This window comes from Lonchura striata, chromosome 4 (genome assembly GCF_050655825.1).
Source record: "Lonchura striata isolate lonStrDom1 chromosome 4, ASM5065582v1, whole genome shotgun sequence".
NCBI classification, from domain to species: Eukaryota; Metazoa; Chordata; class Aves; order Passeriformes; family Estrildidae; genus Lonchura; species Lonchura striata.
The window spans coordinates 27105349-27229727 of record NC_140706.1 but is presented as its reverse complement, the minus strand read 5'-3'; the positions used below and the strand labels follow the sequence as shown (position 1 = coordinate 27229727).

Genomic DNA, 124379 nt, shown 5'->3' with positions numbered 1-124379 from the left:
CATCTTGATTTGTTGCCCTTTGCCAGTACCCCTATGACCAAGGCTTCGTGAAGGTCCCAGTTCACAGGTGTGTGCAGATCAGCTTTCTTACTAAGTGCATAGGTATCCTTTTACTCTTCAAATTCAAGAGCAAAGCTCCCTGAAGAAGGAGCTTTCCCTCCTCTGGTGTGGTGCCATGCAGCAAGAGTGTCAAGGAGAGCACGTTGCTGGTAGGCAAAGCTGGAACAGAGAGGGCATCCGCTCTCACGCCAAGGGACAGCATGGCTGGCGTGTCACCCGCTGAAGCTGAGCCTCCCACTTGCGGGCATTGCTGTCCCAAGGGAGGCTATTTGGAAATCAGATCTCACCATGGACTGCTGATATTTTTACTGAATTCCAAAAACTTCTGTTCTTGGTTTTGCCAGCTACTTTTTATTAAACAACAAATTGCTTTATTTCACTCTCTACAACTCCCTGAAATGTGGCTGCAGTCAGGTGTGGGTTGGTCTCTTTCTCCAGGCAGCAGCTGACAGAACCAGAGGACAGAGTCTTAAGCTGCACCAAGGGAAATATAGGTTGGATATTAGGAAAAAGTTTTTTACAGAAAGAGTGACAAAGTTCTGGAATGGCCTGCCTGGGGAGGTGGTGAAGTCACCATCCATGGATATGTTTAAAATAAGACTGGATGTAGCACTCAGTGCCATGGTCTAGTTGAGGTGTTAGGATATGGGTTGGACTTGATGATCATGAAAGTCTCTTCCAATGTAGTGATTCTGTGATTCTGTGATTTTTCACACAGATGTGGGTACCTTGTCTTCTCCATTGTTCACATTTTCACTGCATCCAGGCCTGAGGTAGGAGGCAATTAGGAAGTAAGTTGTGACCAGATGTAGCCAGTCATGTAAATGGGCTCCCCACTACTCAATTCCACATATCAGATCCTCATCCAGGGTGCTGCAATTAGATGAAGTAATGTCTGAGACTAAAAGAGGGAGAATGATCTTTTCTATGGTTAGTTTTGCAAATAAGACATTGAAATAAAATGTTACACTGAAGAGGAAAATAGAAGAAAGAAGTGGCCAATCTGGTTAGTGATAAACTACCTAAAATCTGTTTCTAAACAGGAAATTGGGCTGGAAAAGCAGAAGAAAACATCCCATAAGGTACAGCTGGTCATGGCATGCAGACTAAAGATAAGGGCATCAAAAAGAGAATCTGTGCTTAGCGTGGAAGAAGTCAGTGCTCAGAAATTACTCTGTACAATTCTTGTGGGTAGCAATGGGGAGACACTCTCACCCCTTCTCCTGTGGGTATCTGTCCCAGCCTGGTGGCATTGCCTTCTATTTGTGCTGCCTCTGCCCAGTCCACTGAGGACAAGGAAAAGGCTGCAATAAAAATGTTAAATATTGAAGATAAACTTAAATAAAAGAAAAAGTAGAGGCAATCTACTTTGGTTATTATCTACATGGTTATTAACCACCTCATTTAAGGGGTAATTTTGCAGTCATTATCTATCTGCTTTTGAATGTTAGAATGCAATTAATATGGTTAAAAAATATTCCTTGAGTGATCTACTTCCAATCACAACCACAGGTTGCTATTCCTGAACAACAGGTAAATGGGATTAGGGAGCAAATTGGGAGGCAAGAGTTGTGATATTCTCCATTTCAGCTGGTTCTTCATACCATGCAGCACAAAATCCTACCTGCTCAAGCACCAGATGCTGGTTTGCATAGTGCCTAAGTATGAACTGAAACCTTCTTTAAACAAAACAGAGTGGGAACTACCGCTGTTTCAATAAAGCCCTTAATGGAATGGCACAAGCATCAGTATTAGACCTGGACTTATTTAATATATTTCATAATTCATTATGTAGAATTTTACAAAGTAGTAAATTAATTACAGCTGAAGAACAAACAGAACTGGAAAGTACATATTATGTTGCTGCCAGTAGTTAAACTATTTCTCTGGCAGGAAGATTTTTTTTTTCCTTCCAGACAAAATTAGCTGTGCAATTACCCCAAACTGCTCTCTTTCCCTGTCCTGGGAGCAACTTCTCCAGGCAGTAGAGCTGGGTGCCATCAACCCTTTGGAGTGCCTCCCAAGAGAGCAGTATGTCTGACAGCGGTGCCTGTGCCAGACTGTTTCAGGAGCTTGTTCAGATTGCGTGGACAAAATAGCACAGAATCCATTCCTTCCACACATTTAGCCTATCTACTTTTATCCTTTCCGTATACTTCTTCCCACACACTTCTGCGGCAGCCACGGAGGGGAAGAGCAGCTGTGCAATGGCTGCAGGTGGGTATTGGAATGCACTGGTAAGGATGTAATGAAAAAATGCGTTGGCAGGAGCTATCCTGGTAACAATGAGTATCTTCAGAAGCAAACAGTTAGTTTAGCAAGTTGCATCTGCAGGCACTTGGTAAAATAGTTTTCTTGACGGACTTGTCAAAAAGAATCAGATTTTTTTTTTACTACAAAAGGCTTCTTGGCAGCAAGACTAAAAGTGCTGCACCTAAAGGACAGGTGAAAGAATTATGCAAATTCCAAAGTATTTCTTCTTCTTGTAAAGTCTCCATGCTTAGTCTGCCATGCATAGTCATGTCATAATATGCATAATATGCATAAGTCATGATGCATAGACGTAGAGCTGGCTGTCATAGCAGTCCTGTAGAGCCCGCTTTCTACACTTGGGGTAAAATGCTAGCACCTATTTTGAAAGAATTATATTGAGTCTGTCTGCTTGGAAGTGATAGACTTTCTGAAGCTTTACAGATGTTCAGGAATGATCTTTTCAAGTTCAGCATATACTTAGGAGAGAGGTTTTGGACATTATTAGACAAAATGAACCACATTCATATGGTGTTTGTAAAATACACTTGGTTGTTATTTCCCATTGCAGCAGATGGTACCCAAAATAAGAAATGACCTGGAACCTCATTACCAACTGCATCAAGTCTGCACAACACTGCTCAGGGAAGTAGGAAAATATTTGATTTGTTTTAATTTGAAGAAAGCTTTTCTTACTTTCAGGCTCTTAAAAAAGAATTTTAATGGAAGAGATTCATCACAAATATTCACCATGACACTGGGCAGGATGGAAAATTAGAAGAAATATCCAGCCTTGTGGTGCAGAGTACCGAATATTGGTCACTGCTTTGGGTTAAGAAGATACGTCCCTGCCATCCCTGCCTGAGGCAACTATTCCTAAGGTGCAGGTGATGGACCACTTGTTTCCACCTCCCCTGAAGCAGCTGATGGGGCTGTTGTCCAAGACTGTAATGCTAAATACCAGAAATATTTTTTCAGGGAAGCAGATGAAGTTTCTATAGATGATCAGCTTTGAGGCTGGATCTCCCCACGTTTGGGGTCTTTGTTGAGTGCTTGCCACCACATTCTCAGTATGGCTCCTACAATTCAGCCTTATTGCAGGACTTCTTCACTCCTGCAACTGCTGCTGTCTTACCTTCCCGTTTCATGTGAGTTTGCAAAAAGTCTGTCCTGGTCTACCCACTGCAGGGATGACCTCCTGCTACACTGGATTTCACAGCAGGTACAGCTGCCCCCTGAGAGGCTCAGCCCAGCCCAGACAGTCAGCTCTGACATCACAAAGCTTGGCTTTCCTGCCTCCTCTCCTTCCCACTTTTTCATGCATTGAACAATTTAATATTTTGATATGAATTTGAACCTAGAAAAATGTGTGCTAGCGTGCAATTCATCTGCCACCAGAAAAATTAGTCTTTTTAATTTAAAATAACCATTTACTTGATGGTTGAGCTCTTCAGTTTTTACTGGATGAATAGATATCCCACAGGATAATAATGCTTCAGTGTAGGAAAGCCTGTTTTCTAAAATTTCCACTGAACCCTAGAGGCTGTATTTTTGTCATGGAGGAGAAACAAAACAGTTTTTGTTCAAGTTCCTTGTGCAAAGGAGCAGATACATTTTCTTCTCCAGCTGATATGCTGTAGATCAGCTTTAACCATATTCGCAGGTATTGCTGCGGTTAGGCTTGTATGAAACCACAGATCACAATTCGGGTGCCAAACTATCTAGATAGCCCATCATATGACTGTCACAATCCCATAGCACAGCACAAGAGGGGTCTGGGGTTCTCTGTGCCATCTTTGCTCTAGAACTGGCTGCACACAAGTATAAAGCTACAACTTCTTCCTATCTGTTCTTGACTGGAAGGAGAAGGCTTGGGTAGGCAGGCAAGGTGTACCTTGTACTTTAATTTGTGCCTTGTACTTTACTTGTACCTTGTACAGGGTGTACCTTGTACTTTAATTTGTGCATATCCATGGGCTTGGGCATAAATTAGGCTCTGCTTTTGAGAAACTTTTGATATCAGAAGAAAAAATCTTGAAAATATGATGAATATGCATGTGCTCTCTGGGCTGGAGACACCAGTAGCGTGTCTTGTTTGACAAGACATGGGCATCAGGCCAGAAAACACCCTTGGTGATTTTATTTCTGAAAATATTTCTCTTGTCACATAAGTGGTTCCTTGGACTTTCCAGTTATTAGATGGTAAATGAAAGCATTGAAATTCTTACTTTCCAACTGGTTAACAGATATTTTCTTCATCATTTGTAACTACATTACTAATGATCTGTAACGTATAATGCAAAATACTTTGACTTTCTATCAAGATTCTCATTTTTCTCTCTCTAACTCTGAACTAAGGGCAAAGCGTAATGAAGCAGGCATGTCTTCAGACTGAATTATTTTACTGCCATGAAAAACATGACAAAACATGGTTCTTCTTCAGCCTTCCCTTCCCTCCCCTCCTTCCATTCAGGGGGGGATGCTCTTTGCTTTGAACAAATGACAAGATCCAAACCACTGTCACATGGCTCTTCACACAGGCATTGCTCAGGGCAGAGCTCACAGCGCCGCTCTGGTCCCAAGGAAGTGGATCAACCTATTACTTGTGATTGGAAAAGTGCCGGGGTGGTGATCGGCACACATGACTGTCACACGGCCTCAGGATCCTACGTAATTGCACCAATAGCTTACAAAGATGATGAAAAGGAGATTTGTTTCTAAAGCCATTCAAAGAAGAGGCCAGAGGGGCTTGGGTCAAACAGACAGCACTGGCAGTGCGTTTGCCTGCAGGACAGTGCTTGCTGCAGCTACAGCCCTACATAGCATACACATCCCAAAGTGAGAGCTGAGCCTCCTCCTGCTAGAGAGAGCCCTTGAGCAGTTTGCCTAAAACCAGCATCTTCTCCAGCATTGTACTCCTTCAGATCCTAAAATAATTTTTTTTCCTTCCAGCTCTTTGGGGCAGAGGCTATAAAGAAGCAGATAATGTGCTTCCTGCTGGGATTAACTGACAGAGTAACAGAGACTACCTGGGAAGCAAATCCTCTGTGTTAACTCCTCTCAGTGTGTGCTGGTGGCATCTTTGCAAGGAGCCAATGAGATGCAGTGCAGATGTTCTCCTTGACCCTAGAAGTGCCACATGTGGCTCCACAGAGAAGCTGTCTGGTGAGCACTGATGGGGATGCTCATCCCCAAGGTGGAATCCCACTGCTCTTGCTGCATTGATCCTGCTGGTGCCTCCCAGAAGGAGCCACACATCAGAGTGCGGGCAGTGCAACACTACTTCCAGTCAATGGAGAAATCCTGAAAGAATGCTTTTTTGATGAAAAAAAAAAGTGTTTTTTTCCACTCAAGTGACCAAAATCAAATCAGCTTGGTTTTTTTTCTGCAACCTTACATGTGAAATTCAAAACAACTGCTGCCATTCAAAAGGGTCTGAGAAATGCTAGGAAATTTCCCAGGAGATGACAGTCAATGGCTGGGCAGGATGCAGCAAGGCACTGGTCAGCCATGTCCTCTGGCTCCTGCAGGAGCTGCCTCCCTGCAATCCAGTGCTCTACTTTTGAAAGGTGACCCCCCATTGCCAGGCTCAGGTATTCCCTGGTATTGCCTCAGCCCCCTGAAGTCTCCAGTAGTTTAACAATAAACTTCTGAAAGGTGATTATAGTCCTTGTGTTCTATCAGTTTCCTGAGGAGGGAGGGGTTATCGGTACTGCTCATAATTTTCTATTTTCTCCATGCTCCAAAATGCTAGAAACTCTAAAAGGAAAACATAAAACTTCAAATTTAGGTAACTGCTTGTAGTGAAGCTATCAGACTTTATCCTACTTATTTCATCAATGTAGTTCAAAGGATGCTGACAAACATCCTCTACAAACATTTGTTTTCATTATTAAAAGAGAAGGTAACGTAAAATACACTTACATACCCAGTACTACCCTTTTTAGTGTCAGTGTCCTCAGATTGAACAACTAAAATGTATTACACCAATCATTTCTCTCTCTTCCCTCAAAAGAGAAGTTCTGCAAACACCAGGGTTAGAGAGAAAATCTTTACAGGCCTGACTTCTGAAGAGATAAAGCCAACATCTCTTCCTCTGCTGCAGCCAGGCTTTCCCATGTTCTGGTATCCAGAACAAGAGCCATGACAGGCTTCCACTTCTCTTAGCAATGCAGCAACTCCAGGCTGTCTTCAGACAGCAGGGGTTTGAGCAGCTACTTACTGCTTTTGGTGCAGCATTTACCACTTTTGATCTGTTGTTTCTAGTCCAAGTCTTTCCCTGGGTTCTTTGGCTCAGAGACATCCTATTGACCAGAGGGACTTAAAACCCAAAAATATGTTACACAAGAATATGGGAAATTTCAAATAGTGCTAATTTCTGGAAGTAACTAGCTAGTGTTTAGTCCCAGCAAAAGAAGAAAAATGCAAACAGCCTTTGAATGAAAAATGGCTGAAGGGGAAAATACAAATATTCTTTCATCTCATAAATAAGTTTGAATTGGCTTTGCTATTTTAACTCAAAAGAGAAAATGCCAAAAACAGCATCTGTGAGGTTACAATTGCCCTTTTTTATTGCACTGCTGTGAGGAACTGATTTAATTTTAAAATATTAATGTTTCAACATTGTTTAGTTTCATTTCTTTAACTGTGGGTTATGAATCTGCTATTTGATTATCAAATGGAAAAATACCAGAAGGACACATGCCCTGGCAGTAGCAGCACATGCAGCACATGCACAGAAAGGCTCTGTTGCTGGGTAACCCCCCTGGAGGGGAAGAGAAGAGCTTTCTCTCTAAGTGGGCGCCCTTTAGGCCATAGAGAAGAGTTCTGACGGCCACACCACCTCCACCCACAACCACACATTAAGAGCAAGGCCCCCTGCCCAGTAATTCTACTCGAACCAGTTAAAAATACATGCAGTGTAATTTGCAGAAGAGCAGCCAGCCACTGGCACGCCTACATCTCAGAATGTACAAATTCGGCAGTTTCTGCAGCTGGAGAAAGTCCTGAGGGTAACTTGTGCCACACACTGATGTTTAGTGGTCTGTAAGGGGGAAGTTACACGCTGTGCCTTCCCGTGTGGGACCTGATGGTTGGATAACGCTAAATGTGCCATGAAAGCCCTGAGCTGATATTGCTGACAGCGCCTGGGGGGAGCACACACTCAAAGCCCAGCGGGCCCTTTGGGCTATACTGGTTTCTGCTGTCTGGCACGACGTAGCTAAAATGATTTCTAGGGCACAGACAGAAAATTCAAGTGACTGGAGCTACTGCTGCTAGTAAATAATCTCTGTTGCCTGGCTTGTAACTAACAGATAATGATCCTCCCTAAGAAGAGTGAATGATAATCAATTTAATAAATACGGACAATCTTTCAGGAAACATAGCTTCAGAGCAATTTCTGGACAGAAAATTACTAGTTACAACATACTTTTCAAAGAAATTAGTGCACAAGAAACATGGCAATTGAAGGTCATTTTTAACCATTACTCATAGTTACAGAAGTTTCTGTATGCCACAATTGAACTGCAGAGTAGATTATCACACTTTTGTTACAACTTAGGTTCTAAACCAGAAGCTAAAAATTCTGTGCAACTGTTCAGTCTCCTCTATTGAGATTCAGACCTCCTTACAGGACAAGTAGGAAGATCCCTAATCCATATACAGGCAGATGGAAACATTTCACTCTCTGGGTTTCAGCCTACAACACACCAGAATTAAGGAGGCTGTTGTCCAACTTCTCCAGTGATCAGTGTGAACATCAGTGTGAATGGTTATTCCCTGGTGACTTGACCCAGGAACATGTCTCCATTTGCCTTCCCGAAGACCTATGTAGAGATGTAAAAAAAAAAAAAAACAGAAACAAAAAATATGCAGTGGTGATGCATATGATACTGATCACTAAGTCCATATATACCCTAGTGTTCCCATGGATCTTTCCTCTTCTCTCCCACAGAGCCTACAAGTATTTTCTTTTCTAGCTAGTAAAGGGAACAGAGGACAAGTTACTCTCTAATGTTCAGCATAAGAGGGGGATTTTCTTTTCTACTTCTGGCCAAGTACATGTTACAGGTGAGATTTTCCAAGGTGTCCTTGGCTGGCTGCAAAATCACAGAAGGGTTGAGGTTGTAAGGCAGGGCATCTGGCCCACCTCCCCTGCTTAAGGAGGGACACCTAGAGCCCCTTGCCTGGGACCATGTCCATAGGGTTTCTGATCATCTCCAAGCACAGAGACCTCATAATCTCTGGGACAATCCGTGCTAGTGCTCAGTCACCCTTACACTAAAAAAAAAGGTGTTTCCTGATGTTGAGGGACATTTACACATTTCCATTTGCACCCAGTGCCTCTGGTCCTGTCCCTGGGCACCTCTGTGAAGAGCCTGAACCAATCTTCTGTCTCAGACATTTGGTCCATGATAGTCCATGGCCCTGATGGTCCATGATGACAATATGGTGCTGGTTGCTCTTTATAGCTGAGTACAATAATGCTTTGAAGACATATTAAATGTCAGTATGTGCTTTTCCGTGAAAGCTATTGCTTAGAACTGGCAATAAAATAATTCAGAAGGAAATGGGTTTGACCATGAGCAGGAATGGAAGTAGTAATCACTGCAAGCCTTGTAGTAGGAAAATAAGAGCAAGATTTTTTTTCCAAAAACAGAGATGCAATATCCTTGGGTGTTTCAGAACAGGAAACATTTCAGGAAAATAAAATTAATGGTGTGCTAACCAAATAAATACATAAAATAACTCCTTTGGTTGTGCTAAATGAGAAGTCACAAATTATTTGTGCAATTCAGCTACAGGAATCCATCAGTATGAATTCTGCTTGAATGTGGGGGTGAAGAAGATAGGAAAGAAAAATGGCTCCATATCAGATACCATCTTGGTGTCTTCTGAAGCATTATTAAAAACAATGAGAATGCCAATTGTAACCAAGCTTGTACCTCATGGCCCCTGACAAAACTAGGTTATAATTCCCTTAATTAGTTTTAACAAGTGAAGTAAATACCTGTGTGGAAGAAAAAAGAAAAAAAAAAAAAAAGGAAGCTGTTTTACAAAGGAAGCTGAAGAACGGGAGCTTTCAAGGTGGCCTGCTGACAGAACAGGAATGTTTAAGGACCAAAACAATTGAGGTCTGTCTCCCATATAAGTTAGTAGGGGTTTTAGTAGGGCAATTCTAGAGACCTGTAGGCTCTATAACTACTATTAAATCATACAACCAAGCAAACCCTTAGGCAGCACAGGAACAAGTCTGAGTAGGGGAGTCACAGATTTCAAACCTGAAGTAACTACATCAGAGGGTCTCCCACTAAGACACAGAGAACCTGCTCAAGCAAGGGAAGCTTTCCCTTTATGACCCCCTCCCACTGCAGCAGCCCCAGGTATCTCTGGCTGCCTCCCAGCAGTGCTGCACTCGGCCAGTCCAGCACGAGCCTCATGCCAGCCTGAAAGAAGGGCCAAAAGCATGTACATTTTTTTAAACAATATTCAGCATCACTGCAGCCTTTGAGTGGCTCCAAATGTCTCTTGCAACCATTTCCTTAGCAATACCAAGAGATCTTCATTTTAAATACTATTCATGACACACAGACTGCACAGTCTACAAGACCAACCTTCTAATTGCAATTTTTTTCCAGAACAAACTGCATTGGAATTTTCAAGTATTTGTCCCACATATTCACAGGAAAAGAACTCACATAGCAAATAAATTTTTTGGCATGTATTTGCAAAAGTGTTTCAGAATGCCAGACTTGACCTGTGTGTGGCCAGACACTGAGGTTTTGCTTCAACTCAGGAATTTATTAAGATTTAACATGAAAATATTCAGTTTTAACATAATACACATCGTTGGCATTTGAATACATATTTACAGATTTATTTGAACTTTTCTTAACTGCAATTCTACAACTGAGCAACATATCCATAAGTGTTTCATAAACTTTCAAACACTTACATATTTATACATATAGTTTTTGCATATATATATATAAAAATATTTTTGAGACTCGAGGACTGAGAATAGTCAAAAGGACATTATTGCTACATTTCCATATTTACAAAAACAATGCATAAACCCATTCAAAACACCAAGCCATTGCAAAATAAGTTTCAAAACCCCCAAATTATAAAAATATAAATTTCAAGAACGAAAAAACCCAACCTCTTTCAGCTAAGTGTCTGTAAAGTACCGAGACATCTATAACAACTAGTTTGTCTACAGTTGCTCCAAAAGCCAACACATTACAAAAGAGCTTTTATAGCATAAAACTGAAAATGCTCAACAACTAGTATGCATAAGAGTGCATCCAAACAAATGGCTAACTTTGGAAAGGTGCAACAGCCTAAGTAAGTTCAGTGCAAATGGCTAATTTTTTTTCTTTAACTCTGAAAGACAGATTCCTGTAACAATAAACCAAATGCACAGTCAGAAATAGAAAGAGCATGGTACGCAATGTAACCCAAAATATACTACCAGTGTGTGTATTTACAATTGCCTTGTATTTGGGCAGTTAGTTACACATTTGAATTGCATGTAAACTCAACCAAAGTCCTGGTAAAGTAAGTTACAGAGTGCTTAAGTGCATTGTAAATAAATAGGTACTCAAGTAGTACTTTGCCTCTGAGAAATACTCCTCTCAATGCTTTTACTTAATTTTAGGGGTCAGAAACAAAGGAAGAAAAGAACCAGCAGTGTTCCTGGTGGGAAGAAAAGGGGCTAGAAAACACTTTTAAGCAAAATCCTTGGCTCAACAGATGCTGACCCCAAAGCTTCATGTCTATCAAAGAAGAATGAAAGGATTCTTTCTTTTATGCCATTAATAAATTTGGCACTTCTCCATTAGACTCTTCTCGATTATCATCTCCGGACTACCAGAGAAACAACTTGGGGTGGAGGAGAATAGCCCTTTCCAGTTAGCACTATCCAAGACTGCCTGTGGGAAAGATTCACCTGGGTAGGACAAGATAAAGAAAGGGCCCCCAGGAGACCATTATTTTTCTCTGCTCTCCCTTAGATAAGATGACTCATTAAACGGCCTCTTCTCTAGACACAGTTTACTAGAAGCAGCCTTCCTCCTCTTTTTTGATCAATTTGGCAGGATCCACCTATCTTTGGTGAACACTTTTAGATGCAACTATTAGCAAAATGAATGTCAAAGTCTTTGGGCACCCCAGGCAGAGGACCACAGAAGCAGTTCAGGCTCCATGGTGGAGTGAGACCCAGCAATGGGCAGCTTCATGCTGGCAGGGAATGCACCGGTGGAAGTAGTGCATATATCCATGGAAACAGTGCAACTGGTCTGCAAAGGTGACAGCACAGATGGTAAATAAAAGTTAAAATCCATGCTCTTCCTCCCTTCTTCTCTGGCTTAAACCCCAGAGCTCCCAGGAGGGTTTCTAGCTGTGCAGATTTGAAAAGTCTTGGTTGCTTCACCTCTTTTTCCCAGGTAAATACAGCACCCTTATTGGCCTCCAACCTATGATGCCTGCCTGGGAAAGCCTCTTGGGCTTGGTTGGATGTGAAAAGGGGTTTAAAAAACCATTAACTTAATACTTGTTTCTTTTTCAACTTCAGAAAAACAAGATTAACTAGAAAATTACTGTATGCATTCCAGGCACAGATCCAGAGACGAATCACTGCAGATTTGGTTTGATCTACAGTCATCCAATTCCAAACAGTCATCCAATTCCACACCCTGGCTTATGATTTCTTTTGTCGGTTGTTTTTTTTTTTCCTTCACATCTGGCTCTCTACTGCAAATACACACAATATAGCGAAATATATACAGCTTCAATTAATACTGCAATGATGCCTGTAACCGTGCTCAGCAGATTAAGTTTATGTATAACAGTGCATGGTAAAGGACAGTATTACAACAACGTTTCAGCTACACAGTGGTAGAAGTGAGTAAAAGAAAGAGAAATTACTGAAGTTGTCCCCCTCTCAGCCCCTGCACAATACAAACAGCTAACACATCTGATCTCCTCTTCTTCATGTGCCACTCAAACATCTTCGCGTACCAGGAGAGGCTGAGTAGAGGAAGCACTGCTGCCCACTGAGTTAATCCTCACCGAGTGATCTGGAGCATTTCCTTGACTGGAAGGTGGGGTTGAGAAGTTGGCATAAACCTGCAGAAGCCAAAGACTGCTGTCAATACTCTGCAGACTGCTCCCTTCACACATTCTTGGAGAGCATTCCTTTCTTAGCCTTTTCCCACCGTGTACTACACACTGCTGTGGAGGGGTTGCAGCTCAGATGCTTTTTTGCAAATCAAAACAGTATCAAAAGGTCTTGGGCTTAACTACTACTTTAAAGAATCATGAAGCTCCATCTCAGTTACTAAAAACACTGTAGCTTCCAACTGCATGCCAAATTTCAGCTGAGCTAAAAAAAAAAATAGCTCAGGTTATTACTGAGCTCCCTCAGAAATCTCACTAATAATTCCTTCAGGTTCTTGCTTTTGTTTTAGTAATGCCTGCACCTGCCAAAAATACACTACAGGATGCAATTGAACACCAGCAGCTTTCAGTTTCCTCTTTTCTCAAATTGTCAGGAAGCCATGTACTCTCTGCCCAAACGAGGCATCCAGAAGGTAAAAGGAAGCTTTATTTTTAAATCAGGTTTAAACATACTTTTGTAAACCCTAGTAACACACAAAGTTATGGAGAGAGAAAAACCAAGTTTAGGATGTGCCTCCAGTTTTTCTTTTGACAGTTTTTTCCAGTTGCCTGCTCAGAATAAGCTTTCACTATGGAATGTTTGAAAGAGAAGCACATGCAGTTTGTCACAACGTACCTCCAAGGTTATGTAAATGGTATTAGGCGAGGCAAGCGAAAAGATACAGAAGAGCACCAAAACATCCACCCTTTCACCCAATGGCTTTCCTAATAAAAACTAATTATGCTTTATTTCTGAGATGTTTCTCAGATTAACAGAATTTTTCATAGTTTAGGATAAGATGAATTTGTGCAGTACCATTGCATTTTGTAACATCAAAATTGTTGTGACAGGTCTATCGTGAGTGAGAAACATCAGTAATGCAAAAAATGTTCAGTAGCTAATAAGTGTTGGGTATGGGCTTAGATAGATACTGTCTAATGGAATAGCCCAAACATCACTCCTATGACCCACACTGATGCAGCAAAGCTACATAAGCAATACTAGAAATGCAGTGCCTGGGCTCTTTGCTTCTCACAGCTCCAGCATGACATATTGCTTGAAACTGCTTAATCCATAACTTACCCGGGGGGCATTTTCTGAAAGCTGCTGCTCTATCATCTGTACAATTTGTTTAAATGTGGGTCTCTGTAAGGGATCAGCATCCCAGCAACTCTTCATTATGTCATACCTGTAAAGATACAAAAATTAAATACTGCTCATAAAGAAATCCTTAGTTCTTATTTCTCCTGCATCATTGTTTGAAACAAAAATGTTGCATCTTTAAATGACTTTAAGAACAGGAATGGTGCTGCTAACACCTGTGTTTGTGACAACAGAGAGCTCACCACTAATGGGAGGCTCTGGACACAGTGTTCTTTGACAGCTTGTTAAATGCCAATCCATTTACAAAATAGTGAATTAGGAATGTCTCATAAAGATCAGTAGACAGTCCTCTTGCTGTCAGGAAGTACAGCACAAATGCAGATGCTGTACAGTCTGGTAATACATATCACTGACTTTATCTGAAGTAAAAATGTTTAATTATGTTCTGTGATCTGTCAATAATTTATTGACAGAGAGCAGGTGCCATGACAAAGTGATCAGATGGCACAAGCCATAGGCGTATTTCATTGCTTGTAACAACACAGGCATGTATTCTACTAGTTAGAGTACATGAATTATTTAAAACATGAAAAGAACCTCAAAAAATGACAATGGGACAGTGCAATGAGCCTTATTGAAAGAACAGAAGCTTCCCTTCCTTCACATCTTTACTGATGTTTGGATGATTGGAGGTGCTGGTTGCTCACTTACATTTCAGGTGGTGCACACTCAGGGCTGAACATCCTGTATCCCTCTTTGATCATTTTATAGAACTTGGAGTCCACGGGTATCCCTGGATAGGGGCTGCTTCCTGTTGAGAGAGCAGGTGAATAACATGATTTCTGCATCCACAGTAAACCCCAAGATGAAACAGATATGAAGTACACATAAGGAGCTTACCTAAAGAAAAGAGCTCCCAAAGCAATATCCCATAAGACCAGACATCACTCTCAAAGGTGTAGACGCAATTGAAAATACTTTCAGGTGCCATCCACTTCACAGGAAGACGAGCCTTTCCAGGGAAGAGGGAAAAAAATAAGAAATTAGACATAAGGAATAAAGATTCACCAAAGTAAAATAAACTTGTTCTGGTTTTTGTGTGCATTAAATATTTTTAAAATCTAGAAGCATCCAACCAAAAAAGAAACTTTTAGCATTTTAGAATCTCCAAGTGCTGCATTGCTAGTGATCCATCTTTCTGTGGGTCTACCAAGCTAATACTGTTCCTTGCACTCTGACTTTCTGAATACTGTTTGACTCCTTCTGTCTAGTTAATAAATTATATCAGGAAGTCAGAGGAAAATCATGTAAGTTATCATGGCATGGTTCCTTAAGCACATAACCAAGTCTACTTTGGTGGACTGGCTAGCACAGGCAGACAAATAAGATTCACATGGTTGAGATGCTTCAAGGCTTTAGTCAACACATCTGTATTAACTCCTCAGTCTTATCAGCAGAAAAAATAAAATTCAAATTAAAGTAATATATATTAATATATATATTTTGGGCAGAAGTGTTGATCTGCTGGAGGGAAGGAAGGCTCTACAGAGGTATTTGGGCAAACCGGATTGATGAGCCAAACCAACTGTATGAGGTGCAAAAAGGCCAAGAGGTGGATCCTGCCCTTGGGTCCCAACAAGCCTATGCCTTGCTACAGGCTGGAGGATGAGTGGCTGGAAAATTGTCCAGCAGAAAAGGACCTGTGGATACTGGCGACAGGGACTGAACATGAGCCACTGAGTGCCCAGGTGGCCAAGAAGGCCAATGGCACCCTGGCCTGTGTCAGCAATAGTGTGGCCAGCAGGACCAGGGCAGTGATTGTCCCCTTGTACTCAGCACTGGTGAGGCTGCACCTCAAATCCTGTGTCCAGTTCTCAGCCCCTCACTACAACATTGACATTTAGGTACTGGAGTGTTTCCAAAGAAAGGCAATGAAGGTAATGAAGAGTCTGGAACATAAAGCCCTACAGGGAGCCGCTGAGGGATCTGGAGTAATTTATCCCAAAGCTCTCTGCAGCTACCCAAAAGGAGGCTGTAACAAGGTGGGATCTGTCTCTTCTACACAAGTGACAGGACCACAGAAAATGGCCTTGAATTGTGCCAGGGGAGGTTTGGATTGGATATTAGGAAAAATTCTTCCCCAAAAGGCCTGTCAAGTACTGGAACAGGCTGCCTGAGGAAGTGATAAGTCACCATCCCTGGACGTATTTAAAAGATGTGTTAGATGTGGGGCTTAGAGAAATGGTTTAGGGGACTTGGTAGTGCTGGGCTTAGCAGTTGGAGTGAATGATCTAAAAGGTCTTTTACCACCTGAACAATTCTATGATTCTGTGATTTTTTATAAGTTTGTGTGGGTATAGAAAAATCCCTTATGAATGCTAACTGGAGCAGAAGAAAGGACACAGGAAGCCTTTGCATTTGCTTCCTTCCTCTCCCTGGTTTGCCCTTTCCTTGTCTGATTGTAGGAGCTGGTCAGACCTCTGTCCTAAACACTCTTCCTGCTTTGGAAGAAACCAGACCTTTTTCTTCCAATGATCAGAGGGCTTGAACACATCTCATGTGAAGAAAAGTTTGAGAGAGCTGGGGTTTCTCAGTCTGGAGCAGAGAAGGGAGACCTCACTGCAACCAGTATAAAGAGGACTTACGACAAAAGATGGAGAGAGACTTTTTACTGGGCCTGTGACGACTGAACAAGGAAAAGTGGTTTTAAACTGAAAGGGAATGGATTTAGATTGGAAACAAGGAAAAAGAACATTATAAGCATGGTGAGATTCTGGAACAGGTAATCCAGAGAGATTGTGGATACTTCATTGAGGCAACATTTCCAACACTGGAGATGTTCAAGGTCAGATTGGATGGCACTCTAAGCAACCTGATCTAGTGAAAGATGTCCTTGCCCATGGCAGAGGGGTTGGACTAGATGATCTTAGAGGTCCTTCCAACCCAAATCATTCTATGATTCTGTGATTCTATGAACTTGGGAAATTTAAAGGATAACCTAGACAAATAAAACAATTGCACACACTTCCCTCCTAAGCTGCTGGTCTAAACTTCCTGCTCCCAGGACTCTTTATGATCAGTCAGCTCTTGATCTGACCTTGAGCCTGAAAGTAGCTTGGTTACACTAAATGCTATTCAATATTTTGTCACAGCAAGCATTCATTAATTATTTCAGCTCCTATTGCTCCCTAACATGAACTTCTAGGCAACCAATAGCTGGTACTGATGTTGTTTTGAAGAAAACCAATAAACCTGTCTGTCTCACAGCCTAAAATAAGGATGCTGTAGGTATCTAAGACATCAAGGCCTGCTGGGTAACAGCACTGCAGAATAGTTATGTCATCCCTGAGGTACCATGGATTGACTGAAGTTAACTGAGTGGCAAACCCCTTTGGTGAGAGATGCTCAGGTGTGGGATTTTCTCCCTTTAACAGCTTGCCAAGGCCAGGACAGGTTAAGCTTCAGATCATGCGTTGTCAAGCCTCTAAGTAATGACCAGCCCCTCATCATTAAGATCATGAAGCCCTCAGCTGAACTGGGGACAAGGGCTGCCTTGCTGAACAGGGATCTTCTCCTTTGAGAAACAGTGCAAGCAGCAGCTGGCTGCACCTATCTGACACAGATTTAAAACATTAAGCCAGGCAGCATAAATCAGTTTGAGATGCAAAATACCTATACTTCATAAACACTTCCCCAGCTTAACCACAGAGAAGCTCGATTTTCTTTTGTAGTAGGGCTCTTTTTACTGCACTGGTACTTTAAAGGGGACCGCAAGTGCTGCCAAGGTAATCTGCACCACTTCAAAGTGCCTTTGTACCCCTCCAGAGGTTTAATAGGTACTTGTGAGGTCGGTACTCTTCTACATGGGAGGTTTTAAACTTTTCTCATCAAAATATAGTGTCTTGTTCCAACCCTGTTACGGGATTTGAACCACAGCTGCAAACTAAAGTGGTCTTTGTTACACATACAAGGTTATGATATCTATATTGAATCAGAGAAAACCAAGATGTTTTTGCCTCCCACTGATGCACTAATCAGTAAATTCATGCTTTAGTTTTCATTGTCTGAGTGCTCCCTTACAGAAAAGGATAAGCTAAATAAAACCCTAATTATTTAGATATTTTTAAAATAAACTATTTCAATAATGGACAAATAGTGCAATGCCCAGGGAAAATGTTTCCAAATAATTCCAAAATTTAGGACTGGGATACTAAAGTATTTCCATGTCAAAACCAGCAATTACTTACAGAGCATACAGCATTACTTACAGAGTATATTCATGTATAGTAAGAAGACTGGACATTATATTAGTGCAGCAAAAACATTTCTTCCACTACAATATACATTCAGGTATGAGCACATATTTTCCAGTATAACAAGTATAAACCAAGGATTTTGTCAGCACACACATCTATGTCAGAAATTTTCTCCCCTAGCCAATATATATATATATATATACACACTAGAACTGGAAAATCCAGATTTCCATCTAACTAAAAAAGACTTTTATTTGCAGATCAAGACAACAGGAACTTGCTTAACTTAAAACAAGTGCATTAAGTATCATGTATACTTACATTTCCTTTGACCACGTAATTTGAGTCATTCCTTATATCTCTTGCCAGGCCAAAGTCACAGATTTTAGTAATTCGACCATGAGTTAGAAGAATATTTCTTGCGGCCAGATCCCTATGAATGCACTAAATAAAGGCAAATAAACAAAACTAGTTGATAATATCCCTAACAGGCTTGGTTACCTGTTTACTTAGCTGTGTAACTTACTGTATTATGCATTTTAAGGCAAGCTGTAAATCACAATGAAGCCATGTGCTAATAACCTTACTCAGATGAGTAAACATTCTGATATTGTATATTTACAAGAATTACATCAATCTACAGTAATAAGGTTGTCTATGCATTTAGTTTAGAAAATACCAGTTGCAGTCATTGAATTTTGCAGTGTTTCACATCCTCAGCTAAAATTTTATGTACTTTTTTCTGATTTATCAAAACCATCATTTGTTTCCTAATACAGGACAAAGTAGAGGGAAAATGTGTTTTGTTTCCAAAATAGTCCCAATATTCTATTAAGTAGCTATTGTCATTTATATAAAAGTGCTGAAAATCTGAAAACAGGGAAATTATGCTAACAACTTCAAAGCACACAAACACAGAAACTGAATCCTATAACAGAAATAATCATCTGGAAAGCTGAATTATTAAGTACCTACAAGAGCTTAAGCAGACTTAGGTATTTTAAAATAGTGGAAATTCTCACATGCCAGTATCTTTCAATGTATGGTCATGCATTCAGTGACCTAACCACCTTATAGTCCAGTTTTTACTTTAGAAGTGGGCATGTGTTGGTAATTGCAGTTCCAGAAGGGTGCCTGAGTTTCCCAGCAGCTGTGTTTCTTTGTATAAAACTGTGGAGCTCATGTGTGTTTGTTAGAGAATGGAGGCGATTCTCTAACAAAATGATTTCTTCTTTCATCTGGAAAGGAAAGTATTAAGCTTCAGCTTTACTGATGGTATTTAGCATGCAGGCCACAGCTGTTTAAAAATAACTGAAGACAGTGCAATTTTTCTTTTTTCCTTGGAATACAGAACTTTTGGAATTTCTAACCAAAAAATGACCTAAAATATCAAAAGTCATGAAAATCAAGCTGAGAAAATAACTGCAGATTGCACAAGTAACTTAATGTCTGTCCCTTTAGCATGCTTATAGGAGGAATGATTTTCAGTAGTTCCACTCTTTTGGTAGACTCTCATTCACTTCTGTATACAAGGCATTCTTCACTTGGCATATGTACAGCTGTCATACAGCACTGAAGCAGTAAGGTGAAGGAACAGCCAAGAGTCAGTATGGCTCTGCCTTGTTCCTCCAGAATCAGTGCAGTTTGCATTGAACAGAGACTTTGTCCAAGGGAGGAAGCTCTGGCTTGTGATTAAGGCACAGAGTGCTTAAGGCAGCTGCCCTCCCAGAACAAGCTCCTATCTCAACTCCTGTACAGCCTTGACAAGTAGTACAAGAGCAGCTGGGTATTCTGTGTGCTGCATGCTGGTCTTCATGGACCCTCCTGCCTCAGGGATGTGAGGCAATCTGAGGCACCTTGCCTCCTTGGGAATCTATCTACCAGCTCACCCATGGCAGTCTGCATTAACTAATTTAACTGCTGGAGCCACAAGAGTGTAAGTATACAACAACTGAAGAGGACCAGTAACATATTAGTGCACTTGCAGTTTAACTCTGTGATATAGGTGTTAACTTGGCCCTGCCAAAGCAATAATGCGCATTACTTCCCATCCTCAAGGCGAGGTGATTTTACATTCTTTATTGCCTTTGCTATTTAATGTCACTGTGTCTGTAAAAATGGAAGGACTATAAATAAAAAGTCACCAACAATAATACATAGTGGATCCAGGGGCTACTCTTTAGGAAAACAAAAGAAATAAAGAATGTCTCTCTAAGCACTGCATGTCCTCAACAGTGAAGGATGCAGGAGTGTGGTGAATCTGTGTATCATCTGTAATATGGTATGTTTGCATGTCAGGCCTGTTTTGAATGTGTTGATAAATGAAAAATTAACGGCTTATGCTTTGTTTTGGAAGAAAGAACAGTGGGAGAAAAAACACAAGTGCAAAAACAAGTTTTAATGTGCACTTTCCTCAGAGAAGAGTTCAAGTCAGATTTCCCAATAGTAACACAGGACTCCAGGGTTGTCTTCCTTTCCTTGAATTGCCTAAGTTTGGTTTTACACTTTATTTAAGGTGCACCCATAGTAACTGCATTAGTTACAATGCTTGCATGTTAAATGGCATTTTTGCAATAAAATGTAAGAAAAACCCTAGGAAGATACTAATTATGCTGTGCTTAAGGCTTCTTTATAAATCCCCTTCTGTTATACGATACCTCTCCTCTGAAACCCAGAGGAATGTCTATTCAGTGTAGCCAATGAAGATTTTTTGTGGGTCTCTCAGCTGATCTGATCTTTTCAGAAAATTAAAAATTAAGACATTTTCTGTGAATTAAGTCATGCTTACAAAAAAGAGCACACAATGTGATATCTCCCCTGTTTAAGGCAGTATTCTGCATGAGAGAAGTAACAAGTGCAGTATTTTTTAAAACTCATGCAAATAGATACCTTTGCACTGATTCAACTACCCTCAGCAGTGGATATGCAATAACACTGCTTTGCACTGACTTCTGTCTTAGGGGATATAAAACATCACTTTTGGCCAGTAAGCACAGTATACAACTCTAGCACCATGTAAAGTTTCAGGTATGGGAGGGAGCCTATCAGTTTGCAGTGCTTGGTGAAAAGAACACTGAAATATTCAGCATTTAAATACACAGATCACATTAAAACACTGAAAGTGACAAAACATCTACAGATTCTGTCCATCTCTGAAAAATTCTTAACTTACGTTTTTGGAGGCAAGGAAGCTCATGCCCTTTGCCACCTGGTAAGAAAAGCTTAGCAGATCTTCTACATCTAAAGCAAGTTCATCATCTTCTGGCATAGAAAGGGCAACATCCTGATCAGTGTAGGATCCTACAAAATGTAAACAACAGCTTTTGAGTTAAGTAAGTGTAATCATGCAGAGTTGTTTTGACATTAAACAATACAGCAATTTTAGTAAGTACCAGTCTAGAATCACATGAATAGCCCATCACCAAAAAGTAAAAAATAATCCTGATACTCCATTTAAGTGTGAAGAAATTAAAATTACAGCATATTGTTATTTTTCAAGCCTTCTCACATCAATTACTGAGTTTTAAGTATCCTTGTTCATAAAAGACAAATATGCTAAAACTGAACAAATCCATAAAGCCTGTTTTCCTGCACTCCCATCAGCAAACAGAATTCCTTGTCACTGAACTCACCAGACTTCACAGGTCGTTTTTTGTCAGCCTTTGGTGGGACTGCATATGACACTCCTGGTTTCATGTCCATGTACTCATTGGCAACATCACTGTAGAGGCAGCAAATCAAAAGAAACCTAGTTTACTGAAAAAGGTCTCAAAAGCTATCCAAACAAAAAGTCAACATCAGGCCAACGTTCTGAATAATTGCTTTACAGATGATCAGTTGACTGGAAATTCATGGGTGTCTGAAAAAAATGAGGAAATGCTTGCACAGAAAGAAAGGTTTGTTGGTACAGTTAATGGTACAACTCAAAGTTTCGAGTTGGCTCAGGTGAGCAAACAAAACCATTCACATAAATACTGTTTATACAGACTTCATTCTCTATAAATTAACATCCAGATATTTCACAGGATCTGCTAGCGCTTTCTTTTTCTGCTTAGGCCAACTTCTACCAGACTATTTCAGCAGCTCAATTGGCAATTGAAATTCAGAAGACAAATGGCAAAAAATGTTAAATTCAGAAATTCCCAAGTTCCATAGGGGATTCATATGCATTTCAAAAAATCAGTTGAGGCTTGGGACAGCCATCTGCCAGATTCTTTTAAGTTTAAATTTTCTTATTGCTATATATAATTCAAATGTATTCAGATTTTCATACTACATGGTTTATACAGTTAGGCACCTTTAGAAATGATGGATGTACTTTGGCATTTTTCACTTCATTACCATTAGAATTCATATACTCCCTTAGCCTGAAACATCTGCTTAGTTTAAGAACAACAAATGCAGCCACAGAGCTAACATGGGAAGGAGCAATGAGATCACCAATAGCTTTTGTTACCACCGGAAATATATCTGACATATTCAGCAGCAGAAAATACTAAGATGAGAATTTTGTAAATACTCTGCTGTTAGTAAATAAGTCAATTTACAATTTGCAGTTTGTAAACTCAATTAACAATAACTCAATATGCTTAAGCAGCAAGATCCCTTCACTGAACAGAGGGCAATGGCAAATTTGGAGGGGCAAACACCTGCAATGGCAAATCACAGCCTTTATGTTCATCACCCCAGTGGTCCCAACCTCTCTGGGGCATCTCCAGCTACCCATTCATTGCCATGGCACAAACAGTTTCACCAGTACTAGGCCTTGCTGGGATAAAGAATTCTTCCAACTCCTTAGGTCTGCCTGCTTCTTTCGTGACTGCCAACACAAAGTAATAGGCCCAGTGAGGCAATAAAACGACTAAAATTTAGAATGAGAAGGTATTTTAATAGGCCCTAGGTTTTGGTAAGCTGTCTCTCACTTTGCAAATGGAAGGAAATCTGCTTGGAAACACCCTTGGAAAGAACTCTGGGATGGTATATAAAACACAGCAGTTAAAAATATAAAGACAAATTAAGTACAAATTTAATCTCAGCCATGACATAGGTTGTTTCACCACAAAATGCAGTGAACTGTCAGTGGCAGCCTGCTGCTGACATTTTAAGACCCTGGTTTCATTTTGTAAAAAGTCATTTATGAAGGCAGGAATTTGGGAGAACTCAGGGTACTAACGGCCTGACACTGGGGAAACTACCATTTAAGCTAACAAATAAGCATTACCAAAGTTTAATAATAGTAAACACAAAAAAATTGGAGCCAAGGAGGTGCATGAAATAACTGCAGAAAATCTGATAAAGAAGAGAAACAAAGGGCGCATACAATCCACTCTGTATATAATGACACTGTTCAAATAAACCACCCCCTGAACAAATAGCCTCTTAATTAAATTGTTTTCTTGTGCAGCAGAGAATCTTCAAAGCCTTCTGCATTAAATGTTTCTCCACACCTCTTATCCCTAATAAACTTTGATTTTTCCTCCTTCCCAATCATCTAAAAATGCAAGTACATTTCAGCAGGTCATACTTACGCTGCAGGCTCTGACTGATGCAAAAGGTTCTCATAAACAGCTGCATCTGCATGTTCTTCGTGTTTTGGACAAATAAATGAATCTCGTTTCCGTCTCAGAAAATTTAAAAGATCACCATAACAGCAATATTCTGTAATGACCAGAGTGGGACCTGTAGATGCATGTAAGGTTTAGAAAGCTGGTGAGTATTGCTTTTAGAGCAGAAAACCTTACATAAAGCTAGCATTCAGTGAAGCACACAGACTGGACTATTAAAAAATCACACTGTCTAGCACTGTCTAGACTTGAAAAGTTACAGGAAAGTAACCCAGCATCTTCCCTTTCACAGATGAACAACTATGGTCCAGATAAAGATGTGTCCCAATTAACGTTCTGCCCCTCAATTGCATTGCATTGTATAAAAATTCAACAAATAAGTCTTTTTCTCTTTTTTCATGTGATAATGTTTCTGGCCAGACACATCTGTTTGATTTTGCTTGCTTCCTGAAGGAAGTTATTTGTTCCAAACATTAAGAGTAACTCAAGCTTCAAACATTAATCCTTTTGATTCACTTCTGTTTACAGTAGAGCTTCACACTCCTTCAGTAATGTTTTGGAAATGATGTAGTGTTATATTCTGCAGTATAATAGGAAAAATCATTCAAACAGAACAGCCCACTGCAACAGAAAACTACATTGCACAAGGTTTTAGAATATTAAAATGAAATCAGAAAAGGAATCAAGTCATCTTCAGCATGGATATTTATAGATCAAGTATATGTCTTTTGAGTGAATGACTCCAGCTACAGACATTGAATATATAATTACACTGTGTGCTATTTCATCTCTAAGTTTACTCTGCACCATTATTTCCTAACCCCACTGGTTTATTTCCATTTTTCTGCAGTTCAAAATTATAGCTTTCACAATAGCAAAAGAAATGTTTGTGGTGTGATTTCTTACAGACACCACATTTTTCTCCACTGAGAGAGACATGCATTCGGGCCAGTGAGTCAACTTAGTTGGATGCTTAAACAAAATTGTTTCATCCTATTTTTAAATAATTAATTGTAAGAAATGTTTTGCTCCTCTATATGAATTTTCACAGGTTCCTTTTCTTTGAAAAATGTGTAAGAAGCAATACCATCTTTCATATTAAAATGTATACAAATTAAAACCACACATTTTTTATCATTCTCTATTGACACTTCAGAAGGTTTTGTAGCTGTAAGTTTTGTAGTTTTATTGTGCAGGAAAACAAACTTATGAAGTTAATACTAAATATGAAACATTATGGTTGTGCAATACATTCTTTCGCAAATTACTTTTCTCAACTTTCTGCTGCTTAGAATTTGTACTTTTAATGCTGCCTTAACAGATACATTTGCAGTTTAAACAGAAGGCTGGAAGACTAGACAAGACAAGCCTGTTGACTTCACCTTGAATACCAATAAGGAACCAGTTCTCATTAATGAGGAACAGTGTGGTGCAGGTAAAAATTTATACCATTCATTTTGTTATCTCTCAAGAAGAATGCACCCAATGGTTCACATGAAAGAGAATAAAAGCAACCTTCCTCTTTAGCTGCAGCTACACTGGTCTTACTGCTGTTTTTACAGTAGTAGTTGAGCCTAAAATCTAGATTCAGTAAATGATAGGTGATAATCATTATAATCTGCAACTTGTCTAAGCATGAAATGTAAGATTTTAGGATGAAATTTATCATTTCTACACTTAAGAGTTGCACCTTGAATTCTTCCTCACAAAGTTCATCCTCCTGGCAATTAAAAAAGGACAGAAATAATCAATAATCTGCAGATAACCCCACCTCCAATAGTGCAAGCTCCAAGCAGATTCACAATATTAATGTGGTTTCCAAGGTAACTCAGCACTTTGAGCTCTGACATCAAGGCTTCTCTCTCCGTTAAATGGGCACTTGCTGCAAGGCGAAGCACAGAATTCAGCATGTAACACACCAACCAGGTGGAAGAGAGAAAACACAGCATAGTATACTAAAGCAACTTACTTTTCAACATCTTTACTGCTACTGTCATAGCAGCATCAGACTTGAATAAACCATAAGCAGTGGCTTCAACAACTTTCCCAAAAGCTCCAGCGCCAAGGGTTTTACCTAATAAAGCAAACAAAATACTGTAAGGACTTTGAGTACTTCTTCCTGTAGGGCTCAATATTTTACTTTATTATATTAAGGTAGCTATTGCAGACACGCCTGCTTGCCTTTTGTCCCAAGGAAAGAATAAGCAGTTATCAATATCTGCATTATTGTGCAACAACTTTGTGACAAAACCCCACTGTGTTTGACCAAAGTCTCACATGAGACCTGAAGGTTCCACCTTGTAGATGAAGTTAAATAAATCTAAACTAACCAAAACTCAAACGGTTTCTAGGAAATTCCCATTTGTGATCATAAGGAAGTTGTGTTGGATCTATGTAAACATAGTTGTTTCCATTTATTTCTTCAACAACTTTCCACTGAACTTCGTACTTGGGTTTCTGGAAAAGAAAGAGAATGGCTGTTACTAATGAAGACTCAACAAGTAGCTACAACACTTTTTTAATTCAGGCAAAGGGGCTTCTGATTTTACCTGCAAATATATGTACACCAGGATCATGACTATGATGCACATCAGTCCTGCAGCAACTCCAAATGCAGTTAGTAAAGGGGTGAAAAGGGTATGTGTACGGATTTGCTCTGAAAAGAAACAGAAAATTCTCCTAAAAATACTGAACAAGAAAAGCTAAATTAAAAAGATGCAAGTGAAAACCTTTCCTTGTCTCTTCTTTGTGAAATACAGTTTGGGATTTTGACTTTCCTAGATGTGCTCCAGGTGTATCAGAATGTCCTTCCTGAATGACCTGTGGGAGATGGACCTGGCACAGAAACCATGCAGTTTGATGCCTTTGGAGTCTCAGCTTCATTAATTCAGGAGGTTTGGCACACAGAACAGTAAATGCAAGGGGTTTGCATGATCTCAGTCAAGTTAGGTTAAAGAAAGAAGCTTTTATCTGAAGTCCCAAATTCTTTTCTTCCCCTTTGTCCCCCACCTAAATATGATCACTACAGCACACCCTTTACAAGGAGAGGTTGTGGCAAGTAGCAAAGAAATACCATTCTACTACAATCCATCTACCCCAAATCTGGCGTATTTGTTTGTATGTTATATCTGGGTGTAACAGAAAAAACAAAAGAAGCAGAACATTTGGTTTTGCAAAGAAGAGCACAGCTTTACAAACACATTTCAAATCATCTATGTTCTAGTGGGTTTTTCTTCTCCCCCACAAACCTACAAATACCACTACAAAACTCATAAGCCCTTTTGCAGTATGTTGTTGTTACTTCTTTTATAGCAGCAGGACACTTAGGCTCCAGGCAACTTGGGGACTGCATTTTTCCTGAGACATTGTAAAAACCTAAAATAAAGTGCAATCTTTCTTTGAAAAAAGAAATGATGGCCTAAATAGTCAAAGCAGAAAAACAAGAAAACAGAAGGGAGAGAGAGGGGAAAAGCCAGGGCAATGCTGTAGGTGGTTTTCCTCTGTGCTGCAAAGACAGAAGAAACCCACCTACCTACTGCACTGCAGAACAGGTGCCATAAAAAGACAGTACTAAAATAGTCATTGAAAAATTAAAGCAAGACTTTGACAGACAGAACATGCAACATACTACGTTATCATGTGCACAGTACTGTGAACCTTCTTACAGTTAAACCACTTAAAATCCTTTTTCATAAAGAGCCGCACACTACCAATGTTTTGTGGCCATTACCTTTAATAGCAAAGTTGAAGAAAGCAGAGCTCCTGTCCCCGTTGCTGGAGGCCTCACAGCACACGGTGCCGGTGCTCCTGAACATGCTGGCATTAATGGTGCTTTCAACCAGGATTCGTTCAAATGACGGTGATGATGAATTTGTGTAACCAATTTTGACATCCATGGGGGATATTGTTGGTGAATCAAAACACCTGGAGAAACAATACTGACAGTTACCTGCCACAGATTGCTACCTGAAATGCCAGACCCACAGACAATTGAACAACTCTGGTCAACAAATGGATTCAGCTGAAAATCTTAACCCTGAAACAGCCTACTCATGGTGTCTCATAGTCTTTTATGTAGTGGGAGAAATGGATACATACGCTTAGCCTGGCCCAACTGGAGACCATGATGAGTGAGAATCTCGGGTTTTTGCTGGAGACCATGTCTTTTGGTGAGACATACCTAAGTCTGTAACTTCTCTATGGGTTTTATACCATAAGACATACATTTTCAATTTCATTGTCAAGCAGTTGTGGTCTATTACACACTTCTGAAAATGTTCCCCAAGCATCATCTTATTACAGCACAAGAGAAGTCCATGATATACACAAACTCCATTAAACTTATATGCAGGCAGAAAATAGCCAGTTCTTTTCTCTCAAGATGTTGCTTCTTCTTCATATGTCACGTATTTACTACATGAGCACACATTTAAAATAGTACCTTTTAAAAAGGTACTATTTTAAACTATTAAGGGAATAACAATTATTTTAGACATAAAACAAATTACAGTGGTGGGAAGGAGACGCGTTACTTGCTAGTATGGTATCTATAATCATGGGGGAAGTCAAGCAAAACCTTAAAACTTGCTTCACAAATGCTCACTCATTTTACAGTGAAACTCTACAATCTTCTTATAAACACCTGGTCTTAAGAACAACTTCTTTCATAACAACACTGTACTTGTTTACTTGTCATATGTTTCATGTGAACAGAAATCTAATTACATTATGTCTGGAGAAATTACTTAATTACACAATAAAACAAATTATAACAGCCATATTTGTGAGCGATTCTGTGTTTGCCATTCTGTGAAATTGCATATAGAACAGGTGTCATTTGGGGCCAAGCTGATAAAAGCCATAGCTAGCTTGCAGCAGAAACTTTGGCTTTTACTTTGCACAGCATAAAGTGTTGGTTATTCCCCTTTCAAGGACAGAATATAAAGGAGAAAATTAAATGTATTCCTGCCTTCTCACAATATACTGCAAATACTGCAATGCCAAAAGGGATGAGAACCACAATACAACATTTGAATGTAACTATTACCAAGTCATTCCATGTTCTTAATTTGTAATTAGTAATTGGATGTGTTGCACCTAAAACAACCTTTGGAGACTCTTGTTTACTTAACTTACCTTTGCTCAGTTCCTGGGCAAAAATACCAGTATATGGTAGGGGCTGGGAATCCAGCTGCTACACACTGGAGAACACCATTGCTAAGTATATCCAGAGTGAGAATCTCAGGTTTTGCTGCAATAAAGAAAAACAATAGTCATCCACTAGTCACACCAGCAGCCTGTGAGCCTCATAATCCATGGAATCACTCAGGTGAGCAAGACCTTCTTATTGTCAAGGATGTCTGGGTCTGACCTGCAAAAATCTAACCTCTGTGAAAATATTAGTTCTTACACTGAATGCTTGGGCTGGACATTAGAAGAATGCCTCATCTCCCCATAGTATTTGATTTGATAAAAAATCCTAGACCATCAAACCCAAGAGCTTAAACAACCCAAAGAAGTGTATGCTTGGAACAACAGTAAAGTTCCCATTTCTGCACACCATGACTTTACCCATCTGTAGAAAGGACAGTTTCTTCCCAGTTAAAAGCCTACTAAATCTGTCAATCCCTCTTGAATCTATGCTGTGTATTCAGTATTACCACTGCATCCAGGAAAGGAACTACAATGCAAGGCAACCATGCAGACCTCCTGACAGAGGACATGCACCCCTCTAACATACTGAACTGCCCAACTGCCTGATTCTCTGGAACATTGCAGGTAGAGGAAGCCAACACTTGGCTGAATGTATTAGCTTTCCAAATGAGAATTGGTGATTGCTCTGGTAGTTTAGAAAGCAATTAATCCAATCAATGCCTTCTGTTACATCCTGCACAGGAGTTAGTCCTGCAGTTGGTTTAGGAGCTCCTGTTTCAAGTATGGCAGGAAACCAGTGCAGTCACTTGGACTTCAGAGTCAGTAGTCCAATGTCATAGGCTTCAGCCAAGAGTACCACCAACACAGTAAAGGTTTTTTCCCTGATGCAACTGCAATTAGTGACCTTACTTCCCTTAACAACCTTAGCTTCCTTGCAAAATCACCTAAACAGAAGTGAACTAAAGAAACTATGAAAGACCACATTGCAATGATTCCACTAACCCAATAGATACAAGTTAAGAGCCTATTATCAGTTAATATGGCTTTACAGAAATGTAAGCTGAACTCCTAATTCTAGAAAGTAGTATAGCTGTGCAGACTGCAGTGGGAAAACATAGATTTATTTCAGATAAAAGTAATGTATGAAGACTGCACAGTGTTAGTTTTTAATGAGTATTCTACTCTCTGATTAAATTGGAGTCAACAAAGCACACGTATATTCTCAATCACATACCACCTCCTCGTGACTCATGTTACAGGAACCGAATGTTCTTTCATTTCTAAATCCGCATGTTGTGTTTTATGCAAAACACCAAGAACCAAACATTGTTGCAAAATGTTGAGACTGATTTTCAGCATTACTCATTTGGTGAGGAACTTTCTGAGACCACACAGCATCTCACCCAGCCTCAGTGCTCACATAACACATGTAATTCACATTTCTGATATTCCAGTCAAAATGGTTGGATTGTGAAATTGTAATTAGCTAAACTACAACCCATGTGCTATTTGTTTAGATATATGCTGTGGTTTAGGCAACATTACAGCACAATGTAACTCATGAAATGAGAGAACTGAGAAGTCAAATATAAGAGGCATCTGTGCATTAAGCCCTGGAAAAAATACTGTGCCAGAGTTGGTCTGCATGTAACACCTGAAGCTGAGTGAGGGAAACTAAAATGCCCATATTAGTTAGGCTCTTTCCACTGTAAAACCTAGTGCAATAAAAGCCTGTCTATGTGGCCACAGTCCACATGGACTCATCCTGCAAGAGTGAGGAGATGAGAGGCTATGCAGACCAGACAGAGGGGTCCAGCCTTGGTACTACAGGAAGCTGAGCAGCAGCAGCCTCTGAGAAGTGCTGACCTAAGATCAGTTCTGCCTGTCATGTACCTAGTGAAGCATTTTGATGTGGCAACTAGCATGATCAGCCTCTCCCCACCAGCACTGAGGGCTCCCAAGCCTCCCTGGCTCAGAAATATTAAGGGATGCATTTCACTTGAGGCAGTAAAGAGCCCCTTGCACCAGTACTCAAGGGGACTGAGACAGCTGCTACTGCAATCCCCACTGGCTGCTCCTTTGCCAACTCAGGCCATGCATCTCAGCAGCTGCACTCCTTTCTGGCAGCCAGAACGCCTTCCTCAACCACCAGTGTAGGCACTTCAGGGGATGCTGGAGCAAAGATGGGCTGGCTTTTGCAAACAGATGCCAAGCTGTCACCACACATCTTCCTTGTAAAAGGGATTTTACTGTGCTAAGATTTTATGACTTGCACTGCCTAACTACCACTCCTGCTATCAGACTCCTAATGACTAGATGTTGCTAACTGTTCTGACTTTAACCCCTTAAATATTTAACATTTTATTACATTGCTCAGCATATATACATATTGTCTTCTCTAATAACACATTAAATGTCTTAAACTTCTAATTTCACTAAGTTTATTAATTGCTTTTCAACTTTTACTGATGTTGATTCTGAATATATCAATCTACTTATAAGAGGTCACTCCTATTTTATTTCAATGCTCTGTATAATGGAATTCTGCATTCAATTGCTTTCTATTGCCAGTTTCCCTTCCTTCATTGTTAATGAAGTAAATGTCTACAAAGTACCACTTAATAGGTATTGTCAGTCATCCCAGACAAAAAGAGAGGTTTTTTTCTGCTGGAGCTACATTTTCTCGATTGTAACAAATCTTTTCACAATATCATGGTGATTCCTCATTGTTCACTGCATAGCTCAATGACAAGAAAACAACTGAGCATGTCTTCATGGCATCTATAATACCATGACCAGTTTTCTCTTTGCAGCAGGAGCCCTAACTGCATAGATAATGTTTTGTTGACTATAATTAAGCTGAGATATTATTTTGCACTAAATTCAGTTACTAGTTGGAAGATCCCTCTGCTAATTGCTAGATACCATACCTTGCCACTCTGGAGATTTCTACAGTTTCTTAATTGTAATTGAATACAGTATGCTGCTTGTCAAGCTATAATTTTCTTTCTGACTCCTAATTTTAGATCTGCTTACCTCTATACATTTATTATTAATTACTACACTATTTTAAAAGCAATTTAGTATTGTTTCAGATTAGCATATGCAATTGCTAAATATGTTTAAATCCAAGCCAAGTACTTCTGCACTGGGTTTTTCATGCCTTTTAGGAAATGCTTCAGCATCGTTATTTGTTTACATGAAGACATTCTCCTGATTATGAATCTGTTTTACCTGTTTGGTTATTTTCTGCTGATTACATGCCCAAGCCAGACATGTAAACATCATGAGCTATATCTAAGCAATTTATGAAAAATCCCTGACAACAATGTTAGATGAGGACACACCATTAGATCAGGATCTGACCCACCCACACACGACTCACCTTTGGCAGTCACTCTGCTATGCCAAATAATATGGTATATTGTCATGCAGTTTGTGTGTTTCACAGCTAAATGATTAGCATTTTACAAGCCCGTGAGAACCCCTTTTGTAGGGGCTGTTGTTGTTAAAAACAACCTCTAGAAAGACCAATCTTTTAATCTCTCTTTTTCAAAATGAAATAAATGTTTACAGGAGCTTAGTCAAAATGCCAAAAGAAACTTTTTGAGTTAAGTGCATCAAATCCAATTGCTTCAGCCATGGCTGCAATCTACCCAGGGCCATAGTGCATGAGAGCATGAGCTCTGTGAGACTGCTTAAGTGTCCTCATGGCATCCCAAGCCTGAGCTTGCTATTTACATGACCAGTAGTTGAAGAAAGAAGCAAACAGACTTGATGGTTGTATGGACAAGCCATTCAAAAGAACAAAAGTGTCTATGCTCCCTCTTGCCTTGTCCATTCTGGTCTCTATTCCCTTCCTGGTCTGGTTTCCTACCCATGAGCCACAGGGATTTTCAGCTTTTACTAAGTAGCACATGCCTCAAAAGCAGCAACATGAAGATCTGCGTTGAGAACTGACGCCTGATGATGCCAAGTCTGAGATAGTGGTTTTTTAGTTCTTGTGCCCAGACTATAGGCAACCTGCAATTTCTCACATTCTTTCAGAGAAATTACAACTTCTGGCTCAATATTTTGCTCCATTAATCTTTTAAACACTAGAATTATCCCTCATGACTGTGACCCACGCTCACTCACTGAGATAAAGGACATCTGTGATCACCAGTACCCTTATCTCAGAAACCCAATCTAGGAAACATAGAAGGCACAATGCAAGGGTCAACATTCATAGATGAAGAAAGAAATACCAAGTTCTGAAAGGAGCCCAAGTGACATTTCTAGATCCAAACTATGTCGTTGCTAATAGAGATATTACAAATGTTGATCTTCAATGATAAACAAGAAGAATTCAGAAATTAACAGCAAGGACTTGATGCATTTGTGGAAGTCTTGACAATCCTCTGCATAAAACTATGGCAGAAAAAGGACACATTGCTGCTAAAGCATAGCAGCAACAGAAAAGTGCATTTGTAGGACATTCACTTGCTTTCGATATGGTTCCTCTTGCTGGGCTCAAAGTCTCTCTTGGTTTAATTTTCCTTAAGCTTGGCCTTTAGCAGCAGCCAATATTTGTCAGCTGAGCGCATGAAATGCTCTAAGAGGATGGCTCCGCTAAGAGCAGGGCGTTCTGAAGGTTTCATTGAATTAATTTTGAAGTTTAGCTTTTGTCTTGAAGAATGCTATTTGGAACTGAGGCCAGTGCTCGGTCTTAATAAGCATGTCCCAGAGATGACAACAAACACATTTGTAAAGCTATGCAGATTTCTCTAAAACAATGGTGATTTATACTATTATACAGAAGTATTTAGATGCCAGAAGGCATCTAAATGTGAGTAATTCTCCTGACAAGCTTTCAAACTCTGCATCCAACTCAAACAAATTAAGGACAATTAAAAGCTTAACTTGGTTGCCAAAAATGCAAATTATAATCCCTGTGTATCGTGTTCCACCTCAAATTATAGAAGGTTTATGATACATACTTATTTTTGAGATCATGTTTCCAGGTGCTGCAGGTTTTTTTCTGTATAAACAACCTAGCTGCTCTCTGGTAATCTCTGGAATACATTTGCTAGAATATAAGGTCATGCTGGATAGTAGGTGGATTTGTGTGAGTACTCTGCACTTTTATATCTTGACATTTAGTTTTCCAGCATGTGCTTCACTTCAGAAAGCCTCTCATATGCTGAACCACACTGTGACATCTTGTGCATACATTATGTTGTATAAAATACAATGACTATGATAATGAAATATTTCAGACTGTTCACTTTACTTACTTTTCACATAGACATTAAATGTTACAGAGGAGCTGGCATCAGAGTTGGACACAAAAAATGTGTAAATGCCTCCTTCTGTTCCTTTTAGTCGTGTAAGGTGAAGTTCACTTGTGTAACTGCAAAGAAAAAATTTAAGCATTACTAAGACACACAACTTGCTCTGAACAGGCAATTGCTGCATGGAAAATAAGGAGAGAATTTTCTGCAGACATCATCCTTGCAAACACTCTTATCTTACACTATGATTGCCATTGCACTTCCAACAGCCAGAAGTTTTGCCACTTCTAACACCCAGATGTGTGCCTGGGTGGCAGCTGAGCCTCAGGCTCAGACCATGCATGCATCAAAACCTGCTCCTCTTCACACTGAGGAAGGAACACAGATTCACAACCTAGGCCACATGTTCTAGGTGCTTCGCTGGAGTTTTAGAAGGCAGGGGATCAGGAGAGAACAGCGCCCAGCAGAAACAAAAGCATCAGCTTTTTTCCAGAGCACTGGGTTCTGCTGTGGAAGTGAAGGGAGTTTCTGCACATAACCAACCTTAATTCTCTTTTTTGCTTATTGGACAGGAATGTAGGTGAGTTGTGAGTAAACAGCATGTTGGTTCTCAGATGGTGCGGTTAGCTCGATGCTATTCCAAATGTAGGTCGGCAGACTGTACCAGTTACTGTGGCAAGCCACACGTGCTACATCTTTTATAGTCACAATTTTCTCACCATCTCCACTTTCCTCTTTCCAGAGCAGACTCTAGTGTGCTGTTCCAGAGTGAAATCGACACTACAGCCATGCATATTACCTGTTATTGCCCACGGTCTTGAACTTGACATCATGGTCTGAGGAATTCTGTAATGTTTCATTCATGTACATCCAGACTTCTTCCTTTGGTTTTGGATATGCCTCATATTCAACTGTTAAGTTTCCATTTTGTCCTGCATTTATATCTATTGTGGTATTCATTGTTGCAAACAAACGGACAAATCCTTTAGCTGACAGTTGTAAGAGGAAAAGAAAAACAATTTCAGGGTCATTTAGAATTTTGTGAGTACTCTAACCACACTCAGATGACCTCAAGACCAGTGATCAAACATCCAAGTGTGAAACAGGAGACTTTATCTGCAAAGTAGTACTTAAACCCTCACCTGCCAAAACCAACACTACTAGCTACGGATAGCATGAGGCACAGAACTTAAAGCAGCCTTGAGTACCTTAGCACAAATAATTCCATCTTCTGGTGACAAATGCCTTCTAATGCATTTTTAAAGATGCAAGCATGTGTTTGATTCTACTCAGGTATTTCTATTTTTCAAAAAATTTGACTTGCTAACATTCTGGTGTGAGAGAAATGTTATGAAACAAGCAAACTAAAATAACTTATTACAGTATACTAGAGTATTAAAGGTTTCTTTGTCAAGTATAATTAAGAACATTATAAATGAAGCTATTAAAAGCTTCAGTAATTAGAGAAAAATGTGCTAAGTCCACAGGCCTGGATACCAATCATCTTAAACTAAGGCATTTCTGTACATCTGCTGCTGGGTCTTAATCTTCCATTTGGCAGATATCATTTATCACTACACAGTTCCGTTCCAAAATATCAAGTCTAACAACATCCTTGCTGTAGTGGTTTTAATTTCATTAATAAACTCATCACATTGAGGATTCACTTTGAAAAGACAAGTTTTTCAGTCCTATTACAGAAATTCATATGGGAATCATCAGTTTGACAGGCAGATTGCAATTACAAGGAAACACATTTACTGAGAGCTTGAATTTAGACCTAAAGTCAATCTCAGATCCCTGCTTCTTCCCACTTTCTAGTAATCAAACTGCTGTGGCCAGCTGGGCACCCGAGCTCGGGAAAACCAGAGCCAGTAGGGCTTGGTGAAAGCATATGGATCTGCCAGAGTGCTTGACAGATGTTTGAAGAAGAAAGGATGAAGTAAATTCACAGCAGGCAGGTATGCTCTAAAATGGTCTCCACCATCAGAAAAGAAGAAAATATTTCAAATCTGGCAACTGAAGGTTTGCAGTTCCTTTGCAGTGATTTTTTCAGTTCTCTGTATTAACACAGGATTACCTATGCCAGCTTTTTTCTAAATCAGACCCAACTCCCTTCAAATAAAATTTTATTATAATGATATCAGTGCCTGTAATGAAGTTCTAGCACCTTCTAGACTTAAAAAATTACCTGTTAGAAAAAGCAATTAGGAATTTTACAAAAAATACACATTATTTCTTGTAAAACTTTTGGCTAATGTCAAAGCCACAGTGATTTAGCATCTATTGCGATCCCAGATTTCTCTCTATGTACACACCATACACCACTTCCCAGGACCTTGGGAGCTGGCACACTTCAGGTAAATATAGTCAGTTTGACAATAAATGGTGAAAGGTATCCAGAAGTTGGAGATTATTTAAGTTAAATTTGAGAGGGTGGAGAGAGAAAACTATCTCAGAAAGGAAAGATTCCACCTTTTCTCTGACATTTTTATTAAATACAAACTTTGTATATTACTGAACAAAAATTTTATTTCCTACTTTTTATAATGCCATGCTTTATTTTAAACCCCAGACTTTCCAAAGTCAATCCTTTTTAAAGCTACATTTGCATATGTAGTAGTACTAAGAATTTCTGTAGTGAAGAACTTCCCTCCTCTTATAATAAAAGCTTTCATACTGATCCCCTTGGGGAGAAGATTTTCTTTCATACTTCACACTGTTTCACTCTTTTACATATGAATGCAGTCTCTCCTGTGAAAAAAGGAGGAAAACATCCCTTTCATTGTGAGCCCTACCCCCTCAATTGGCACAGCAAGGTTAAGGGCATGCAAACTTCTGCCTGTTTGCTGAAGATCTGACCCACACAGGTCAAACACTTCTGTTTTCTTTACGTTACTAGGGAAAGCAAAACAAGCAGTGTGGCTGGAGTGCATGTCTGTGCAACAGAAAAACGGATTTGAAAAGGAAAAAAAAGAATCCAGGGCAACACTTCCCTTAGTTACTACACCCTTGAATGGAACTGAAACAGTTGTAGCAACTACACAGACCAGAATGATCTTATTATCTATATCAATATGTCCTTAATTGTACTCAATTTATCAAATGAGCAGGTTTCAGCAGCTTGAAAATTCAAAAGGCACTGTGTGTCACCCAAGTTAATATATAGCAGACTCTAAGCACATCTGTTATTGAACAAGAGGAGGAAAGGAGTTTGCTCACTGTTTAGGGACACAATCCAAAACATGTAGCAGTGATGGATAGTGGGTTTAACAAGAGGATGACCTCCGGAAAAAATTCTTGCTGTCTTTGTGCACCACAATGTTGCTCACAGCATTATTTTATATAGAGGTATAAATACAGATTCTACATAAAAAACATTGACATGTCAGTGAGATTCCCCATCTTGGAAGGCAGGTACTGAAGATGTGCTTTGCACTTTTGCTGCCAAATTACTTGGGCATAGGGACAGTATCAGGAGCAGGTAAATTAGTTGCTTTGTTAAAACTGGTTTAAATTTTAGATTAAACCAGGAAGGATGAGACAAGTCAGAGGGTCACAAACACTGCCAAGATGGTTGTTCTAGTATCACTTTCCAATAACAAGTGAAGGGTTATAGAAATTAAAGCAGTCATACACACCACAACTTCCTGAGCCATCCCATATTGCACCAGTCAGCAATAACCTTTACAGAAAACCAACTTAACTCACTGAGGTTTGGGAAAAGGAGAGAGAAGGAAGGGAAGACTCCCCAGTGTTCCCACTTTTCATCTCCTGCTCTTAGAAATGTTAAGATTTCTATAAGAAGTATTTACCTAGAGCTTTCAAGGTTACTGTGGCATTGGTTTTTCCAAAAGGGTTTTCTGCTTGGCATGTGAATTCTCCAGAATCATTAACTCCCACTGAACGGATGTTCAATGTTAATTTCCTTTCGTATCCATAATCACCCAAATTTCTGCTTTTGCTTGTAACAATCTGTCGGTAAAAAACAATTAACATCTAAAACACTGTGTGTGCATCATCTTTCCTAGATAAATTAAAAATAGAAGTAATTATAACTTTGCTATATTAATATTCATAACTTTAAACCGGAATAGTAAGCCAGCATAACAAACCTGTCACTAGAATCTCTCCATGCAAAACAAGTGTGTGATCAGCTGCCTTTGGGAGATAATGTCCTCTCTTAAGTCCTGTCTCCTTCCCTTCTTTTTTTTTTTTTCCTTTTCTCCTCAAGCTCCCTTCTAAGGCAAGAAGGTGGAGGGACATGGGGTGGAGTGAATTTGGGGCTATGCTCACCTGCCCCAAGAAAGCCAAATGGAGGAGAGCAACCCAAGACAAAAAGAACTAGACCTCTAGCTTCTTCCAATGTTTCCATTACCTGATGACAATGCTGTCGTGCCCAAGGTCAGACCCAGGTCATTCTGGCTGGATTTCCAATACTAAGATGAGTATTGGTGAGAGGATGAGTAAACAGCTGAAAGTTTTATGTGCACAAACAGCACTTCTAACTGTAGAGCTTGATACAAAATGATCACTGGGTCCTGACTTTCCTAACGCTCAGGAGCTGAAGCTCTAGTATGAAGTCATTGCATCTCAGAAGTGTGGTACACCCCTCAAATGGTGCCTGAAGTTCAGGAACTCTCTAATGGCTGCAATGCTTCCTGGTGAATGACAAGAGAGAATTTAAGGTCCTGGGGTTTCATTTTAGCTGTGTTGCTCTATGTTCCAAGGCCACAGCATCTCCTGATTGCAGGCATGCTGCAGAGAGCCCTACTGGCAGCAGGCTATACACAGCATCTTCCCTCTGGTACCCACTCTGATTCTTAGTCCACAGCAATACAAATTTATTAATCCTGAAGGAAAATGTAAACTTCATTCTCTTAAATATGTCATGATTCTATGCATATGCACAGAAAAAAGTAAATGCTTTGAGATGCTGACTTTAGTCTCTGTGGGAACATTCAGTATTGTTGGAAAGACTGATAAAATTTACACTGATTAAACCAATTGCAGACCTGGACTTGTTATGATTTTCTAATTGAATTGTTGTGATTCTTTGATGTTCTAAGAGCTTCTAGTAAAATTAAAGCTTCTCAATTCAATTTTGATTCCTCCTGACTTATAATAACCACAAGAGAAGTATATTCATTATAGATGTGCTTATAATAGCCAGTCTCCTAATTTTCCAAAGTGGTGAAAACTTCAGTCATACATGGAAAAAGCATTTTGGCTTTTTTTCTCTCATCTATTCAGGACAAAATGCAATTCTGAATCTACCTGAAGATTAAATTTATTCATTCTTTTTCAATACAAAATTTAATTTGATAGTATTTAAAAGACATCAGCTCATACTATTTAATAGAAAGTTCAGAAAAGTCAAACTTATTGGGAAACTACTTTCCTTGTGGCTTTTACATGTTAAATGAAAAGTTATAAAGCACAAAAAATGAATGGAAGGCCTCAATTTCATCAATCTGTAACACAGGAAAGGGAAGGGAATGAGAGAAGAAATTAAATTCTCAGATGAAGGTCCTGCACACAAACAAAAGAAGATCTGCATGTCCCAAGCCACCTTAATGTCATTTGGACCTTCTCAACATTCAGAGCTGTGGGGTGAGATTTCTGGAGCAGTGAGCACTTAGCAAGAACAGTTTTGCCAGAGCTGGTGGATTAGCTAAGCACAGCATGCCCAGCCCCAGGGAACAGGACTCCCGTTTGTTATGTGCCTGAGGAGATGTGATTTATCCAAATATCACAGGAGTCTTCCATATACATGGGCTGAGAATTATGTATTCTGGTCACTAACATTAGCAGTAAAAGATCAGTCAATTAGCATGGGAAAATATATGGTAGGAGTTACTAAAAAGTCTTCACAAGGGCTTTTAATTAATTTAAATTTCAAGATATACCCAGAAGATCAAGAAGCGTTCTCAAGAACAACCCAATGCCTGCTGCTCATTTCAAAGGCACAGCTGGCAGCACACTGGCTTACCAGGGAAGGGGAACTCTCTGCCCCTTTTCTGCAGAATAGTTGCACTGCCAGTATCAAACTCCTGGAGCACTGAGCCTCTCAATAATTTGATTTGGTGATGCCAGTCAGTAACTTCATCTATCTCTGGCAGACAGAAGCCAGTTCACTGGTTCATTTTTCAGAGCTTTTTCAGTTAGTGAGGCACACCATGTAATTTAAATGAATTAATCATTCCTATGAATGCCTACTACTATTCCTGTCACACACAACCCCTTGCTAATTAGCAGGTATTTTACTGTTAATGATAACAACTAGAATATGTAATTTGCAGTCCATGTGTTGATATTTGCAGCTCCCATTGATTGCAATGTGATGTGTAGGCACTCCACGCTTCCGTATTTAGGAAGCCCAACAGAGGTCACCTAAACTTCACATTGAAGAGCCTAACTTTAATTTATTTTTGGGAAGAGAAATCCATGCAGATGTTTGTCCTCCCAGCCATCCTCAAGGGCACAGGACAGCTGTTACCCTCTCACCAGTCTGTGGGATACTGAATCTTTGTAAATGCAACAAATCCAAATCAACACAGCATCAGGTAGCCAAGCCAAGCATGTGAATGTCTACAGAGAGTCTGTGTACTGTGCTGAGTCACACATGATACATGAATTAAAGGAACTTACCCCACTTTTGTGAGAAATCCAACTAGCTTGTACACTGCTATCCACATCTGTGATTATGCATGTAACTTCAAATTCTTCCCCTTCTTTGAGAAGCTCATAGCTTTTTGATAAGGTGATGACAGGAAGAGTTTTGTGAACTGGAAAACAATTTGGAAGTTTATTACTTTTCATTAGTCTCAGCTCTTCCGGGGGGGATACAAATCAACAGTCATTAATTAACTTTCCAATAAAATAAAGGCTCTGAGATGTATTAAAATTTTTTAACATATTACACGGTTGTTCCTTTACAACAAGCACATTTTTACTTCATCCTTGCTTCAAATTACACTTAGAAGTTAGATAATACTTGTTAGAGCATAGCAACTTCCATGAAGAAACCTGAATGATGTTGAACCATCAATGAGACAATTAATTTTGTGACAGTGATTAAAAAGCAGCACTCTGGAACTGAAAATACATTGAGGATCAGTCACTGAAGAACAGCAGGCCAGCACTAACTCTGGATTTTAATTACAAAACATTGCAGCCAACAGAAAGTACTGTCAGACAGGTCCCTGAAAAGCTCCTGATGGACAACCTAAGAAGGACTTCTGCACACCTGTGTCTGAAAGCACCACAACCTCTGATAACAGTGGTGGCTCACAGTTTGTCACCCAAGAAGCAGGTGGTGACATGCAGACATGGGGCAGCTGTACCCTGTTCTGCTTCAGGATGTCTTCTGTCAACAGCCAGGTGAATCTGAGGACTATGTGTCTCCTGCCTGTGTAAAGCTCTTCAGTTCTTCCTCTGTTCCCTTCATGGTTTGTTTTTCTATTTTCTTCATCCTTTCTTCAATTTTTCCTCTTTTATTACACTCCAGTTAACTTCACTCTAGGGATTTTACATAGGAAGACAAACTGTGAATGTAGCATGTATCAGACAAGGTCTTCCAGACTCTCTTTCTGCCTCTGACAAAACTTTTGTAGTTATCTTAGGTAAATTGTACAAAACTTAGGAGAAGCCCATGCCTCTCAGCCATTTGTACTTTAACAATAATGTTTTCCTCATGTTGCTGTAAGAAGCAACAGAAGAGAACAAAGAAACATGTTTGCTCTCTTCAGATATAAAGGCTCACACAAAATCCCCCTCAGCACTCAGCAGTACCCAAGTGACAGGAGGATGTCAGTGCAGAAGGCAATTCTGTGTTCTCATCTGCCAGAAATGTCTCTGGACATCCAAAAAAAAGCCCCAAGTCCATAAAGCCCCTCATTGTTTGGAGAAGGGCTGTCCATAAACACTCCCTGTGCTATCATAGCTATTGTGCATCTGAGTACTCCTGCAGAACTCCCTGTTTCCCAGATGCCTCTTCAAGTTTTCTGTATCAGAAGCTCACATCTGAAGGTCTGAGTGCCATGGTTATAAATACAAAAACATTACCAACCAAAGCATCTCCAACGCATTTAAATGTTGAGCCAAGGTGAAAGTAGTTTTCCTTGATAAACTCAGTAAAGACCAAATACTACAGCACAGTAATTACAATACTGAGGATAACAATGCTGAATTTCCAAATCATCAGAAAAAAAAAAGAAAAAGTTATTACAGACAGCAAACTCCACACTTGTGATGGTCCTCACTCCTCAACCTCTTGTTCCACCTCCAAATAGAACAGGCAGGTCACACAGGCCCTGCCATGGAGCAGACACCAGCATGTGTGTGCCCGCAGCACGCCACAGGGCAGCCCTCCTTCACCAGCACAAGGGACGTGCTGCTGCGGGCTGGCCTCACTCCCAGGCCCTGGCACGGTGCAGGCAGCGGGATGAGCACACCAGCCTGCTGGCCCGAGCTCTGCTCCCCCTCTTTCGGCAGCAGCCTCAGCTGCAGCAGAGGTGGCTTCATTCCAAGTGTCCAGAGCTACATGGAGAACAAACTCATTTACTCGCCCCTGAGGAAATGCCAAACCAGACTGGCTGGCTGAACTGTTCCCTTCACTTCTCTCCTGGGACCCAGCCCAGTAATGACACATGGGGTAAGTGTAGGCTCCAAACTGCCCAGACAAAACTGGCCTGTGAAGTCCAGAGATATCTGGCTTCTCTCCTACCCAAACCCACATAAGCACCCAACCTAGGGCATAGGTGTGGGAAGGTCAAGTGTGGGGTAGCATCAACAGGTTTGCCAAGCATAGTGCTGCATGTAGCAGCTCAGCCACAATGCACTCCTCATCATCATCTATGCATACAGCTGCTGTTGTGACCATCTTCACTCAGCATCATGAAGACAAAGAGACCTTCTCCTTCCATAAGCTCTGCATGTCCACCAAATCCCTCTTCTTCAATGCCATCCATCAGTTCCTGCTACTGTCACTTGTGGGCAACAGACACAGGAGTCAGGCACCGAAATAATTTTGCCTCTGCAAACTTGTACAGACCTCAGGGTGCTGGTTTGCCCTCAGAATTAAACAGCATAATCAATGTTTCTTATAATGATGAAAAAAAAACGCCTGGAAATCACCAGGAATATAAAATAAAGCTCATCATAGCCAAACCTTCTGGGCACAGCCACAAGCTAAGGGCAAGGGGATCAATCTGTGCCCAGACACAACTTGCCCAAAGTAAGTTTTCTGAGCTCACCACTTTGCTTTGGACAGCAGTGGGGTTTCATAGCCCTTCTCTACACCTCCTGGGAACCAGGTTCTCTAAAAGAAGGCAAAAATCCTTTGTTACCTGGTCTCACATTCAAGAAAATCTTCTCTGATATCTTCTCAACTCCATTATGCTTTGCCAAGCACTGGTAGCAGCCCTTGAATGACCTCTGTACGTTCTTTATAATAATGCCTTTCTGGGGATTGGGAATGAACGTCATATTTCTGGGGAGACGTCTGCCATCACATTTTTTCAGTGTGAAATTTGTAACATTTGGATCTGTTAGTGGACACACTAGCAGGATGTCACTGTCTTCTTTTCCATATATCAGAGAATCAACAAGGAAGAGAACATTTGGATCTGTGAAGAAACACAAAGATCTGTCAGACAAGCTGGCATGGGAACTTCTGATTACCCTAACTCTACGATTGGGCACTTCTCAAAGGAAGTTTTACTTTCAGCCAGTAAAACAGTATTGCCTAATTCATGTTTACCAAGGGACATAAAATTTTCTCCTAAAAGAGCAGCATGACAGGAGACATGCAGTAGCATTCAATACCAGATACACTAAAGAATCATGTGCACTAAAAATAATCTTACTACTTTTTTATTTGGAGATGGAGGGCATTTTTTGCCTTCTTTAGGTCCAAAATATCCCCACAACAGTAAACAGATTTTCACACACCACTAGAAGTAATTTGCTTTTAGCTAGTAGCAGGGCAGTAAGGTTTCATGCCCACGGGAGGATTTGAAAGAAATTTATGAGCAAATGGAAGTTGAAAAGCACCTAAATTATGGTTTTCACTTCTGTAAAATACATAATCTAAATGAACACACATTGCTACCAGAGGAAGCAGCAAACAACTTCTCTCTTTCTCTTTGCTCCCTGAACGCAGAGATTATTTTTAGCCTGCTTAGAAGAAAAACTGGACATACAAACAGCACATCTGATTGAAAAATAATCATGTAATCTTTCACAAGGTAATTTTCCTATAGCATTTCATCTCAGTCAACCACAGCACACAAACATATAGTACTTTAAACACTTCTACAACCAAAGTTGAATCCCATGATATGTCATGACCTTGAAATGCTAAGAAGCTGGCAAACACAAACATAAAGGAATGTGTAATGACAAACACTCTGTAAAAGTTTATTTGAGATTCTATCTGCCCTCTCTACAGAGTAGAATTGAATTAGAAAAACAAAAACAGAGAGAAAAGTTTTCTTTCTTTTTTGCAAACATGCTTACAACTTGAATGATTAGAGATCAACAAGCCATGACTTACCAAGGAAGACACAGAAAATTTGTTTAAGATGATGGACAATGTGCATTTGGTTTAAGACAAGAAGTGCCAGGCTGAAAATGAAGCCTGGAATGTTTATGTAAGCAATTCACTACATCAGGGGTTACTCATCACTGAATAGAGAAGTTACTGGCTGGTTTCTAGCCTAGCATGAGGATGTAGCTTTAGCTGAATTTGATATTACCACCCCAGAAGCCCCCACAAACTACAGGTTTTGAGGCATCAGTCTAGAATCAGAGGATGCAGACTACTAATAAATGAAAAAAAAATGAAATAATTTCTGATCAGAACCAAAATGTGACATTTTACACACAGAGATCTTAAAAGAAATGCTATGACTAGCTGTCACTTCTGAGCGGGAAGAGGATGGATTAAAAGTGTTCATCTAAATGTCCCTGCTAACAGACACAACTGATTGCTACTCAGTCCCCCTTTCTCCAGTATGGACAGAACCAAGATATCTTCATTAGGCAGAAAGCATGGCTTCCTGCAGCAACAACAACAAAAAATAAATTTTTGAAAATAGCAGGAACAAAGACCTGTTTCAATAACAGCTAACACTGCAGGCAAAGCCTTGACAGGCGCAAGAAGGATTGCTGAGGTGCTCCCCTTGCATCTTCAATCCCCATCTGGAAGGGAACAGCACAGTGAGAAGATATGAAAGGACTTCCTGTAGAGAATCCAGACACAAACAAGGCTGCTCATGGTCATGTTCTTCCTTTCATGGCCATCTTGGGTTGCCATGCCATCTTGTCCACCCCATGGACATCTTGGGTTGCACTTGCCTTCTGGGCACACTGCAGGTCTCCAACACAAGATATGATAGTGCTTATCAGTGCTTCTGTCTGAAAAGACTTGAGATCAAAATCAAGAGATTTTTCTCTTTTGTGCAGGAGTCTGAACTAGGCTTGCTTGGATCAGGAAAAAAATATGCTTTTATAGCTACAACACAGGTATTTTCTGCCAAAAGAGAAAGGTGAAGCTGGTACACATCCAGAGTGTCATTCTTCATTTCAACACTGTGTCATTCTTGGTCACAGAAACAGAAGAAATTTGGATTTAGTATGTTCAGAAGAACATAAGATATCAACAGATGCCACCATTTTTAGTATCACTATGTAGAATTGAGGTTCTTGGTCCTGTCCTCTCTTCACTCCCAACTTTACAAGGTGCTTGTGGCAACCCCACAAGCAGCAGAGCATATGGCAGCATCTTATAGGTGATATAAGATGTCACTAAACCACACCACCTAATGCAAAATGATGGTCAACTTCACAAACATTCTTATTTCACTGCCAGGAACTTGTTAAAAGTTAAGGTTGCGTGTTTTTCACACAACTGAGAAAAAAGATAATAACATGTTGCATAAGGGCCACACAACTTCACTGATGCTTTGGTAAGCATGCTCAAGAGAGCTGCCTGCAATCCTAAGCTGAAGAAGTCACTCATGCAATGGATGGCAAAAACATCACTATGATCATAGCAGTCTGAGATAATTACCATAACCTGCACAAAAAATATCAGGGGAGGTAAAGTGAAGATTGTTTACCACATATAGGTAACATAGAAATTAGATTTCCTTTAGTCACAGTTTCAGAGAAAAACAAAGTCAAGAAAACTTATCCACGGTAGCTGTATGGCTATTTGGAAAGCTCAGGAGCAGTTAAAGGAGCACTCTTTAAATTTTGTGGCCACTATGCCAGATATCTTCCCTCAAGAAAATAATCTTCACTGTGCTGTGCTGGTATCTCCCTGTCTTGGAGAACAACCTTGCAGTAATTCCTAAAGGATTAGCAGGGTTCAGAGGCGGGTCTTTGAGACAACCACTGTTGGTCAAGGAATGCTGTCTTCAAGAAAGTAGATGCCATAGGACGTTTTTCCATCAACAGGTTAGGAAGACCACCAAAGCTATGTGAAGGAGAAGCAAAATAACCATTTTCCTGGGAAAGTGCCAGGCATGGTAAACTGTGAGTTCAGCAGCAGCTGATGTAGACATAGATCAGCAGAGAAGAAATCTGAAGAAAACACTGCACAAAGTAATAATGGATTGAGAAATGTGTCAGACCATAAGCACTTTTTTTCCTGTCTGAGACATTTCTGATCAGTCACAAGGTAGATCAGAACCTGAAGGCAGAAGAATCATTGCTGTTTGCTGGCTTAGACCTGGGAGCAGACTCTCAAAAGACCAAATCCTTTAGGCTGACTGCCTTGGTAAATTAAAAGCTTGGGACCAAACTTTACATGATTTCATACTGATGGACGGCACAGAATTAAAAAGACATTTCTACATATTTCTTGCTTCTTCACTGTATAACTGACTCATAGAACAGAATCAGGTCACTTAGGTAGTGTCTAGAATGGGAGCTTGGATAAACTTTACCACAAAATTAAAGGGGATGTAAAGAGGAACTCATCCAGAACTTTGCGCTGCTGACAAAGGCCATTGCAAGCAAATCAAAGAATGAGGTTTCTTCCTACTGGACAGGGAGGAAGATTTCTTCTACCAGTGATCTCCCGCTGTACTTTAAATTCAGTCCATCCTCCAACATTATTGTCCTATTATTTCAGGAGTGGAGATGGAAGGGGGAGAGAGCGGAAGGGGAGGGGTGGGAAGCAAAAATAATACCTTCATTGATATTTACCTTTAACAAAAACATAATAGGAGGAGACAATACTCCCATTGCTTCTGCATGTGTATCTGCCTACATCTCTGACTGTTGCATTTTTGGTGTACCACTCTTTCTCACTGGAACTCCTTGCTTTTGCCGATGGGTCCGAGTTCTGGAAATTCCAAGTCACGTGTCTCTCCTCGTTGCATGTCAGCCTTAATTCTTCCCCTTTATTCACAACCCGTAAAGACTCTACAGTGGACAGTGCACCACCTGGGGAAAAAAAAAAAGCACAAAACAGAATGTCTGTCAATACAACACTCTCTTTTTTTCTGCAGCAAAATTATTATTTATAGCTGTATATGTGCAACTAATATTTAGGGATTTATTTCTTAAAAATACTAAGTTGCAACAGCACTGTGCAATTCTACAGATGCCTTTTGGCTTGTAAGACTTTGGCACACAGAAAAAATAACCAGTGCAGGTGGAAACTGACCTCTAAAAAACCTTTGGAAACTAAAGTTTCAGATGCACCACTTTCTGCAGTGTTTTGGCTTTTGAATGGGAACAGACCCAAGCTATTTAAAAATTAAATTCAAGAACATATGAGTCTGATCCTACATGGCAGCACTTTTAATCATTCTTTGTCATTTACTCGTATGTTGCCAAGAACTAAAGTTTCCTTGCTCAACAGTTATCTTTTTATAACTGCTCTCTCATGTATTTAGATGCTCCACTCATGCTCTCGAATTAGAAGTGTCCATTAATGAAGGCATCAGTACATGATTTCCATACTTGTTTGTTTCTTTACGTGAAGTGCCAATTCAACATTTCTTACATAAAAAACCCATGGTTCCACTGAGGCACCAATGTCCCAGTCACCGAAGCTGCTCTAATTGACTATTTAGCTTTTTTTTTCACTGAACACGCCCTAACACAATGTTTCAAATATTCTCACAAAATAAACCTTTGTAAAATTAGCAGCACCAGTTCAGAGTTCCCAGCCACTTCCCAACTGTCTATACAGAGAAAGGAGCACAATTAGGCCTCCTTTGCTCTACTTTTAGGGCAAGATAATCAAGGGGTTGCTGAGTTAGCATACCCATGATCTGAAAGTCTTAGTGAGCCTACAAAAATGGAGTTCATAGTCAAAAATCCAGAGAAATTCTCACTGTTTCGGACCTACTTGAATATCAGAAGAACATATGGAAGTATTGAGGTAATCTTGCAGTAACAAACCCTTCCCCTTTCAGAGCAGCTCTTCAGTGTTACGAGTAATCCTTAGCTTACAATAACTGTGCTATTTGCTCATGTCACACAGTTGTACAAGACTGTACAACATCCACGTGTAGTAGCAGAGTCATGCCAGTGAAAATGCTACTTGCATACAAAAACACAGTCTGCAGCTCCATTCAGAGGCTGAATTTCCCTACCCACACAGATAACAACAGACGTTCAGGAAAAACAATCGGATGATTACTTGGGATGAGGTTATACACTCCAGACTTAATTCACTCATCTCACAGCTTTAGTTGTTCTTAAGGTATATACGGGATTAAGACCAGGTCAGGTAACTGCTCCTCTTCCTGACAAATCTGCCACAGAGTAGGAAGCAAAGGATGGCCAGACCACCTGCAGAGACTAATTACTTTGTTTGTAGTCTGAAAGGAGCCCTCCTTAGAATTAAAATTTATCAGTGTTAAACTCAACTGGCATTCATTCTTCCAGTGTCACCAAGCAATTTTCCACATGAGGTCCACTAATCTTGCATATATGCTTCCATGACTGAATGCATAAACAAACATCCTAGAAATAAAATTGCTAGAAAAAAGCAGAAAAAAGCAAATTTAATTTCAGATTTGCTACCTCAAAGTGCAAGTGTGTGTCTGAGCTGTGGTACAGTAGCTCAAACAAGAAGAGTCAAAGTCCAAGATCCCAGAAGAAAAGTCCCAGCCAGCAGTGGAATGGTAAACAGGAAAGCTGGAAAAATCCTTTGCCCTGAGGCAAAGAGGTGCCTGTCAGCAGGCTTAGGCAAGAAGACCTCTAATTTTCAAACCCCTCAGATCAGAGCCAGGAACTTCTGGCATGTGACAAGAGAGAGGGCAAAGACCTCTGAGAAGGGCTCCTGAACAACCATGCAGGTTCTTCATGGGGACCTCTTTGAAAGACTACCCTGCTCACTCCCCACAGACCACAGGGCAGTTCAAGTGACAAATCGCATGGGCTGCATGGAACAGCAGAAGTGTGGTGTGGTGTAGCTATCCTGGCACCAGCTTAACAGACGAGTCAGGGAGGACTGAGAAAGCAGAAGATGTGGGAAACCTTCACTGTCATCACTCCATGCCTGCAGCCAGCACGGTCTCAGCTTGGGCCCTGCTAGGGAGGTGCTGGGCTGGGATGGCCCCCACTGCCCACAGCACAGTCCTGGGCAGGTCACACAGGCCCTGCCATGGAGCAGACACCAGCATGTGTGTGCCCGCAGCACGCCACAGGGCAGCCCTCCTTCACCAGCACAAGGGACGTGCTGCTGCGGGCTGGCCTCACTCCCAGGCCCTGGCACGGTGCAGGCAGCGGGATGAGCACACCAGCCTGCTGGCCCGAGCTCTGCTCCCCCTCTTTCGGCAGCAGCCTCAGCTGCAGCAGAGGTGGCTTCATTCCAAGTGTCCAGAGCTACATGGAGAACAAACTCATTTACTCGCCCCTGAGGAAATGCCAAACCAGACTGGCTGGCTGAACTGTTCCCTCCACTTCTCTCCTGGGACCCAGCCCAGTAATGACACATGGGGTAAGTGTAGGCTCCAAACTGCCCAGACAAAACTGGCCTGTGAAGTCCAGAGATATCTGGCTTCTCTCCTACCCAAACCCACATAAGCACCTAACCTAGGGCATAGGTGTGGGAAGGTCAAGTGTAGGGTAGCATCAACAGGTTTGCAGAGGAAAAAAAGCACCCATTAGAGGTAGCAGTGTAAAGATTAATGTCGAAAGTGACCTGCTACCTGTGGATGTCAAACCATACATATCACTGTGTTGTGTGTAAATGCTGACAGGTTCTGCAGTAACAAACCCTCCCCCTTATGAAGGCCAGCTCCTCTATTGTCCTACAAATACTCACTGCCATGTCCCTCTGCTGCACAGCACAGCTTTGCACACCTAGACTGGACATATAACAGCCATGCCTGAGCCAGGGGGAACATTTCTCAAAACCCAACACCACTTGCATACAAAAACACAGTCTGCAGCTCCATTCAGAGGCTGAATTTCCCTACCCACACAGATAACAACAGACGTTCAGGAAAAACAATCGGATGATTACTTGGGATGAGGTTATACACTCCAGACTTAATTCACTCATCTCACAGCTTTAGTTGTTCTTAAGGTATATACGGGATTAAGACCAGGTCAGGTAACTGCTCCTCTTCCTGACAAATCTGCCACAGAGTAGGAAGCAAAGGATGGCCAGACCACCTGCAGAGACTAATTACTTTTTGGTCTCTTGTTCTCTCCCCATCTCCCTCCGATCAAGATTTACCAGCGCTAAACCCATCAGACAAGTCCACTAGTGAATGTTTTTCCAGCACTACCAGAATTTTTCCATGAGTTCCACTAATCCCCTACATAAACTCACATGACTGAACAGATAAAAAAGTATCCCACAAAAAATAATTCCCAGAAAGATTAGAAACGCATCATTTCATATTCTTATGGATTGTTTATGACTCTTATCTACTCTTTCCCCTAGTCCTCATCCTATCCATTCTGGTTAGGAGTTCAAGTTTTTGTGACACTTTCTGTACAACTATCTAGGGAGTTATTCGTAAGTTTTTAAAAATAGTAAACAACACAGCAGAGCCTGACCTGTCCAGAGGCACAAGAAATACATTATGTAGCAGAGCCAGAAAAAAAAAAGAGGAAACTAGCGCAATATGGTAAAGTATCACTCATATTTCGAGATTATTTTGCTGGTTCCTTTTGCGCAGTCCATGAATTCTCAGCAAAACAACTTACAAATTCAATAATACCATGTGCAAAGGATTGCCAGAGTGTAAAGAGTAATGTCTCTTCAAAAAAACTATGGCAGTTTAGGGACAACCAGTTGTAAACACAATGACTATTAGATTTGCTTCATATTATGCACCAAAATATCATCTGTCTTTAAAAAGAGAATTTAAAATGGCGTTTAGAAAGATGAGAATGACTTTGTATCTTCTCTTTGGAGGAATAATTAAGTGACAGAAATCTGAGAGTTTAACTAACAATTAGTAATCCGGTGCACTAATCCCCACAGCATGTGTCCATCTGCTCTCTCCTCATCTTTTCTCAGACTCATGTCTGAGACTGCTCCATTTGTATGGCACCCGAGTGATGGGGCTCTTTCCAGGCCCCTGTTGTTCCTGGGAACTCCAGTAACATCAACCATGCAATCACAGCCATGACACCAAGACCCAGGAATCACTTGTGTTGGCAGTGTATATGCTAGAGGTAGTAAGGGATCTCCAAGTGTCAAACCCCATGGGATACAGTCTCTCTTCCCAGAGCTCTGTGTTCATGATCCCATGTGGGATCATGGCTTTACCAGTCACTACCAGGACTGTAAACTTTCTGAGCAGTGGGATGGAGGAACCCACTGCCGTGCACTTTTCCAGGTGTGGGTATGCATCCTTATTTTGTTATCTACCCCACATCTGGGCATGCTCCCACCCTCTCTCCACCTCTTCACACCTTTGAAAAGGAGGTGGAGTACTACTTCAATATTCAACTGAGTGTCCCCATCTCAGTGAGGCCCACCTGACCATGAGAACAACTCAGGACAAGAAGACAGGAAACCTGTCTTCTGCCCACATGGGTTCTGTGGTCTTAAGTGGTGCAGATGATCCCACTGTTGATCACAGATTGTGGATCCTACTGTGACACATTCAACATTCTCCCCACACTGCATAGCCAGAGTACCACACCAGGATTCTGTATGACCCTCTACAGTTGTCCTCAAGGGCAACTAGAGTGTGTAGTTATTACATGCTAACAAAAATAACACTGATAATGGCAAATAAGTCACAAGAAAAAAAAAAAGAAAAAAAAAAAAGAAAAAAAAAAAAAAAGCGCCATAAAATAAACTAATAAGCCCAGAGTTGGACAGCTCAAGTTCCATTTTGGATGTGCTAAATTTGAGTCCTACAGATGAAGAGCTTTACTTCCACAACCCTAACTTCTTGTAATATAACAAATTTGGGTTAAGAACTACAATGCTGGGATCACTTGAGAACAAGGCTGTGTAACTGAAAAAAAGAATACATAAATACATTTAAATGAAGGAAGAGGGAGGAAAGAGGAGGAATACAGCAGTTGTGAATTCTGCATGCAGAAAGAACATCTGGAAAACCAAGCTAGAGGAATTAGAAAATCAAACAGCTCTAGATAATACTGATAGGAAATGCAGGTCAAATTGCAGGGATATGATTAAGGACAGCAGAATGTTCCTGTAACAATTAAGGGATGTGCAAACAACAAAAGCTCTGGCTAAGGAGTGAAACATCCTGGGAAAGAAATACAGTTCATGCTGGAGTTTTTCAGCCTCAGCACAACATTGTTGTAGCGTGAAAGAACACATAGGTGCAAGTCCGTATCAAGCTTGCAAGCAACTGGAAACCATCTCCAGCTGCCAAGCAAACAAAGGATGTGGGACTGCCACGGAATAAGATGAAGAGTCAAACACTGTGGATTTTATTCTCAGCTCTGCCACAGATTTCCTGCACAACCTTAGGCCAACAGGTTAGTCTCTCTGTGGCCACTTCCTCTTTCAACTCTTATCTAAACATTAAAAGGAACAAGAAGTTTGTGGCAGCTCTATAACACAACAGATTGCTTCCAAAGAAAAATAAAACAAAAAACCCTGTACCTTATCCCACGCCCTTCCACTGAGAAGTTGTGTCAAACATCTCCCTGTGCAGAGGCACAATGCAGCTTCCCAGCACAGTCACAACCTGCTCACATCCAGTACCAGCCTCTCTGCCAAGCCTATGGGACTGGCAGCATCCTGCCAACAGGTTCATTGCTGCTCAGCAAGGGCAGATCCCTCACCCTGCCTCCCCAAGGGCTGGGACATATTGAAAGGGCATGGCAGGTTCTTCTGAATTTCTGCCTTTTCCCCTTGCAGTTGTCCATAATATTCATAGTCATCATCATTTAAGCTGTACAAACACTGCACAACGAAAACAGTGACCTGACCATGACCTGATCCTGACTATGATTTCTAAAGCAGTTAACGTTTTTCTATCATAAATGCACAGAGGAGCTAAACTTCAAGTGACAAAATGTCCACAACTTTTGTGTTAGATTGTGGGGATTGGATACAATTGGAGAGACGATTTTTTTTCAGTGCCTGTACATTCTGGGTCCTGGCTTCATTTCAAGGGCTATCACACAAACCTCACTCACCGTGGTTTTTCATCTACAACAACATAAGAGAGCAGAAACAAGAGATATGCTTTATCAGTTAAAGTAGTGGCACTGCTGTAGATGCAATGGTCCAGGGATATCAGCAAGACATGGCTTGCAGGGAAGTAATATCCTCTTTCAGCATACCCAGCACTGCTGGAAAAAATGAACGTGTTTTCAGACACACAAGTCCCCTGTAGGTCTGAAAGAAGAGCAGAAGCAAAACCATCTCTTTTACACAAGTGCAGAGGTCCTAGCCAGAAGCCTGCTCATTCCTCTCTAGAGTATTTGCACACAGGTCTAATTGAGGATTATCACCTTTCCAACTCTGTTTCTTATTTGTTAAAGCCACTATGACAGTTGGCATATGCTATGATGGACATGAACGTAAGATCCTTTCAATTACATTTTCTTTGTCTTGCCATTTCATGCCCCAAGGAAAAATATGAAGTGTCAAACTTTCATGTTAATTGCACTGAAACAACTTGAATTTACTCTGATGTATAAAATCTCCCAGATTTTTCAAAGGAGAGATGGTATCATATGCTTACTTGTTTTGTTCCACTTCACTAAACAGACACTCTCCCTTATGCTAGATGAAAAGTTTAGCAATGGCAAATGTCAGTTTTAAATTATTTGATCTGAAAGCTACATCAGATCCTGTTTCAGCCAGGCTGTGGGGATAAAGGTGGCTAGCAAAAGAAACCATCCATACCAACACTAGTATCTTCCTCAAAGACATAGACCAAAAAATACGCAACACATGATTGATTGTTCCTGAAAGTATTATGGACTCTCAGCATATCTGAACAACACAAATCCTTGCTGACTGTCTCCTCTGCCCCAACTTCTTTTCAGAGACTGAAAAATTATCTGTCACTGGACACATACTTAAGTCTAGGCTGATTAGGCTTCCCTGCAGAACTGAGCGGTTTGTTTCTAACCCATCTCCCAGGGTCGGTGCTATCTGCTGACCAGCAGACTCTTCAATGCCGTGTTTTTCAAGCAGAAAAAAAGAGTTCATGAGCTTGTGCTCACTCTGAAGTTTTGGATTCTTGGAAGCTATATACTACTAAGCAGTAGACCAGAGTAGAGAATTAATGAGGGGCTTGGCTTTTACCCAGCTGCATGAGGGCAACCCCTGTCTTCCCAGCCAGCCCTGCTTGCCCCCTCACCCCTAAAGGGAAGGGGGCAGAGGAAGGGCACTGTGGAGAGCAGGAGGCGGGAGCTCACCAGCACAGCACTCAAAGGCACAGCCAAGCTGACTCCATCTGCAAACAGCATCAAGGAGAAATGAAGATCTCCCACACAAAGAGCAAGTGTGGAACCAGCCAGCTGATTCCCACCCATGGCAAACCCAAGAGAGGAAGTGGCAGGAGGTTAGAACAAAGGCTTTCTTTATCATCTGTGGAGGCATGAACATGGGGAACTACAGAGGCTGTGGCTGTGAGGCACCCCCTTTGCAGTGAGGCCCCATGGTAACCTTTGAGCTCCATAGTCTGGGCTTGCATCTACATGGACCTGCCTCACAACACACCTCACGCCCTGGTAGGGCACTTCACGGAACAATTAAGATGTACTTGATGCTTAGCACTTGCAGAGAAAGAGCTCAGGAGACTGAGGGGACACCCAGCTACACCTGGAAAGAGGTTATACACGCCTCAGAACAAGATGTGGTGAATCAGGAAGAGCCAGTATCAGAGGCTGGTAACAAGAGGCCAAATCCAGCCAGCTCTATAGATCCTATACATTCCAGTCTCCAGGAGAAACATTCACAGAATCTTCAAGCAGGATAAACATGAGCACCTGGGACAATCCCTGGACTGTGGGTGGAAGACAGCAGGTCCTCCTGCAGGGGGTCTTGTCACACCAATTATTGATGTAGCTAACAGCACTTTGCTTCAGTATTTCAGAAGCAGATTTAGCAGAGCAGATTCCTCACATGAGCTACAAAACCATGTGAGAGCTGCCCTATGCATTCAAGTGCAATATTCCCTCAAGGCCAGGGGCTGGGGGGAGCAACTGCACCTTCCAGAGACAGAGACACACCTTTCTCTTCCCTGCTGGCTTTACTTCCCTCGCTGGGGTGAGGAAAATCCAGCCATGCAAACAGGCTATTGTTCCTGCCTGCTGAGCAGCTTGCCCTTTCTGACAGGCATCCCTCACTCTGCAAATAGAGCCATTTGTCAGAACCAGACATGTAGCTGAATGTAGTTCTAGTTTAGCACACATACTAAATGGCTACAGCAGGATCACACACTTTGCTTCTTTCCAAGGATGAGTATGTTACCTCCCAGAATCCTCCTTTTTTGAGAAGTCACAGCTTTGGGGCTTTTTCTGTTGTTTTGGGGTTTGTTTTTTGAAGGACCACCACATGCACTACAGTAGCCCAGTGACTTCTCTTAAAGCACTCTGTGTGACAACCTACACTAGGTGATTAATTCCTTTCATTGTATTACATTGACACACTGTTGTCTCTTATACCTAAACTTCCCACCATGCAAGAAATCTACAGGCAATGTATTAATGAATAAAACCAAACCCAATGCATGACTGACCTACCAGGTTTGTTTATTTTTAAAAAAAAAACAAAAAAAACAACTAGAATGGTCTATGCTTACAACAACTACCTGGTAATTGTTACTCAAAGAGAAACACAGAGTACAACTAAATATGTATGTATGTACACACACAAGTAGATTTGCAAAAAAAAAACCAGAGCAACTGTATGCCACAGCACTTCTCAGCATTGAGATTTATACATTTAGACTGATTCTTACTCTTACTGAATTATTGCCTTCTTTTCTCTAATTTCCAAAATTAGTTATTAACCAGCTGTCCCCACGGTTAGTTTTGTCAGCTGTTAGACACATAAATAAACAAATTATGAGGTAAGTATGGAGAATGATTAGAAGAACGAAAAAGCACACTAATGCATAGTGTATTCATATTCAGCTGTCATGCACCCCATCTATTCCTTTAATGGCTCTTTCTTCTCACTTCTCTTTGCTGACATTTACATTAAAAGGTGCAGCGTCTTTCAACTTTCATTTTGAACTAATGTTCCTTGTAATGAGTAACATAGGCTTGAGAAGCATGTTTTCTGAAATGCAGTGAAAAGGTAATTTTAATGAAGAGAAATGAGAAAGCTGGAGAACAGTAAATCGCTTCGCAATCTGAATTAATGCCGATTTGGAAAAGGCTCAACTGAGGAAGGAGATGTAAGACTTTTGGCAATGCAAATTCTAATTATTTCAAGTCTTGGCAGTAATTTTATCAAATAGTAGCAATTTCATTAAAAGGTGCACTGGTAATCATCTACATAAGGCCTCCAGAGGGGAAAATATACCAATAATTGCATAATTATGTTATCACTGCTCTTATGATGGACCACATTAAATACCACAAAGAGGAACACTGTTTTTTACTTTCTCTAGATATTTAGTTCAGTACATTTTCCTAGAAGATTACAGCAATAAACAAGACTTTCAGATTAACATGTTCACCAAATTTTGCAGAAAAGACACAACTATCTTTTATGTCCATAATACTTTGTATTATCTTTTCCTTCACTGAAAGAACTGACAGATTAATGAGAAAAATTCTGGGTTTAGTAATAATGTAGAGTATTTATATAGTTGTATTACCAAAATACAAGTCATTGCATCATGTAATGCAGGCACATGGCACAGGATCCATTTAAGAGGCAGGTTTTAGGATATTTCCACATTTGTCCATATAAATTAAGTGTATCTATTTAGAGATTTTTGGTAAGCCTGAAAGAAGTTAGATTTCTGTTATCTAAATAACACTTAAACTTTTCTATTAAGATGTTGGTAAAAAAATTATTGTAAAAGCATTGTTTTACAGACAATACTACATCTATTAGGTTGATTTTTAGTAAGGTACCCAGTATATTAGATAAGTATCTTTGCTATTACTAGGACAGTTTCTGGAAGAGTCATTGGCACATTTTTCAGAACACCTCAGGTGAAAAATTTCACCTCAGACAATCACACCAACTCCCAGCAACATCTGTCACTGATGTTGTCTTCCATAGAAGCGCTTTGAATACAGAGACTTGGATATATTTCTGACAATTCAGCTTCATTTTCTCAGTCTTCTGGCAATGAGATCAATAACTCTCCAATATCACAGAAGTCCAACTTGTAGTTTTTGCTTTTAAATTGTACTTATTTTCTAGTTTACTTATAAGCCTTATCAGAAATTGCATATACATGGCATATATACATATGTATAAGTAGTTGCTTACTGAAAAGTAGTCCTCCTTTCTGCTCCAGGAAGGATACACAGAGAACTACTTAATGTGAGTGCAGCCCGAGTGCCTGCTTAAACAGGGAATCCCATTGCAGCATCTCTCCTGAACAGATCTAGCTTATAGGACAAGACCAGAAACACAGGGCTTACTTCTGCTCCTTCCATGTGACCTCTTTTATTGTGCTGCATACCTCAAATCCTAGGTATGATAACATTAATACTACTGCAAAGTCAGCAATTTTATGTATAATACCTGGAAGTCAGACATGCTATTGAATAGGAAACTTTAACAGCTTATGTTAAAATGAACACAACTGGGAGGAAGCTTTTATTTTGTGGAAGATAACATAATTTCTTTCCATAGTATAAAAATTATGCTTACCCAGGCATAGAAAGCCCTTCCATGATATAGACAATAGCAAACAAGCATCAAAAGTGAGGAAGAGAATCAGCAAGCCACTGAGCAGCAAAAAATGAGTGCCTCAGGATCACAGCCTAGCACAGAATTGTATATAAGGCATACAAACAGAACAATTTCAGGTAAAAATACCCTATTAAGCTGCATATTTAATTTAATATTACATTAAAAAGTAAAACCATGGCACTTTTATAATGTACATTTTCCTTTTAAAACATAAAAATACTCCACTATGATTTTGAAAATACAACAACATAAATTTAAACTTACAGCTCCTCTGGTAATTAAAAAAATAAAAGCAAAAATTTATTCAAGCTGTAAATTTGTTGCCAACATTTTTTTAAAGATAATATAACTACTGGATTCATGAAAGCCAGCCCCTGAGCACCTTCAGGCCTTTGCCATGTGGAGTTTCCTAGCAGGTGCAGAGAAAATATTTTCTTTATTTCAGTTCATTCAGTACAACTCAATTAAGCAACCAGTCCATTCAAAGAGGAGCTACTGATCTGGAGCTGAAAAAAAAACATGAATGTTTCTTTCCATTGCTATTCTAAGAATAATGAGAGAATGACATTGACTAGTTCTAAAATTTTTGTAGCATAGTGATTAGAAGCCACCAGTTTTGACTACAGATAGGCCTTTCAGGCATTAATTATTTTTTTCGAAACATTTCTCAATGAGTTTTTTCTTCTGAATTGGCTGGCTTCTATGTGGTGCTAATTTTTATCTAACGGAAGAACATTTCAGAATTCTTGTTTCCGTCATTGTAATCGATGCAAATCATCAGTAAAAATCAATTACCTAATACAAGAAATGTCAACATTTTCTATTTTCATGCTAAAACATACACATGAAGAATCAGGATCAGTGTATATATAACAAGCTACATAATTGCTTAAATACAGGCACAGTGATTAATCAAAGTAAGTATAACATTAACTGCAAAGGCTAAATTTAATTAAAACTCTATCTCAATGGTAATAAAGGAGGTTAAACCTTTCTTTGCAAAATGATTAAGTACAAATGCAAAACAGTTAAAATGAGGCTTACTGTTGGCTGATTTAAATCATGATTAAAATCAGATTTACAATGCTTTGAATCAAATTGAAGCACATAGTACAGGGGGAAGTGACCATTTTATTGAACCTGGAAACACTGAGTTTCTCATCTGCAGTCAGATGTCAATTTTACATATCATATCTGGAAGACATGCAAACAAGTCTGAGAGGGTTGAGAAGAGCAGGAGGAGAAGGAGTTACAAAAGACACTCCAAAAGAAAATATCTCAAAGATTTATCATAGAAAAGGAGAAGCCGAAGGGTTTATATTATTGATATGCAAAATATTATTATAAAAAGGATAGCGACAAGTAGTTCATATATCCAAAAGAGCAGGAGAATAAAAGGATGGAATTAGGCAACCAGCAAGGGAGATTAGGTATCAGAAGAAGCTTTTGACCTTTAATAACTATTTACTAGAAAAAACAGGTGGTAAGAGTCTGCAGCACAAATCTGCCTTAGAGCAGGTTAGAAGGAAATTCTGTGTGGGGAGATCTGCTCCATCTGACTACAAGGAAGAGCAGGGAACAGACCAGATCTCCGCAGGTCTCCTCCAGCCTAGAGGAGAGTTCTATGGGAGCTTCCTAAGACTTGCCATGCCTCTTAAAAGCGCAGCTGCAGAAAGAAGATGAATGCATGAGAAAGTCATGCAGCAAAGAATGAAGTTTCCAGTCCTGAGGTCTGCAGACAAAACTTTCAACATGTGACATCCAGTGCAGCCATTAACTCCTGAACAAAAAACAGATTAAGTAGGAGAGCCAAGTGCAAGTTTTAAATCTCATGATACCTGTCAGCAGAAATCTGGTTAGCTCTGAATGGCCTAGGTATGCAAACACCCAAAACATTTCTATTACACAGCTCACTGGGATTTTCCACCCTTTCAAAGCATGCAGGCTCTGAATGACAGGTTATAACCAACCAAGTTGATTTCTTTTTCATGTGTGGCTTTTGCACAATGCCTTTCTGTAAAGCAAATCCACTCCAGCCTTCTCTTCTCCAGACTGAACAGCCTGTCTCTCAGCCTGTCTTCATAGGAGACTTGCTCCAGCCCTCTGGACCCTCATGAGGACACGGTCACCCAGCGTGAGCAGAGGAGCACTGCCTAGCATAACACAATGACTGATAGGAAATGATAGGAGACTCAGAACTAACCCAGCATTTGCCATGCTTCCAAAGAACCTGTAAGGGGTGCATCTCTCTGATTTTCACATTTGCCTGCCACGGTTTTCATCTCTTCTTAACTTAAATCAGCCCAGGCATACTCTTTATCACTTAAATTTATAACTGCCAGTGCCTAGTTGACCAGAGAATTCTTCTCCATATCAGATATTTGACTGTGTTACATGATTATAGATTCACCCACCAAGATGACATTTAAAATTATAGACATTGAATGCAGTTGGCTCCCCCGGTGACAAAAAATCCTTTAGCTCCTAATGTTACCCAGTGATGCTTCATTTTAGTTCAATTTCCAGAAATTATCCCTATGGAGCAGCCCAGAAGTTGCATAGCATGGTAGCAACATTAGAAATTTTTCTGTTATTTACATATCTCTTTGCTGGTAAAGTCAAGAGCCTGACACACTGTAAAAAAAAAAAAAAATCTTTTGCAACATGAAAAATATCATTAAAAATCCATTAAATCTGAAAACCTGTGTTTTCAGAATAAATCAATATAATCCCCAAGAGGAAATCCGCTGAGAAAATAACATTTACTGAGCTTTCTAATTGGTATCCCCTAGAAAACAGGAGTCACGTTCTCCCCTCAAACACAGATGTTTACACTCTCCTTATGCTTTTATCACTAACGGCAGCAATCTTGGCCAGTGGACAAACAATACACTTCAGTTGTCATTAGGTTTGGCAGCCAGCCAAGGAGACCGCTCACACTCGTAAAATTACGTTCATTTATGACTGTTTGCAGGATTCATTGTCAAACGGTTCTATTGGAACAAAAGCTTCTAGTTTCCTAAAAGTCACCGAAAAAGACAAGAACAATACTACATAATATAATAATATAGAAGAATACAAGTCTCATAATTTGTGTGTGCATTCTCTCCAGATTGTTTTAAATAAATGACCAAAAGATGTAACACACTTTCCTTAGATGTCACAACAGCATCAGCTCTACTCTCCCGTCTGAAGTTACAGTGAATACCTTAAGCTCTGTTACAACTGAGAAGTCCCAGCTAGGGAAGCTGAGTTTCTAAGGGACAGAAACATCGGCAACTTGTTTCTTGTGCATGGGAACAGTCAGAAAGACATTCAGAAAGGTAAAGTTATGTACTTAAAGTGAGAGGGTACTTTCAGTAAATGCAATGCATTAGGATATCAGACCTCATTTCCTCTAGACATTTTCTGAACAGCTGAAAGAGACTTAAGGAAATGAGTCAAAATCCTGGAAGATGTTTGTATTAGATGAAAAAGAAAACAACATCTGTAAAATCATGTGTCACATCCATAGAGCAAGACAATGTGTAACACTTGATCTCTGCAATGGTATTCATCTTCATTCATCTTCGTGGACAGTGGAAAAAAAAAGCTGAAAAGTGGCTTAACCTTGAGCAATTACTGCCTCTCTTCTACAAGACTGGTATGAGATAATATCAGTCATTGTGTATTGTACATAAACATATATGCTGTTGAAACTCTTTGATGCTGCGTAGTTCTTGTTTTATCCAGAATTTGTTGTTCCTCACCTTCAAATTCCATCAGACTGTTTACTGTTCAGACTAGAAAGCAGCTTTCTTTCAAATTACAAATGCCTAGTATTTGGTATTTAGTTTGGCAGCTCCAGATATTCCTTAAAAATCTTTCTAATAGCTTGCAGTAACAACAAATTATAGTTCAGAAAGAAATCCAAACACTATATAGTGATATCATTAGTTTCTCAGAACAGACCACAGTGCAAAAAGGACAAGCTTCACTACGAGAACCTCCTACTGACTGGAATATGACTCAGATGTTTCTCCCAAGACCTGTCCTAGCTCATGTTTACATGTGCTAAAGACATATCCCTTCCAATTCCACCTGTATCCTGGTGCAGCATGTCCCTTCTGGAGGTGACTCAGGATCCTTTGCTTAATTCAGGCACCTGCAAAGAAGCGTTACTGTTTGGACAATCACTGGGAGAGCTGGGAACGAGACGGAAAACCCACAGAGAGCCAATACAACCCCACAGTACCACAGCTGCAGTCATCTGTTGACAAGAGGCTCTCTCTGGCAAAATAAGCACGTGGAAATGCCTTCAGTCTCTATGAATGCTATTTAAACAGGATGTAAATGGCAGTCTCACTTCTTGCCAAATTTGTCACATTCTTTATTATAAAGCCCGAACAAAAATCACTCAGGCACTTGCAGGGAAAAGGTTCCCAGTGGCGGTGCAAGGAAAAAGAGTTGAATATTGAGCAGTTTTTGACATTTCCATTCTGCTCCTGGCAGTGGCCTTAGGCTACATTTCTGCACAGGGGACTCTGCACTGCCACAGGGGAGGGAGGAAAAGTACAGAGAGCAGAGATAGAAATGAAATGGGAGTAGGGAGGGCAGGATACTCAGATGGCTTGAGGGGGGTCAAGGCAGTGACTGAATGACAGCAATCAAAATTCTCATCAAATTCAATCTTCGTCCTTCAAGCTTCCTCCCTCATGGCTGATAGGTAACATGGAGCATCATGAAAACAGACATTCTTCCCTCTGGGCACAGGGAGAGTCTGCTATTACTCTGCAGCTGATTGGGGGGGAAAAAAAAAGGTTGCATTGATGGATGGATGCTGAAAGGAACCATGTCCAGTCTTCCATGACCACAGGATGGAAATGCAAGGCACTCTCACAGAGTACTGGATGGTAGGGGACAAAGCAAGCCTTGAGGGAGGACAGGAGAAGAAGAGAGAAAAGACTGTTCCGGAATATTGCATCAAAATGGGGACAAGGCAAGTCCCAAATGGAAGGAAGTATGGAAGCATGTCAGTTTGCAAGAAAAACAAAAATTAGGAAGGGACTGTGGACAGAAAAGATGAATGGTTTACCCTTTGAGAAGCTACATTAAGCTGTTTTCTACATCCTCCTTCTCAGTCTGCAACCAAAGGAAGACGCGCTTGACCAACAGCCAAAAAAAGATACTTATTATAAACCTGTATGCTGATAAACAGGATAGGTCTGAACAGGGAGATCATCTCAGCCAAGCATCTACACTGAGGCAAAACCAAAAGCAGCACAGGAACTAGCTCTGGAGCAATCCAGAACAGCACATCAGCTCTGTCCTGACTATCACTTCTGATGTTCCTATGCTGCTGCCAGGACTCTAACCATCACACCGATACCTCTCCCAGCACCACAAAACCAGCCCAGAATACTCCTACATCTATGTGATGCACAGATGATGCACATACATACCCAAGGACAGCTGTCTTTTGCAGTAGCAAGTTATTTCTTACAACATGGTGTGGTTTTGTTCACACAAGTTTTTGTCTGATGTGTCCCTGAAGTCTCCCACAAGTAAGTGTATAAACCCAGAACGAGATGGAGGATCATGAGAAAGGTTCCTCCTTGCTTCCTCAGTACTCCAGAAATTGCACCTCTGTCTTCCAGGACACGCTGCCAGTGTGATCTGTTTCCCAAGCCTTCTTTAAGGACAGTCTAACTATATGATGAAGGGTAACCTTGAAGTGAAGGCAAGAAATTCATGAAGTAAAGAAAGTTGGCAGGTATCAATCATGTCAACATCTTAAAAAATTCTTTCTAGTAATAACTCATTGGTAGGAGACTTTTACACTCCTGTGGCCACAGCATTTTGCAGCCTTATGTGGGTACTTCTAAATAGGAAAGCCCAAGTTGCCAGATACCACATTTACTCGGATTACCAATAAACCAACGGCAGCAAACAGAAAAAGTTACCTAAACAAAATCATTAAGGCATCCTAAACGGTTTTACAATGAAGTGTAAATTGTCACTACTGTTGGCTTCTGGTGTTTTAGAGGTGTCTGCTCCCATGGGCAGAGGCTGGCGGAACCCTCCCCGTCTGTGTCACACAGGGTGCTCTGCAAGGCTCCTCTCTGGTGGTGGCAGCAAACCTTAAACACCTATCGCTGTGCATCGCTTCTCTGGATCCTCAGCTCGTTCTGAGGTAAGCAGCGAAAGAACCTTTCACGTTATCTCCTTTCAGACTTCAGTGCCCAATGCTAAATTCCTCCCCAGGTCTAGCAGCGACCTCCTTCCAGCACCTTCCCCTGGACACAGCCAAACGCCTCCTAAGCCTACAAACCATGAAAGGAGATGCACGGCGGCTCTGAAAGCCATGTGTGAAGTTGCCCAGCTCTGCAGCCAGATGCAGTATTTAAAACCGTTAGACCTGTGCTCCAGGGCTATGAGGTCAAGCAAATAAACTCCCTTTTTAGAAAAGACTGGAAAGGAACCTACCCACCAAAGTTTTTGCACCAGCTGATTCCCCAAAGGCCTGAAAGGCACCCATTGCCCTCTTCACCGCAAAGGTCCGTCAGCGCCGCAACAGACCAGCCCTGATGCCCGGTCCCGCGGCGAGCCCTGCTCCGGGGCACCTGCCCGCCGGCGGCCGCAGAGGGCACCGAGCCCACCTGCCCCACCGGGGAGGCTGCACACCGCTGCTCAGCGCTGGACACCTGACGCCGGCCGCTCGTTCCTGCCCATTGTTCAACAAGCACTTAACCGCGGGGACATTTCGTACCGATCCCCGGATAGTTTATTGTCAAAACAGCCGGGCCGGGGAGGCGGAGGGGGGTGGAGGGGTTCCCTGCAGGTCTCTCCCCCAGCCCCGGATAGCCGCGCACGGCAAACAAAGGACTTTATTTCCCCCGGCGGGGCGTCCCACAAGGGCAGCGCGGGGCGATGCCGGGCACACCGCTGGCTGCCGGCCGACCCCCGGCGCGGCGCTGCCCCGCGGAGGGGGCCGCCAGCGCTGAAGTTTTCCCTGCCGCCGCCCGTGCAAACCCCGGCCCCGCGGGGCTCCGCGCCCGCCCGCGCCCGCGGCTCCCACCTGCGGGTAAGAGGCTCAGCAGAAGCAGCAGCAGCAGCAGCGCGGTGTGCGCCAGCTCCCGGGCGAGGATCGCGCCCTCCATCCCGGCGCGGCTGCCGCTCGCACGGCCCGGCGCGGAGATGCCCGAGCCCCCGCGGGAGGGAGCGGAGTAGAGCCGGCCCCGCCCCGCCCCGCGCCGCGCCGCGCCCCCGCCCCGCCGCCGCGGGGATGGGCGCAGGTGAGGAGCTCCCCCGCCCCCGGGAGCCTCCTCTGGGCTCACCTAAAGCCCCTAAACAGAATGGTTTAAGGAAAAAGGACCGAGCCCAGTGGCTGAATGGGCGCTCAGTGCTGTCGTGAGGGAGAGCTCGCCCTCCTCACGGGCGGCATTCTGCCGCGCCGAGCGCCCGAGGGATTGGGGCCGCGGGGCTGCGTAAACCCAAGTGGAACGTGGACCGGAGAAAGGTGGGGGGAGCGGCCGGGCCGGGCACGGGAGCTGGAAAGGGAGAGAGCATCCCTTAAAGGGCAGGTACAAAGCCGTTTGCCTAGCTTTGAAATCCTCACTGATCGCCCCTGGAGCTGTTAACGACTGGCTGGTTCTGGGGGCGTCAAAGGTATCGCCTCCGCCCTGGCTCGCACTGCTGACATCCACCCAGCCCGCTGTGGGCCACCACCTATTGAGGGCCAGAGCACCTCGAGTGAGACTTAAAAGTGTGTGCTGTGGCACAAAGCGAAGACTTGAAAGAAGTGGCTGGTTTGGTATGGAAACGAGAAAACTGACAGGGAGCTTAAACGTGGAAAGGGTCCTTAAGAAAAGGATTGTGAGTGATTGTTTTTAATGTTTCTCAAGGGCAAGAAAAAAAGTTATCCATTTAATTCTCAGGAAAAAAAAAAATCGCTTAAATGTAAGGAAGGCGATTGCAAAGAGCAAGAGGATTTAGACTACAAATGCATTGCAAAAAGGGGTTGTGGAATCCCACAGAGGGAGTTTTTTAAGCACCGATGAGACCACTGACGAGGATCTGGGAGCACTCACTTCTGTAACTGCAGAATTGGAGTGGAGCTGCTCTGCAGGCAGAAATAACACAAACTACACAAATTCTTAGCTTTAACACTGTTTTAGCAGTCAGTGTCACACACTGTTGAGGTGGAAGAAAGGTATAGAGGTGACCCAGGCAAAGGAGCCATGCATGCATTCACCAGCCATGCTCTGCCCAAGGTATCCACAGGCAGCACCTTAACAGGCAGGTGGGCAAAGGACACAGACTGTCAGAAAATCCATAACAACACTTCTGGATGTACAGAAAGATGTAGAGGACATATGGCAAAACTTTCACCACTGGAAAAGCATAAATGTAGACTTCTTGAAATGTATCAGTACAGATCAGAAAAATTATTGAAGGTAAATATTCCTTTTTTTTCCCTTCATCTTCCTTTCTTTTTCACTCCTGTCAGATTTTTTCCCAAGGTTAATAGCACTGTCCCACATGGTCCAGCATGAGATGAAAGTCTTGTCTTGCATGTTTAAAATGGCTCTCTCCATTTCTTTACTCTCTTTCATCTCTGACAGCCAGTCTCTTTTGATAGGTGAATCCTTCCTCTGCTGCAAAACAGAATACTTTTTGTTAGCACACCAACAATTTCAAAATCAAATAACATCTTAAAATCCTATTTCTTACTATGTGCTAGCCTCATCAAATTAACCTTAGGGAGGAAAAAATTACTGAAATACTTAATTTATTAGTGTCGTTTCCCTCACACCCCCCCCCCCCCATTTTCCAGGTGTCTCTGGATTTTGTTTCTGTAGGAGAAAAAAAGTGAGCCTGAATTTTTAAATGTAAACATTTGGAACGCTTAATTTCTTAAAGATGCAAAGGTAGGGCACTATACTGTAAGAGGTTTTCACTAAAGCATTATCAAGGAACATGTGATGTTGTTATTGTGGCAGGTTTTTCCCTGTTCTCCTTGATTAGTGCTCCTTCAGTTAGTGGCCTGCCTTTAGGTCCTGCACATCCCTGATCACATGAATCTGAACTCCGCATGGCTCTGCATCATATGCCTCATTTTCACAAACATTAGCTCAATGTTAGATCTCAAAATCAAAGTGGCAACAGTATTCTCCACGTGCTTTGACTGACTATAAATAGCAACAGTAAGTGGGAAACAAAGGTGAATTGCTTTTAACCTTGCCCCTTCATTTATTTTAAATAATTAAAATGATAAATGCAGTTGCCCTTTTCAGTGTATTGCACTGAATGCTGTAAGTTTTGTTGTCTATATCCTGTTTGCATTATAGAAGCAAAAGAAAGTTTTTTAAGCAGTGGAGGGTTCTCTTAGGTCTTTTTCCTACCTTTGTCTGAAATATGTGAGCATCAACCAGAAAGGTTCTTCTTTGACTTTGCAGCCAGCCTCACGTGTTTCTCTCTTCAGTTGTCACTGTGGTACTGTGGCAGTGAGTTAGGACAGGTAGTGCCATCTCTCCTCATCATCTGCTGGAGACAACTTGCAGTAGGTTGACATTTGGGAGAGTGTGGAATGAAGAGAGAGACAAGAGAGATCTGCAGCCTTTGGACACAATACACATTTGGAGATAAGAGTGATAAGCTTGGAGAAATATGTGAAATTATATTTGAAAAGTTCACTTCCCTTTGAAAGCTTGAAAGTGATTTAAAATTTGTGGATGAACTCCTTTGAAAAGTCAATTAAAAATATTGCTTTTAGATATCCATGGGAATGCTTGCTGAAGTAAACACTGAATAGGTCAATAATATTGGTAAGATTAAGCTAATGTCAACAAAATATTGCTGCTCTAATGAAGGGCTTGTCATTTCTGTATCTGAATGGAAATGCATTTAGAAATGAGCAAGTTTGATGGTTTAAAACAATTTATTTGTCAGAGCTATGAAAACCTTTTTTACAGCATTAATAATCTTAGACTCTTTTTATCTATGACAAAATGTATCTGTTGAGAAGAGAGGAATTACTCTTCTGATACAGCCAATCAATGTGGCTAGAATCCTTCCTGATTGCCCACGATAACAACTTTTTCTATAAGGTTGTAGTTTCCTTTTTCTAAATTGCAGATTGACAGACTTTAGGCTGGAACATGGCTCTTTCATATAAGCTGGCAGCCCCAGCAAACCAGACAGCTCCAGAATTAACTCCTCTGTGATTTCTGAAGGCTTTGAGAAATTACACAAGTTTGAAACACATATTGATTTACCAGTGTTGCTGTAAAACCTATCTAATCACAGGCATAAAAGTTTGTTAAGCTTTTAAAAAGTAAAAAGTGGTTAAATTTCTGCCTTGTGCATTCATCTAAAGCATCATTTCTGAAGAGTGAGTTAGGAATGTCATATGACCACTGTGCAAAAATATATACTCAGCACTCTGCAGTATCTTGATCCAAATTGACTAAACTGTAGCTGTGAATTTTCTCCACCTTCTGTTTTATTAATATTAAAAAAAAAATAGAAAAGTGTGTGAAGTCTGCTGGTCTAAACTGTTGGTACAAGAAGGTATAATCCAGCTGGACCTGTTTTCTAGAAACTGAGATTTTGGGACATCCCATTTCATTTTTTTTTATTAATCTCTAGTCTTCTGCTCTCCACACTGACATGTTAGGGTGGGTAAGTGGAGAAAACTGATAGCATTTGATAGGCACATGTCTTAAGACTTCATCTGTAGATGGCAGGATTATAATGTCTTCAGCCAGTGTAATTGATGAAATGTCTGTTATTTTTAGAGGGATGACACTAAAATAAATTCAGAAGAAGTGGACACCTTTATCTCATTCCCCCTGGAATAAGAATCTTCAAACTGAATCCGTTCAGTATTACTAAAGTGAGAGGTGTAGCTTATTCCCTTTTAATCCAATTGTGGAGAATACTCAGTAAATCCCATTGTGACTGTGATCTTAAACCAGCATTGCCATCCTAGTTAATTAAAAATTTTTCCAGCATTGAATGTCAATGAGAGCCTAGATATAGTCGTAATTGAAGCTTGAAATATATGCTTTTTTTGAAGACATCTTGTATTATCACACACATAGCACACTATTGTAAACACTGTTTTATCAGTCTAAGCTTAAGTGGAATATAAAGGCTCTAATCTTCTTGATAGTATTTTTTTGTTAGTTTATAGCCTGCAATCTTACTAAGAAAAGAGATTTGTCTTTGTGAACTGCCAAGTGTAGTTCTTGCCTTTATCACTTGCAGCTTTATTTGCACAGGCCACTGTTGAAAATTGACTCAGTGCAGGTCAATTCAAGTGTTGTTTTGTCTTACTTGATTTTGTTGCTGGATTGTCATTGGGGTTTTTTTCCATGAGTTGAGCACATGAAAATAATTGTGGAGAAACAGCTGATGTGGCTTCCTCAAATGCATTCTCCTTTCCCAGCTTGCTGCCCTACCCATTCTTCCCTGGCCTTCACATATACAGCAGCTTTGGGCTGCAGACCCAGAGAGCCTTGTCTTTGCCCTCTCTGCCTGCTCCCCACAGGATATTAATGCCTTACTTGCTGAAACCATATCCAGGCTCTGAACCTTGTGACAAGAACTAACTTTGCTTAGCAGTTTATAAAGAGTCCTTCTGTGTTTTCTTACAGTGCTTTGCCATATCTCCAGTATAAATAAATGGCTAGAGTGAGGCTTGTCAGGCATTTTTCTCTGAGGTGATTAAAGCCATATGAGATCCAGTTGACTGCTTTGACATATTTGCTAAATTGCACTATTTTTCTTATAAATCTGGGGATCAAATGAGAAGAGAACTAAAACAAAAGCAAAGGAACTGCCTTGATTGAGATAATATATGTCAAAAGCATGATGTGGAGAAGAAGGTATTTCTCATCCCTATATTCCCTGAGTAGATGAACTTAAAAACTTGGATTTTTATCATGTCTTGTTTGTCACCTTGCCTCTCAAAGTATCTTTCTTTAACATATTTTAATTTAGCATTCTTTAAGTGTATCGTAAATCGCTTGGCTCCTTTTTAGGTTTGCAAAGTATCTTCAAAGCTCTTTCAGTACCATTGTGTTTGTAGCTTTGTGTAAGTTTGAAGAAATGTGTCAGTATCCCCATATTCAGCTTTAAAATTTGTAACTAACTTGGGTTATATTTTATGGGCAAGCATCCTGTTTTGACTTCCTCTGTTAGTGCTGCTCTCACATGTCTTGTTGTGGAGCCTTCAGCCTTTGCCAGAAGAGCATCATATGAGTCTCCTGCTCTACATCTGCAGTGCCCACTCTGCCCATCTCCTTGTACAAAGCAAGGTAGATTTGTCACCTTGTCTGGAACAAGGATATCAGTGTTTGGCCTTAAAAGCAGCTGGCATTTACTTAAAAGACTGTTTTTAGAGTAGTAAACAGACTCGACATGTGACTCATTTACTACTTTTCATAGAAAGACCCGGAAGCCTGGTCTTCTTGGCGGCCTCTCCACAAAGCTTGTCTCAGTTTGTGCTCAGTTTTGTTCAGTTCCCAGGATGACTATGGGCAGCTGAACTAATTAGAAGCAAGACACTTACTAGTTAGCATCTCCGTCTTTGGGAGGGTAACTCCCATCATTGTGAAAGCTAGCCTTGCAGCTTGCTACAGATGGGTGAAGCCTCCACAGAGCTAACTTTGCCTCTCACTTCTGCACTTGCAAGCTTTTTGAATAATCCCTATTAAATAAAAATACTGTAAATGCTGTTGCCCCTCTCTCTGGAGTAGATGACCCTTACCAAGGCAGTGCTGTGGTGTCTTAGGGGACCACGTAGCAGGTACGTTTGTATTTAGGCTCTCATTACTATCTGGCTTCACAGAGACTTGGTAACCAAAAGTCTCTAAGAGATTATTTTCCTATCAGTCTTATTCCATTTTCCTACAGCTATCTTGTACTGCCAGAGGCTCTGAGGTCTTTTTTTATTTTTTTTTTCAGCTCTGTGTATTTGTGAATGCAGTATATATTCTAAAACCCATGCCCACAGTGTTGGTAGACATACACAACACTGGAAGAGTTAAGGGCTGTCAAAAATGCCTCCTCATTAAGAGGGTCATGCCTGTCACATTTATCATCCAGTCCTTCTCTTTTTTCACCTGTAGAAGGTTTTTCAGTCTTTTTGATAAGAGTTTTCAAAATGGGATGGTGCAGTGAGATGGAAATTTCAGTCAGCAGCCCATTATGTAGCATAAGTGAGCTTTTGCAGACACTTTGCTCCACAATGAATGCTTGCTGCCCAGCACCTGGAAAGGCCTGCACCAAGGGATTGCACCTTGATAAATTTGCATTCTGATGACTTAGTTCGTCAGATAACCAGAAGGAAAAAAAGAGTTAGTGAAGATGCTCAGCAGTAAAAATTGTATTTGTCCTTGCGAGACAGGTATTGTAAATCCTGCTGGTACTAATGAAATCATCTAGATTTAGAAAACTTGTGAATTTGGGTATTCTGTTAAATAGGATGGCTACTCATAATTTTTTCTCCTCCTCTTATTAATTTAAGGATATTTACTAGGGTCATATCAATTCAGAATGCTCAAATTCAGACAAATTAGTTTCAGGATATCCTTTTCCTGTTTTATCTCAGTTCTTTTAGGGAGTTGATTTTAAAATTATGATTACTTAGGTGTGCAACTTATCTAGATGTTTCTAAACATTTTTCCCTACCACTCTGTCTGATACGCAGTATGAACAACTGCATTAGTGTAGAAAAAATTCTAAAGACCATACCTGTTTTAGTCATAGTATGTTCAGTTGGTTCCCTCTTGTGTGTTGTTTCTGCTTCTGAATTTGAGAGCACTGTTGGAAAACCCCTGATCCCAGTTGTGGACACCATGCCAGGCTATAAATTGTGTACAGGTTCCCACACTCACCTATTAGGAGGTGACCTCCAGCATCTGCACCAAGTTGTATTTTCAGAGCTCTCCATTTTTTTTATACTTGCAGTGGAAAAGCCATGGTTTTGCTTTTGCCTGATATAAATCTTACAGACATTTATATCTGAATGTCAGGGTACCTAATTAACTGCCTGTACCTGCAGCCATCCCCTGCTGAAAGGCAGCTGCCTTTGAGGAGAGAGCTGTTGTCACCTGACAGCACACAGCATTGATTTAGAACCCAAAAGTGCCCAGCTAAAATGGAGATTATGGATTCTTTAGGGTTCAGATGGAAATTACAGAGCATCCCTTTGCCATCTGCTCCTTGTTGGAAATAATGCAAATGTAAATGTCAGCTTTGCATCCTATGAGCCCACTACCCCTCTAGGCCTGTCTTGCTGAGGGGAGGTGCATCCACTGGGACTGGGTTTTCACAGCTGATAGCATGGTTTCTGTGTCTGTGTCCACCCCAAACTACTCCTGTGTCATGCAGGCCTGTGTTTGTTACATTAGTTTGTGAGACACTGGTCATGAAGTAGGCTTAGGAAATTCCTGACCCTTACCCTATTTCTGTCCCCTTTTGGGGCACTTTAACTTGCTAGCTCTTTGTTTTACTGTCACACATATTTTAAGGAACCACAGAAAAGGCTACTTTTCACTCTAATCTAGTTTGTGATCTGGTTCACTGTGTGGCTTTGTGAGCAAGTCTATTGCCAAAATGAGGGAGGAAAAGCAGTGAGAACAAGCTGTGAGAAGAAAATTACGCTGGCTTGCTGCTAAAGGTTGCATCTCATACAAGCAAATAGTTTTTTTCTACTGGAGCCAAAATGCCAAAGTAAATGCATAATTCCTCTAGTTGAAGCCAGGTGTGAAGGTACTTGCAGGTGGTTTCCCCATTGCAGGTGCACACCTAAATAGCCAGGGTGGTTGAAACAATGGAAGGCAACAGTCAGCTCCTCCTAAGAATGGTTATTTTGGTTATCTTGGAGTTGTTTCCCTTGCCTCGGGTTGGCTGGCTCATTGTTTTGTGCCCAGTCCAAGTGGCTGGTGCCTCTATTTATCCTTATATTAAATGTTATACAAGATGTCAGTAATAGGTACAATCTGTGAAATGCATGATCTCGGGTGTGTTACCAGCTCTCTCTGTGCAGCCTGCATATGGCCCATTGTTAACACAGATGTCAGCCCAGGAACAGCTTGCTTTTCTTGCTACACCTCAGAGAGCAGGCAGCAATCCCCTCCCAGATTTTGCTCAAGTTCCTGTGTCAGAAGTGGATCATTTGGATTGGGGCTTTGGAGATGAAATTAGTATAGCAATTAGGATGTGGCTGTGGCAAATGCCCACTCAATAGTCTATGACAACATGCCCTGGATTTATGACAGTGACAAGAAATCAAAATCACATGGTAGGGTAGCTCCTTTCAAAGGCAAATTTAAGAGGCTGTTAGCTGAATCTGAGTCAGAGTCTCAACCTGTGGTCAAGTCTTGGGGCATTTTTATCTATAGAACTTTGATGGCATGTTAATAATCCTCACTGCACAGCCAGTGTTCAGTTGATAAGCAGAAACATGCACAAAATGTAAACGATATGTAGATGTTTTCTTTCATCTTCTTTAACAGATGATTTCTTGGTTTCTCTGACATAATCATATGATCAAGGATGTGTCATTTTGACTCTTAGAAGCCTGGAAGAATATGAACATGTCAAATTCCTTTCCAATCACTTCAGGAATCCTGCAAACAAACACTGGGTATATCCAGAACTAGCAACACATCACAGTCCTTGGCTTAGTTTGGCTAACTAACCAAAGTTATACTATCAGTCACTGATACAGGAGAAAACTGCAGCCTGTGTTCAAAGCAATAGCAGGATTCTGGACAACAAATCAACCATCCATCTGACGCCTTTTTGCTGGTCCCAAAATCATGAGCCAGACACAGGTGATAAAAAGGGATCCTTTATAAGGATCCTTTTTAAAGATCCTTAGGTGCACAATTCACCCGATAGAAAATGCCAAAGATGCACCCATAGCATAATGCATATGCAATTTTTCTATGTTTACTACATTAGCATTTCTGACAAAAATCCCCAGTTGGAGACATAAGTGGTGAGGTAATTCCCCCCAGTTCATCCCTCTTTGAATTCCCTCTATTTTAGATAGGAGCTTATCTTTGTTTATGAAAATGTACCTCAGAGAGCTTTCCTGAGAATCTAGTCTTGGAGCCACTGGGGAATTTATCTTGTCTTTCTGTCTAATAGAAGAGGTAAAATGCTAGCTACTAATACTATGATAGGCTACAGAGTTACAAATATATGTGTAAAGAATATAGAAAATATATAAAGAAAAAAGGCAAAAATCAATTCGGCATCACATTCATTTTGTATTCATGTCATATTGCTCTGTGGTCAGCTACAGTGGATAAAATGTCATTGATTTGAAGCTCATTGAGTTTTGCTTCTCTTAGTTACTTAATGAAGACAGGATCTCTATTGAAACGAGCCAGTTGAGGCTAAGATTCACCTGTGTTTAAGCTCAACAACTTGTTGCTGTCTGTATCTAGTGAAGAAATGCAGGCACCTCTGGAGTGACAGTCACCCGACTTGTTGCAGGTGGGATGAACTGTCCTCTGAAGATATCTTTCTCCTCCTCAAAGGGAATGTAGACAACTGGTTTAGAGACATATCTCACTTTTAGGTGTCTGAAATTATGTGAAAGTTGTCTATGCTGTTTAGTCTTAAAGGTTAACAGGCATTTCCTTTGCACGTCTAAAAACCAATTAGGTGGGAAAATATAAGCAATGAATTTTCCCTGTAAATAAATCCAAGGCAAAACTAACCAATATTTGGACCTGGAGACTCAGTTACAAGCACAGATCTGTCCAGATCTTTATCACTGCCAGCTACATTTCATACTCCTTTGTTGTTTTCAGCAGTGACCAGCACAGCCTTAAACAGGTCTGCAAGTCACCTTGCAACTGCCATATACCAGTGGGATTTTGGACCCCATTTGCCCTGCCCTCTGGAGAAATTTGGTGAAGTTTCTCTGTGCCATGCTGTGTCCAGCTATAAAGTGTGCTTACCTTCTTTGTGTTTTGTGGCTAGTGAGAGCAATGTAGAGCTAGGTATTAGCCCCCAGAACATTTTTTGAGCATCTCCAGTGTGTTACATTCATTTTCAGTATGCCTCATGGCATTTCCCCAGGGCCTTCTCAACTGGGTGATACATACTCCTCTCTGAAGCTGCTCTGCTTTCTGTGTATCAAAACCAACATAGCACAAAAACTGAGGGTTGCAGATGCCCCATCCCACTGAAATATCCCACTGAATTTCCCAAAGCACCTTGCCTGAGCAATCATCCTTCCATTAACAGTGATGTGGGTTGAATAGAATGTCCTGATGGAGGCAGCAAGCCTAGCAACTCTATTTGTAGGTAAATTCCTCCACTGGTGCACCCTGTAACAGTTCTCCAGGAGCGCCTGTAAAATGTTAGGGTGTAGCTAGGTGTCAGTAAGCTGCTGCTACCTTGTCTGTGACTTGGCTGTCTCCCCTCCCTTGTGCTAGGCAGAGCTCTGTGGGGCCACATTGTGGATCTAGGCAGGGAACTAGCTGAGCTGAAGTATTAATGTAATACAAAAAGGGAGGTAGAGAACAGGGTTGATTAAATTTACATCACTGTCAGTGTTGAGCAATGTGGGTGCAGCCCCAGCAGTTGTAGTCTAGGTCTTTGTTGTTTCCTAGTGCTGGCAAATTCTGACCACTGCCTCTGTTTTCAGCTCCTTTAGCTAGGCTCTGGTTTCATATAGGTTTAATTTCCTTCTGCAGAAGATGTTTGAGATAAATTGCATCTCCTTTTTCACAGACAAACTAAAGGGCAGACGGGGAATGCTCTTCTGAGTTCATCTGCACTGAATCTATAGTCCAGTTGTGGAGCATTGTCAAGCAGTATGCACTTTGAGGCAAGAGAAGGTGAGAGGGTGGAGAAAGATCCTCTGGTAGTTTGAGATAGTATGGGATTATCTTTCCTGCAGTGGCAGCAAGGGTCTGAACTCAGGAAGTTCTGCAGTGTTATGTTTCAAAAAGGGATTTCCTTCTGGCACTAGCTCTTCAGTGCTCTCCAGTTTGCACCCAAAGGTCTCTCACCTGTGTCAGCTCACTGGCAGGCTGCAAGCAGAGGATTAGGGCTACTTGTGCCCTGTCCACGTGATCCCCTTTGCAAGGGGTTCTACCAGAAAGCTGATACCCCCAGTTTGTGACATAAATGCTATATGCCTGATGTCACTACATTAAACAGCACTGGCAGAAATATACCCGTGCTGAAAGCACCGTGGAAACAAACTATTTGTGCACAAGTTGCTGGTAGACCTGGGTACATTCTCAGGAATGAAAATGCTCAATTTACATGTTACATTTCCCTAAAACAACTTTAATTCATATTCATTCATGGCCTGCTTGCACTATTTGATTGACTGCAGCTGGATAAAAAGAAACATGTTTGCTAACTCCTTTTTAAACAAGTATGCAACAGTATCTCAGTTTTAACAGCAAGCATATCTTTAGAGGGCATCTTTTTGTTACGCAAATTATAGATTTTCCCAATCTATAAAAGAGCACTTTCAGTTTTCTTCTGATTCTCTTTTACTTTTATGATAATCTGAACATTTGTAAGACCAGATATCTTTTAGATGTTCAAAATAGAATAGTATTTTTGGACCGTGACATCAGTTTTTATGCCATTTCACTCTATTTTGAGCTATAATTAAAAGTTCTTTTTTAAACAAACTGTATCTAATTTCTATGCTAAATCAAACCAGGCAACAAGAAATGTTTTTACTTTTAACTAGAATGTCATTAGAGTCAAGACATGCAAATACAATGTGGAATTGTAAGACATCTCTGCCAAAAAAAGAAAAAAAAATCAACTGCAAAGTCTTTGTCTGTGCTAGAAGAGGGCTTTTATTTCTAAAGAAATCCTGGCAAACCCTCATGAAGAATCACTGCTTGCACCAAAATAAAGTGATTTCCCACTAGAGCTTGTTCCAGTTTTCTGAACAGAAGTCGCAATACCAAAAACAATTTTGCCATCCCAGCTGCATTTGCAAGCACGACTATATTTTTGAGAGCTGTGTATTATCGACTCCTCCTTGACATCATTATTTCATCAAAAATTTTGGACCCAGCTAATACTGTGATTAGGAACATAAACCAAGAGAACTAACACAGAAGTAACACTCTGTCTTATACATGGAAACAGTATGCAGAAAGCATGCAACAAATATTTTTTCCTTATAGAATATTAAGTTCGTAAATAGACCAATGCTCCAACTACATGCTGGGACTAGATTCCGTTGCAGTATACCTTCAAGGAGATACACACTGCATATATATATATATGTATACATAGTATACATATGCTATATATACTTTTGCCATTTCTTCAAACATATCTTTGTTCTCTGAGAATAAAGCCCATGGCAAAATGTGAAGTTTTTAAAAGCAACTTTTAAAATAGATATTCTTGACATAGAAATAATGTGTGACCAGTGGCTCTTGCTGCAACCAGCACTGCAGTTTTTACACCCAGCTGGCACAGAAAGGTTTAACCACATTTCACTAAAGTCCTCAAGAAATGGTGCAGATTTTTAGCCACTGATGGCCCAGGACAGAATTGCAGTCCCTGGAGATGTTTTGTCTTCAGAATGATGCTCAGCGTGCAAGAAGACTAAGTGTAAAATTCCTCTCCCAGATAATAGTACAGAACTGGAGCATTACCTGTGACCCAGGGGAAGGCTGTAGTATCTGGAACTTTGATGCCACTGTTGATTAAAGTCTGGCTTTGAGCTAAATGAGAGGCATATGAATGTGCTTGGTTAGCTGTAGAAAGAGTCAAATATTCAAAGCCTTAAATGATAGTCTTAGATCTCTACCTTTAATACTCTTCATGGCTCATGGGGAGACTCACAAGGTCATTCAGCTTTCTCTTGCATTGCACTGGGTCTCCACAGCTCCTGCTGCAGGAAGGTGTCTTTTCCTACATCTGTCATGGAGAGCCATGCTCCATGGTGGGGCATGACCTGAGCTCAGACTTTCATGTCACTGATGATTATGAGCTATGAATTCCTCTCTTCCACCCACTGCCTCATGTTATTGTGATTTTTTTTTTTTTTGTTTCCAGCCTATCCATTCTCATTCCTACCCTCCCATCCACCTCTCCAGCCCCTTCTCCTGTCACACTGCCTCAGTGACAATAACGACTTCTGAAAGCTAAAATAGAGAGCAGTTATTTCAACTTTTGATAATTAGGAACATCTCTGCAGATGTTCAGGATGGGATGCTACACTGAGCTGAATGTAAGATACTACTCCCCAGCCAGACTGTGAACATACAAGTAGAGAAGGTAAATTCCATTTTTATACTATGCCAAGGAAATTGCATCTCAGCTAACCCTAGGAAATCTCTCCCAGACACACACAAATTACCTTCTTTGTTTGACCTGTTTCCTATCTATTAAGCAGACTTACTGGGACTTCCCCCAGTTTCCTTTTGGTCTCTTTCATCTTTTCTTTTTTTTTTTTTCCTTTGGCTTCTATACTCCATTATAAATAAAAATTTCCTAATTATTTCTGATCTAACCCTTTAAGACTTTCACATGATGATGACACAGTAAGGAAATGAAAGAAGAAAGATGTATTTGTGAATTGATCTGGTCACCCTCAGGCTTTGAAGTGGGAAAAATTTAGGTCTAGGCAATCCATTTCTGATGTAAATGTTTCAGTCATATATCTGGAGCCCCCATTAGTGAAGGGCCATCTGTCATAGGCTCTCCCTATATGAGATGCTTTGTGCCCTTGTTCTGTGAAGAAAGAAAGAGTTGTCAACACAGGAGGTGACTATTAAATTGGGAAACTGAAAACATCACTAATAATGTTCATTAACGGGAAGAGAATTACTTTTTTTTATTATTATCCTAGAAGAGAAACAGAGAGATTTGGTTTTATTGATACCTGCAAGATAAAAAGAAACAAAAAACCCAGTCTCCAGATAAGCATATTTTTGTGCAACATGAAATGTGTAATTCCATGTAAACAAATACACAGATATAAACTAAAAATGCTTAAGGGTATCTTTAACTTATCAGCATAGGAAAAAGGGAAAGTAAATATGTCAGAAGACATAACCAAACTTAAGAGAGCATGCATTTTGTTTAAATCTTATGGATAATGTGCTAAAGATTAAGTTGCCTACTAATAACACACATTTTAAAGTGGTAACATACAAAAAAGATGAAAAGAACCAAAACCAATTTATTAACATAATAAAATTGCAATCATACGAATACAGATCTGTATCTGGTACAATTTCTGCTCACATGTTTAGGAGGGAATTAGTCATAAAAATATTACATTAATCCCACTTTTTTTTAATTGCAAGCAAAACCCAAGGCTGCAGTTTTGTGTTAGAAGGGTTTAACCTCTGTAAAATCCCACTGGGCACATTAGACAGACAAAGTTTACTAAAACTGATGTCAGATTATAGAAATCACTATTCTAGCAGCTGCTATTCTTGCTGATGCACTACAGCAGCTTTTGTTTCATTCTTGCTATCATATGACAGAGCTGAGGGAGCTTCCTCGTGGGAATTCTGCTGCAACCCCAAATATTAGCATAAACAGCTGAGTTTCTGCCAGCTTTGGTGACCCTGCAAGGGGCTGCTGCAAGCTCACTCGAGCTTGGAAAGCAGTGCTGTCCTGTAGATAGCTTGCTGATCATTTGTCCTGGCCTTTGATACCTCTGGTGAAAGGTTGGAATAAAGGAAGCTAATAATTGCATCTTTTTCTCCAGATGTGATAGTGGAGCCTGTGTGCAGGCACATTGCTTTTCTGTCCATTGCTCAAATTGATTTGAATTTTACAGTGTCTCTTTAGCAAGATGGGCCAGTGGCTGCTGCCAGTGATAGAGATGCATACATGGGAAGGTGGCAAAACTTTGTACATGTGAGCCATGTAGGGTCTCCCCTCATTTTTCTAGTAACTCCTGCACCAAAAGAGACATGTTTTGAAAGACTTTTCATTATTCATAGAGAGAAAAAAAGTGAGGAGGAGCCCTTCTTGAGCTTCAGCTCTGGTAGATAGATGTGATGCTGCTAAAGGCTGACCTCTGGCTCTCTGGGTCTTGTCAGCAAAGTTGCAAGCCCCAAGTCCAACATAACACAGGACCTGAGAAAAGCTTGGTTAGCTTCTGAATTCCTATATTTTCCTGCCAATTAATAGGTCATACATCTGGGCCAGCTTGATTCTGCATCATCTAATTCCTCCAGAAATATTCCTAAAGAAACTTAAAATTACCTTTCTCCTCCACTTGTCTGGAAAAGGCACTGAACTTCTATACACACATGTCCAGCATCATAATGTGCTAGGGAAGATCCTGCTGGCATTCACAGCTTCTTCAGGCACTACCTGTTATATTTGGTTTCAGATAACAGTTTAACTTTTCCTCTGCATATGTGGTTTGACAGAAAAACTTAATAATATGGTTTTGTAGAACACTTTTTGTAGACATCTCTAAAATATTAAGAGTTTCAATCAAAAAGAAGGGAAATTGAAAAGGTGGGGGAAAAGTGAAATTGCCAAAATGTTCAAAATATTTCCTGCAATTACCGGCAGTTTTCAATGTACCTAAGTGTTGCAGTATGAACTATGTCTTCAAGCAGTTCTTGAACCTTCACAATACAGATTTTCAGATATATTTGTTTATGACTGAGGCTTACAGCATAATGCATATAATGCAGCAATACAGCAGGCGTGAAGCATGACATGAAAAATATGATTAATGTCAAGCTCACAGATCTAGTCATTCTGTGATACATCCTCAAAGCGCCTTTTGCCTCTGAGTTACACATTTGAAATCAGGAAGACATAGCCTAATTTACATTATCTTTGGATGCTCACAAGTGTTTAATAAGAATGAAACTTATGCATGCATTTTCTCATAAAGATCAAATCTTGCTGGAGAAACCTGATAGCTTTTCTTTGTTGACTCTTAATTCTTTTGATAAATTATCAACTGAAAATGGTAAGGGTAATTTAAAAACAGCAACAACATTTGATACAGTGCCTTGAAAAGCCTTGCTCTTAAAATTAATTTATAATAGCTTGACCATAAAATTTGCTTTGCAATTTGAAAAATGTGAACCTTAAGCATAACCGAAGTGGACATCTATAAAATTCTCACAACTAGAAAGCCTTTCGTCCTCCATGGGAAAAACTTTCCAAAACACAGTAAATCTTTATTCATAGAGCTGCGGTCCAGACATGAGAACTCAAGTCTTCTTAGAAAATGTTATAGTCTCTGTAACTGTTCAAGACATACATCCCCGTAAGGTTTCCTATATGATGAAATTCAGGCAGATCAATATTGCCTGACCTCTTGGGAGTTCTAGGCTTGCCAGGATTCTGCTGTTTGGAGTGTCTTCAGCTCCCTGACAGACACACAGCTTTTTTCATTAATTTTCCTTTCTGCGTCAATATCCACTACACTGGATTCCTTTGCTTGATCCTGTTTTAATTGCATAGAATTATTTTTTATATCATTTATAATTAGTATAAATAAATAAATAAGGTTTATGCATAGCGTTTAGACATGCTCCCCTCCATTCCAGTCTGGAATAGAGGAAGAGGAACCCTAATTTTCAAAGGAAGATCCTTCGCAGCAATCTTCTTTGAAGTATGTTAAAGGTACTCTAGAAAAGCAGGTATTATTAATTAATATTATGTCACTGGACTGTTGAGCATTTTCTACATTTCTAGAGCTGGTGGCGATAAGGCTCAGATGTTCTCCCAATAGCAAGTATACTTTCAGATACATATATCTTTGTAGTTAAATGCACTTTATTATGAACATATATCAAATTAGATATCTATTTTCAGGTGTCACTGTTTTGGACAGTGATACATTGCAGCACAGTACTCACAACTTCAGCAAATAAAAGGGATATTCCTCATCTTTGAAATGTTTTCAGAATTATTCAGTTCCTTCTGTAATGTAAATAAGTAAGACAAGAGGTTATATGAATTGTGAGCACTCCAGTCTGGTACAGTCTGTAACAGGACAGAATTTCCAATGCCAGGTAAAGGCAAGGTGGCTTCTAACAGTGTTATAATGATTGATGTTAACTGCTTCCAATTAAAGAGGCTTTACCTAGAGAAGGCTAATTCCCTTGTCTCGGGAGGTGAGAAAACAGTGTTCTTGCACAAGCATCCTCTTAGAAAAAAAAGAGGAAAGGAAGCTGTCAGGAGGACAATACTTTTGCCCTTGTATTGTAAGCCCCAGAGACCAAAAGAGTCAACTCTTCCTGAGTCTGGGGACTGACTTTTTGACCTCCAGAAGCAGCTCAGTTTTTTAAGTTTGTCTGAGACCCCATTGTTAATATATAGGACAAGTTTGGTGGGGCCATACATGAAGCTACCTTCAAACCCTCTACCCACCTGGAAATCTCACTGTGAGCCAACTCAGGCTGCTTAGATTAGGGATGTTGCTCAGGGAGTGTCTATGTCTCAGGACATTGACATGTCTGTGTCTCAAGAAATAAGAGTTTGCCGTGACCAATGGATTTTCAAATGTGGGCAGACATTTATTAGTACTCATTTGAAGTTTGTTATACAGAGTTCAGTAGTGAGATCTCATGTGAATAAAAGCCAAGCATGAAAAAAGTTACTAATATGCTTTATGCCTGTTTTATGAAGTCTAAGACTTGTTCTAATTGAGATTCCACAAATGTGCACCCTTGGGTGCTTCCTATTTTGATTATCAATGATACAAGGCTTGGAGGAGAGCTTTGTGGATGGACTTTTCTAAGGCTCTAGCATTTATCAGAAGGATTTCATTGCACAGATGCCTGTGGGCTTGACAGCTTCCTGAGGGCAGTCACACATTAGCTGCATCTGCACCCAGGGCTGGCAGGACAGAACCAAACTCAGCTACAGAGGTCATTCAGCCATCTGCTAGACTTTCAAATAGTCTCATTTGCTCTGGTGCAGTCCTGGCTGTGCTCTGAGGCTGAGCCACCTCTATGGCTACAAGTCAGCAGCTCATGGGCTGAGCCAGCATGTGTGACAGCAGCCTGGCCAGAGGGGAAGCTTGTTTGGATGAGCAAGGCAAAATCCAAAGACTCTTCTTCCCACCTTGTTTTCCACAACATCTTTGGTGCCGTTCCTTTGTAGGTCTTTCCATGAACACCTTAATCATGCTCCACTGATTCTGGTTGATGGTCTTCAGCTTCATAATATGCAGCCTTTTTTATATGATGTGTGTTGGAATGACTTGCAAACATGGATGAGGAATGCATTGCTGCTTTGTTGCAGGTGACAAACCTTCCCTGACATAGCCAATTTCTCTAGACAGTATGTGGACAACAACTTACCCATGGGAAATGCTCAATAATACCCTCACTAGACCAGCTAGTGGAGCTAGCTGTGTGAGACCCACATATTTACCCACTGCTGATCAGCAATGCCTAAAGCCAATTCTGTGCTGAAAAACTTTCCAGCTGATACTTGAACTGCCATTTGCAAGCACTGAATGAGGACTGACTCTGCCTGACTATATGTACTGCCTGAGATACACTTGAGCATACTACCTGAATGAAACTCATCCCTCCCATCCCAGCCAACGCTTCAACCATTTTGGGAGTCTCCCTGTACCACAGAATGTATCCTCACTCTAAGCTATCTTCTTGTCTCATGTGTTTCCATGAAAATTTTCCATGTTTATGAATCCACATTTTCTCATGAGAAACTGTTCCATCAAAGCACTCCCTGTCAGCTGCAGTTTTCTTTCACTTCAAAGACAAACACTGTGCCAAAGACCTGCATGCTGGGAAATTTCTAAGTCAGATGTCTTGTCTCAAATGTTAAAAGGAATCATTCTTGATGGGATGGGGGGAGGTTGTACACAGCACATAATGCCCAGTGTTAAGTATTTGAGGTAAACCACATTAAACTAGAAAAGCATCAACAGTATGTAAGATTTAGCACTGCCTGAACCTGTGACCCAGAGCCATCTTTTCTTATCTTAAACTTTGGTGTCATCAAAGTGTTGACTGTCTAGAGAATTGTTTAAACCCGTATACTTACTAAACTCCCTGTATTTGCTTCCAAATAAAACTGGTGTGTGTGGTGGAGGTGGGGTGTTAGCTGTTGACATGCTGGATTGTTAGTGTGTTTATCTCAGTCTTGGAAACCTGGACATGTCTTGTTCTGGACATGTGCCGACTGACATGCCATGTTGGAAATAGGGGTCTGGCCCCTGGAGAGGCAAAGACAGTCATGTTCTATTTTCTACATTCTCTTGTCAGAAAATATACCTGCATCCTGATTTAGGAATTGCATTCCCCAGTTTAGTGTTTCCACTGACACAACCCCAACCATGCACAACTCACTTGCTTCCTTCTCCCCACCTCCTGTGGTAGGATGAAAGGGTGAATTGGAGGCACAAAAGGTAAATATTTTGGGTTGAGAAAAGAAAAATTTACTGGAAACAGCAATGAGATAAGAAAATAAAGACTTACAGCAACAGTACTAATAAAAGCATGTACAAGAAATGAACAGTTCACCCATGAGTTCTCAACCAACAACTGACTGCTTCTTCCACCAGGCTACCCTCTGTCCCCAGAAAATGAGTGAGGTGGCATAGAATAACCTCTAGATCCTACCTATGCCCCCTCCTGCCTACTGCAAAAATTAGCACTGTCCTGGCCAGAACTAGGACAACCTGCCAAGATGAGCAGGAAGAGAAGGTGAAAACATGCCACCATCAAAAATAGTTTGTGAAAGTGAGGTACCCTTTCCAAATCACAGCATTTGAAATTGTTCAGCTGTGTCTGCTCAAAGTCACTGCTTTGCTGGTAGGCAGCTGGAGAATGTGCCAGGGGAGACAGGGCTTTGTGTCAAGTACATTGGGCACATAAGTCATACATGGCTTATCTTCATGAAAGTACTGCCAAGAGAGTTCTTAATAACACTCTGACAGAAGTCAAGTAAGCTTTCTTCTTCCAGAGCAAGTTCATTATACATGCTGAGATAGGATTAGTGTCCCTCACCATCATAGCTCATGTTTTATGAGAGAAAAATACCTCTGGCTTCTCCAAGTAGTTGTCCAAGGTTTCCTTTAGCTTCAGGCACTCAAACATTTCATGTTCACAAGATTTTTTTTTCAGCTCTTATGGCAAAATACTTATTTATAAAAATGAAAGACCAGCTAGCTTTTGAGATGTGTGTACATATACATATACATATACATATGCATATACATATACATATACATATACATATACATATACATATACACGTACATATACATATACATATACATATACATATACATATACATATACATACATATATATATTCTGTAGGTCAGTGTACCAGACTAGTCTAAGCTCTCAGAAATACCACTAAGCCTTTTATCTTGAAACCAGGATGCCTCTGGTAAAGCCTTTTGGGACAGTGTGTGTTCAAATTTGTGCTACTTAAAATCTGATTATATCACAGCTCCCTCTGAAGACTCATTCCAAGTATGGATCTAGATGATGTTAAACAGCATCTACAAAGATTAAACATTTTAAATCAGCAGGTCTGGATAACCTGCATCTGTGATTTTTGAGACAGCTAACCAAGAAGCAAAGATGGTGATTTTCAGCATACCGGAAAACTTCCAGCAGTGTCCAGAAGATTGGAAGAAAGTCAATGGCATGTCAGTATTTTAAAAACCAGGAAGCAAAAAAAGAAGAAGAAAAAGCAGGAAGAAAAAGCAGGAAGCTTGGCTATTACAAGCGTATCAGAGCTATTTGGAAGCAAAACAAAATGTTGAATTGTGAGTTTAGGATTTGATTTTAAAGATAGAAAGAAAGCTGTTTCAAATCAAAATTGGTTTATGGAAAACAAACCTTGTCAAACTAAAATATATTTTTATAATGAGACTGACCATTGCTGGAGACAAGTTATTAAAGGGAGATGACATGGTACTACTACTTTTGCAGAAACTCTACAGCATCAGAAATTTAATTGAGACTGTAAAATTTAAAGAAATATTCAAATTACTTAGCCAAAACCTGTAGAAAGGTTTCCAAAAAGACTGAACACTTCTGACAAAACCTTCTCTCCTCTGCTAATAATTTTGAAACACAGGAAAAAGTAAGACCCATATTTCTCACCCATGCAAATGGATAAGTGATGCAAAACTAATGATAGCAGGACAGTGATGGCTTTGATTGCTGCTGAGCAGCTCAAGTTATGCAAGTATGCAAATACTGTTCCAACAAGTGATTAAAGGGCAGTGGCAGGTAAGTTCACCAATAAGCCTTTCTTTAGGATGTTCTTTCTCATATATTCTCTCTTAAATAGTCCGTGGCATTATGCTGCAAAATAAATATGAGTTGCTCGTCTGCTACACACCAGCAGTATGCACCAGATGTTTGAAAGCTGTGAATACATTTAAAATGCTATTTTACAGTGTCTGATTATTAAACAGGATGAAAATTTTGGGCTCTATGCAGGAAGCTCCAATGACTATCTTATCTGTGAAGGATTCATTTAATTTGTGGCAGAATGGCTGCATTTCCCCACTGCCAGAGAAAGCAGAGGAAATTAGCATGAGCAGAGTCTCACTGAAGAGGATGGGAGAAAGCCTGTGTGCATACATTTATAGAGATGTTGGGTTTGCATTGATCCAAACTCACCAGACCTGTAAATTGAGAAAAGTAGATGAATTATAGTTCATTCTGTGCGGACTTTCCTACGTGGAATGAAATTGGTCTTATTGTATTGTATTTAATTCACCGGTGGGTGTAGCAATCACCCTCTCAGTCTCGGCTGAGAGTTTTCATTCACTGATACATTTGTTTCCTGTTGTGGATGACTCCATGAAATCCAAGCACAGTCAAATGGACACAGAATCACAGGTGCCTGAAAAGGCTCTGCTCCTTGACTGAGTTGCCACCATGAAGTTGGGAGATGTGGAGCTTATTTTACTTTTCATGGGTCTGAAAAGCCCAGGTTTAGTGTTGGTTACATCTCTAGCTCTCTAACCACTGCCTGCCACCACCAGCCAAAGGGTGCATGTCTGAGATCTACAGAGGTACTTGGGCACTTTATATCAGCTTCCCATGGGTATCCTGGAGATTGAAGATGGAGACAAACCATTGTTTGCTAAGGATCTTTCCTTATATAAACGTGGCCACTAACAGAGCTACACATGTGTATTAATGAACTCTAGGAAGAGAGGCACAGCTTAATTTGGAAGAGAGAGTGCTTTTTCCCAGGATCACTGGAATGAATAAAATTATCTATGCTAGCCACCAGACTCCTCTGGTAGTCCCAGTAGTTCTGCATTGAGGTATGACCCAGGGCAGCTCAAATTGGATCTTCACTAATGTTTCTATTTGGATCAGGAGTTCTTTTCAACTGCATGTCCAGTTTAGCATGCTCTGTGAAGCACTGTTTGAAAACACAAGCTAGGTTCTTCTGGGATTAGCCTAAACCAGACACTGCAGATCACTGCTGTTCCATCAACAAAAGGGATGGGTACTACTACAGCTAGTCTGAACTGACACCTTCAAAAATTTGCATATCACAAACATCAGGTCCTCTGCCCAAACTGATTTTCTTTGCAGTTCACTCTTGCTGTGCTGCACGGCTGCTGCTTAGGATGTTCATCATGTCCGAATTCTCTGTGTTAAACAAAATGGCATTTTCTGTCTTCCAGCTGGAACTGAAAGAGAAGAATGTCCACTCTACCAAACCCTACCACCCCAGAAAAAAAAGAAAAAAAAAGAAAAAAGAAAAAAGAAAAAAAAAAAAGAAAAAAAGAAAAAAAAGAAAAAAAAACAACAACAACAACAAAACAACGACAACAAAACCCCACGCTATTTGGGACTATTTTGGGACTACAACGTTCTCTTCAAATAAATAAATAAATCTTGACATGAAATGAGGGAGACAGAGAGTAGAAATAGAGAAGACAGCAACATAACACCACAAAGCATTCCTTAGAGAAAAGTCTTGCACCCCAGCACATTGAGTGTGTTCTGCAAAGGGATTGCTTATTCCTGTCCCTAACCCTCAGTGTTTCTCTCTAAAAGGAATAATTTTCTAATGTGCCTGAGGAGATGGATAAGCATGTGAAAGCATAACTTTCAAGTCTTTTTCATCAGGAAAGTGGAGTTTTACATAGATTTTTTTTTTTTTTTCAAAAGTGGCTACTTAAAAAAAATGCCAACATTTTTTGGAAGGCTGTAAATTGGATAAAACTCATGAGATTTTCATTTTTCAGAAGTTTCCAAGCTATGAAGACTTTAGTGTGTAAAATCAGAGGGAAATTTTAACAAAAAAAAAAAAAAAATAGCGTGATTTTCTTTTTAGCCTCTGCATAAATCTTACTGGGAACAGGATCCATGTTAAAAGAAAACACAGAAGGTCTTCTCTAAAGTGCTACAGTTTACTACAACTGCCACAAAATAAATTTATGGATTTTTTTTTTTTAAGAGCGAAAGAGGAATGTGTGAATTTAGATCCAGGAGTGAAACATAAATGGAGGAGAGTTTTTATTTCACTTGTAAAGTAAAAAATGAGTGATTTTTAATGTAGCTAGTTTTTAAAAATATCTGTTGAAAAACAGATAAAAACTATTATGTACTTTGAATTTGATAGAGGTAACTAAAGCCTAGATGCATAAATAGAAGTAGAAATATTATAATGTTTAGAAAGAACAAACTGGTGGAAACCTATAAAAATATTCACATGACATTTGCATTCAACTACATGTTATTAGTTATTAGATATGCAATAAAAAATGAGGTAAGAAGATGGCAATAAAAATCCAAAGCTATCATTTACTGATACTGCTGTCTACCTTTTTAGCAGCCAGGATTTTGTGCATGGACTGTTCCCTTGGCATAGAGAGAAATACTTTCTGTTGTATTTTCTTTCTTGCCTGCTTGCTGCTTCCTGTCTGCATGTGATGATGAGATGTCATTTCAGTAGTGTGGAGACATCTGACAACAGCCACTACACCAGCCCAGGCTAAGCTACTCTCACTGCCAGAACCAGGACACCTTGAAGATGAAAACATCCAACCTGCAGTCTAACATGGAAAAATGTTAGCACAGATGCTGCAGGTGTGGGAAAGCACTGCACTCAGGAAAGGAGAGGGTGCCTGGCTGCCAGCTGATGTTGTCAATGGGGCTGTGCCAATGACATCAGCCTGAGGTCTTCCCAGCTGTAAAGTGGAGTGAAAAATTCAGAGTGAGTTATGGTGCCATACATGTGGAGGGCTGGGATGGTCCACTGCAGAAAGCAACATTTCTCTGTGTTTCAGACCACAGAGGTAATAACTTCCACTAGATTCCTTGTCCAGTGTCTATGGAAATCAGTGACAAAGTACCAGAGTGCTCACCAAAATGGAAAGTAGAGTGGCTGCATTGAAGTTCTAGAGCGAGGGGAATGGTCATGATCCTGCACTTGGGTGTGTGGGCAGTGGGACATAGAGTGTAGAGGTGCTGTGGAAGGAGCAGATTGTCCACAGGAAAAGAGAAGCTGAGGAGCCTGTAAAAATTCTTGCAGCCACGTCCTTGCACACATGTCATGCTCTCTGACTGCCACCAGTACTGCTGCTTGCTGTAGCCATCAGTAGTGACACCTCAGCAAAATTTATTTGATCACAGGTGATGAAAGTGAGTCGTGTCCATTTTGACATCAACTTGTAGTGGAACCTCAGGACAGTCAAATTCTTCATTCTTCAAAGAATGAAGTCTGTCTTCCACTGAGCACCAGTGCTTGGAAAAAAGCTCAAAAGTCATTTATACCATTCTTTGGTGCTAAGACACTTGCAGCTTTCCCTAAAGGACTTACCAGTGAAGTTTGTCCAAGTACATTTTTGGGGATCCTTTGCCTCGTTCAGCAATGTATTCTAATGCTTCATCACTGAGAACAGTTTTCCTATTGCCTATCATAGATCACTCTTGTTTCTATTTAAGCCCTAAACTCTTGCTCTGTCCACCTAGGAGGAGAGGAAGAGTTTGCTCTGTCCTCTTCCCACCTACTTCTCATATATCTGAAGGCTGTTATTACATCTCCCTTATGCCTTCCCTTGTTGAGGCATCTATGACAATAGCAAAGTTCTTGAAGGTTTGTTATCAGTAGACACTGAAAGGAAAATAATCAGATTGGCAACTTGAGGGAAGTGAGTTATTTGGCCTACTTGTAGCAATGAGATTTCCTGGCTGATCAGAGTATTGCTGTGTGTACAGGGGACAGGGAGGAGGGAATAGCTATGGGCTGCACAAACTGGGAGGGCAAGTGAATACTGGTATTAACTTATCTTTACCTGTGGGCCATTTTTAATGATACTTTTCTGTAGCAACTGAGGAGACAATTTTCAGAAGTACTTATGCAGTAAATGTAAAAAGAAAGACAAAGCCAGCTTCAGTAAGGACTTAAAAGCGTTCCATCATTTTTGAAAGTCTTTTCTACATGCATTTATCAGAGACTCTAGAGTGGAGCCATCAGTCCTGCTCATGCAGGATAGTACATGAAGGAAAGATACGGCAATGGACTGCTTCAAAATATCAAATTCCCCTGAAGAAAGACATTAAAGCAGACTTAGTGTCACTCAGGCCAAGCTTCTGGTGGAGTGGAGATTCCCTGAATTTCATACACCACAACACAGGCTCTGACACAGTCATCCCATTTGCTAAGAGGCAATTTTTCAATGTGAACAAGGTAAGCAGCACAAAATAATTATAATTTTAGTTCATACACTCATAATTTGATGTTTAAAATAAAAGCTTAAGTGGAAGAGGGTCAGAATGCAACAAAAGCCAGAATGACAAGTGCCATGAAGGTCTACAGTATAGGTAGTGTTAGGTTGTATTTGATTCAATAGTTTTATTGCAAGATAATTGTTCAGTAAAATGCTCAGATATTTTTACTGAATTAAAGCTTCAAAGTGTCAATTCAGTATTGGTTTTATTTATTAAGTCAGTAATTTATGAATAAGGCATATACTACCATGTTAATCAATTCATTATTTCATGCAAATACCAGCAAATAGATTTAAATATGATTAATTGAATTATGTTAATACTAGCACAGATGCATACACTTCCATTAACTTGAAACAAAGTATGATCTTGTATTTATGAAATAGCTTCTGGATACTGGGAAATTTTTAAAGAACACAAAGACAGTAAAGTTCTGGGAACTGAGTGACAACTATACAGTGCACAAGTGCAGCAGATCCATTTACAAAACAACCAGCTTTTCAACTTAGTTTTGGCTAAAACCAGTGTGGTTCTCAACTGTAATGCAAGATAAGAAGATGGCAGTTATTAATTTCAATGACTCATTAAATAATAGAGAACAAGTACATATACAGCTTTAGCTCATCTCGTAACCACCATAATCAATGTGCCCACAACTTGAAGGAACGCTGTTGGCACTGACTGTCAAAATAAGCTACAGCTGAGAACTGGCTATGTTTCTGATTAAAATAATCTGTCAAACAGAAGCAAATTAACCATGTAGTAAAACTGATGCCATCACTTTGATGGGTAAAATTTGTTTACTATTTGAAATTCTCTGGTCAGTGCTGCGATAATATTCTGCAGAGCAGTGCAAGGAGAGGTGTCACAGTCTGTCACTTTCCTGATGCTTTGAGGAATTGCAGGGGATGACATTTTGTTTGCTTTTGCACACATACATACACTTGCACAAATAATTCAAGAAATCCTCACTGAATATATTTCAAAGTTGCTTTTTATGGGTGCCATAACATTTTTTTTCATTCATTTCATTGAAAAATACAAATATGCATAGCACAGCAAATTCTATTTGCAAGGCTTATGGCCTGCTGAAGCAATATGTTAGTATGATTTGTCACAACAATAGCCTAATTTGCCTGTTTTAGGAAGGAAAACATAATCCTTTGGCAACATGCAAAGTATTTTATTTTCCCCATAAAAATTAAGGCTGTATATTGAAGAATAAATGTATCCCTATTAGCAGGGCTCAAAAAACAGACGTGTCAGATTTTTCCTCAATTTCCCCTTTGACAAATTTTTCCTTAATCTTGCTGTATCTGTAAAATTGTAGTGGTGCTACTTTCTACTACTCTTTGTCTTATGTTTGACTGTAGCTCTGTAAGACAAGAGCTGTTTCTTTTTATGTGCAGTACTGCCAACTTAAGAGGTTTTTCACATGTCTCATGGTATTTGATGCTTTCCACAGCTCTTGTCATTATGTGAGAACCTCAGCATTCATTAAAAATGTTCCAGTCCTAATGGCTGTAGATAAAAGCTTAGATATGGGCTGTGCATATACAGTAATCCTCAAAGAGTAGAAAAGAAGAGGATAACAAACAGGAGCTCTAATTTTATAGCTCCTGGTAGATTGGTGTTTGCTTGTCACTTTTTAGCTGATTATTTGCAATCTCTCAGTTTGGGTTTGCTTCCTCAGGACATACAACACAGAAAATGATGTCTTTCTCACCTTCTGGTGTTGATGGAACGACTGGAGAAGTACCCCTGGTGGGGCCCCAGTCCAGCCTATGGACATGTGAGTGAACCCCTCCTTCTGGGGCAAAGGCTGCTGGAGTCAGTTTGGTCCCCATGGCTCAGTGGCACTTGGGAATAGGAAAAGTTTGTCCTGTGTAACCTAGCACACCGTTGGTCAAAAACCTGTCACTGCTTGACTGGTACTGGGAACTCAGAGATAGCATCCTCTCAATATCACTTCTTTTTCTCTTTTTCTTTTTCTTTTTCTTTTTCTTTTTCTTTTTCTTTTTCTTTTTCTTTTTCTTTTTCTTTTTCTTTTTCTTTTTCTTTTTCTTTTTCTTTTTCTTTTTCTTTTTCTTTTTCTTTTTCTTTTTCTTTTTCTTTTTCTTTTTCTTTTTCTTTTTCTTTTTCTTTTTCTTTTTCTTTTTCTTTCTTTTTCTTTTTCTTTTATTTTTTTGCAACTGTTTTTCTCTCAGTACTTGGATTTTTATAATTTTTTGTTGTTGATTTTTTTTGTTAATGGTAAGATTTGGCACCATACTCACTGTTTACAAGTACCTGCTTCTGCTGCTGGTCAATTCCTGACAAGTAAGTGAGTGTGTTCAGCTGATAGGAGACCTGTTTGTTCACAAGCAAGTTTTGCCAAGACTCCCTCGCGATGTTGCTCTTACAAGGGCAGCATCTCTTTTTGACCTGGTGATCTGACTTTCAGGTGGTGCCATTCCACCTGTACAAAAAAAATCCCACTTCTCTTTCTATGCTCAGTGTTTCAAGGGGCACTTCTTCACTATCACTGTGTTTTGAAGAAATATACCCTGAAATGTGGTGGAAATCCAGGGAGAAAAGGAAAGGAAAGGAAAGGAAAGGAAAGGAAAGGAAAGGGAAAGGGAAAGGGAAAGGGAAAGGGAAAGGGAAAGGGAAAGGGAAAGGGAAAGGGAAAGGGAAAGGGAAAGGGAAAGGGAAAGGGAAAGGGAAAGGGAAAGGGAAAGGGAAAGGGAAGGAGGGAAGGGAAGGGAAGGGAAGGGAAGGGAAGGGAAGGGAAGGGAAGGGAAGGGAAGGGAAGGGAAGGGAAGGGAAGGGAAGGGAAGGGAAGGGAAGGGAAGGGAAGGGAAGGGAAGGGAAGGGAAGGGAAGGGAAGGGAAGGGAAGGGAAGGGAAGGGAAGGGAAGGGAAGGGAAGGGAAGGGAAGGGAAGGGAAGGGAAGGGAAGGGAAGGGAAGGGAAGGGAAGGGAAGGGAAGGGAAGGGAAGGGAAGGGAAGGGAAGGGAAGGGAAGGGAAGGGAAGGGAAGGGAAGGGAAGGGAAGGGAAGGGAAGGGAAGGGAAGGGAAGGGAAGGGAAGGGAAGGGAAGGGAAGGGAAGGGAGACAAGTATCTTTCATTACCTGCTGCATCTGTAAACAAATGAGGAAAAAAACCTGTTTTGTTTTCTCTTATGTTTATTCTCAGTATAGTAGCTTCCCCTGTGCCCAAATCATGTATGTATAGGTACCATTTGGACCCTTGTTCAGCTGTAGTCAGTATTTTTCAGTATGGATTTCTCTTGTGGTGAATTGCTTTTCCCATTAGTACTTAATGACATTGGTTTTGGTAGGACATGTGTGTTCTTTTTCCTCTGCTACTTTATGGAGAGAGGAACTACAAATCCCAAACAGTTGCAATACCTGTGATACCTGTGTTGTTTGACTTCAGTGTAACAGTTGACTGTGGCTGCTGAAGAGTGTAATTATTTCTGTGATTTCTGCTGCAGGAGAGTAACTTGATCTTTCCCTGCAAGTTTTATGGTAGATTTGCACTGACACCACCACCCAGGGCCATGCTTCTGTGACCCCAGTGCAGCACTTCCTCTCCATGCAGTACTCAACCTGATATACTGTGGAATCACATCTTTAGCCTCAGTTTCCTTAAATTAAATTACACATAATATGCTCTTATAAAAGCATCCTTTGAAAAAATGCACATCTTAAACGCAAAATACTGTTGATCTGGTTTGATTTCAAGCAGCATAAACTCCTTTCTGCCTTTCTCATATTGTCTGTTCCTTTTGCCCCAGTGCAAAATTTACATTACTGTCTTAATGGGTGATGGAAAAATATGTTGGATACAGTGCACTAATAAATTAGGTCATGGTATCTGATGACTTGTAGCTCAACAGTCCTTTTTCAGGAGAAGCAGAAACAGTGGAAGGAGCTTGCACACATCCCATGGCCATGCTATTCACCAAGCAGACAGTGCAGATTATCTGTAGAATGGCAATAACTATTTTAGGTTATTGAGCTGCAGGCACCAGGGTTAGCTGATTTCAGGTATCTTTATATCTACAGTACAGATGTGCTCACTCCTTCTGGCCACCAGTCTAGGAACACCTAAGAGTTGGCTGGGAAAACCAGGGATTTTTAGAAGTAATTGATCAGAAATGTTGTATACATCTGCCTAAATATTAAAAAAGATCATATACCCAAAGTGGTTCTTTTCTTCCAACAACCAGCTTAGCCATAGGTGTTTTCATTGTAGCTATCTACATCTGATCACGTAAAATCCACACCAGTGGACTCATTTCTGATCTGGAAGGTACTCCAGACCCCATCTTTCCATATGGATTGAAAGGCCCCAAGATGGGCCTGTCCATTCATAAACTCCTTTCAAAATGGCCTTCCCATCAAATTCATTAACATTAACTCATGCTTGGCATTGCCCCAGGTAGAAGGCATTATCATTTCTCTTTTGTCATTACTGTCCATATAATGGCTGGATAAATAAAATATATTGCAAAAAACAGTAGCTAATCTTTCTTTGTGCTTTGGACTGCAGCTGCTTGGGTTGTTATTTATTGATATTTATGATAAAGAAACTCAAGCTTATATTTTTCATCAGTGTTTTGCAACTTTCACCATGTGTGCCATTAACTACAAGTTACTGTTTTGTTTTTGCATTGGTACATCAGCTAGATCTGCCTTTCCCTTGACTTACACTAGGATTGGACTGGATTCCTGAGGTTTGCTCTAAATAACATTCATAGAGGTGATGCTGGACATTTTCCAAAGTTTTATAACGGTTTCCTTAATTTTTTTAAGAACTGAAACCTTGTGTGTTTTAAGAACACAGTAGCAAAACAGCAGGAGCAAGGGAGGATGATAACACGAAATCTTCTCAAACATATTTGAGCAACCAAGTATCTTGAGGCCCCAGGGGCACTGCCATGGGATTTTAACAGGCACTACATGCATGGAGTTTTTAAACAATGTGAACACTCCCAAAGTAAGTGAGGCACTTGGTCAACCCATGTGAACAGGCAGCAGGACTCAGAGATATCCATACAAACAGCATCCTCATTGCTAGTGTCTTATAGTCAAGAACCTCCTCCTGTTTTTTAGTCTAAGGATAGAATTCATCTCCAAAGTCGCCCACAGACTTCCACAATGGCAGGCTGAGCGTCAGCACAACTTCTAAAATAACCAGCAGACCCTGATACTACATCCTGTTCAGTTCTTCATAGTCTTGGGTTGAAACCTGTCCAGGTACATGTGGTTTGATAGAGCATTCTGAGTAAAGGGATTCTGGTTCTTCCCATGAGTTTGCAATTCCCCTTGAGAAAGTTAAGTGAAACCTGGCTGACCTCTACAGTTTCCCATAACAGGTATTTTTCAGTCTTAAAAATAAACTCCTCTTGGAGTTACATTAGGACCCAAAGCCACAAAAGCAGGTGAGGGACAAGACTACTCAAAGCTAGACAGACAGGAGGTTTTCACTGGGGAAGGATGCTTGCAAGTGGAGAAGATGGATTTTTTTTCTGGTGGAGCTACATGTCTAGCACAGTAGGAGCCAAAATAATCAAGAAACACTTGCAAAAAAGCCCCTGAGACACTTGCTGTGCAACAAAAAAAAAGCATCAGGAGATACCACTGCACTGGCTGGAAGAAGAACTGGAGTAGCCATCACAGAAACTTTTTTTTGTTGTGCGATTCCTCCATGTACAGCTCCAGGAAACACCATATTCCATGGTGATCTTCTTCTGAGGCTGGGTTCAACTCTCAAGACTCAGATTACTGGCAGGTGATGCGTGTGAAAGGATCTAACTCACTGATTACACACTGTGTGCTTACACCTCATGTCATTTCTGATCAAATGGCTGGGCATGGAAAAACAAAACTTTCAGGGTAAAGGGACTGAGAAAAAAGGTCCTGGGTATTTAGACAATCACAGGATGAACTCAATCAATCAATGCAATGCAGTCAGGCAAATAAAGACAACATTGTGAGATACATCAGTTCAGTGTTTATTGTAGTTGGGAGGTGTGTGCATGCCGTTGTAAAGGGACTGTTAGAGTCCCATCTACTCTGTACAAGCTCATACTCAAAAATGTGAATTCCAGGTGGAAGAAGGGCAAAAAAGGATCATTAAAAAGAAAGGAGAAGTGGAGCTCTCCTTTCTCAAGAACAGAAAAAAAGAGCGTGGGTGGTTTAGACTAGAATACAGAATTATGATCGCTCTGTATATATATGTTCAATGGCTAATCACCAGGTAGCCATTAAAGAATTAAAAGTTATTTAAGTAAGATGACAACACTGGAACAAGGACAAATGAGAGGAAAGTGCCAATGAATAATTTGGAATAGGAATTAAAAGTTCTCATCTTCCAATACACTATCTCATTGGAGTAAGGAAGAAAATTGGCTAACGTTTTTAAAATGAGCTTGTTGTGACTAAGTGACAGTAGTCAGCTTCCCTGTGTAGCCTGCATTTGCTTTTTAAAATAATACAGGCAAAAAGGAAATCTCAACATTTTGTTGTCAAGAAGGTCTTTGTCAATGATGGAATAACTAACGCAAAAGGGAACGCTTGCTTATTTCGAGCATCAAGACAGGGACACCTTTCTTTACCTAAACCCCAAATTCTGGAGGGTTTTTTAGCTAAAAGACCATTGAAGAAAAACTTGAAGGCAGACAATTCTTTTCTGGCTTGTCATGACTCATATTTGTCATTTGTAAAATTTTCAGAAACTAATAAAAAGAAAGTAGTTCATAGCAGAAACACCCAGATTAGATTGAAAATTGTGCTGTGTTCAACAATCTTACTCTCTGGATGAAATCTTGGTTTCAGTGAAGTTAAGGTGAGTATCATCCTTGATTTCAAAGTTTTTTTCCAGTGTTCTGACTTCTCTGCATTCATGCTTGTTGTTAGTCAACACATCTCAGAGAAAGAGGCAGAACCTGAAAGAATAGTCAAGGTGTATTTATGGTCTTAAAAATGTAAAACATTCCAAAACAAAAATGATGGCATTAGTATGGAGTTCAAGGATTGCATTTTTAGTGTCTAAAAAAATTCTCCATTTATCTGTGACACTGTAAATGTAATTTCCCTTTGACAGAATAAAACACTCACTGAGAAATGCTTTATCTCATAGGTGTTTTTTCACTTCACAGTTCTTCAATCTTCATTTATGCCACTTCTCCTTCAAATGTTCTGGATTTTGTTTATGTCTTTTACCTTCCCCTCTCCTCCATTTTTTTCATGCAGCTGGATTGAGATACCCCTGGAAAGATAAAATATAAAGAAAATCACCTAGAAATTCAGATGTCCTTTTTAGTTTGAAATTCTTTAGGGTTGAGCCTCCTTTTTAAAAGACATTTTTGATTCACTTACCTGAGATTATGCAAATCTCTGCTGAACTCAGTGCAGCAAGGGTTATTTCCCTGAATAAAATTAGCAGACACTTAATAAGACACATCTACATTTGTACAGCACATTTTATCACACTTGATCCCAAAGCACTGCTAAAATATAGTAGGATGTTGAAACTGAAAAACATTTTTGAGGTGTTAATTCTCCCTTTTTCACTAATGTATCCCACTGACAATTCTGCAGTAATTCTTACTTTGTAGCAGTGGAAATCAGAGATGAGCCAATCCATAACTGCTTCCAATCATTTACCAGAATTAATTAATCCTGGACTATTTATTACCTGATCATGAAATCTTCATGCATGTTTTCTCCAAATATACTCTTCAATATTCTTTTGATTCAATAAACTCAATAATACTCAATATACCCTTCTTCAATATACTCACAAGAACTTTAGGATTAAAAAAATACCTGAAACAAGCTTTTTTTCAAAGCTACATTCATTTTGCATAGAGCTGGCAGGACATAACTGCCCACTCTGGACTTCATTTGCTGCTCTCCTAAAGTGTGTCCTTCAAAAGTCTTTATTTTCTACTGTTTCTTAAAATTTTGAGTGTGTCTGCCTAGTAGTTTTTATCTTTCCTCTTTATCTTTTAACAATAGATGGGACTCTTATTACCTAGCGGCTTGTTTGGTGGCTATGTTTTTAGTGGTCTTCTACTTTTCTGCTTTTTCAGTTCAGCCTCTCTTGGAATGCTCTCTGTTTGTTCTCCACTTTCATGAGCACAGGCTCATCTGGAACTACTGTCATCCTATCCTGATAGTTGATATCCCTGTGGCTTTTTCATACTTCAAAATGTGTTTTTTTCATACTTCAAAATGAGATGTAGGGAGACTTATGTCCAACACACAACAGAACACCCACCCTTACACACCGACCCCCTACATCTGCTAGTTTCATGTTTGATCCCATCTTATGGGCACATTATGTATATATGTGCACGATTATGATACAGTAAACTTTTCATATGATTCATAAATAAAGACAACAGAAATGTCAGAAACTGTTGGGCACTTCCCAGTGGAGAGAAATACTTCCAACAAAGTGAGAAGAACACACTACATCCAGAATAGCTATCACTATTTCTTGGCAAGATTTTGCTTTTGTTTTCAGACAACACACAAATTTTTTAAGAATTTATCTTTTCTTAAGTGCGACAACATTAGTCTCTGGCCTGAAAATAAATGACAGTTTTGTCATGATATCTAGAAAATTGGCCAGATTGTAAATCTGTTTTTCAGCTATTTCAAAGAAAAGGCTAAAATCTGTTGTGTCAGATATTCAGGTAAAAAGACTGAAGGTGGGTTATGGATGTACCTGTCTGGTTTTACTGGCATGGTTCTCACAGCTGTCCCTGCTTTTGGCTGTACTTGTGCATTAGGCTCAGAAATGCTGGCAGACAACAAAGCCTTCTGATAAAGATGTAGGTCTTGAGCCCCAGCCAAATGTCAGCAGGGGCCTTTTTATGGACACCAGTAGGAATTGGCTCATGCATGAAAATCTAAATTATATTATGCAGTAAACATGGAGCTTGGCTATTAGAAGCCCTGACAGAAAAATTACCAAATGGACTTTGTTCCATGCATCAAATAATAGTTCTGGGTGTGTGTCCTTTGTTGTTAGCATGTTCACAAGAGACACCTAATTAGATTAGGAGGGCTTTGAATAAGACAGTGGTAACCAGCTGGGAGAGCCCGGTGCAGACTGGTCAGCAGTGAGGAAAGGCAATGTCCCCTGCAGTTACCAAGACTACAAGAAGCTTTAGCAGCTGGAACACAAGACATGAAATTGTTCAGTGCAAAGTTTAGCACTGAGGTGAGTGCCTGGGGCAAAGGAGGCTGTATTCAGGCATTTGGAGATGCTCTCCTTTGGTACATTCAGTGAGGCCATCCAGTGGCACTGGGGCCACATAAGCAGACAGTGGGCATGGGGCAGAAGAAGCCCATGCACCTGGTGCCACTGGATGGAAAATAAGAAGAAAGGAGAGCATGTCAGAAAAGTTTAAAGCGCTATTCATCATAAACAGCCTTCATGTTCAGTCATGAAATTAGGCAGCAGCTCTGAAATGAGAAACTAAAAATGCTGATGCCATTTATACACCATGAGAAAAATAAATATGCTGCTATTTGACTGCATCTAACATCAGCTCACACACGTCCAATTAATTAACATGGCAGCTAATTAACAGGACAGTTTTGATCTGCTATAGCAAAGCTTTGGTATATAGTAGCTCGCTAAGTCATTTATTTCAGTAAAAATTAAAACAAAATACATTATACTGGTCCATTTGCAGATCTTCATATTACCCTAATGGCATCAGCATGACATCTGAATCTGGACAGAATAAATCTGAGATGACAAAAGGTAAATAAAGGTTAATGTAACCAAGTGCCAAAAAAATGGCCATTAAACACTACCAGATAATCTGAGTCCCTGGTAAAGTGCAACTGGTCTCTCGCAGACTCTTGTTTGCTGGTTTTGGTTATTTCCCTCTCAGAAATCAGAGCAGGACTGAACAAATGAACATCTAGGCTAAGAAGACATTTGGAGCTGTTCCTCCCTAAGCATATTACTGTATTTTGAAGGAAACACTGCTAGTGTAGCCACAACCCTTTGCTAGCCCAAGTTCCCACAACCCTGCATGCTAGAGTGGCTAAACAAGAATGGGAAGGACTCCTGCTGATGGCACCCCCAGGACAAGGGTTCACTGCAGCTGCTAAAGTACCCATTCAGCAGTGAAGGCCTGGTCTCCTACTCTGACACCCATTGGCACCTGGAAGAGAGAAGGAAATGCACATCACTATGGGATCTGTGAGCTATCAGGATTTAAAGGCAGTTCCAGGGTAGGCCACAAAAATAAAAAAAAATGTTTAAGAATACTTCTGCCCATTCAAGATTTTCATGTTGCACCCGCCAGAAGCAGAAAACGGAAGCTCACCTTACATTTTAATCAGTCTTTCTCTCACTTTATTTTAATCTGACCCTGAGTAATACCCCCTAAGAAGATTCATTTAGAAGCAGATTACAGCATCTAATTTGCTAATGATGAGACATCATCCTCAGAATCACAATCTTCCATCAGGTCTTAGTAAATGCATCAGGAAATAAGATAAAAATGTCCTGAGCCCTCAGCATTGTCTTACAGCTGGAGTGCTTGTCCTCAATCCTTCCCTGGCTCCAGTCCTGCGTCAGAGCTGTACCTGGCCATGCTGGACTGGACATGGGTAAACAAGCAGAAAAAGCCAGGGTAAGGACATGTTTGGGTTGGAGACCTGCAGGGAGGAGCAAGGCAGTTCCTGTAGCTCTGTGCTCCAAGACAAAGGGGCTCAGGTCTGCAGGCAAGGATGGATTATAGCTGGGAAATGTGTTATGAAGAGACATCATACAGATGAGAGATCTCACAGCTTACAGTCAGGGAAGGAACAGCTGTTTTTTTAATCAGGATTTGTGATGGGCAGGATTTTCTGTGAAAAGCAAAGAATCATGAGACACCCTTGAAGAGGGAAACACAGGGGAGCCTGGACCATTTGCAATGGAAGAAGTAAGGGAGGAAAGGGACTCTGGAGCATTTTGCTCAGGAAAGGTGCTTACAAAAGCTGTCAGAAAAAAAATAAAGTATTCCCTATATTCTCTGGTTATGAAATTGTTTGTTATTACAACCTGATTCTGCTTAAATTCACTGGAAGACTTTAAAGTTTTTAATTTTATAAAGGGTAATTTTGTGTAATGAAATTAATTCTAACAGCTGAAGAAATAGAATACATGAATGGAAAGAAATGCATTAAAGCCAAAAGTGCCATAGTATCTACAAATTACATCCCAAGCAGAAACAGAAAATCTGTCAGAAAGGTCTCCAGACTAAGCAAGCTGAGTCAGCATCTCAAAAGTCACATGAAGAGTAGCAGAGATCTCAGAAGTATTGCAAAAGCATTTGATCGGCAAAATAATCTGTGTTCAATAAAAGGAGTATTGCCAAAAGTCAAGCTGAGTCAGACTTGCGAAAGATAAAAAAACACAGCAAAAGATTTCCCAGATGCATGAAAGAAAGACAAATGTATCGAAGAAAACTGTTACAGTAAAAATTAAGGACTAGCTTCCCAGAATTTGCTTGAACACAATCTGTGCACCCATCCCACATGCAAAAACAGAAGGTCATAGAGAAGTAAGAGTGGCCTTCTCATCCAATCTTCATTACATTCATGAATGCTTGAATAGAAAAACTCCATATCCTGGGCACCACTGTAGTCCATAGCTCCTAAGGCCAGGGAGACAATTTTAGAAGGCAATATTGGCTATAAACTGAGAAACGGGGAAGGGCTGCTCCTTGCACCTCCTCTCCAGGGTTTTTGCTGGTCTGTCACCAGGCAGGCAGGAGGTGCTGTCAGCCCTACAGAAACAGGATCCTTTTCTACCTCAGTTTCCCTAGCCTCTCTCCTTCAGCTTCTTATCCTCTAAAACACCTCTCACCCCGGCAGTGCTCCCTCCAGGATGGACTTCTAGATGTACCTGTGTCATGCCTACTGCCGTATTGGGGCAGGGGGGAGGGTAGAGGGGCAGAAGAGATTTTGCAGCCTGCTCAGAGGGGTGGAAGAGTTTCTGCAGCCTGCTCTACATCATAGAGGACAGACAGACAAACTCAGCAGTCCTGCCCCTGCATGATGCCCTTGCCAGGGGCCACTCCCTGTGTATCTCTAGGTGGTCAAGGGTAGAGTTTTCTGTAGGATTAGTAAGAAAACATATTTTTTGTCAAGAGTGGAGGGAATGTTCATCCAACTGTGGAGGGCAGCTCTCTAGGATGTGGTATATTCTTTCTGTACCAAGATGTCAAAACTGTCTTCTGTAATCTCTTCTGCTCTGCAGGTAATTCCGGGGGTGATGTGGAAAGAAGAGTTGTTCAGGGTTGTCCAAGGAGGGAAGGAAAGGGGAGATCTGAGGCTACATAGGGAGGATAGAAAGATGCCTCCTTGGCAAACTGATCCTTTCTTTATCACCTTTGAAGAAGTCAAGAATCTCCTGTTGCTTCTCATGCTGCAGTGCAGTGGATGGAGCCTCCAGCATAGCCAGGACAGCCGCTACATGTGCTGTGCATCTCACCCGTGCTGTGCTGCTGGCCTGGGGGCTGGGAATGGTAACAACGCAACAGCCTGCCCCATTACTGGACAGCCAACTGGAATTTGTTGATTTAAAATATGCCTACATGCCATTTTACCCCATATAGCAATATGGCATGGTGTTCTCTTAGGTGCAATGTTTGTTTGGAATGTGACAGAGAGAGCCCAATTACAGCAAAGACCTGATGTCTGGCAGTCAGCAGCATGTAAGCTGCCTGTGGCTCTTTGTCCTTGTGGTGTCAGCTGTCACAGGAACTTGCAAAGACTTGCCTCCTAGAGGATGCCATGATGCTGTATATTCATATTTGCACCTTGGACCAATGATGCGTGAGTGTTACCATAATTTGTAACAGAGTTTGTCATTTAAGTTCCTTCTCATGCATCACTTCCTCCTCATGCTTTTGGTTCCTTTGAGGAACCAAAGTGACACAAAATAAATGGTATCAGAGTATTCACATTGAATTGTATTATTGCTTCAGACCAACCCACTAAGGCAAATACAGCCCATGGAGATAATAAAATAAGAAAAGCTGATCATTGGCAAAGACAGGTTCTCCAACAGCCTCTACCAGCAATGAAAGAGGAAAGTGGTTTTAAGATGGAATTTTGTACATTTCTGAATTCAATTTCATGATTGTAAGAAAACTAATCAAATAGTTCAGACATTCCTTTCTATTGTGTGTCCTACATTGGGGTGTACACCAGTACCAAACAGAACCACTATCATCTACTAATTGTGCTAGTACTGCCTGCTGGAATTTACAGTTTCTTCGATAAGCCGTGATGGCCTCTTATTAGCCAGGGGGTCAGTGGATATTGTCTATTTCTTCAGCTGTGCTTTAACATGCTACAATTTGGTTTTTAACCATTTGGGTCAAGTAAATAGCAGTCCTACAAAAAAAAAGATGTTGCATAGACCTCTGTGGAAATTATTATGTGGCCTGGAACTGTACTGGATGTAGATAAGAAAACCTGTCTGACTGAAAATAAGTAGGACAGTTTCTAATGTGAGAGAAGGTGTGGTCTGTGGAATTTAACACATTAACAGGTATGGTGCAGCTGTTCATAAGTGCCATGAAAAATGTCTCACATAGTTAAGGGGTTTTGCTTTAATTTTATAGATAGGGTACAATTTTGCTAAGTAACAGAGATTGTGCATGTGGAGTAACCCATTACTTGAACTGAAGGGAAAAGGAAAATAAAAAATTATCTTTTCACTTGCAAATAAAAATGGCATTTCCTATAATAAACTTCAGGAGTACATTACTGGAAAAAGAAGGTATCTAAATATATCACACTTATATTTCACCAAAATATTAAATGTGGGTTGATATAGTATCTTTCATACTCAGCAAATTCCTCATGGGCTCCCATGATAACACATGGATGCCTGATCAGTTGATCTGTAGCAAATTTAGCTATTACACGTTCATCCTTGCTCACAGAGATATTTCAGGTTTGCAATCTAAAGAAGAATTACAAAGTTGGGAAACATATCAGATTTAGAAATCTGTCTGCTCATTTTTTACCTAAAGTCATGAGCTCTGCTATATTAAATTTTGTGACTTTTTTTAGAGGAAGAAATTCTTGTCTATTGTCATTAATTGAGGTGGACTTTGACTATCAAGAACTGAGTGTAATTTACATGTAATAGGAGGCAGCTGATAGTCTTTTGCCTTAAGAGAAGGACATTCAAAAGGAACTGCTAAAGAATTTCCAGGAAAATAAAAGCACAATTTTGCATATTTATATTCAAATCATTCTCTGAGTTCACACAGCAATATTTACAGTGCAAAGAACAGCTAGTCTGTAACCCAGCAGAGATATTAAAGTATGCAGTGTGCATTTCTGAAATAATCATAGGATAAAAAGGATCAGTTCTAATCACCTGACTTGGTGTCTTGTGGAACCTACCAGAGCAAACTACCAGACGTTTTCAAGTAATTTTTAGTTTGAACTAGAGAATCCCTTTCAGAAAACAGGTAATTTTGACTAAAAATTAAATTAAAAATCTTATACTTGGTTTCACCAATCCTCTGACAAGGTTTTCTAGTGATTAATCACTTTCACCTTTAAAAATTTCCACATTTCAAGATTTACCAAGTAGACCACCAGTTTCCTTCCACTGGATTTTATTGCCTATTCATCTGATAGTTTATATGTCAAAAGCCACATTCAGCTTCTGCCAGTGCCAATTTTCCCAGGGGTCATGTATAAATTGCCAGAAGTTGCCTATAACCCAAGTTTACAGGAAAGACCCAAAAAGAGTTTCTACAGAGCCTTTCCTACTTTGTCTTTTAGACTTAATTGATCTGTAATTCACAGCAAACAATGGAACTTTATGTGCACCAATGGGTCAGTAAATCTCTGCCTTCAAACCCCCACCCTGTTTTGGGTAAGAAATGTACATCCTCCTCTCCATACCAACCATGAACAGAGGGTGACTGGAGCGAGCTTTGCTCAGCCTCCTCCACAAAAGGACATAATTTGATACAGAGGGTGTGCAGCCCTGTGGGTGAGGCTGCAGCCTCTGGTGAGGAAGCTGGCTCAGGTCCTAACATCAAGGGTTCCCACAACTGCTCAGGGATGTGTGTGCCAAGCCTTGCAGCTGCAGCTATCATTTCATATATATTGGGATGCTGAGGCAAGCACTGGGAGGTGGTTTAGCTCCTAGGTCCTCTTGGCAGCAGCCCTGGAGGTCCTCAGCAATCACTGAAGCACATGGCCAAGTGAAAAATTGCTAAGGCAGGTATCAAACACTATGCACAGTAGCTTTAAAGAACTCATTTGCTCTTTAAGCTTCTAAAGAGGACTCTGATAAAAGCCATCAGGAAATACATCTTCAGCACTGTCCTTTTTTAAAAGCGGGAAGCAGCATGAACATTACCAGGACCAGTCTGTGATGTCTCTCTCTGTCTGCACAGTTACAGGTGGTGTAAATGGCTCTGACATCTTGCAAAGCCTGCCTGCAGCCCTCCTGCCTCTGAGGTGTGCAGATGGCAGACAAAACCCTTTACCTTAATGTAAAATCAGAAGAGGACTTGCTATGGACCTAAAAAGGTCCCTACCACACTGGTAAGAGTAAAGCCTGAGTCATGTAATGGATCTTTTTTTTTTTTTTTTTTTTCTGTAGTTTGGATGATTTCTTTTTTTTTTTTAGTGACAGTAGGAGATGGATTTTTTTCTTTCAAATAACACATTCTGGAAAAAGTGAAGAAATTAGGAAATGGGAAAATTCAGAGTTCCTGTGCAGCCTTCATTTGACTTCTTTTACACACATACTTTATTGCTTGGTCTCTTCAGCACTTTATTTTAATCCCCTGGGGCTAATTTCATTCTCTTAAGATATTGTAAAAACATATCGTGAAGGAGACAGTGGTTTACAGGCAAATAGGACAGGCTTATAGTTGAGGCACTTGAATGTGACCCTAGAGGACTGGGACTGAGTCTCCAAAGGATTTAAGACTTGTGTGTACTCAGCTTGTCTGTCGACCTTGGACCCAATGTTTGGGGTATCTCGGGGTTCACTCAGGGCCTTGCAGAACGTCTCCAGGCCTCATGCTGGTGGCAGCCAGGACAACACAGGAACATCCATCCTAGGCAGGATTTTCTGTTTTGCCAGGAATGGGCACTTTAGGTTCCCTCTCTGTTGATTCACTGCTGCTGCTGTGAGATTGTACCTCAACATCTCCAGTTTCCCTGAGGCTCATCCTGCCTATTAAGTAGAGGACACATTTTGGACCTAAGGCTAGGTTTTTAGGACAGGTCATTTGACACTGGAAACAGATTCCAATCAGAGGTTAAACAGAACACTGTTCTACACTTAAGAACATTTTCTCTGTACTATTTCAGGGTGTGTCACCACAAAGTCCTCTGCTGTGTCCAGGCTGTGAAAATGGTCAGCAAGCATTCCCACAGAAATTCATCTGCTGTCCTACCTTTTCTCTACCTACCTCCTCTCAACTGAATCATTTATCCCCTTCCTTACTCTTATATCACACTATTTTGTCTTGTCACTCCTAATTTGCTCACACTCCAAGTATAAATGTAATGACTTGGACTTTATCATCCCCTTTCACCAGTACCCCTCCCTAGCATAAGGTTATATAAAATACCTTTTGAAACCACCATTAAGTTGTAATAGCATATAACTGTGAATCATATTTACTGGACAAGCCTTATATTAATTTATGAACCCCAGTGTATTCTGAGTGAGACCCATATGGACACAACCCAGGTGGAGCATCAAGGCATTTTGCCCACACTGCCTGTACCCTTTCTCACTTTAAAGATTTTGACATCATATCTACCGTAGTAAACTGGAAATTGAGGTATGTTTTTCTTCAGGGAAAGGCATTGTAAAGTTGTATTCATTAGTATTCATTAATAGTTTGCCATGAGGAAATTAATAATTTCATATTCACTTCTGAGTCTGAAAGGTACACAATAATTAACAGGTGGAAAGTTTTGCATAAGTATTGACCTTCCAAAAACTGAATGCATTGTGGGTTTTACAGAAAAAATTATCCAATATCCTACAGACTGTGTCAAGATGAGTACTTGAAAGAAGACATGTTGAGACTGCCTGAAGCCCCTTCTTTCAGTAATTTTCTGTTCTGTATTTGATTACACAACTGTACCATTCCTGTAATTTGGAGGTAGCTTTGAATGGATGCTAAAACACTTACTTCCAAGAAAGGAACATTTAAAGAGATTCAAGCGCCTAGATATAAGAAGAGCTGTCTAATGTCATTTTAGATGCTCCAAGAAGCCCGTCTGGCTTGCAGCTGCTGCTCCAGCAGGGCACAAATCCTGCCATAAATCCTGTGTCAAAGCTGCCAACACGTTATATGACTCCAGCAACTGCCTCCATCTCCAAAAGCATTATGTTTAGGTACCTGCATTTCCCCATTTAAATTACATTTGAACACTGAAAACAGAGAGTCATCAGATAAACTCAGCTCTAACTTCAGCCAGGATTTCCTAGCCACAGAGCGTGATTGCTCTCATTTCTCTGCTTCAGTCCTTCCTGCTTGGTTTGGAGTTTATTGTCTCTCGAGGTGTCCAGGCAGTTTTGGTGAAATGGCTGACAAACCAGATGCAGCTTCAGCAGCCCATTCTGAGGAAATGCTTGTCTGCACTCAGAAATGAGCTGATGTGGCATCTCACTCAGTCACTAATCCTCATATAGATGGACTTTAAGTTACAAGCATACAAGCACTGCCTCTTCTTACTGTGCTTGCTGGTTTATGCTGGTTTGGGGTGGGGGTTTTGCCTGAAATTCATCCTTAAAGGAGGCATGACTTGCAGTTACAGAGAAGGGTAAATGCTTCTGCAGTCTTAGGGCAGGAACAGGTAGAGAAAACAGGACTACAGTAAGGTTACACAGATGCCCACAATATTATTCCCACCAGGCAAATTCAGTTTTTGATGCTTTAACAGGGTGTAAAGAAACATACATGGATCCTGCAAGGCTATTGCAAGTCCAAATAATACAAGTTAGAAGATTTAAGGGCTCCTAATGAATGTCCTTAAACTTCTATGTGTGCTGCAATCTTTATTTTACCAGCATTTTCATGTTGGAGAAATAACCTTCGGCATGCCTTCTTCAGCTTCTTTCCAGATAGAAACTTGGCTAAACAATTTTCCCACCTAATTTCAGTGGAACTGAGTACCTGGACATCTTTATGCACTTGACCTCCAAACCCTGTTTATGTAAGAAAATGTTTAATTTCGTTTTATAAGATCAGTACATCTTCCTTGCTGTATGTCAGTTTATGTTCCAAAAAAGTCTTTCTATTAGTCCAGGTCATGCTATTTTGTCAATTAAAATAAGCTGCACTAGCAAAATAACTGTCTTAATGTGGACTTGACATATATGTGCTGTGGAGTTTTCAGCACTATTCCTAAGTTAGGATAGGATTTTTTTTCACTTAAGTGACATCAGTTTTCAAGTGCAGTTTAGACCAAACAAGCTGAACTTTGTCCAGCCCAGTAAAATATTGATACTGGAAGTATTAACAGGCATGGGAGAAATACATTCAGAGCTGGTAGACATCAAAATGCTTGTGGGACAAGTTGAGCTATTCATGATGCTCACCTGGAGATTTATTTAAGCTACTCTGAGCATTGCTACCTTGTGAAAACCAGTTTTATTCAATGTGTCACTCCATTGATGCTCCACAGGATCAACAGAGACTGAGAGGAGAAACATCCCACATTTCCAACCACTTTCAAATTATGGATCAAATATATCTTATAAAAAGAAAATGTTCTGACATTTCACTGATTTAAAAATGTATTCTTCAGAACTATTCTTATATGCTGTGAGTAGCTCCGCTTGTCTTGCACATTTAGACCACTGGATTCTCAGGTAGGGTTGATGTCTTAAGTTAGATTTTTTTTCTGGGTTTTTTGTTTTGGTTTTTTTTTTTGGTTGGTTGGTTTTTTGTTTTGTTTTGTTTTTTTGGGGGGGTTTTTTTGTGCAGAGTGACCTTTAAGTTTAACTGTTGCTATTGCACCCCAGCATAAAGCAAACTGGAGACAAGAATATCAGTGTAAACATGACAGAGAATCCTACCATGTAGGAACTGTGATCTCCTCTTCCCTGTCTCAAAAGCTCAATGCATACCCCAGCACACATAGGCACCAAAGCTGAAAAAGAAAACAGTGCTTATTTGCAGATTACATGCATAAAAAAATTTATTTGTGGTCACTGTAGTAATTATACACTTAACAGGGTAAGTTATAGTCTGGAAAGTTATGCTGGGAATGAAAAAAGCAGCAGCCCAAGGTCACAGAATATAGTGTTCAAAGAGACAGGTGTGAAGCTTTAATTTCTTTTTATTCCTTTGCTCTCTGTTTTCGCACTGGCTGTAAAAGCTGTCTATTAAGACTATCAAACCACATTATGGCCCTTTCCTTTGCCTGTCATTGTACTGCTGCTGCTGGAGCTGAGAAATTAGAGGAAGGGCTTGGGAGATCAAACATCCTCTTTCCTACTCTGGTGGCAAGAGGACAAGAGGAGAAGTAGCTCTGCTCCTCTGGCTGCTTTCAAAGCACCTCCTGGGACCTCTGAGGAACCTCATTCTGCTGTATGAAGCTTAGGTTATTCTGAGAAGTGATACAAAAGATAACATTTTTATGTCTGAGTATCAGATAGTGTTATTTGTATATCCCTTATCTGGCATGGGTCTTTCACAGAACAGAAAAGGCAGCTGAAGAGAGAGTTTAAAGAATGGAAAATACAGAGCCTCATAACATAACTGAGGGGTTCAAAAGGAGGTGAGAAGCTAACAAGCTTAAAATCTGTGTGTTTTAATCTCCCAACTGCTTTCATGACACAGATCTTTAAATAACAGTAAAATTGAGGGCATTTTTTTCCAAGATAAGAGCCACGATTTGGTGACTTGCTGTAAACAGGTCAGAAACCATTACACCAAGTTCAGGTGGAGTCATCTTTCTGCTTGTGTGATCTTGAACCTTGTGTGTCCTAATTCAAACATTTACAGTATTTCACCAGAATTTCCTTATTGCACCCATATCTCCTTTCTTTCAGGTCCTAAATTTCAAAGACCAGAGTTGGGTTTCATAAGAAAAGTATTAAACCTCTAGCTTCCAGAACACACTCAACAACATGACAAAATAGAGCCCTGTTAACGGTGAGTGACCTCTCTCCTGAGAAGAGAGACAGCAAAAAAGGGACAGATGTATTTCAGGGGCCAAATCTGTTACATAGTCTATGTCCACATAGTGTTCTTTTCACATGAATCATGCCTCACTGAAGGAGGACTTGAAGTTTGCTTTTTTACAACTGCCCTCAAAGTGTATTTCTTGTATCATAATTCCACTTTACTTACACTGTAAGCTCTTGGGAACAAGAATCCTGTTAGATCATATGCTTGTACTGCATCCAGCTGAGGGCTAGCACAGTATTGCTATGGAAAAAAAAATGTTGTGAAGTTAGAGGAAAAGATCACTGAAACAGATATGGCAGGGGAGAAGTTCGGAAGAGCCTCTTTTTATACTAAGCACAAAGGGAAGCAAAGCTTACAGAATCTATGTTTGACCTTTATGAATAAGAAAAAAATCTGAGCTTGTTTGCATGAAGAATCAATGCTGATCAAGAGTAAACCATCTGTCTGTTAGAAAGCAAGGATGTGACCTCGATCTGACATGCCATGCAGAAATTTGCAACACTTACAGTCATTTGACTCTTATAACACACCATGCTGCATTCACACAATCGGCCCAGATAAGAGCAGTCTCCTCATCTTGTTTTTTCCTTTTAATTCCTTCCTTTCATCTTACTTTTTGCAAACCTCTCTAGCACTCTTGCATATTCCACACTAAATGAGCTTTGAGCTTTATTGAAATGGGAAAGAAAGCTGCAAGAAACTGGTACTGGCCTGAAGAAGTTGTTTCAATTACACTCTTTTAGTCTTTCTAGGACTGAATGGAATATTCCTATGGAAATGTACTCTTTAATCTGCATTAATTTCTTCAGTTACATGGTAACAACTGATGCATTGTAGTAATCACTGACAAATAGACTTGGTTGGAGTAGGAAAATTGGATCTGTGGCAGGAGGAGAATAGAAATCTCAAATCCCAGGAATATAAAAGCCTAATTTCTGCCTATGCATTGACAGGATGAACCTGAGCTCAGATCAAAGGTATTTCTCTGAATAAGCCACTTTTGCAAGTGCACAAAGCTTGAGACAGAATAGAAGGAACCAGCTAAGAAAGGCTTCCAGTATCAAAAATTCCAGAATACCAAAGGTATTTTAAATGAAAAATAACACTTCTCTCCCCAACAGGTCTTACATCACTTGCTCAAGTACAGAACTGTATTTTTTGATCTGCCGCTCTCAGAAAATCTCGTGTCCTTTTCTTCTGATAGTTACCATACAAAGAGGAGGAAAATTGAGAGCTAACTGAAATGGACTGTGTGAAAATGTGAAAAAAACAACATCTCCATTGTACTTGTCATTGCAAATGTTCCTCTTCATTTGGCTATTGTAACTGTATAATTGTATCATTGACATATTATTTTTCATAGAAGTAAAGCACAGAATTTCCTTAAACCCTCAAGAATCAGGCCTCCCAGATCCCACTAGATTAACCTAACATCATGAAGCATGCTTAAAGTAACACATTTTGGATTCTTTCTATTTGCCTTTTAGATCTGATCTCCTAGGTAAAATCTTTTAGAAAAGCTGGAAATGTTATAGAATTTTTATTCCAAGAATGTTAAGTTTTAAGAAATGCATCAAAAATCATGAAACTTGAAATTAAAACATGAGACTTGGCAGCAGCGGTGAGCAGTAATTCACTCTTCCAAGCACTTCCTCACCCTTTCAAATAGAAATTGCTAATCATGAGAAAAAATTCATAAACGCACATTTGTAAAGCACAGATCAAGCCAACAACATATAATTACATTTAAACCAAATATAACCTTGATTTCACTCATCTATTTCCAGTTTCCCAGCACTGATCTGAAAACAAATGCAGAGAACCAGCCCAGCTTAGCACTACAACTCCCTCATCTTGACCAATTCTGTGTAAGTTCAGCAGCAGCAGCAGATCGCCAAGATATTTGCATGTAAAGTGATCTAAGGCTATTGACTTCCTTTTCTGTAGTTCTCTCCCATGTACTATGCAAAATTCAGCAGGCAGATATTATAATCAGCACATTAGTCATGGAGCAGACTCCTCCAATTTCCTTGTAGCTTCTCAAAGTCATATTCTGCTGCTGCTCTGAATGTTCCCATTCATTCGACATCTCAGTGTGGGTATGAGGAACCAGGACAAAATGAACATGCTACAATGCAATGGAAAACTTCTGTTGATCCTCAAGTGCACAGCGGCTTATTTTGACCCTCTGCCATCTGCATAAGAGGAGGAAATACAGGAACCCTGCAAAGGTTGAAATTATTGTTTACAGAAAAATATCCTCTCATGGCCAGGGCAATTCAGACAGTCCAATGGAAATCAGTCTTGCGTTGGAAAGTCTGCCAAGTATCTCCTTAGACTTGCTGGCAATGGGAAAACTCAGAGACCACCCACAATTTCCACTGAAGGGTTTTGTTCTGATAGAGCTTAGGAGTGGTAGTAGCTAAAACTGCAGAGCTTTCGCTACTGCATGATGCCAGTCACATTGGTGACTTCCACGCCACATGCTGCTTCAATAATTTCCTGGAGTAGCCAGGAGAACAGCAGGCTGGGAGAAGCAGGGCACAACATCACAAGGTCTGGGCTGAGCCATCTGGGAATGTGCTAACCTCTCTTCCTGCCTTTTGGCATCAGCTGCTGATCCTTCTCACTGACATGGCAGAAAACTTCCCCCCATCAGGTGCTTCTAGCACCCACCCAGGGACATCAGTAATCAGACCTGCAGCCAGAGTTTTTAGGTGTCAGAAGTGAAATGTCATTCAGTGGCTGCCGCTACTTCTTGCATGGTTTCGGTTGCTCTTTCCTTTATAGGCATCTCCAGATGTTACTGCAATGCTATTTCCCACAGTTTGGAGATGCTTTTCCTCATCTCTAGCTATGACCAATCCTGCCAAGGAGAAAAGAAGAACGGAACACTCCCCTCCTCTCAGCTTAAAGAAATATCCTGGGAAATGGTGCCATATGCCAGAATTGGAAGGATTTCCCTGGAGGATTCTGGGAGTGTGACTAAGCCCCTCAGGGTGTCTAGAAACACCTCAGTTTTCTTTTGAATGTCGCAAAAGCTGCTGTACTTTGAGATCTGTTCTTGGGGTGTTGGGTAGTCTGGGGCTGGGGAGGCTGCCCCTGCTTCAACAGTGATGCTGTGTCTCTGCCTGGGGCGCCTCCTGGGACAGGTGGGAGAGCCAGCAGCCCCCCAGGAGATCAGATGACACCTGAGCAGCCACAATATGATCTTACTTTTCTCATTAACAGGAGAACAGCATGTTCTGTTTAAATATTTCATTTGAAACTAATTGAATTATTTCAACATTCTTCTATGCAAAAGCAGAGATCTTAGGAAATATTTGTATAATAGCAACAAATGTCTCCATCATGATTATTTATACAACAAAGAGATTTTTCCACTTGTTATTCTCCAGTCTAGAGTCCAATCCAAAACATTTCATTAAATTTTAAAAGGTACAGGTAGGGAACTTTTAAAACAAGATTAAATACTTTAGTTTAGCCACACTGATCTGAAGCTTCGAGCTTGACAAATCTGTCTGGAAATCGCTTATATTCAGATATTTTTAATCTAGAATTCTTATACTTCCTGGTCTATTCTGAGCAAAATACCAAAAAAACCACTTGTCTTCCCAAGAAGTGTACAAATGAGAAAATTGCAATGTGGGGACAGTGAAAGGTGAACTTCTTTTTGGGTACCTTATCATCAGAGGTTCAGATTTATTTCTGCATTTATTTTTTTGCTATGGTTTACACATTTGCAGAAACTTGTCCTCAAGAAAACTTGTCCTCAAAAATTATCAGATGCCATGTTAAATGATGCACTGACATCTTCTGTTTAAGCTAGTAAAATCCCAATAACCTAAGGATGTGTGAGCTGTTTTCCAGTGTGCCTTTCATTGAGCTGTAATTACTCCAAAACATTTTAAATCCTGATAAAGACTTCTGTATTTTCTTTTGACTTCTGTTCTATTTTGATAGCATAGATGGCAAAATGTTTTACTGTAGATAAATGTAACTGTGGGTTTATGACTTTACTAATAATCATGAGTCAATAGGTCTCATGATACCTACGGTAGCTTGCTAGATAAAGCAATATACAGATGCTAATGTCTGTAGAAAGATATAATAGTAGAAAGGCTTAGCATTGCTGACTGTCCTTCAGTTCTGCATTGCTTAAGCTCATTGCAGGTCAGTTTGAAGCTAAATCCAAGACCAGTTACCAATATCTGCAATTTGTTCTGCATTCTCTGCCCCCAAAATATCCTTTCTAAAATGTCCCATGCTACTTTCTAATCAGACCAAATATTGTCTGCTACTCTAGTCCCGGAGAGAAGCAGAAAAGGAGAAAAGGCGTGTAAAATTATGTTTTTAAAGCGTGTTCCCTTTTGATTGTCACTCTTCAGAGACAAAGTGTTCACTCTGGAAATCTGCAAAATGGACTGCTGCTAAAGAACTACAAATGTACTTTGTTTTATGGATTACCGTGAAGAGAATTATATTTTAGCTCAGAGAGTTTGAAGGAAGCTGTGAGGAGGACGTATGGGCCATTAAATAAATCTAAGAAGCTTATACTACCTTTCATTTATTTAGGCATGGATGGCATTAGCTTCAGGCTGATTTAAGGAGACTATAGAGAAGGAGGCAGCAGGAGCTTGTGTGAGGGAGAGGAGGAGGTGCTGCAGACCCAGTCATGCTGCAGGAGAGCTGAGCAACACGCTGCTGTGGCAAAAGGCTTGTGCATTGATAATCCTGAAAAATTGTGTGGAAACCTGGAGGTAGGGCTGAGGCGCTTGGCACTGCTTGGGTTTGGGAATTGCAGCTGAGGTGCTCTTCCATGGGGCAAGGAGACACCCAGGCTCACCTAGTGCATAAGACAACTGTGGCTTGGGGAGCAATCTGAGATTCCTTGGTATTCCCTAAACAGTGTGAGGGTAGGGCCAGCAAGGCAGCCTGTGAAGGCAGCAGAAGGCTGGAGAATTGGTGGCCTGCAGCGCCTTAAAATAACTCACAGGCAACATACCCTACAAAAACAGATGTGAAGGAGTTACTCAAAATCTCTTCTCTGTAACTGGCTCCAAAGGCTGCCATCCTCCCACACTGTAAGAATTTGCATACAGCCCAGGTTCTTCCACAATAACCATCCCTCTAGTTATGATGCAAATCAGATACCCTGAAGCAAAGAGTACAGGACTGCTGTTGTGGAGTTACAGCTATTGTTACAGCTCAGGAAAAGAGCCTTCTCCACATTCAGTGAAGCAACTCCATTGCAATATGAGGGCAAGGTTTGATTGAAGTTTATAATTCAGCCTGTTCAGAAGAGGCAGCTTGAATAGCTTTCTGATCTGCAGAGCCTGAGCAGGAATAGTCCCCTTTCTGGCTGGACCAAACAGTGAATCACCCAGGAAATTTGGCTGAAGTGCCTTACCAATCAAATAATATACAATTATTAAAGGGAGAGAAAAGCAAGAAACTTTTATTCTGAGCTGACCAGAAAGAAAACCAGCTGGCTTTAAATGGAGATCTTTAATGAAATTTTAAAGTATTTCCTGGAAAGTCCTTACTGTGGGTTCATTCTTAAAAACACTGTCATGTTGTTTATTTAAACTCCTCTATCTCAGCACTATTCAAAATGCTCAGACTGAAGTACTGGAAGCAAAGTGCCATGTTTTCCTATTTCCAGAGCTGTAAATTTATTTACTTTTTAAGGAAATATAGTTGAAACATGTCAGACTTGAGAAATGTGACTGGCAGCTGAGCTGTTGCACATTTTCTAGGAGCTGTGTAAGTGGCTGCCAAAGAGAAGTCACCTGTGAGCCAGAGAAAGTGAGCAGAGGGCAACTGTCTGCAGTTCCAGAAAGGAGATCTTTGGAAGGCCCCAAAAACAACCTTTTCTCTTGCAATTTCTATGGGTTGTACTTTCTACAGGCTTGCCTTTGTTAGAGCAGTTAAAGGGAGATAAGACTGGCTTAGATGCTTTTGCTTCTGTCTAGAAATCCAGGGGCACTTGCATTCTGAATGCCATACCTTGGTGCATTCCTGAGGAGCTTCAAACCCATCTCCTCCTGGCCACCACTTTTGGATGAGGAATAGTGTTGCTGATCCTGGTAAATCTTCAAGGGGAAATTCAGCTCCCTTAACAAGCCAAGCATACCCAGTACAGTTTGTTCCTTTGCCTGCTCATCGTGGAAGTATTTTTCAATATCCTGCAGTTCACAGATCCGAGCAAGACCCACTGCTATAGAAGCAGCTCCTTGGCACAGCAACTCAGTGGTTCTGGCCATGCCCGTTGGTGTGTGAGCGCCCATATCCACCACAGCGCTGCCATTCGCTGCCCGCTCTGCAAGGCGCTTTCTTCTCGAGGAAATAAAGACATTTGCAGGGCAGGGTGGGTTTCAGGGACTAATCTGTTTCCCAAACACTAGATGGAGCTGGGTAATTGAGGTTCATTCCCAGCCTCCCGGCAGGCAGAGGTGCCTGGGGGAGCTGAGGGAGGCGGTGGGGTTGGCAGTCATTCACCCTGCCGCCTTCTAGAAGCTGGTTCCAGGGCTCAAGTAATAGGGTTTGCTTTTTCTTTTTTTTACATACCACAATAGCCTTATAGAGCAAGGCCAGCCTCATCCTGACATTACATGAAATAGGTCAGTATTTGGATAGACAAATTTATTGTGCGGTTTGCATTTAGGCTTAACAGTTAAAACAAATAGTTCTTTTCTTCCCTTGGGAGCTGATGAGCCAGACTCGCTTCCAAATAACGGAAGACTTCTGTACTTTTTGACAAACACAGTTCTCCAATTAAGAACAGTAAATAGGATTATACAGTCTGAAAAGGCTCTTTATTGCCAGAAAGTTTGTATGTGGGAAGTGGGGGTCTCTCTTTAGCATTCATTGTAATTCTTTTAAAATACTAATGATTTTGTCACATCCAGAGTTCAGGGCTTTCAAAGGGAAAAGCTGCTTAAAGGCAGCCAGACTTCTGATGGAAGAGATCCGCATCTGTATGATTAATTCTGTATAATATATGCAGGATTAATATATATTTTTAAATCAAAGTGTCTAAGACGCAATCTTTGCTTTAAGCCACGTGAAGAAATAAGTCATATATATTTTTCTTTGAGGAGAGATTTTTATTATGTGAGGTTGATATATGTACACATATTTGTCTTTAATTCACTGTGGAATAAATGACACAGGTCAGAAAAGGCCAAATAATTTAACACATCAGGAACTCTGTGTTACAGCTCTCTTGCCAGTTGCTTTAAATATAATGCAGGCCCAGTGCAGAGGAGCGAGAAAATAGCCTGTTAGTAAGAGGAGCTTGATCCAAAACTCCATCAGTAAGTACCTGGGTGATACTGTACAATATGAGGGCTTCCATCCTATATCACATGGCTGCAGACGTTCATATTATGTATACAATAATCTAATTTCTCTTTACTCTAGAACATCTGTGACATAGATTAATTATGCATTGTGTAAAGACAAAGCATGGTGATTTAATTAGTTTTCTGATTACTGATTTCCAGTTCCATTGGCTCCCTCTCTTGTCCTTGTAATATGAAACAGGATTTACCAGTTTATTTTCTTTTCTTTTTTTCCCTTCCTCTACAATCTAGTTCTCTCGCCAGGGCAGTTTTCCCTGTATTCTTCTCAATTTTTTCACTTCCCTATGCCCCTTCCATTTCTGGTGTTTCTTTGAGATTAAGTGTCTAGAAATGTAAATATTAATCTAGGTGGAGGGAATGCCATCTGTTTCCAGTTTGGTATCCTTGGGTTTTTTGCATTCCAGATGCAGAATGATGAAATGAACTGCAATATGCAGAGAATAGTTATGATGATATTGTATGACAGGCAAAATATGCCCTGGACTTGCTACAGTATAATTTATACTGATGTATGTTAGTTTGATGTCCTTTTTATTGGTATCAAATATATAATTTTTTTTTCATCCGTTTTTTGGTTTTTTTTGTTTTTTTTTTTTTTTTCTTAGATCCTCCTTAAAAGCTTGAGTAGTATCTGCAATTTTGTCACTTAGCCAAAATTTTGCAAGATTTCTTTTGTCCCTGAGTTCCGTTTTTCTCCAGGGACAGGTACACCTCTTAGAGCCTGTTAGTAGCCGATTTTGCAGCCTCCTGCACTTCTAATTTACAGGCAAATTTGAACTGCTTTCTTCTGCTTGTGATGTGCCTCAGGTCTGCTGGGCACTGAGATGGCATGGTAATTCCTATCTTTTCCTTACAGCTTGATGCTGAGCTTGCTCATCTTTCCTCCTGCTCCCAGTTTCTCCTCTCAAATTGCTCTGGGGACCATCACTCTCATCAAATGATGAGAAATAAAAAGTGAAGAAATAGGGCTAAAAATAAAAATTTTAAATCATGTCACTGTTTTTTGTTTTTTTTTTTTTTTTTTTTTTTGTGTGTGTGTTTATGTACAGCTCTTTGCATTCTCTGTAATTTTGCACAAATAGGGAGGGATCTGATGAAAGATGCTCAGGTCTAAGCGCTTTCATAACTCATCTCACATGTGGGAATGTGCAGATTTAGAGCATCAAAGAAAGAATTTGCACATGCTTTAAAGGAGATTATATTTTCATTTTTACTGTAATTGCCCAACTTGCTTGCACTTGAAACATACCCTCTTTCTTAGATAAAGAGGAAGCCAACCAGCCAGGGTAGGAGAGTGGAGCTCAGTGTGGAGTAAGGCACACTGCAGCTGCAGTTGTTGGAAATAGTCTTTTAACGTCCTGGCTTGATGCCCCTGCTTTCTTGGTGCCCAAGGCAGTTTCACACATTTCCTAGCAATCCATCTGTGAACGACAGAAATGCAGCAACAATGCTCAATGCACAAGCATCAGTGAAGACAGAGGAAGAGCCTTTGCTCTCAATGGCTGAGCCCAGTAAAGCACTGAGAAATTCATTCAGTTCAGTTGACACATGCTGCAGAGCAAAAGGATGTTGAGGAAAAAAATCTTTACAACACACTATAAAACACACATCTGCAAGTGACTGTAATTCCTAAGGTACCTCCTCCCCAGTACAGATGCATGGAATATTAATATTTTGATGGTGACTGCCTGCAAGACATGTTTTTTTAATAGGTAACTGGTGGGATTATAAAATTACAAAATTGCATTCTGACACCGTGAAAAGCCACTGATACTCTCTTGGAAGGTGAATTTTCAATAAAAATATCCTCAGACACTTTCTAGTAGAGTATTTTAATTTTACCTGAAGTGTGTGGGGTAAAATATTATCACTCAGGAAAATCAGATCTTCCTATTTTAAGTAAATAAAAAATGTAGCTGGTTTGCTTAGCATGCAATACTATATATATCCTTTTCATCTCTAATTTATTCCTTTAATGCCTTTCATTTTTGAGAAGCGTCGTCTCTGGACCAGGAAGCTTAGTTAAGCTGAGTGGTTCTCATGGAAGCAGGAGTTAGATTTACCAGTAAGGAATGTTTTGAAATTACATGTGTAGGCCATCTATACATGAAGGCTAGCCATTGCTTTTTTTCTATATAAGTCTGGCCTTTTCAACCTCTGCCTCAAAAGCCACTCAGGCTACACCTCTCTTTTCAGTGGTACTGATTATTCATCCAGTATGTGATGTATTCTAGTGGATATCTATAGAGGCTAAGATCCTGTGCAGGCACCTCAAGGCTTACTTTGAGTGTTTTTGCCATGTGCAACATGACACAACATCCAAAACCCTTTGGCTTCTGCTCACAGAGGGAAAGCCTTGCCAGGAGGTGAATGCTGCATGAACCACCAGAGATGTTACCGCACAGAGTTTCATGGTAGATCATGCCCTATGGTGTAACCCTGCAAAGAGGTGTAGCTCAGAAAGGAGAGCACACACAGCTGCTAGCAGCAACCTCCCCAGCCCTGCTGAGCTGTGCAAGCCCTGGCCTCCCACCCTTTGAAGGGTCTGGCTCCCCAGGCTCTGCAAGGACCTACCCGGGGCACAGGAGGGAGGTTTTTGATTGAGCAAAGGGATGTCCCACTCAGAGATGTGGGCACCACCAGCTCTTCTTGGATCACACTGCTGACTACACCAGGTTAAGCAGAACCTGCTGTGGAAAGAGTGCACACAGTTGGACAAAAGGCAGAGAAGCAGCACAGAAACCCAAAAGCAGGAGTGCTTGCCATAAATCCCAGTGGTCATTTCTGGAAATAAAAAAAGAAAAAAAAAATTGTCTGAAATAACACTGAAATAGAACTGCTGCAATAAATACACTTCTAGGCTGAGTGGAAGTGAACACAAAGTGCCTCCTGGACTCCCTGTACTCCAAGTGTGTACACTCACCCTTGCTTCTTTTTCAAATGTGAGCAATGTTAGGAAAGAGGTATATCAGAAGACTGTCATTGTCAGGAAAAGCACTCAAAATTCACAAAGGTTTCATTTGTTTTAATTAACACAAAGATGATCTGTAAAGATCACCTTCTGACGAGCCAGAAGCTTTGTGCTGAAAGAGTGCAGCAGTTCAGCCCGTGTGGACAAAGGCTCCTATTGCAGTGTCCAGCGTGAAAATGTGACCGACACTTCCTGGCCATAAGTGAGAGGTGGTATTATTATTGGTGCATAGAATGCATTTTAATATTGCTCCACACCAAAGGGCCTTGGCTAGAAATTTGCCACTTGACCATGAAGATTCAGCAATGAGAAGAACATGCAAGATTATTAACTCCAGTGAACCCTGAAATGAGAAGATATTACCTAGTTTACAATCTCTTTCTGAGATGGTAGCATGGCTTTCCCTTGTAACACTTTCCCTTTCCTTTTGAATTCCTTTTTTTTTTTAATTTTTTTCCCCCTAAGGTTTTACTCATTTTAGTAATATCATTGTGCCAGTAATTAACACTGTACTTGACAAAGGTATTTCCTTATCCATGTGGAATTATTGATTTTAAATATCTGCATTCATATTTTTGCACTTGCCACAATAGGATGCTCTGAAGCAGAAATAATAAAGTCATTCACATTAACACCTGGACTTCCTGAAATATCTGTTTGTCTCCCAGCTCAAAACTGCTGCTTTCTGGGGAGGGGAAAAGGGGAGGAATTTTTTTTCTCATTTGTGTTTTTAATGGACTAGAAAACCCAATGGATTTATTGTAATTACAGTGCATTTAGTTTCACAAAGTTAATGCTAATGCTACAAAGGATAAAGCTAATTTAAATTAGAGCTGTATGACTGGGCTTTTTATGCATTTCAGACCAGGAGTGTATGCAGGTACAGAGTCCCATCAGAACTGCTAAAACACTTTAAATGCTAAGTTAATTTGACTGTGAGGAGAAATATTGAACTATAATGTATTTTAGATTCTCTGAGCTGGTCTGTGTGTGCCTGAGTGTGTTACTGGCTATCTCTAACAAAAGATTTGACAATGAAGTCAGAGAGGGATGCCAAACTAGCAGCTAACACTGTCATTAACTTGTGCATTTGCTGTGATTTCTTCGTTGACAAACATGTTTGTTAGAACACATATCAGGCACTGTCACCCTAGGAGAGAAGCAAGAACAAGGAAATTAAGACAGTTTGCTTGACATGCAAATTATCATCTCAACTCCAACCAGCTTGTGAAAAAGATACACTTTACAAGAGTGACACACACAAGAGAATACACATCAGCCTCATTTTATTTTCAGGAAACTGCTGTTCCATTTTTCACAGTATTTAAGGTAAACCCCCTCCTTTCCTAAGTGTATTATTCTGGATTCTCTTTAGAGAGAGAAGTTTTTTGCTCTGGCTGCAAGTTTCATCTTATTTACCTTTCTTCTCTCAGGCTGTAAGTGAATCTGTAAGACATGCTTCTTATGGTTCCATAATCCGGCATCGTGGAAACTTTGGAGTCAGTCAAAAGGAAGGAGATTCAGAGGCTGGCAATTATTACATAGTGCACAGGATAATTTCTGAAAACAAAGGCTTCAAAATTTTAGACTTTTATGAGGACATAGAAACACGTTTATTTTGAGCAATACCCAGCACATACACAAGCTCATATACTGACATCTTTCCTTAGAGTATTGTAATAATGGAGACCTGGACCAAATCTACCAGCACTGGTAAAAGGGTTCTCATGAACTGAATTTTTCTAATACGTAACACTTAAGCAACTTAAAAATTATTCAGGCCTAGCAAGAATGGTCTGAAAAAATATTTATTTTGGGGCTAAACACTTCACTACTAAAAAATAGAAAATAAAATTTAAATTAAAAACAAATCTAAAAAACTAGAAGTTGAATTTTTAAGGTAAATCTATACCTTTTATGAACTGGAGCTGCAATAAAAATTATGCACACATGTATAAAAACTATTGTTTCACAAAGAAAAGTATTTGATTAGAATTAATACAATAGATGAGACTACAGCAGAAGACAAGAGTCACGAATCAACAACAACAAATTGAATCTTCCAGAGCAGCACTTTTTGTACATATATATATATTAGGTATAGAGACTTCAAAAAGTGAAACTGAACACAGAAAAGGAAAACTCCTACACCTTTGCACTATGATCTTAGTATTACATTGTTACAACTGAACTGCACAAATAAAGCAGCAAACTTATCCCTTTAATAAATAGCACCAATTGCAAGTGTGACATTATTACAAAAGAATTGTCATTAAAAAAGTACACTGAAAGTTAGGATATCAAAGCTAGACTGATCTACACTGAACAAAAAGACTATTAAAGGCCTTTTCTAGCTAACAAAAAGCATTCCCAGTTCTCTGTTCTGGAGACAGCTGGGCCCAGCAGCGCAACTCAGAAATGCATCTTAATGCAGCATTTCAACTGCTGGACCTACTGCAACTTAGTAAAAAAAACCTCAGTAAAAAAATCTCACAATGGGGTAACAGGGTGAGGAACCCAGATTTACTCTGGAATTGGCCTCTCTTCACCTATTTCCAATGCACTGGACCACTGAAATGCCGCCACAGCCTAATAACTGAGGAACAAAAGGGCAAAAGCAAATTTTTGTTTTTCTCACTTTGCCTTAAACAAAAAAATTGCATTTAATAAGTAGAAAGACATTGCAAAGCAATGGGAACCAAATCTGGGTAGTTTGGTAGTGCTAATACAGTCTACTGGATAGCCTGTATCTACTCCTGTGGTTCTGGTTTTTAAAAAGCCTCATTTTGTTTGTGAGTAAAATGAAAAACTCAGTTATTCAAACTAGTATTGCACAGGTAGTCTCATGAAAATAGGGCTAGCCCAGCAGATGGGCAAAAGCTTCCCTGATAATCAGAGCCAGCCCTCCTGAACAAGGGCAATGCTCCCAGCTGGGAGTGGGGGACACTTTGAGGATTTGGAGAGCATTGCTCAATCTAAGCTCACTC

General features: G+C 40.4%; 1 protein-coding gene across 1 annotated transcript; it reads right to left on the bottom strand.

Annotated features, from left to right (window-relative positions):
• Window positions 1–10092: 10092 nt before the first annotated feature.
• On the bottom strand, window positions 10093–65364 carry KIT (KIT proto-oncogene, receptor tyrosine kinase). The gene is made up of 21 exons (XM_021530034.2): window positions 65200–65364; window positions 47042–47281; window positions 43174–43452; window positions 40475–40611; window positions 37639–37798; window positions 34623–34812; window positions 33827–33942; window positions 28533–28647; window positions 27127–27320; window positions 25946–26052; window positions 25727–25853; window positions 25366–25470; window positions 25168–25278; window positions 23361–23511; window positions 21465–21553; window positions 21005–21132; window positions 18154–18276; window positions 14477–14588; window positions 14288–14387; window positions 13556–13661; window positions 10093–12441 (listed from the first exon to the last, which is right to left on the bottom strand). Exons 1-21 carry the CDS (start codon window positions 65279–65281, stop codon window positions 12316–12318), a joined length of 2898 nt encoding a protein of 965 aa, XP_021385709.2. The 5' UTR covers window positions 65282–65364; the 3' UTR covers window positions 10093–12315.
• Window positions 65365–124379: the final 59015 nt, after the last annotated feature.

Bases quoted from the DNA above. Each gene is read 5' to 3' on its own strand.
- KIT (XM_021530034.2), bottom strand. From the start codon at position 65,281: ATGGAGGGCGCGATCCTCGCCCGGGAGCTGGCGCACACCGCGCTGCTG. The intron at 47,282-65,199 runs GTGGGAGCCGCG...TTTTTTCCCCAG, and splicing joins GCTGAGCCTCTTACCCGCAG to GTGGTGCACTGTCCACTGTA. The intron at 40,612-43,173 runs GTAACAAAGGAT...ATTGTTTTCCAG, and splicing joins TTTCTTGAATGTGAGACCAG to TTCACAAAACTCTTCCTGTC.